The sequence below is a fragment of the Phalacrocorax aristotelis genome, unplaced genomic scaffold, assembly GCF_949628215.1.
Source record: "Phalacrocorax aristotelis unplaced genomic scaffold, bGulAri2.1 scaffold_45, whole genome shotgun sequence".
Taxonomy (NCBI): Eukaryota; Metazoa; Chordata; class Aves; order Suliformes; family Phalacrocoracidae; genus Phalacrocorax; species Phalacrocorax aristotelis.
In genome coordinates, this window is record NW_027441118.1 from 160233 (window position 1) to 300591 (window position 140359).

The following is a 140359-nucleotide window of genomic DNA, read 5'->3' on the forward strand; positions in this document are numbered from 1 at the left end:
AATTATCACACAAAATGAATAAAAAATCCCCAAACCCAACCCACGGGGAATTGGAATAAAGATGTTAACATAAACCATTGGCAGTGTTATACTCGAGTTCTCTCAAGAAGTGGGGACGGTCTGTCTCTCTGAGGAGGATGCCTTCTCCAGACGTAAGCAAAGTACGTGGCACATCATTCACCCTGACAGAGTAAGGAACAAGAAGACAGTTCATTTGGCAAAATGTTTCTCTGTTCTCTGTTGAATTCTTCATTACTGCTTAGGGACCCTCCCACGCTTTAGTATGTTTCATTGTGAACGTCTGTGCCCTTTTGGTTGTGTCAGCCACTGAAACTGCCTTTGAGGGTATCAATTCTTTTCATAATTCTGAAGCCGGCTTCATCGCTAACCTCAATCCACATCCAACAGAAGCTCACGTGTGCCTTGCACTTGAATAGTTTCTGAATAAAGGCTAATTAGAAACCATCAGAAAAATTACAGGTATTTCTCCATGCCTTGCACTTCATGAAAAGGAGACAGAAAGGGGCTTTTTTGCTGTTGTTTTTGGAATTTGGTTTTGGGTGGTTATTTTTTGGGGGGGGTGGGGAGGGTATTGCTTGTTTGTTTTTAACAAGTTTTTAGAAGGCACGCTCTTCAGAAACATGACACAAGTGGAGAAAATCCAAAGGTGCTCTTATTAGATTTTGACACACTGTTGATAGAGGATGGCACCACAAAAGAGGGAGAAGTTGCCTCTTCAGGACTAAGTCAAGCTAATAAACAGAAAGAGCCTAGAAAGGTGACGCAAGTGTCTTCTTTGTAACACCAGACCTAAGTTAAGGCCAGTAAGAAGAGAGGGAAGGTGAATCACGCACCCAAACAAAAGGCTGTGAAAATTATCACTGCCGCAGGCTCAAAGATATGGTCAGAGCATAACCGAATCTGTAAAGCCAGAGATGCGTATCTAATTCTTGCAAGATCATGAAAGACACCGTAAGAGTTTGAACTGTGTATACGGACAAGGAAAGATAAAGTTATTGCCTTGAGACCTTGCAGGTGTAGGAACCTAGTAGCTACAGAGAGGACAAAATGGACAGGCAGATCATAAGACTCATAGAATCATTTAGGTTGGAAAAGACCCTTAAGATCATCGAGCCCAGCTGTGAACCTAATACTGCCAAGTCCACCATTAAACCACGTCCCGAAGTACCACGTCTGCATGTCTTTTAAATACCTCCAGGGAAACCGCGTAAGCTCCTACCAGCTCCTGCTCTCATCTTGTCAGAGACTCATGGGTGAAACATCCCTCCGCTCCTTCACCAAGCGCAGCCAACAGCAAAACAGCACGGCGGACGTGGGATGCACATGGGCAATGCGTTTAGGATCGCAAATTACTACAGCGTCAGCCAACTACTTTGAGATCTACAGAGACTCCAGCAGGATTGTGTTGAGCCTCCGAGACCACCATTTTCTAAGTACACATTTACTGAAATACTGTCTTTCCAAATACAGCAGCCAGTCAAATCGTCTCCCCTACAATGCAAAAATTGATAACACCTCTTTCTCCCCAACTTTCCTAAACTTTCAGAGCTCTAAAATGAACTGGCATGAGACAATACATTCTCATACGACCTGATATGTTCCATTTAACTCACTGGTGTGTTAATGGTAAGAGTCTGAGGAGTGCCTAGGGGGAGACCCTACCGCTGAGTCACGAGGTTCAGACAGGACCCCCTTGCTTTCTGAACTCCTGCTCAGAGAGGAGTCTAGGTGCGGCTAAGTCCAGTCTTAGTCTCAGACTTGGTCAACGGTCTATTTTCTAAGGGTTGTAGAAGTGACCGCTCATCAGAGTATTTGTTGTTAGTAACCAGTTTGCCAGATGCCCCAGCCGGTGGCGTTCAATGAGAACGATCATGGCTAGATTAATGAGCAGTACAATTTATTAAAGCAACAGATGCACAGGTTCTTTGGATTACCGGTGATAGGATTGCTGGTTACAAGACACACACAAATACTAAGAAGATGAGTAACACCGCTAGGCTACAAATGGCTTAAGCAGGTATGAAGCAGTGGAGATTTAAAGTGAAGCTATAGAGAGGTTTCTAAGTTTTCCCGGGGAAACAGATGGCATACCCAGATGTTTTGGTGTTACCCAAAGGCGACCCATTGCGGGGGGGCGGGGGAAGGAGGCTCAGCCCGTCGACTGGTCCCAGAAGTCAGAGTGGTACGCGATGGTATCTTCCCCAACACCCTCTTCCTCTTCACACATTTTATACTATTTTTTACCTTTCAGGTGGAGCTGAGTGACTCTAGTCATGCATACCTTTATCATGATTGGTGTAGAATTTCCTCGCTTTACTTTTAAAAGGATAGACTAGAAGAAATTCAAAGTGCATGCCCAGTGAGGGGTGGTTGCACCTTAGAGGCGAGTAACTTTGGGGATGGAGGTGTGTTTTGGTATTATACCGAATGACCAAAGTTCACCAAAAGGACAGCATTTTGTCAAAAGTATGGTGGACTGTTGGCCCAGGGTGGCAAATATGCAGCGTGCCAGCGCCAGGGTACCTCGAGTTCCCATTTATCACTGAGCCTGCCACGATGGCCCCGCACCGCTCCACCCTCCGGACAACTCCTCTTACAGTCAGTACACCAAGTTCTCCTGGCATTGCCGACATCTATGGTTACAAGGGAACTTCCGTGGAATGGATTCCTCACTAGCAGCTGCACTTCACCCTGGCAGCTTCTTCAATGCTGCACCATTTCTAAAAACATTGGTTTAATTTCTAAGTCACCTCCAGCAATTATTCCACACAGATCTATGGAACGTTCCAGGCATAAGGCTCCCCTTTTTGTCTGTATGGTCCTAAGGGCTGAATGGTCCACGTCCATCCATCCTATTAATTTGAAGGCTCTATTGGCATTTCCAGTTCCCAGCCCCTGCAGAGTGAGTAAGCTTGTCAACAGCTTTGCTCTCCAAGCACAGGCAGGGCTCTCCCTTCAGACTAGCGACAAACCCTTCTTGGTGCAAGGGCGGTATCCTTCCTTTCTTCAGTGAAAACTCATCACGTAGATGCCTGTCCTTGTACCACTGAGAATTCAACACGACAGACACCCGGGAGAGTTGGTTTCAGGTAGCGGGTGGGCTTTGAGTGCATAGCCAACAGTGGGGCTTGTTTGCCTCTGCTGCTGTAGTTTGCCCTGTGGTGATGGCCAAATTATGGGCTGAATATGTATAATCCCTATTCCACCACAGGCTTACAAGCAAGGCTACCGTATTAAAACCTATGCTTCCCAAGCACCATTAACAGGAGAAGCAAAGAGACACCGAGAGCAACAATAACCATCCCTTGGATATAGAGGACAGCCCTGAACTCAGAAGGGTTTCCTGGCTCTGGAAACCCAGAAGGCACTGAAAGATCTAGAGCATGAAGTCGTGGAAGCTCCCACGTTAGCCCTGCCAGGCTACAACAATCAGTTTCTATCAGATTTCCCTGAACAGGAGGAACAGCCAGTTGGCCCCAAAAGGTCAGCAAGGCGCAGCATGTTCCTCAGGAGAACTAGACCTCGTAACTCAGGGCCTGATTTCATGGACTGAGGCTGTTGCAGCAGCAGCTGTGGTGGTGGAGAAAGCAAGAAATAGTGTCCTGGGGCACCTCCTAAGGCTAAGGGTTCATTCCTTACTTCCTTGTCCTCCCCTACAGAGTTCAAGCAGGTGCGGATGTGCCACTGTGGGGAATTACGTTGGGTTATGGCAATAACCGTAAATGGTCATTGCCTTCTTTGGTGGAACTTTCCATAAACGCAACAAGATACGCTCAAACCGCTGCCTCTCCCCCAGGCTGTCTTGCCCTGGATCTCTGCTGACAGGAGGGAGCAGTGGGTGGTGTCAGCCTGGGGGGGTGACAGGAGGGAGAGCGGGCGGTGAGAGGCGTGGGGGTGAGAGGACATGGGGCGGTGATGGACCCAGGGCTGTTGGGAGAGCCAGCGCGGGCCCCGGGGCTGATGGGAGGTGACGCTGGGTGGCGAAGACCCAGGGGGTGGCGGGAGGGACAGCGCAGACCTCAGGGTGTGACAGGACACCGGGCAGTGACAGACCTGGGGGGTGACAGGACAGCAGGCTGCTGGAACCCCCTCCCCTAAGGGCCACTCGGCATTAGGGCAAAGAGGGCGGGGCTGCCACACCCACACGATGCAGGTCTTTCTTCATAATGTGCTGAGCATATGAGGAGACCATGACACCGCGTGCTGCAGTAGACGCCATCCCAGAGCAGGCACCGCCTGGCCCCGACCATGTCCTGTGTCCACTACAAGTTCTTCTCCAGGCTGAACTATGATACGGTCACCTTCAGCGGCCTCCACATCACCCTGCGCGACCTCAAGCGCCAGATCATGGGCCGCGAGAAGCTGAAGGCGACCAGGAGCGACCTGCAGATCTCCAACGCCCAGACCAAAGAAGGTGCGTGGGGGCGGCGGGCGCGGGGCCTCGGGGACCAGTGCGGAGCTGCACCCCGGCGGGGAGCTGCATTGCAGGGGGGAGCAGCACCCCAGTAGGGACTTGCATCCCAGCGGGGACCTGCACCACTGTGGAAAGCGACAACCCGCAGGGGACCTGCACCACCTGCCCCGGCGCCCCCAGGGGCCCTGGCACCACCTGCCAGACGGTGGGCTGGCCCAGCTGGTAGGTGACGGTCTGGAGCCGGGCAGGCTCACCGGACACCGGCAGCCCTGGGGCAGAGGGCAGCACACGGGCACTGACCGGTGGCGGCATGGCTGTGGTGGTGAAGCTCATGTCGGACACCTCCGATGCCGTCGGCAGCTGCAGAGGGAACCTCTCTGTTGGGGGAAGCAAAGAGGGGTGGTGGGGTGAGCTACTGGTGGGCAGAGGCCGTTGCGGGGTTACCCAGAGGGCAGGAGCACCACGAGGAGCAGGAGCTGCTGCTGTACCTGCCATGGTGGCGGGTCAGTGTGGGGTTTGTCTGGGGCAAAGAGTGTTCTGGGGTTCTGTCCCCATGGCAATCATTCCACCAGCACCTGCCTCAGCCAGCCCTGCCAGGGTTTCATTTTTCATGCCTGAATGACTGCCCATCTCAATGACTTCCCATCCTGCTGATGGTTTCCTGTCCTCAATGCTCATTTCTCATCCCGGTGAGGGTTTCCCATCCCCACGGTGATTTCTCAGGCCCGTGATGGTTTCCTATCCCAATGGTTTCCCATGCCCACATTTCCCTTCCCAAGCACGATTTTTGCAGGGAGCTGAATTTCCTGCCCAAGGGGAAGGGATGCAGCCAGTACGGGTGGCCCTGCGATGCCAGCGTGTGAGCTGCCCCATCCTGCCCCAGTAGGGGGGGACGGGGCACTTTTGGGGGGTGTTTTTGTGCTTCCCGTCCCTGGAATCCTTACACGTGCATACAGAGTACTGTTCTTTTGTAACCTTGCCCGTGCAGGAGTCCTGACTAAATGTTGACCTGATCTTGGAAAGAACAAAGTGGAGCTTGAGTGAAGATGGCCGACTTGCTCAGATTTTTCTGAGCACTCTAACCTTTTACAGTTCCGGGACTGTAACTTTTCATAATGGAGATCTAGTAACAGAAGCAATGCTAACCAAAGCAAAAAGAAAACAGGATTTTAAATATCAGTGGAATATCTACCTATAGAGTCATGTTCTGTATACGTTCTTACAAACTGACTACTGCTTTTTTCTGTACTGATGTTGTTTTCAGAATACACAGATGATGACGCCCTGATTCCGAGGAACTCCTCGGTAATTGTCAGAAGGATCCCTGCTGGAGGAGTTAAAGCTACCAGCAGACCCTCTGTTACGTGAGTATCCGTAAAGCGGTGTAGTCTTTGCTCGGGGGTTCAGTGAGGTCACTGGTTTAATGGATATTAGTTTACCAGTGGCGTTCCAATTGCATCTCCCTTGTTAAAGCGGCTGTTAGTTTTTGTTGTCCTGGGGTAGGTTTCAATGGACCTGTCCCAAAGCAGACTGACCTTTTTAGGCCTGCTGGGACATGGGCTTCAGACTCCAACAACGGTAACTTCTAGGATGAATATGTAGGGTTTGTTCTTGGGCTTGATTGTTCTGAGACCCGAGTTGTAGATGCTGTTTCCTCCAGGTGGAGAGATGCCTTATGCTATGGGCTTGCTTGTATTGCTTTCAGAGTAAAGACAGATACGCACCGTAGTGTACACTTAGAATTTGTTCCCATCCCAGAGGAGCCCGATTGTCAGTGTTTGTCTATTTCCTGCAGTTGCGGGAGGAGGCAGGATATGGCAGGTACTCTGAGGCCCCAGATCTGGGGTGTATCGGTTGAGATTACAGCTACTCAAATGTGATCCTGCCTACAGGATTGTTGCGGTCATTTTGGGATTTTGGGATTGTTTTTTTTAGTTGCACTGAACGTGAGAATTTGAGAATGAGAACAGTTTATGTGTATGAATAGATGTCCACATTCACTAGATTATCAGAACAATGTCCTGATGGGGAGGTTTCATAACCTGTTTCACTGCTTGATGTTGGGCACAAGTGCTCTATTTTAAGTTCTGATCACCTTCCTTTCTTTCTCCTTCCAGAAGTCGAACGGAGCCAGTGAGCGGAACACCAAAAGCAGTATGTAAAAGCACAGGGTCACACATTTTTCTGCACACTGCACTGAATTCTAAACAACGTAGCCTTGTATGAAATTTTCCAAACACTAGCTTCATATAATTTCTTCCAGTAAAACATAGCCTATGCTGCAAAGACAATGGATTTGATTCAGCATAGTAAGAACTGCGTAATGCCATCATTTGCACAGTCCTAATGGGACTATTGGTATTTGTGCCCAGTCACGCATTGTATTTCATCCTGAATAGGCGAGGCTATTTCCTGAATGGCTTTGTGTTGTACAGATAAGGTACGATCGTTCTTAGGCGATGTAGGTTCAAGGTTTGCACAACTGGACGTGGTGCCGTGCTCTCCATCTGTCTGTCTACAGCTAGTAACGTGTCTGTTGGCGTAGCTGCTTGTGCGCTTTGTGTTTCTTGCAATAAAAATGCTCCGGAGTGTATTTTTGCCATTTTCACCTTGTATCACTTAGCTTCTGTTTTTACTTGCTTTGCCCAACGGTTTTTGAAAACGTTCATAAAAAACACCGAGAAACCATTGTTGTTAAACTTGGTACTGTTTCTGACTTTGACGTGGGGGTTCAAACAAAAACTGACATACGCCCTACGTTCTGAGGACAGTTCTGGGCAGCTAAACGAGTCCTTTCCGTGCCTTTGAATACCTGGGTATTTGTTCCTGGAACTGTTTAATTGCAGTGATATTGTTTGGGCTCCTCCAAGTACATGAATGTCTTTAATAGATTGCCGTGAATGTAAATATCGTTGCTACACAAAGTGGTATTCTAAAGTTCTGCATTTGCTCTTTCCGCTTTCTCTGATGCAGCAGCTTCATCTAATAGCTTGTCTGCAAATGAAAATACCTGAAACCCAGTGTACAAATTTTGGCGCAAGGTTAGAGCCTGGGGCCTTTGTGGGGCATTTTTCACCAGGTTGGAAAACACTGTCATTCTGCTGCTGAAATATAAATAAGTAACAGAAGGAAATGCTTGACTGGTAACAGCCTGGATTTTGGTTTAGTCTTCTGTTCAGTTTCTTTAGTTCTCTTTAGTTTCTGCTTAGTCTTCCGTTTGAAATGGCAGTTCATACATTGACTGTCGATTCTGGATTTTGGATTATTTGGGGTTTGGGGGTTGTTGGTTGTCGAGTCGTGTCCCCGCCCCTCCCCAGTTCTTCTGCAGTATTGCCTTAGGGTGGCAAACAAGTTTCATGGAGCTGTTGGTGCTAACTGACTGGTTGGAGGGACTGGCAGGAAATACTTCAGTAGAAATCTAAAGGAAACAAAAAAAGACCCAGGGCTGGAGGGCCGTGGAAGATGGCCGTTGGGCAAACGTGCTGAACAGTACATCAGTTACCCTTCCTGACCCATTTGACAAGGTTCCCTCTCTGAGATACTCTGGAGCAACAAGCTGATCTCAAGCGGGTCTGGTTCGTCTAGTTTCTTCTCATTAACCGCATGGGCACTCTTAAGCTGGCGTAGCTTTGGACTTTGCCTTGAGCTAATGCAAATGACACGAGGTCGGAAATGCCTCTTGCAGTCACACTCGGAGCGCATCGTGCAGACTTTCAGACTACGGTAGAGGTTAACTATTGCTATGTTTGGACTGTACAACTTGAATATGTGTTTAATTTTTTGTGAACAGATGGATGACTCCTCTGCATCTGCTTCTCTGTCCCAGCTTATTCAGGTATATGTATATTCTTACCAAATACTTCAAAAAAAAAGTGTTTGCTTCATATTTTTAAATCTTGTACTGTGATCCAGAGCTGTATAACTGTTGTAATGCCAACAATGCTTTACTTTAATTCTTAATAATGTCAAGTATTTATGTTAACTTTAAAATGTGTGTATGCTTTGATCCTCTCCTGTAAAGAGCAGTTGCCACTTTGGGGAGATAGAAGGGGAGAACCTTACCAGCACCAACGTCACGTTGCACTAGTGCTCATCTTCAAGACACAAAGGAGAAGCACTTCAAAGGCCGTTGGCCATTTTTCATACATTTCGTTAGTTCTGCTTTGGGGAGGAGCGCTATTTTTACAGAAGCATGTCACTGGCTGTAAGGGACGGACATTCCAGGGGGTGTGGAGCAGCCAAATTAGAGGCGTGCCTGGAACACGGACAATTGCAGGGCTATTTCTGAATTTCTAGTCCTCAGAGCTGCAGATCCATTCTTTGAACGCTGCACAATTTCATCAGCTGTCGTATAGATACAGTGGGCAACACAATCTGATTTCCTTGAACGCAGACTTTTTGACGCTGTGATTATGTCCCTAGCCGTGTCTAGGAACATACCCATGCGTGTGTGTGGCATGCTGGCGGAGGTCACCTTCTGGAACTCCTGCCACGCTGCGGTTTGCTGTGGAGCTGCTGGCGGTTTTTGCACGGGAATGTGTAACTTTGGCTGGGAAAGCACTAGTCATTGCGCCTTGTGAGAAGGCGTAGTGCTAGCCGATTCAGTGCCTGGGCTTTAAAGTTACAAAGATCAGAGAAGGCAGGGCCTAATGCAGAGGAGCTCGTTCTTTCTTCTGAAAAGAAAGGCTGGAGTTCATTCCCAAGACAGAGAAAGCTCTCCCCACTAGCCGCTTCTTCCCTCTCTCACCACAGACATGAAATTGTGGACACGTGGCAAAAATATCGGAAAAAATAATTCATTTGGAAGGTAGCCACCAGAAGAAACTGGTCTGCATTAGTGCTGTCCCTAAACGTGTCCTTGGTTCTGTAAACTTAGGTGAAGTTTTACTCTAAAATGTGAGAAGCCGTCCAAGAGGAGCACACATTTAAGCTTTTGAGAACATTGAAGTTATTTCAGAACAATACAGGAACAACACCTCAGAGCAGCTCAAAACTGTGACTTACTCTACCCTCTTTAGCACAGACTGGCTCAGCATGGAGTCAATGTGTTGTAAAAAGTCCTCTGGTTTATTACTGCTATGTACGAAATGCCATATTTGAACTTTCGCCTATCCCTAGAAATGTTTTGTGGGTTTTGGATGTGTCCTGTACATCTCTTGGGTTCAAGCAAATCAGTCAAGTGTCTGTGAAGTTTTCTGTCACGGTTAATGGAAATGATTTCATAGATGTTGATCTGCATTATGTTACAGTTGAGGAAAAACTGTGTATAGGAAACAACCATTTAATAAAATGCTGAAAGTAGTTGGTTGCTCTTGCGAAGGAATGCACCTAAAAGCAAAGACACGAGTGGCTGATCTGAAGGCTTGGTGCTGGACGGTCCAAAGAATGTACAGTCCCTCCCTTAGACCCTGCTGGTATCTGGACTAGTGTGTAATTAAAACGTTTGAACAAATAGTACTTTAAAAACCAAGAAATCAGCTGGTTTCCTCCATATGAAGATCTAGTTCTGCGTAAGGCTTATATTACAATTTGCATGGTAAAAGGACACAGCCAGCTGGAGAAACCTGCAGGTTTTGCTTACCGTAGTTAGCTCACTTAACACAAAGAAGTTAGCAGGAGCTCTAAAGTGTTTCTAACGTGTGTGTCGACTAACGGCCTGTTACACAGACTGCCAGTCTGGCTGAAGCCAGCGCTTCCGAAGAAGATAAAATAAAAGCGATGATGATACAGTCTTGCCGTGCATATGAGCCAATCAAGTAAGTGTTGATAACGCCAGATCTGTTCCCCAAAGATTACGGAGGAATGCTAGAGATGGTTGCTTTAACAAGAGAGACACATGCACCCCTTTTTCTTTTTTTTCTCCCAAAAAACCTTTTAGTTACATGAAGAACTGCCTGGGTCTGCCTCCACCATCATATACTTGCTTTCGTTGTGGAAAACCTGGCCACTATATAAAGAACTGCCCAACAAACGGGGTAAGGTTGGGGGGGACTTCTGGTGTTACTTTGTTTTTGTTTTTTACCTTGGCAGTGAGGTAACAGATACATGAACACGCATATTAAGACGTGTTTCTCTTGGGGTGAAATAGAGAGGTTACGTGGCAAAGTTGCAAAGCCCTTCAAAATTCAAGGGACACCTGCAATTATCAAGGCAAAATTTTCTTTCTTCCAGGCCATCACAACAAACATATCCAGAGATCTTTCTCTGTCAACTTTCATGCATATTTTTCTGTATTTCAATATGACTGGAAATTTATTGTGGGTTTTAACCCTTTCTAAAGACAGTTCACAGTTTTTAGTATTTTGTACAAAACCAGGATGTTTCTGTTGGCCCCATCTATTGGATAGCTGCCTGGTGTAATGACACAAGCCTCTGGCTGAGCGTCCCTGCCATTTAACAACAATCACGGAGATGTCGTTTTAAGTGTGGGTCTTGAGGATACGCCTGCATTTCTTTTCCTACCAGGACAAGACTTTTGAGCCTGTTCCCAGAATTAGGAGGAGCACAGGCATTCCAAGGAGTTTCATGGTGGAGGTGAAAGATCCCAACACAAAGGGTGCTATGCTGACCAGCACGGGAAAATATGCCATACCAATTATTAATGCGTAAGTATGGGACTAACGGGACTGACCCAGGAGCGAAGGAGAGGAACCGTGCGTCAATGTCTGGGCGGCAGTGCAGCCGAGTGGGCCAGCACCTCTAGTTACGGGGGAGGAAGCACTGGCATTGCATCTTAACCTTAACACCTGTGATACTTTCTAATCCCAAGGCCCTAAAATAGGACGCTCCTCCTGTTCATGCCCCTGGAAGCTGGTTAAACTTGTGGCGTGCTAAGAATCAGTATTTCTGCAAAAGGTTTCCGAGGTGTTTGCAGTGGAGTCGTTCTCTTTGAAAGCGCATTTTGCTTCTGTCTGATGCTGCAAAGGCTCCTTGCAAAAGTTAACAAATGGCTGTGGGAGTGAGGTTTCCTCCCCCTCTGACTTTTATCACCTCCCCTGTGTGAAAGAGGCTGCAGTTTTCCTGTTGCTGTAAACTAAGAAAATACTACTGTGTGCTGCCAAGAGCGGCTGCTCTGAAATGCACTCGGTGGCACTTCTGGTGTTCTGCCATGGACCTCCTTTTGTAGAAGCTCTAACATAGACTTCTTCCATTTCCAAAACTTAATTACTCGGAGACTGACTTGATCCTCAGCCTGCCATTTACTTTTACCCTCTGGCAACGGAGAGGTGGGATTCATTTCACACGATTTCTAGCTGTCAAAAAATTATTTGCCTAGTCTGAGCTGATTTCTCCATTGACCCAAGGAATGGGAGAGGTCTGCAGCAGGAAAATTGTTCCCCCTCCCTCTTCTCATCCTGTGGCTGTAGAAAAGGAGTTTCAACTAGCAGCCTACGTTTTAGAAGGCTAATGTGGCGTGAGAAGAATTCCATCTGTTCTCTTCCCCTGAGAAAAGCCAAAGCTTGGAAAAGTTCTCCTTGACCCACCTTTAACTTTTTGCTCTCTCCTTCCCCACCCTCCTCCAGGGAAGCTTATGCCAGAGGAAAGAAGGAAAAGCCTCCCTTTTTACCGGAAGAGCCGGCCTCCTCCTCCCCCTCCGATGAGCCTATTCCAGATGAGCTCTTGTGTCCCCTTTGTAAAGATATAATGACCGACGCAGCTGTTATTCCCTGCTGTGGAAACAGTTATTGTGACGAATGTAAGTGTGACCCCATGGCTGTTAATTCAAAACATCACCTCTGATCCTCTGAAAGCAGAAACAGGAGATCAGGAAATTACTTTGTCACCGGCTCTGTGTAGTACTTAAGTCCAGCCTGAATAGGAAAGGACTCTTCTCCTATAAAGGGCAAAAGAAAGGCCGAAAGCTTTTTCCTCCTTTTTATGTATCTCGTTAAATTCTCTTCGCACGTGGAAGGACGAGTATGAGAAGAGGGCGTAACTGCGCAGGTGATGACACTATTAGATAGCGAATGCATTTCGTTTGTCCACAGCCCTTTCCCTCATACAAAATCACAGAGCCAACGCTGGTGACTTCCTGTGGTCTGCAGCAATCGGGTAGTTGGGCATTTAATGCACATTCTCCTCCACGGGAGAGTTGGCTGAAACCTTCAGAACTCAAACCTGCTAACGGGTTTTTGAGGTCTCTTTTATTCACTAGCCCCAAGGTTGGTGACTTCTCACTGTACTAGAGAGTGGAAAAAAGGTGAGTCAAGACATCAAGACACCGCCTACTCCACACCTCCAGATGTTACAGGAGTGAAACATCAGAGCTGTACCGTTATTGGCTGCATACCAGAAGATTATTAGGCTACTGAACTTGAGCTTCATGTTCCCAATTCAAGATCATCTTCACCCATTAATCATATACATGGCTTTATAACTGATGAGAACCCCAAAAAATGTCCTTAGTTTGGCTAAAATCTATTTTGATGACTCTAATTGCACACAGGTATTAGAACAGCGTTACTGGATTCTGAGGATCATACCTGCCCAACGTGTCATCAGACCGATGTTTCTCCTGATGCTTTAGCTGCCAACAAGATCCTACGCCAGGTAACGTGATGGCTTTTCCGTGAACTGCTTGTGAGAGAAGTCTATTCCTGAAAGGCTGAAAGGGAAGAAAACATGAATCGGCAGCTCCTGAAGCAGGGCTCAATTGAACAAGGCTAAATTTATTTACTCCTCCAATGCATGATCCCTTGTTACAGAAGCTTACAACTCCTTAGAGACAGTCTGGCAAATTCAGGTCACAGTTTTAACATGATTGCCTCCCTTTCAAATTCGGTGTTGACACTGAAGTGCTTTAAATACAGACACCCTGAGTTACCAGTCATTAATGCCGGCGCTTAATGCGATGTGTTCCTACCCCTGCCTGCTGATTTATTTTAGGATTGATAGCATTTACAGGAATAGGCGAGTGATGTTCCTCTGTGGAGCCTTTTGTTTGTGTGCCTCCTGAAGTTTCCTATCCCCTTTTTGTCCATGTTTTTCTGCCTCTAGGCTGTGAACAACTTCGAAAATGGAACTGGCTACCCTCGGCAGCAGCAGCCGCAGCAGCCGCCACCGCCACCACCTCCACCACCACTCCTGACTGTCGTGCCTCCCGCCGCGCTGGTGACGGCCGCTAACCTTTCTAAACCTTCCTCTCAGCCAATCAGCGGGTTGTTGGAGGAGAAGGTTAGTTTGATTTCAGCATAGGCACTGATCCTTGTCTTTTAGTAGAGCTTCGTTTCCAACTGTTTCCAACCATTTTTTGCCAAGGGCCGTCAGGTTCCTCTGCTAAGACAAGCAGCACTGCCGAGTCGTCTGGGCCCCCAAGGACAATCAATACCCACAACGGGTAAGTAACGCTAACTTTAGAATGCCTTTAAAAGTCTTACCTTCAGATAAACTGAATGGGATTTTTTTCTTTTTCCCTCCCCACTGCAACAGGTCATCCAGTGAGAGCCACTACAATTCGCTCAGCAGGTGGCGGATCAGGCTGGGAACTGTAAGTGTCCCACAGAAATTCAATGCATTACTACCGGTAACTGTACTACTACTACTGGTTAAAGGAGGCTGTAACACGTAACTCCTGCAACAGCTGATTTGCAATGAATAAGTACGCACAGGTAGTTGTGGAGAACACAAGCGGTAATTAATTTTGAAATGGCTTACTTTGAATTGCCTTTAACAAAGGGATCTGTGCTTGCACTAAGATTATTTAAAATAAAACATCAGCAAAGGACTGACAAGGGGACTGCCAAAAACCAACACTTTCTGGGGAAACCGTAATGACATACGAAAATTAAATATAATTATAGGATCAAGTGGAAAGCCAGGCTAGAAACTTGGATGCAGAAACTCTACATGCTAACAAGTTCTTCAATTTGCAATAGCATCATTACATAAACACATGGAGAGAGGATAAAAAAAAAACCAAACCAAACCAAACAAAGCAAACCAAATTTGAGAGGAAAAAAGTTGGGGAGTGTGACCCTCTTTTCTTTCTTTTTCTGTGTGGTTTTTTTTCAGGTCCAAGTCTCCCTGCAGCGCTTCATCTTACTGTAGAAGTTCGTATACCTACACCAAGTCAAGATCCAGTTCTTCCCCCACTCACTCCTACTCTCGATCATTCAGTCGTTCCCAGTCTCGTTCCTCCCCGCGATCGCCGCCACATCCAAGAAGAGGCAAAGGGAAGAGTCGTAACTATCGCTCCAGGTCAAGGTCACGCGGCTCTCACCATTCAAGGCTAAGGTCACCCCCGCACAGAAGATACCACTCACGGTCAAGGTCTCCGGTATTTAGGGGCCAGTCTCCAACTAAACGGACTCTACCTCAAGGGGAAGGAGAAAGGGAGTGTTTTAACAGGTCCAGAGAGGTTCCACCATATGATAGGAAAGCTTACGAGGGCAGATCCCGTGACTTTAGGGATCCATTTGAAAAGGAAAGATATAGAGAATGGCGAGGGAACTCTAGACACCGGAGTGAGAAGTTTTACAAGGGCTATGCTGTTGGCTGTCAACCTCCACCTCCACAAAACAGAGAGAACTTTTCTCCAGGTAGGTTTGGTCCACCTGGCACCAGACGAGAGAATTTGCCATGTGCTCAGGGACGTAGGCAGGATTATCCTGGTGGGCAGAGGCACAGAAACCATAATACAGCTGGAAATTGCCCTGAAAAACCATGTGGAAGAGAGAGCCGTGGCATCAAAGATCCTGAAACATCAGAAAAGAAAGAGGTGGAAAAACCACTGGGAGACAAGAAAGGCAATAAAGATAAAAAGCACCGGAATGAAGGATTTCCAAATGCTGAGTTGTTGGAAGGTGCGAGAAAACCAAGAGAGGCAGCTGCAGCAGAAGGTGTTACAGCGGAGTCTGTCTTCATGCTCCCAAGCAGAGACGATGCCACCCCTGTGAGAAATGAGCCTATGGAAACAGAGTCTAGTGCTTTCAGACTGGGGTCTGAAAAGGAGGAAGAAGAGAAGGATAAGCCAAAAGCAAAGACTGACAAGGCCAAGCGGAAAGTAGAAGTGGCTCTTCCTCCTAAGACGGACAATACAGTAAAACCAGCTGCAGGTTCCAACGAGAAGGTGGACACGGGTCGTGACAAATCTCCTCGACTGGAACCTCCTGCGAAAAAGGCAAAGGAGGACTAGCCAAAGTCAGGCAGCATTAAAACACCTTCCTCTTGAAAGGATGAGGGTGTTTTGATGCTGTCCTGCAGCGAGTAGTTGCTACTTGGGGAGGATAGAAGGGGAGTGCCTTATCAGCCAAGATAGAGCCGTTTCTGGAATACGGGCAATTGCGTGGCTGTTGTTCTCTTTGTTTACTCGCACCTGTATAAACACAAATCGCATGTTCATCAATAAAGTTAACACTCTTTTAGCCTCGTGTGTTCCCTGGCATGTCTGTGTTACATTTCTAACTAGCGCCTTACCATGAGCTAACAGAGATGTCTCAAAAATGATTAGGAAAAAAGAAAAGTAATACTCCTGGAGTAGGAGGGGAGACTCAGTGTTAGTTAGAACTAATTAAAGTCAATGAAAGACAAAGCACAGCCATTCCCTTCTTGTTTGCTCTGACTGTACCTGCTTTGGGTTGTGGGTAGGCATAGGCAGGGTGGAAGCCTTGCATCTCTCTTGACGAGTCCTCTCTCTCTCCTTCTCCCCGTGAAAGCAGAATGCACATTAACTATGCACACTAACAGGCGTATAAAGAAAAGCTAGGGCCCTGGGGCCATTGCCACTGCCTAATTCTCTTACTATCCCGTTATTTACCGATTTATGTTCTGGAATTCCTAAATTTGGTACTAGAGCAAACCTTACACAACTCATACTCTTTGGGGGGGAAAAGATACACTCACCTTCCTGTTGTGACACTAATGGGTATAGCTTTCCCTCTGCCAGCTGGAAGCGTGCTGACTTCCCACAGTGCTTTACTGGCTCAGGACTCGACAGCTGCAAAGTGTTAGATGAGACCTAGTTTTACATGAACAGAGGAGAAAACAGTTCAGTGGCACACAGGAAAGACAGAAAGGAAGGGAGAAAAAGAAGGGAAAAACGGAGGAGTTAGTTAAATCCGTTACCTTTAGATCTCTCTGGCAGAAGGCCCTACTCCAGAGAGGCAATCCCATCCAAGAAACACTTTGCAGGCATTTAGAAGTCAGCAGGATACAAGCAAATACAGAATTTCTTTCTCAGATTAGGCTCATGGGTTCTCTTCTATGTTTGCACTGTGCACAGCTGATGTTCTGTCGCGCCGCGTGTTTTATGTCTGCTTCGTGTGACTAAGTGAACAAGACACAGCTGTTGCTCACAGACAGGAACTGTGGTGGTCAAGGTTAAACAAAATTCTCCCAGAGAGCCAGGGCAATATTGCCCATTTGGTTAGAGATGGAAGAGGGCCATTCGTCCTCACAGGCGCTGCTTGTTTCACTTGCTTGAGGGAGAAAAATGAAGTAAGACCTTACATCTGGAGATCAAATCTCACCTTCTAAATAGATGTTGGTGTGCCAGCACCAGCACTGAGTGAGGAACTACCACCGCACTTTAGGGAATTGCTTTTGCAGCCAGACTTTTCTGAGCTGCTTCCAAGTGCAGCCTTCAGAGTTCACCAATGCAAGAATTAATCGTTATTTCTCACAGCTGATATTTTTTGCTATGGCATGACATGGTAGCATTTGACACGGAAGCCTTGAAAAGCCCTAAGATTAGGTACAAGACCACCAGTGTTTCCGTGGCATCTGCCTCATCACAAAAGTCATACTTATGACCATGACCTTTCAGAGGCAAAAATTACCAGCTCAGCCTTTCTCTTTCTACTTAATCGCTTTCTTTTCAACTAGGTCACCTGAACAGCTTACTTTTCAATTGTCAAGAAGATTCATTACAAAAAATCCCCAAATCCAGAACATCCATTTTACTGCAAGCTACTTAAAACATGGTGAGTGATACTTGAATATAGAATCACGGAACTGTTAAGGTTGGAAAAATCCTCTAGGATCATCAAGTCCAACTGCCAACCCAACACTACCAAGTCTCCTAAACCACGCCCTGAAGTGCCACGCCTACACGTCTTTTAAATACCTCCAGGGATGGTGACTCCCCCACCTCTCTGGGCAACCTGTGCCAATGCCTGAGCACTCTTGCAGTAAAGTTATTTTCCCTCACACCCAACCTAAACCTCCCCTGACAAAGCTTGAAGCCATTTGCTTTCATCCCATCGCTTCTTCCCTGGAGCAGAGACCAACCCCCCCCCCCACTCCAGCCCCTCTCAGGGGGCTGCAGAGAGCGAGAAGGGCTCCCCTCAGCCCCCTCTTCTCCAGGCTAAACCCACCAGCTCCCTCAGACATTCCCCAGCACACTTGTTCTCCAGACCCTGCCCCAGCTCCGTGGCCCTTCTCTGGACACGCTCCAGCACCTCAAGGTCCTGCTTGTCCCGAGGGGCCCAAAACTGAACATAACATTCAGTGCCCCACCAGTGCCGAGCACAGGGGCCCCATCCCTGCCCGGCTCCTGCTGGCCACACCATCGCTGACACAAGCCCGGCGGCTGGTGGCCTCCTTGGCCACCTGGGCACTGCTGGCTCATGCCCAGCCGGCTCTCAGCCAGCACCCCCAGGGCCTTCTCCGCCGGGCACTTCCCAGCCCCTCTGCCCCAGGCCTGGGGCGCTGCCTGGGGTTGGGGTGACCCAAGGGCAGGACCCGGCCCTTGGCCTTGTTAAACCTCACACAATTGGCCTCAGCCCATCGATCCAGCCTGGCCAGGTCCCTCTGCAGAGCCTTCCTGCCCTTGAGCAGACCTACACCCCCACCCAACTTGCTGTCGCCTGCAAACTTACTGAGGGTGCACTCGAGCCCCTCAGCCGCATCACCGACAAAGCCACTAAACAGGAGGGGCCCCAAAACTGAGCCCTGGGAACCCTGATCGTGACCGGCCGCCAACTGGGTTTAGCTCCGTTCACCACCACTCTCCGGGCTCGGCCGACAGCCAGTTTTTTACCCAGAAAAATGTTGCTCCCTTCCAAGCACAGCCACGGTTATTACGCTGTGAGCCCGCATGTGCGCACCCAGAGCTCTCGCAACTCCACTTCTGCGCCCAAGATGCGGCTAGAAACGACTCCCCTCACTTCTCCCACCCGCACCCGCAGCCGCCCCGTTTCTGATGCAGCCCACGACGCGCGCCACGCACGGGCGGAGCCGTCTCTCCTTCCCCGCCGCAGGCACGGGCGGAATCCCGGCTGCTGCACGCGCTGCCCCGGCTGGGAGAGGGCTCCCGGGGGACAGCGATCGCCTCGGGAGCAGCTCTTCCCCGCTGCCGAGGGCAGGGTCACCCGCGGCGCGGTGCCGCGTTCCCAGCCCCGCTCCGCAGGCGGCTCCGGCGGTCTCCGCCCGCCCCGCTGCCGCTCTCCGAGAGGGGGGGGCTCGCGGCCCCGAGCCCTCACCCCATCCCCCGCCGCTGCCGCCCCCCGTCCCGCCGCCCCAGCGCGGAGCACATGTGCGCGGCCGCGCAGCCCTACCTGCCGGCTGCCCGCCGCTCCTCTCCGCCGCCGCCCCGCCGCCCCCCGCCGCCAGCCCCGGGCCCCAGGCGGAGCCCCAGGCCGCCCGCACGCCTCCGGCACGGCAGGAGCGGCAGCAGCAGCGGGAGCGGCCCCGATGGCCCCGCCGGGCCGGGCCGGGCCGGGCCGGGCCCCTCCGCGGCGCTCCTGCGGCTGCTCGGCGCGGGGCGGCCCCGATGGCCCCGCCGGGCCCGGCCGCCCGCCCCGGCCCGCCCCGCCGCCGCCGCCGCCGCCGCCGCCCGCTCCGCTCCGCGCCCGGCCCCGGGGCTGCGCGGGGGGCTGGGGCAGGGGGGAAGGGCTCCGCCGGGAGGGGGAAGGGGGCGGCTGGTGCCGCTCAGGGGGGGCCGCGGCCCCCGCCAAGTGCCGGGGTGAAGCAGGCGCCCTCTCCCATCCCCAGGAGAGCACAGCTGCCTCAGAACCCCCCGGCCGCGCTCCCACGGCGGCTCCGGGGGGCATCGAGCGTCGCGAAAGACACCCGGGCGGTTCCTTTTCCTGGCCCTGGAAGCGCGTGTTCTGCAAAGAGGCGGCGGGAGCGGGCTGAAGGGCTCCGTGGGGCGGGGGCAGCACAGGAGCTGCAGGCAAAGCTGTGGCTCAGCCTGAGGACTCACAGGGCTCATGGGCAGCACCCCCTGCCCCGGCAGGGCTGCCACAGCGTACCCCGAGGCAAAGCCGCCAGCCTGCAGCCTGCTTCGAGTACCCAGCTGTCCTGGGTAGAGACTGGGGGTCCTCACAGCCCCTGGGGGTGTTGGCATGGCCAAAACCACTCTCTCCCGTCACTGCCTCTCCAAAGCCCTGCCTGGCAGGGAGGCTGCTAACCTCTCTCTCTCTGAAAGTGCAGCCTGGTGATAGTCGTAAAATAAGATAAATGCAGGCTGCTGCCAGCAAAGTTGGCCGCAGGCGTGAATGCTTTGAGCAGACCCTTCTGCCTCTCTATCGGGAGATGGGGACAGGACAGGCTGTGAAATGCCTGTCCGAAGGCCCTTGGGGCCGAGGCCCCTCGCGACTCCCACTGGGGGACATTGCTGGAGGAGAGCATGCCAGGAGACGGGCTGTGGTGGCACCAGCCGCTTCCCTTCCCCCCTGCAGTCTCTCCTGCGTGCTGGTACAAGCCACTCGCCTGCACATCTGAGCTGTCGTATTTAGCAAAGCAGGCAGCCAAGCACAGGAGCGACTCTTAGCTGATGCGGTGCTGGGCTGAGTGAGGGTCTTGCAAAAATGATAGTGGGGACTGGAACCCCCATACCTCCCCCTCAGTGCATCCGCACAGAACTTGCTCCCTTAGCAGGCAGAAAGCGATTCCTGACTCAATACTGAGCCGGAGCAAAGCGATGAAGCAGGAAAAGCTTCACTGGGAGTTTTCATACTCTGGGCAAGTTTGATCAGAGATGTGGTCACGTGAGCCTCTGAGTAGGATCCGTTTAGGAGCACACAATAACTATTGCCAACTGTTTCCTGCAGCACCAGGGCTTGTTAGCTGACTTGTGAGCCAGGCTGAGCGTTGCAGCGCCGCAGTGCTGTAACGAGCTGCTCCTCCTGCCCAAGGGACCGTTACGAGCTCGCCTGAGGCTGAAGTGAAACATGGGTTCAGAGATCAGTGCCAGGGTGCCTGGGCAGCAGCCCAAGCTGCCACCCCTTTGCACCCAAGGGTTAAGTAGCATCGGTGGGTGCAGACGCTGGGGTACATTTTCCAGAGCTCATGTCGCTATCCATTTATACCAACAAGGTGCACAAAGGTCTGTGAATCCAGGCAGGTTTATTGCATTTCAAGCCGGGAATAAAACTCCTCAACTCCGGGAGTATTAAAGAGCTGGCACTGCTTTATTCGGCACCGGGTGCGCGGGGGAGAAGTCCTCCTGGCGTGCACACCTACCATAACTCCTTTTTGACATTTATACATGAAAGTTAACGCACCACGCCTACCTAATACATAACCACTGACCTGGCTGGGCATCCCCTTCTTCCATTGGTCAATATAGTCTCTGCTTAAGTTTAAAGGTACAATGTGATTTTAATTCACTGCGTGTGCTCAGGAGGAGTGGCGGGGTACTCCTTTCATCCCCCAGTTGAGTTGGTGGTCGCAGTCTCCCCCTGCCAGGATTACCTTTCCCCCAGTGACAGTGCTTCAGCAATTGTCCAGTTTTTCAGGGCGGCTGGGTCCTGAGACCATGGAAAGCAGGCCAGAAGACCTTGCCAAATTCTTTGCTGAAGCTTCTGGGAGCTGCTTCTTCCTTTACTATCCTTATGGGCAAATGAGGTAGAGCAGGATAAGACTGTCTTGATCACGATAGTTCAAAAGACCTCGCAGGGCAGCCAGACGGAAGGTGTTGAATGAGGCTGTCGCTGCGGGCGACGGTGAATGAGGCCGTCGCTGCTGTTGTGCCCGTCATGCCACAGCAACTGCCCGTCTCAATGATTTCCCATCTTGCTGCTGATTTCCTGTCCTCAATGCTGATTTCTCATGCAGGTGAGGGTTTCCCATCCCCACGATGGATTCCCATCCCCACGGTGATTTCTCATCCCGATGATGGCTTTCCATGCCAGCAATGATTCCTCAGCCCCGTGATGGTTTCCCAGTGTCATGGTTTTAGCTGGGATAGAGTTAACTTTCTTCACTGCAGCTGGCCCAGTGCTGTGCTTTGGACTTGGTATGAAAACAATGTTGGTAACACACCGATGTTTTGGTTGTTGCTGGGTAGTGCTTGTACTAGTCAAGGGCTTGTCTAGCTTCCCATGCTCTGCCGGGTGCACAAGCGGCCGGGAGGGGAGGGGGCACAGCCAAGAGAGCGGATTCAAAGTGGTGACCAAAGGGACATTCCATATCATGTGACGTCATGCCCAGTATGTTAACTGGGAGGGGCTGGCCAGGGGATGGAAGCAGGAATCGCGGCTCGGGGACGGGCAGCGTCGGTTGGCGGGTGGTGAGCGGTTGTATCGTTTGTGTTTCTGTTTTTTTCCCTTTTTCCCTTATCCTCTCTGTTATATTATTATCATTATTATTATTATTAGCATAATCATTCTTCTTATTCTAATTATTGTATTGTAATTGTTAAACTGTTCTTACCTCAACCCACAAGCTTTGTTATTTGCTCTTGCTCTTCCGATTCTCTCCCGCGTCCCACAGGGTGGGGGCAGTGAGCGAGCGGCTGCGTGTTTAGTTGCCGACTGAGGCTGAACCATGACAGCAGGACAGGCTGCAGGCTCAGGGCTCTTGCAAGGCTAAAAGGCCCAACGAAACCAAGGTCTTCGCCCCTTGGCTATCAACCAAAGTCTTTGTCCCCTTGGCTATGGCAGTTGCCTCTGCCACCAAGGCTCAGGAGGAGAATCTGCACTGTGAGGTTTTCAGGCTCTACTTTCCCAAGGGCTCTGGTCAGGGCTTGGCCTTTCTGCTTCATGAAACTAGCTAAGGGTTTTCTCCCCATCAGGGACGCCTGCATTTTGCATTTTTCAAACCATAACCACAGCCTCCAATTACTTTCTCTAACGAGTCCATGGGGAGGGAGGCTTTGTCGGTAACAGCCCTTAGTGGGGCCCATTAATGAATGCTTCAAGGTACTTTGGGTTTTGCTTCTGACTTTGACTTCCTGAGAGGTTTGTTCAGTGTCCTGACAGTATCTGAGGTTCATGGACTCAGCCCCAATACACCGGGGGGCTCCTTAAAATACTGATGAGCTCGTCCTATAATTTTTTTCAAATCCTCAAGACTTAGGCAGCTAATGGAGAGGTTTTGTAGGGGCAGAAGATTACAAAGAGCATCTAATACAAATTATTTTAAAAGGTATATTTACGACTTTTCAGTTTAGAAATGTATATTCCGTTGATATTGAGCCAGAGTGTTTCTTCAAGGGGCTTGGACAGTTAGGAAAAGCAGGCCCTTAAGGTCCAACACTGTACGGACAACCTTGCTCCTCACCTCCCCAGCGCCAGCATTTCTCTCATCAGCTACCTGTGACTTGCGTCGCTTTTCCGTACATCACGCTTCTCCTCTGAAGTTTGCAGCTGTATGCCACAGCTCCTTTGCACCAACTCCCAACCCGTCTTCCTTAGAGAACTGGCTGTATGCAGGTACAGCATCCAGTAAAACATCGTAAAGTTTCATAAACAAGAAAAAACACTCTGCGACCATACGCTAAGTAGAAGCTGCGTCCAATGAGGTTACGTTTCTACGAGGGATAGTCTTACGAGGAACGTTTTAGGGTGATAGGTACAAAAAGGTAGACATAAATATAATTAAAGAGTCATCTAAGGAGACAACTAGACTGTTGGAAGACAGGTAATATTTGCTCCCTGAACCTCACAGCAGCAGCGTAGGTGAGGCGACTCTGAATGAACAAAGAGCAAGGGAAGAAGAAAACTGGAGAATAATGGAAAGAGCCTTTGTGTGGACAGCCTGCTGAAACTCCTTAACACCCAACTAGATTGAGGGGTAATCCCTGCCTTAGTCAATGTGATCTTTTTAGGTGAGTCTTTATCTAGTTTCTAGCAGTTTCATTTTTTCTGCTCTTGATTTACATAAAAACCCTATAAAGCATAAACACTGTTGTTCAGTAATGCACATACTCTGTCCTGTGCTGGTAAAAGTTGGTTTAGGTCTAATCGGTTCCATATTTACCATTTGTGATAATAATTTGATTTCTTCGTGTAGGGCTGTGATCCTCTCTGCGCTTTCATTAGTGGCTTTTTCTAATTCTCTTGACATATTTGCAATAGCTCTTTCTAGTTTTGCAACCCCGTAACCGTGGTATAAAAGCTGTTACAGAGGCGGAACTTAGTGCCACGTTCTGCCCGAGGGCTGTAAGACTTTTTCCTGCAGGTATCAGTAGTTAGGAGCTACAGAGGCAGAAGAGATACTGGTTCTAACCTGAGCGGATGGTATTAGTGCACTTAGAATGCACTTTTCAGCTCAGGCTGAGGCCGCGTTTGGTGCCTTAATTTTGTCTTGTTTTACGCCACTGCATTGGAAAACGGGTTGTGTGGCTGTTGCAGAAACTGCTCACTAGCAACATTTTGGCTCAAGGGTGTATCTGTGAGTTAGAAGCTGTGCAGGCACTTGGAAGCCACCTTGCACAGGAGTGTTCTCTCTGTCTAAATTATACTTTGGAATGTCTTGTGACTATAATTTCTTTTCTACACCAAAGGCTGAGCATCATTTCATCGTTCGTTTCTAACCGTGCTGTTTTTCCTGGTCCTACGTATTGACCCTGTCAGGGCAGTACTGAAGTTTGATGGCAGAACATTTATGGTGCATATACGTAAGAACTGTTCTTAGAGAAGTCTCTTTTAAATCTGCTAAATGGTGCTTGATTCTCAGAGATGATAATGGCTTCTTATTCCTTAGTATGATATTTCAGTTTGATAATCTGCCGTCTTGATAAGTTTCAATATGATTCAAGAGTTTGGGATATGACTTTTCAGGAAGAAGACTTGTAAGGTGTTCTCATTCCTTAAACACCAAATTTGAGTGAAGCTTGAGTGAAGATGGCCTACTTGTTCAGAATATCCGAGCTGTCTACTCTTTGACAGTTCATTAACTGTTGCTTTTCGTAATGGGTATCTAGTAATAGAAGCAATAGTAATCTATGCTAAAAGTGAACGGGGTTTTACATATCAGTGGAAAAAAAAGGTACGATGAACTCTCTTTTTCAGATGCTGGGAAGGCTGTCCTTCTTGGGCAGGGATGCATGAAAAGCGCTCTCGTGCCTGCCCAGTGCTTGCCTGGCATGCAGGGAGAGCTCAAAAGTGGCAGCTCCTGGTGGGTGGTGCAGCAAGGCTAGAGCCCCTCCAAGCACAGGCTGTTCTGCACAAGCAAGAAGCCCTGGGGAAACGGAGCCAAGGGAAGAGCAGAGCTGGCTTCTGCTCCGAACTTGCCGTGGGCAAGAGAGGCAGGGAGAGCCAGGGCACGAGGGGCACCTGGGAGGTGCAAGAGCAGCAGGCAAGAAGCAGGGGAAAGGCCCAGAGGAGCCCTGACAAGGGGCTGTGCTCAGTGCTCGAGCAGACAAGAAGCAAGGCGCGGGGGCCACCCTGGAGGCCTGTCCTGGGAGTCGAGAAAGCTTCCTCCCCCGGGCGCGGGGCATGAGGGCCACTTTGGTGGAGCAGGAGCAGCAGGCATGTGGCCCAAAGGAGCCCTGGCAAGGGCCCGTGCTCAGTGCTGCAGAGGAAGGCAAAAACCCGCGGTGACACTCTCTAGCCCACACCGTGAGGGGAAAAAAGCCTTCCTCCCCCCTGCAGCTGCGGGGCCCCAGAGGCCATCTCGGTGGCACATGCGCAGCAGGCAGTAACCCATCTCAAAGGGACCAGAGGAGCCCTGACAAGTGGACCTGCTCCAGGCTGCAGAGGAAGGCAAAAAACCCCAGGGAGCAGTGCCAGTCTGCCCTGGGGGAAAATTCCTCCCGGAGCCCGGTGCTGGTGATGCGTGGGCTGTTCCCAGAGCACGTGGGCAAGACCTGCCTCCTCGTCCCACAGGCTGGTCGCGCCTGCCGGGAGATGCCCAGGCCTAGTCTCCCTCCATGGAGTCGTCTCAGGGGCTTGCAAGAAAAGCAGGCCATGGGACGCTGCTGCCTTTTATCCTGTCCCGGGGCGTGGGGACTGCTGCGTTGCCGGGTGGTGGCCCTGCGACATGGGGATGACACGGGGGCCCTCCATGCGCAGCCCCAGCCGCCAGCCCTCTGCCCAGCCTCCTTCGGAGGAAGGCTTTTGGGGTGCTGGCCCTGAGGCAGTACCCGTGTACCCAGGAGGCCCAGGGGTCTGTCCCTGCCCTTCGTGGCCATGCACTGGGCACAGCTGCCGGCTGGGCATCCCTGACGTGTCCTCTACCACTCAGCCCCAAGGAGAAACCTCACGCTGTTACTCATAGAATCAGAGAATGTCCTGAGTGGGAAGGGACCCACAAGGATCATCGAGCCCAACTCCTGTCCCTGCACAGGACACCCCAAATTCACACCGTGTCTCTGAGGGCCTTGTTCAAGTGCTTCTGGAATATCGCCAGGCTTGGTGCTGTGATGCCTCCCTGGGGAGCCTGTTCCAGGGCTCCACCATCCCCTGGGGGAAGACCCGTCTCCTAATATCCAGCCTAACCCTCCCCTGGCACATCTTCCTGCCATTCCCTTGGATCCTATCGTTGGTCACCAGAGAGAAGAGATCAGCGCTTGCCCCTCCTCCTCCCCTTGTGAGGAAGCAGCAGACCGCCATGAGGGCTGCCCTCAGCCTCCTCTTCTCCAGGCTGAACAAACCAAGGGACTTCAGCCACTCCTTGTACGGGTTCCCCTCCAAACCCTTCACCAACTTCGTGGCCCTCTTCTGGACGCTCTCCAGTCGCTTTATATCCTTGATGTCCTGTGGCGCCCAACACTGCCCACAGCACTCGAGGTGAGGCCGCCTTCATACGGTTGGTGACTGCCCAGCTCTCCAGTCTGTCCAGATCCCTCTGCAGGGCCTCTCTGCCCTCAAGAGTGTCAACAGCTCCTCCCAATTTTGTGTCCTCAGCAGATTGAGTTAGTAAGTTAGTATTCCTTCCAGTCCTACATCCGAGTCATTTCCAAAGAGATTAAGAAGTGCCGGGCCCCAAGATGGAGCCCTGTGGAACCCCGCTAGTGACTGGGCGCCAGCCCAATGTAACCCCATTTACTATAACCCTTTGAGCGCGACCCCCCAGCCAATTGCTCACCCACTGCATTACGCGTTTATCCAGCTCTATGCTGGACATTTTGTCCAGGAGGAGACTGTGAGAGACAGTATCGAAAGCTTTACTGAAATCCAAAAAGATGCCATCGACAGGCTTCCCTTGGTCAGCTAGGCGGGTAACCTTGTCATAGAAGGCAATAATATTCTTTGTTGAACGCCAACAGTTGCTCCCATTTGTCGTCAGTCTCCAAGTCTATACTCTCGTGGGACTGCTCCAGGCCTTTGCAGGAGGGCTTTAGCAACGGGCTTGGGGGGCGCGGGGGTGGTTTCCATTTCTCCGGGGCCTGGAGGGTGCTGGGCCGTTCCTGCAACACCTTCTTGGCCGAGTTGGACAGCCATGTGGGCCGGGGCAGAGGCGGGCGTGCTGGGCGTCTGTCCGGGCTGGTGGGGGCTGGTGGGGGCGAGGCTCCTGAAGCTGCGGCGAGGCACCTGTGGAGAGAGGAGGCTGCTGAGGCCCCGCCATGGCTGCGGAGCTGGGGGGGCGCAGGGCAGAGTTGCACACCCCATGGGGTGTGGGCACCCGGCTGCACGTGGGAGCTGTGGGCACAGAGAGCTCTGTGCAGAAAATGAGGCTCCCCACACCCCTCAGCTGGGGCTCTGCTCCCATGAGCCCATGGCTTGGCCCCTCTCGGCCCTGACCGTCCTGACCTGCCTGCTCTGCACGTGTCGGGAAGGAGACCTGACCCCGGCAGACCGCGGGGACCAAAGCTGGGCAGGGCACTGCAGGGCCAGGAGAGCCTCCTGTCCTCCTTTCTCAGCGTGCCTGGCAGAGGCCAGCACTCGGCTTCCCTGGCCAGACAAGGCGGCAGTCTCGGCTCTCTGTTCCGTGAGGTGCTCTCCATCCTCTCTTCAGAATATATAGCCAAAGAGATACGTACCCCTGCCCCTGCCTGTGCTGAGAACACGCACGCTGGCAGTGCTGGGGTGCAGGCAGGACAGGGTTACTCTCTTTCTCCAAAGCAAGGCTGAGAGCTGGGAAGGTTCCTCACTTGCTGGGACACCTTGGCCAAGGTGAACATCTGGAATTTACAGCATCACCTCACAGGCTGATTTCTGCTGCTAGGTTCTAGGGAGATGACACTATGGCGCTTCTCGCTTTCTAGGGCAATGTCATCCCTCGTTGGTTTTCTTCCTGACCTTGCTCTGCCTACGTCTGTTGCTGGGTCTGCGCTTGTCGAGGCAGGGCCACTTTTAACCCACACTTGCAACAGTAAGGACAGGTTTCAGAAAAGAGTGCCCATGAGTTGAGAGGACAGTTAAAACATCTTACAGCAGAAATCTCAGGAGAGTTTGGCCAGTAACTAACTCGGCACTCCAGAATACCCTACCTCGAAATGCTGCGTGGCTAATAGCAGCCATCTCACACGGAAGTTTGGCAACGCCTCCCCCCTGCCACCAACTCACCGTCTTCTCTTCCTCCACAGACGGATGGCACAACAGGAAACCATCCCAAGCAGCATGGAGCCCAAGACCGCCACGCCGCCTTCTGTGTAGTACTTCCAGAAATCTTCTGGATCCATAGCATTTGTGTTCCTCTTGCCACCCACGCCTAGAGGAATGACCCTGTATGTTAGTGTGTCCTGCACACTACTGCTCATCTCACAGGAGGCCTGGCGTTGCCAGGAAATGTTCCTTCTCTCTTTGTTAGCTTCCCTGAAGCACTGAACATCCTGGGGCTGGTCCATAGAGGCATCAAAACCTCAGCTTCCCAAGTCTTCTGGCTAGGAGTGATATATACCCACCAGGTGCTGCCTTGTCCCATTCCGTCAGGATTTCTGTTAGGATTTCTGATGATGGCTGGGAAGATTTGCTTGTCTCAGCTTTATACACTGCTCTTTGAGGACCTTAACGGAAAGTATAAAGTTAAATTTCTCACAAATAAAATCTTGAAAAGGAGTGCTTAGTCTGGGAAGCCGGTCAAGAGTGACTACTCACCCCAGCCATGCCAGGTGAGCTCCAGCACAGGATCCTGGCCAGAAGCTGGAAGAGCCCTCCCTGTACCCACACCTGCAACCAAACACCCACGAGAAGTTTCCATCATACATTGGTACATTCGCTGTCGGAACTGAATAGCAGAACGTTTAAGGGGATCACATAACGACATGGCACACGCGGCCTGTATTGTTGCACCTGCAAGAGATGCCTCCCTCACATCTGGGCTTTGAGCTGGCAGCTCTCAAAGGAAGTAAAAAGCCATGACATACCCATGCGATCTCCCAGCGCGTCAGCCCGGGAACCCAGCCAGGAAGCTGGATCTCCATCGCCTCCAGCCACGTCTGTAAACACAGAACAGAGACGCTCCCATGAAATATTTCAATGTCCTTCTTCAGATCTGACTGGCAGTGAATGCAGTTCAAACGTGGGATTGCTCCATGGCACTCGTCTCTCCCTTCCACTCAAGAGCGTCATGCCCCGGGCTGTGGGCTGGGTGTGTGTGTCCCACAGGGCTTCACCCAAGGAGAGCACTGCAGGGCTGGAGCAGGAATGCTCCCGTCTTCCTCAACAGGCATCTCCCAAGGACGAACGTCCCCGAGGCTGAAAGCCAGAACCCAGCTGGGGAGCGGCAGAGCCACGGCCCTGGGCACGACTGTGACCAGCCTGGAGAAGCGCTCCCTTGGGCTATTGCCTGGCCCCTGAGTTGCCGCTCCAGCCTCAATGCCCACCTACCTAATCCCCGCGCTTTCCATGGAGCTGTCCCGACGTCCCAGGCTTGCAGAGTCACCAGGAGCAGGATAAGGAGGAGGTGGGCGAGGGCCGCAGCCCCCCGCGCCTGCACCATGCCGCTGCTGCTGCTGCTGCTGCTGCCACGGCTGGCACTGCTGGAGCAGTGCCTGCGGCACAGATTTTCACACCATGGCGTGACACGGCGGGTCTGTGACCTCACGGCACGGCCACACCCCCATGGCCACACCCTGGGACACCTCCCTCCCAAGCACCGCCCCCGGCATGCCCCACCCCCACATGTCACCTCGCGGGGCGGGGCTCCCAGAGCCTGCCCCATCCTGCCCCCCTGGCAGGGCCGTGTGCCACGGCAGCCCCTCACCCCATGGCCCTGGCTGGGCATCGCGGCCGGCTCTCTGCAGCGCTGGGGCAGCGGCACAGCCGGGAGCTGCCCTCTCCAGTGCCGGACCCGCGTTTCCTGGTGCAGGTGGGGGCCGAGGGGCAACGCCGAGGCCAGGCGGTGCCAGCATGGGGAACGCTGGTCCTCTGCCGTGGGGCTTCTCGTGGGAGCTGCCCTGGTGTGGGAGCGTTGCTGCGGCATGCTGCCCCAGGGACCCACGTGAGGGCTGTGAGGAGCAGCTGTGACGCCCGCTGAGTCCGAGTGCAGCAAAATTCACCAACCCAGGCTCATCCTGATGTGGCTAAGTGGAAAACACTGCTTTTTGGCTTGGAAAGGTTCCTGGCCTAATCACTCCCAAAACAGACAGACTTGGCTACGCCTCTTTGTGAGTTGTGGATCTGCTTTGTCAAATGGGTCACAAGACAGAAAAAAAAACCTTTTCACAAAAAAGCCAGCCCAGCTTCACTCAGCAGGGCAGCCTTTTGCCTGCGTACACCGGGGCAGTTCCCTCTCGTGCAGGGCAAAACACTTGCGAACGCAGCATCCCTGCCACATAGAGCCGTTGCCAGTAATTACTGAGTCTGCAAACTGTTGCTGTTCCTGCTTCTACAGACGTGTGGAGGGCGCAGAAGTGGAGAAGGGTGGCCCTACCTTTGGAGGCAGTGGTTCCTGTGGGAGTGCACAGGCGCTGGGGTCAGCCGCTGGGCAGACTGGGTGATACGGGGTGCTCAGCGCAGGAGGAGGAACGCTGGGAGGAGGTGCTCGTAAAGCCCAGCAAGGCGGCCTGTGAATACAGGGAAAGCCTTTGCTGCCTGGCTCCCGCACCCTTCAGTGGCAGCTGCAGAGCAGAGGTGTGATAAGCCCGGCTTTGTGCTCTGTCCTTGGTGTCCTCTGACATGCTCTGAGAAGATCCTCATGAGTCAGACTCCACATCGGCCTTAATGGGATCCACGGCCTTTAGCCAGAACAAGTTTAGCTGTTTTCCAAAGGTGTTCGTCCCCTTTGTTGCAGTCTGCAAAGCTTAACCACTTTCCCTTTACATGACCACACTGTTAACCCTGACCTTGGTTGTACTTCTTCCTAATTTATGGAGCAACCCAGTCCTGTGAAAATATCATTTTCCAAGAAAGCAATGAAGTCAGTACTTTGGTATTTTAAAAAACCAAGCAGCACGTTTTGTCCTGATACCTGATAGCAGCTTCAAAAGAAGCTACGGCCGCCTCTAATTGGAGCAACATAGCTAAGTTTGCAATACTTGGAATCCTTGATGAACAAGGTAGTCTGCCTGCTTTCTAAAACTACAAATGGCGTTTTAGAGGGTTCTTATATTTGCTGACTTACGGTGTCAGTTTTGGCAGCCCAGATGGGACGCTGCTTCTGAGTCTCGACGGATCCGTGGGAACGCAGGACCTCCAGCCGGAACCGAGGGATTCTCGGGGAGAACCTCCGAGCCCTGGACTGAAGAGCTCGAAGCAAGACCCCGGGCCAGTTTTAAGGCACTCTTCCAACTTGGTTTGGTTTGGTTTGGTTGCCTGCCCATAAGACGCAGCAAAAGCTACGCAGGTTTGGGTGTAAAGGTACCTACGGCGTTAGAGTCCCCAGTTTGGTAATCCCAAGCAAAAGTTTGGATAACCCCCAGGTTTGGAACGTGGTGCGAGTCCCCAGAGTTTAAGGTGTGGGTCAGGGTCCCACTGAAAGGGGTTCGAGTCCCCGTTTTGGTTAATTGTCTTGACCGGTCTCTGATTTTTGGTTTGGTTATCAGAAGTACAGATTTGGTGTTGCATGTTTGGATCAGAGAGTTGTTTTGCATAATAATATTCTATTAATACACTATATCCTCTATTATTCTAGTAGGCTGCACCTTGAATATTGTGTTCAGTTTGGGGCCCCTCGGGACAAGAGGGACATCGAGGTGCTGGAGCGTGTCCAGAGAAGGCAACAAAGCTGGTGAAGGGTCTAGAGAGCAAGTCTTATGAGGAGAGGCTGAGGGAACTGAGGTTGTTTAGCCTGGAGGAGAGGAGGCTGACGGCAGACCTTATCGCTCTCTGCAACTACCTGAGAGGAGGTTGTAGCGAGGTGGGGGTTGGTCTCTTCTCCCAGGTCACTAGCAACAGAACGAGAGGAAATGGCTTCAAGCTGCATCAGGGGAGGTTTGGGTTGGACATTAGGAAAAATTTCTCTACCGAAGGAGCGCTCAGGCATTGGCACAGGCTGCCCAGAGAGGTGGGGGAGTCACCATCCCTGGAGGTATTTAAAAGACGTGTAGGCGTGGCACTTCAGGGCACGGTTTAGGAGACATGGTAGTGTTGGGTTGGCAGTTGGACTTGATGATCCTAGAGGTCTTTTCCAACCTGAATGATTCTATGATTCTATATAAATAATACTTTAATTGATTTTTAATTAATTCTTTTTAACAGTGAGTCAGAGGGAAGTGTTTCAAGAATAGCTCCGCTGGTGGAGAAAACTCGCAGCCGGCAGGGAGCTGCATGGCAAGCGCTGCTGAGGCAAGCGGTCAGGAATGAGGGTCAGGTTGTGGTGAAAGTGCCTTTTTCAATCGCAGACGAATATAACTGGAAAATAGCCACCGGTAGCTGTAGGGATGATCCTGATCGTGTGGCTAATACTTCTGAAGGTGATGATTAAACCTTAGGACCCAGACTGGAAGGATGCTGAAGCCATCCTGCAAGTATTATTTGGTAATACAGAAAGGGAAATGATTCATAAAGTGGCAAGAATGCAGGTTGAGGGTCAGGTGGCATCAGGGTATTGCAAGGACGCGGAGAACACCACTTTCCCTTAGTAGATCCTGACTGGGACCCTAATGATAATGGAGATAAATTGTTATTAAAGCTATATCAGAGGCTGGTTTTGTTTGGTATAAGAAATGCTACACCAAAAGCTATAAACTGGTTAAAAGTGATCTGAAATCAAGCAAGGTAGAAAAGAGTCTCTGACTGATTGCCTAAATAAATTGCAAGAAGCTGCCCGAAGTACACGACCCTTGATCCCGAGTCAGAAGAAGGGAGAGGCCAGTTAGCGACTTTGTTTACTGGGCTGTCTGCTGATGATATTCAGAGGAAGTTGCACTAGACACAGGGAGCAGATGCTAGAAAAATTAGAAGCCAAGATAAAATTTAAAAATGGGGAGGTGGAAGTAGTAATACCTGAGCCTAAATTTGTCCAAGCATCACTATTTTTATTGCAGGAAATTGAACAGGTGGAAAAGAAAACCCCAGCTGAAGTCAAAAATGCAGTGATATCCCTTGCCTGGGCAGGAGAGGTACCGGGGAAATCAAAGAGAGCTGAACCTGTAAGGCTAGACCTTGAGCCAGGATTGTCACCAGGAAGAATTAAACAATACCCTTTAAAACTAGAAGAGAGAATTGGCCTAGTACCAACAATTCAGAAATTTTGGAAATACAAGTTACTGGTAGAATGTGAGTCAATGAATCAGACAGTACAAGACGTACACCCAGTGGTTGCAAACCTGCACACATTACTAACTACCCTCGCTAGGGAATAAGGCAGGTTTACAGCTTTAGATTTAAAAGATGCCTTTTTCTGCATACCCCTTGGCTCTGAAAGCCAGGAACTTTGTGCTTCTGAGTGGGGAAATCCTGAAACAGGGCAAAGGACACAATAGACTTGGACTGTTCTACCACAAGGTTTGGAGAACAGCCCAACCATTTTTGGAAATCAACTAGCAAAAGAACGGGAAATCTGGAGGAAAGAAATCGGTCAGGGAACTGTACCACAATATGTAGAAGACACCTTAAATTGCATCAGAGACTCAAGAACAATGTTCTCCTCTGCCAATAAGCCTTTTTAATTTCTTGGGAATTAGTGGATACCGTGTATCAAAAGGAAAGGCACCGATTGTCCAAGAAACAGTCATCTGCCTGGGCTTTGAAATTCTAACAGGGAAGAGGCAACTAGGAATGGGATGAGAAGAAGCTATTTGCCGCCTCCCCGAGCCACATACACCAAGAGAATTGCGAGCATTTCTTGGCATGGTGGGACGGTGACGCCTGTGGATTGTGAGTTAGGGACTGGTGGTAAAACCTCCATAGGAATTACTAAAGAACTCCCAAAGAGGGAGCCCTGATTGGAGAAGTGACAGCAGAGCTGTGTTCAGACCATTGAAATGGGCTCTGATGAGGGCACCCGCCCGGGCACCGCCAGACCTGACTTGTCACTTGTGAGCGGCAAGGAGTGGCACGAGCTGAGTGAAGGAGAAAGGTTACTTTCTGGACAGGTTCTAAGTACGCTTTTGGAGTTGTGTATGTGCATAGAGCCGTTTGGAAAGAAAGAGGGCTCTTATCAGCACAAGGAACTGAAATCAAGCATGCAGCGCAAATACAAGGATTACTAGAGAGCATCCAAAACCCGCCGGCAGTTGCAATAATGCATTGCAAAGCCCACCGAACAGGAAAGACCCCACCAGAAACAGGTAATCAACTGGCAGATGAAGCTGCCAAGGAGGCTGCAGAAACAGGCATCGTGGCATTATTACCAGAAAAAGAAATAACTCTACCTGAGACACCACCTAAATATGATAATAAAGATGCCAATAATAAAGACCTGACAGGCACCGGAACAAACGGACGGGTGGGCTATAACACACACACAGGGCAAGTAGTAATCCTGCCCTTATTAATGAAAGAAATTGCTAGGCATGAACATAATAAAGTACATTGGGGAACTGAAATTTGAGTAAAGCATTTTTGGAAAATAGTTATAAGCCGGGCAATGACAGAAATTATGGAAAGATGAGAAATTTGTTGTAAAAATAAGCCAAATACTAATAACAGATTGATTTTCAGAGTGTCATGGTTACGCACTGGAAACTGGAGCAGCAGTTTTCCTGGAGAAACCCCGCTCAGTGATTGTTTTTCCTTGCAGCTCACATACCCGTGCCTCTAGGGTCGAGGTAGGTTTTCCATCCCACTTCTTCATGTCCTCTCCGTGGTCACGCAGGTAAAACCACAGGGTGGCCCGTGGTGTGTATCCTCTCTCTTGAGCAAAGGGACGCTTACTCCTAATGGCTGAGACACTGGTCCCTACTGGTGGGGAGCAGGTCATATCTTCTTTGAGTTGCTGGACCTCTCGGGACAGTCTCTCAACAGCAGAGATGAGCGAGGAAGAGAGATTTGCTTCATAGTCCTGGAGTTTACCCATCACCTCCGCCACCGTTGGTGTCTCATCACCTTTCCAGGACACCACTGCCAATAAGTTCCCATGCGTCGCTGGTGCGCTCCGTACCTTTTATTTGCATGTGCAAAAGGAGATGTGCATCCTTCTGTTTGCGTGCCTCTGCATTACCGTCTCAGTTCACTGAGGTCCAATTAGCTATTCTCAGTAACATCCTCTGCTAATACCCGTTACGCATGTTGTGCACACAAGTTTGCCATCAGGAATGCACGAAGGGGACAGAACAAGCAGAACTCGGCAACGTTTGCATGGAAGCGGTGAAGCCAAGGTCAAGCAGCTTTCTAGACAATGAAGACATGAAGAAGGTCTGACACCCAAAACATGAAGGTGTCGTTTTCTAAAATGACAGAAAAGAAGTGAAACAGTCAAGTTCTAATAGGTTTCCATTCTAGGCACTTCTAACACTGTGGTTTAATGTAGTGGCAATCCTTCAGAAGGGCAATGATTTCAGGCAACTGATTTCAGAAACTGATTTCAGATAAGGAAACTCACCGAGCACGACCTACGACGGCAAACCAAACTCCAAATGAAGCTTCTTGTCCCTAATTCTCAAATTTGTCTTACTAACATTCAAAAGAAAACCCTGCTCAAATGCCTAACAAGCCTCTGAACGGTAGAGTCAAAATTCAGCTACTGAACTGTAACAGCTGCCAGAAAACTGAAGCTGACATCAGATCAGCGAATTTGAATGTAAGAGTCTACATCAGGCTTGCAAAATAAACAGGCTGTGGGCTAGGTCAACTTGCCAAGAAATTCAGTTTAGCTGCCACACTGTGCACAAGTGCTCTTTGCTCTAACACACAACCACAAATCTGGTGAAGAATCCGGCAGACAGGAAGATGAGGGCACGGAGAGACTGCTCTCCCCTTCCCACTTAGGAAAGGTACATCTCTTGACATCAAGGTGCTGTGCTGTGAGCTTCGGTTCGGAGTCATTGCATTTGATAACCATCACCACTTCACAGGCTGCGTTACAGAACCACCAAGCCCCCAGACTCAGCACACTGTCAGATGTGTGTCACAGTAGTACGTACTTTGTCACAAGTAGATGGTGTTCTTGACCATGTGTATTCACTTGCCAACTGAAGACTGATACACTGATGTCAGGAGATATTACTGTAAAGGACAAGATGTTGTTTCTTATTGGTAGAAAATACAAGGTCTCTGGTGTTTTTAAAACACCACTTCCTAGTTTGGCTTCCTTCTGTTACATCACTCATGAAACACAACACACACTAAGAATAATAAAAAAATTTACACCATAGCTAACATCTCTGTGATAGGTTTCAGTCATAGTGCCCCCTTTTCTAGTTCAAATTGTATCCGTCCTAAGCCAAATCAAATACACAATTATCAGCTACTCAGGTTTTCCACACAGTAAGAGTGGATAAGACCTTTAGCTAGATAAATAGTTTAGCCAAAAAATATGCTAGCAACACATACATTGCTACTTTTAGAAAGCATACAAATACTTGTCGAATATACTTGTATCACTCAGCTGGCATTCTTCATTGCCAGATTTGACGCAATTACGAGTTTTACGAATAGCTCCTTTCCAGCATAGTCAGAATGAAAGACCACAATTATCACACAAAATGAATAAAAAATCCCCAAACCCAACCCACGGGGAATTGGAATAAAGATGTTAACATAAACCATTGGCAGTGTTATACTCGAGTTCTCTCAAGAAGTGGGGACGGTCTGTCTCTCTGAGGAGGATGCCTTCTCCAGACGTAAGCAAAGTACGTGGCACATCATTCACCCTGACAGAGTAAGGAACAAGAAGACAGTTCATTTGGCAAAATGTTTCTCTGTTCTCTGTTGAATTCTTCATTACTGCTTAGGGACCCTCCCACGCTTTAGTATGTTTCATTGTGAACGTCTGTGCCCTTTCGGTTGTGTCAGCCACTGAAACTGCCTTTGAGGGTATCAATTCTTTTCATCAGTGTCTTCTTTGTAACACCAGACCTAAGTTAAGGCCAGTAAGAAGAGAAGGAAGGTGAATCACGCACCCACACAAAAGGCTGTGAAAATTATCACTGCCGCAGGCTCAAAGATATGGTCAGAGCATAACCGAATCTGTAAAGCCAGAGATGCATATCTAATTCTTGCAAGATCATGAAAGACACCGTAAGAGTTTGAACTGTGTATACGGACAAGGAAAGATAAAGTTATTGCCTTGAGACCTTGCAGGTGTAGGAACCTAGTAGCTATAGAGAGGACAAAATGGACAGGCAGATCATAGACTCATAGAATCATTTAGGTTGGAAAAGACCCTTAAGATCATCGAGCCCAGCTGTGAACCTAATACTGCCAAGTCCACCATTAAACCACGTCCCAAAGTACCACGTCTGCATGTCTTTTAAATACCTCCAGGGAAACCGCGTAAGCTCCTACCAGCTCCTGCTCTCATCTTGTCAGAGACTCATGGGTGAAACATCCCTCCGCTCCTTCACCAAGCGCAGCCAACAGCAAAACAGCACGGCGGACATGGGATGCACATGGGCAATGCGTTTAGGATTGCAAATTACTACAGCGTCAGCCAACTACTTTGAGATCTACAGAGACTCCAGCAGGATTGTGTTGAGCCTCCGAGACCACCATTTTCTAAGTACACATTTACTGAAATACTGTCTTTCCAAATACAGCAGCCAGTCAAATCGTCTCCCCTACAATGCAAAAATTGATAACACCTCTTTCTCCCCAACTTTCCTAAACTTTCAGAGCTCTAAAATGAACTGGCATGAGACAATACATTCTCATACGACCGGATATGTTCCATTTAACTCACTGGTGTGTTAATGGTAAGAGTCTGAGGAGTGCCTAGGGGGAGACCCTACCGCTGAGTCACGAGGTTCAGACAGGACCCCCTTGCTTTCTGAACTCCTGCTCAGAGAGGAGTCTAGGTGCGGCTAAGTCCAGTCTTAGTCTCAGACTTGGTCAACGGTCTATTTTCTAAGGGTTGTAGAAGTGACCGCTCATCAGAGTATTTGTTGTTAGTAACCAGTTTGCCAGATGCCCCAGCCGGTGGCGTTCAATGAGAACGATCATGGCTAGATTAATGAGCAGTACAATTTATTAAAGCAACAGATGCACAGGTTCTTTGGATTACCGGTGATAGGATTGCTGGTTACAAGACACACACAAATACTAAGAAGATGAGTAACACCGCTAGGCTACAAATGGCTTAAGCAGGTATGAAGCATTGGAGATTTAAAGTGAAGCTATAGAGAGGTTTCTAAGTTTTCCCGGGGAAACAGATGGCATACCCAGATGTTTTGGTGTTACCCAAAGGCGACCCATTGCGGGGGGGCGGGGGAAGGAGGCTCACCCCGTCGACTGGTCCCAGAAGTCAGAGTGGTACGCGATGGTATCTTCCCCAACACCCTCTTCCTCTTCACACATTTTATACTATTTTTTACCTTTCAGGTGGAGCTGAGTGACTCTAGTCATGCATACCTTTATCATGATTGGTGTAGAATTTCCTCGCTTTACTTTTAAAAGGATAGACTAGAAGAAATTCAAAGCGCACCCAGTGAGGGGTGGTTGCACCTTAGAGGCGAGTAACTTTGGGGATGGAGGTGTGTTTTGGTATTATACCGAATGACCAAAGTTCACCAAAAGGACAGCATTTTGTCAAAAGTATGGTGGACTGTTGGCCCAGGGTGGCAAATATGCAGCGTGCCAGCTCCAGGGTACCTCGAGTTCCCATTTATCACTGAGCCTGCCACGATGGCCCCGCACCGCTCCACCCTCTGGACAACTCCTCTTACAGTCAGTACGCCAAGTTCTCCTGGCATTGCCGACATCTATGGTTACAAGGGAACTTCCCTGGAATGGATTCCTCACTAGCAGCTGCACTTCACCCTGGCAGCTTCTTCAATGCTGCACCATTTCTAAAAACATTGGTTTAATTTCTAAGTCACCTCCAGCAATTATTCCACACAGATCTATGGAACGTTCCAGGCATAAGGCTCCCCTTTTTGTCTGTATGGTCCTAAGGGCTGAATGGTCCACGTCCATCCATCCTATTAATTTGAAGGCTCTATTGGCATTTCCAGTTCCCAGCCCCTGCAGAGTGAGTAAGCTTGTCAACAGCTTTGCTCTCCAAGCACAGGCAGGGCTCTCCCTTCAGACTAGCGACAAACCCTTCTTGGTGCAAGGGCGGTATCCTTCCTTTCTTCAGTGAAAACTCATCACGTAGATGCCTGTCCTTGTACCACTGAGAATTCAACACGACAGACACCCGGGAGAGTTGGTTTCAGGTAGCGGGTGGGCTTTGAGTGCATAGCCAACAGTGGGGCTTGTTTGCATCTGCTGCTGTAGTTTGCCCTGTGGCGATGGCCAAATTATGGGCTGAATATGTATAATCCCTATTCCACCACAGGCTTACAAGCAAGGCTACCGTATTAAAACCTACGCTTCCCAAGCACCATTAACAGGAGAAGGAAAGAGACACCGAGAGCAACAATAACTAACCCTTGGGTATAGAGGACAGCCCTGAACTCAGAAGGGTTTCCTGGCTCTGGAAACCCAGAAGGCACTGAAAGATCTAGAGCATGAAGTCGTGGAAGCTCCCGCGTTAGCCCTGCCAGGCTACAACAATCAGTTTCTATCAGATTTCCCTGAACAGGAGGGACAGCCGGTTGGCCCCAAAAGGTCAGCAAGGCGCAGCATGTTCCTCAGGAGAACTAGACCTCGTAACTCAGGGCCTGATTTCATGGACTGAGGCTGTTGCAGCAGCAGCTGTGGTGGTGGAGAAAGCAAGAAATAGTGTCCTGGGGCACCTCCTAAGGCTAAGGGTTCATTCCTTACTTCCTTGTCCTCCCCTCCAGAGTTCAAGCAAGTGTGGATGTGCCACTGTGGGGAATTACGTTGGGTTATGGCAATAACCGTAAATGGTCATTGCCTTCTTTGGCGGAACTTTCCATAAATGCAACAAGATACACTCAAACCGCTGCCTCTCCCCTAGGCTGTCTTGCCCTGGCTCTCTGCTGACAGGAGGGAGCAGTGGGTGGTGTCAGCCTGGGGGGGTGACAGGAGGGAGAGCGGGCGGTGAGAGGCGTGGGGGTGAGAGGACATGGGGCGGTGATGGACCCAGGGCTGTTGGGAGAGCCAGCGCAGGCCCCGGGGCTGATGGGAGGTGACGCTGGGTGGCGAAGGCCCAGGGGGTGGCGGGAGGGACAGCGCAGACCTCGGGGTGTGACAGGACACCGGGCAGTGACAGACCTGGGGGGTGACAGGACACCGGGGCTGCTGGAACCCCCTCCCCTAAGGGCCACTCGGCATTAGGGCAAAGAGGGCGGGGCTGCCACACCCACATGATGCAGGTCTTTCTTCATAATGTGCTGAGCATATGAGGAGACCATGACACCGCGTGCTGCAGTAGACGCCATCCCAGAGCAGGCACCGCCTGGCCCCGACCATGTCCTGTGTCCACTACAAGTTCTTCTCCAGGCTGAACTATGATACGGTCACCTTCAGCGGCCTCCACATCACCCTGCGCGACCTCAAGCGCCAGATCATGGGCCGCGAGAAGCTGAAGGCGACCAGGAGCGACCTGCAGATCTCCAACGCCCAGACCAAAGAAGGTGCGTGGGGGCGGCGGGCGCGGGGCCTCGGGGACCAGTGCGGAGCTGCACCCCGGCGGGGAGCTGCATTGCAGGGGGGAGCAGCACCCCAGTAGGGACTTGCACCCCAGCGGGGACCTGCACCACTGTGGAAAGCGACAACCCGCAGGGGACCTGCACCACCTGCCCCGGCGCCCCCAGGGGCCCTGGCACCACCTGCCAGACGGTGGGCTGGCCCAGCTGGTAGGTGACGGTCTGGAGCCGGGCAGGCTCACCGGACACCGGCAGCCCTGGGGCAGAGGGCAGCACACGGGCACTGACCGGTGGCGGCATGGCCGTGGTGGTGAAGCTCATGTCGGACACCTCCGATGCCGTCGGCAGCTGCAGAGGGAACCTCTCTGTTGGGGGAAGCAAAGAGGGGTGGTGGGGTGAGCTACTGGTGGGCAGAGGCCGTTGGGGGGTTACCCGGAGGGCAGGAGCACCACGAGGAGCAGGAGCTGCTGCTGTACCTGCCATGGCGGTGGGTCAGTGTGGGGTTTGTCTGGGGCAAAGAGTGTTCTGGGGTTCTGTCCCCATGGCAATCATTCCACCAGCACCTGCCTCAGCCAGCCCTGCCAGGGTTTCATTTTTCATGCCACAGCAACTGCCCGTCTCAATGACTTCCCATCCTGCTGATGGTTTCCTGTCCTCAATGCTCATTTCTCATCCCGGTGAGGGTTTCCCATCCCCACGGTGATTTCTCAGGCCCGTGATGGTTTCCTATCCCAATGGTTTCCCATGCCCACATTTCCCTTCCCAAGCATTGTTTTTGCAGGGAGCTGAATTTCCTGCCCAAGGGGAAGAGATGCAGCCAGTACGGGTGGCCCTGCGATGCCAGCGTGTGAGCTGCCCCATCCTGCCCCAGTGGGGGGGATGGGGCACTTTTTGGGGGTGTTTTAGTGCTTCCCGTCTCTGGAATCCTTACACGTGCACACAGAGTACTGTTCTTTTATAACCTTGCCCGTGCAGGAGTCCTGACTAAATGTTGACCTGATCTTGGAAAGAACAAAGTGGAGCTTGAGTGAAGATGGCCGACTTGCTCAGATTTTTCTGAGCACTCTAACCTTTTACAGTTCCGGGACTGTAACTTTTCATAATGGAGATCTAGTAACAGAAGCAATGCTAACCAAAGCAAAAAGAAAACAGGATTTTAAATATCAGTGGAATATCTACCTATAGAGTCATGTTCTGTATACGTTCTTACAAACTGACTACTGCTTTTTTCTGTACTGATGTTGTTTTCAGAATACACAGATGATGACGCCCTGGTTCCGAGGAACTCCTCGGTAATTGTCAGAAGGATCCCTGCTGGAGGAGTTAAAGCTACCAGCAGAACCTCTGTTACGTGAGTATCCGTAAAGCGGTGTAGTCTTTGCTCGGGGGTTCAGTGAGGTCACTGGTTTAATGGATATTAGTTTACCAGTGGCGTTCCAATTGCATCTCCCTTGTTAAAGCGGCTGTTAGTTTTTGTTGTCCTGGGGTAGGTTTCAATGGACCTGTCCCAAAGCAGACTGACCTTTTTAGGCCTGCTGGGACATGGGCTTCAGACTCCAACAACGGTAACTTCTAGGATGAATATGTAGGGTTTGTTCTTGGGCTTGATTGTTCTGAGACCCGAGTTGTAGATGCTGTTTCCTCCAGGTGGAGAGATGCCTTATGCTATGGGCTTGCTTGTATTGCTTTCAGAGTAAAGACAGATACGCACCGTAGTGTACACTTAGAATTTGTTCCCATCCCAGAGGAGCCCGATTGTCAGTGTTTGTCTATTTCCTGCAGTTGCGGGAGGAGGCAGGATATGGCAGGTACTCTGAGGCCCCAGATCTGGGGTGTATCGGTTGAGATTACAGCTACTCAAATGTGATCCTGCCTACAGGATTGTTGCGGTCATTTTGGGATTTTGGGATTGTTTTTTTTAGTTGCACTGAACGTGAGAATTTGAGAATGAGAACAGTTTATGTGTATGAATAGATGTCCACATTCACTAGATTATCAGAACAATGTCCTGATGGGGAGGTTTCATAACCTGTTTCACTGCTTGATGTTGGGCACAAGTGCTCTATTTTAAGTTCTGATCACCTTCCTTTCTTTCTCCTTCCAGAAGTCGAACGGAGCCAGTGAGCGGAACACCAAAAGCAGTATGTAAAAGCACAGGGTCACACATTTTTCTGCACACTGCACTGAATTCTAAACAACGTAGCCTTGTATGAAATTTTCCAAACACTAGCTTCATATAATTTCTTCCAGTAAAACATAGCCTATGCTGCAAAGACAATGGATTTGATTCAGCATAGTAAGAACTGCGTAATGCCATCATTTGCACAGTTCTAATGGGACTATTGGTATTTGTGCCCAGTCACGCATTGTATTTCATCCTGAATAGGCGAGGCTATTTCCTGAATGGCTTTGTGTTGTACAGATAAGGTACGATCGTTCTTAGGCGATGTAGGTTCAAGGTTTGCACAACTGGACGTGGTGCCGTGCTCTCCATCAGTCTGTCTACAGCTAGTAACGTGTCTGTTGGCGTAGCTGCTTGTGCGCTTTGTGTTTCTTGCAATAAAAATGCTCCGGAGTGTATTTTTGCCATTTTCACCTTGTATCACTTAGCTTCTGTTTTTGCTTGCTTTGCCCAACGGTTTTTGAGAACGTTCATAAAAAACACCGAGAAACCATTGTTGTTAAACTTGGTACTGTTTCTGACTTTGACGTGGGGGTTCAAACAAAAACTAAAACTGACATACGCCCTACGTTCTGAGGACAGTTCTGGGCAGCTAAACGAGTCCTTTCCGTGCCTTTGAATACCTGGGTATTTGTTCCTGGAACTGTTTATTTGCAGTGATGTTGTTTGGGCTCCTCCAAGTACATGAATGTCTTTAATAGATTGCCGTGAATGTAAATATCGTTGCTACACAAAGTGGTATTCTAAAGTTCTGCATTTGCTCTTTCCGCTTTCTCTGATGCAGCAGCTTCATCTAATAGCTTGTCTGCAAATGAAAATACCTGAAACCCAGTGTACAAATTTTGGCGCAAGGTTAGAGCCTGGGGCCTTTGTGGGGCATTTTTCACCAGGTTGGAAAACACTGTCATTCTGCTGCTGAAATATAAATAAGTAACAGAAGGAAATGCTTGACTGGTAACAGCCTGGATTTTGATTTAGTCTTCTGTTCAGTTTCTTTAGTTCTCTTTAGTTTCTGCTTAGTCTTCCGTTTGAAATGGCAGTTCATACATTGACTGTCGATTCTGGATTTTGGATTATTTGGGGTTTGGGGGTTGTTGGTTGTCGAGTCGTGTCCCCGCCCCTCCCCAGTTCTTCTGCAGTATTGCCTTAGGGTGGCAAACAAGTTTCATGGAGCTGTTGGTGCTAACTGACTGGTTGGAGGGACTGGCAGGAAATACTTCAGTAGAAATCTAAAGGAAACAAAAAAAGACCCAGGGCTGGAGGGCCGTGGAAGATGGCCGTTGGGCAAACGTGCTGAACAGTACATCAGTTACCCTTCCTGACCCATTTGACAAGGTTCCCTCTCTGAGATACTCTGGAGCAACAAGCTGATCTCAAGCGGGTCTGGTTCGTCTAGTTTCTTCTCATTAACCGCATGGGCACTCTTAAGCTGGCGTAGCTTTGGACTTTGCCTTGAGCTAATGCAAATGACACGAGGTCGGAAATGCCTCTTGCAGTCACACTCGGAGCGCATCGTGCAGACTTTCAGACTACGGTAGAGGTTAACTATTGCTATGTTTGGACTGTACAACTTGAATATGTGTTTAATTTTTTGTGAACAGATGGATGACTCCTCTGCATCTGCTTCTCTGTCCCAGCTTATTCAGGTATATGTGTATTCTTACCAAATACTTCAAAAAAAAAGTGTTTGCTTCATATTTTTAAATCTTGTACTGTGATCCAGAGCTGTATAACTGTTGTAATGTGAACAATGCTTTACTTTAATTCTTAATAATGTCAAGTATTTATGTTAACTTTAAAATGTGTGTATGCTTTGATCCTCTCCTGTAAAGAGCAGTTGCCACTTTGGGGAGATAGAAGGGGAGAACCTTACCAGCACCAACGTCACGTTGCACTAGTGCTCATCTTCAAGACACAAAGGAGAAGCACTTCAAAGGCCGTTTGCCCTTTTTCATACATTTCGTTAGTTCTGCTTTGGGGAGGAGCGCTATTTTTACAGAAGCATGTCACTGGCTGTAAGGGCGGACATTCCAGGGGGTGTGGAGCAGCCAAATTAGAGGCGTGCCTGGAACACGGACAATTGCAGGGCTATTTCTGAATTTCTAGTCCTCAGAGCTGCAGATCCATTCTTTGAACGCTGCACAATTTCATCAGCTGTCGTATAGATACAGTGGGCAACACAATCTGATTTCCTTGAACGCAGACTGTGTACGCTGTGATTATGTCCCTAGCCGTGTCTAGGAACATACCCATGCGTGTGTGTGGCATGCTGGCGGAGGTGACCTTCTGGAACTCCTGCCACGCCGCGGTTTGCTGTGGAGCTGCTGGCGGTTTTTGCCCGGGAATGTGTAACTTTGGCTGGGAAAGCACTAGTCATTGCGCCTTGTGAGAAGGCGTAGTGCTAGCCGATTCACTGCCTGGGCTTTAAAGTTACAAAGATCAGAGAAGGCAGGGCCTAATGCAGAGGAGCTCGTTCTTTCCTCTGAAAAGAAAGGCTGGAGTTCATTCCCAAGACAGAGAAACCTCTCCCCACTAGCCACTTCTTCCCTCTCTCACCACAGACATGAAATTGTGGACACGTGGCAAAAATATTGGAAAAAATAATTCATTTGGAAGGTAGCCACCAGAAGAAATTGGTCTGCATTAGTGCTGTCCCTAAACGTGTCCTTGGTTCTGTAAACTTAGGTGAAGTTTTACTCTAAAATGTGAGAAGCTGTCCAAGAGGAGCACACATTTAAGCTTTTGAGAACATTGAAGTTATTTCAGAACAATACAGGAACAACACCTCAGAGCAGCTCAAAACTGTGACTTACTCTACCCTCTTTAGCGCAGACTGGCTCAGCATGGAGTCAATGTGTTGTAAAAAGTCCTCTGGTTTATTACTGCTATGTACGAAATGCCATATTTGAACTTTCGCCTATCCCTAGAAATGTTTTGTGGGTTTTGGATGTGTCTTGTACATCTCTTGGGTTCAAGCAAATCAGTCAAGTGTCTATGAAGTGTTCTGTCACGGTTAATGGAAATGATTTCATAGATGTCGATCTGCATTATGTTACAGTTGAGGAAAAACTGTGTATAGGAAACAACCATTTAATAAAATGCTGAAAGTAGTTGGTTGCTCTTGCGAAGGAATGCACCTAAAAGCAAAGACACGAGTGGCTGATCTGAAGGCTTGGTGCTGGACGGTCCAAAGAATGTACAGTCCCTCCCTTAGACCCTGCTGGTATCTGGACTAGTGTGTAATTAAAACGTTTGAACAAATAGTACTTTAAAAACCAAGAAATCAGCTGGTTTCCTCCATATGAAGATCTAGTTCTGCGTAAGGCTTATATTACAATTTGCATGGTAAAAGGACACAGCCAGCTGGAGAAACCTGCAGGTTTTGCTTACCGTAGTTAGCTCACTTAACACAAAGAAGTTAGCAGGGGCTCTAAAGTGTTTCTAACGTGTGTGTTGACTAACGGCCTGTTACACAGACTGCCAGTCTGGCTGAAGCCAGCGCTTCCGAAGAAGATAAAATAAAAGCGATGATGATACAGTCTTGCCGTGCATATGAGCCAATCAAGTAAGTGTTGATAACGCCAGATCTGTTCCCCAAACATTACAGAGGAATGCTAGAGACGGTTGCTTTAACAAGAGAGACACATGCACCCCTTTTTCTTTTTCTCCCCAAAAACCTTTTAGTTACATGAAGAACTGCCTGGGTCTGCCTCCGCCATCATATACTTGCTTTCGTTGTGGAAAACCTGGCCACTATATAAAGAACTGCCCAACAAACGGGGTAAGGTTGGGGGGCTTCTGGTGTTACTTTGTTTTTGTTTTTTACCTTGGCAGTGAGGTAACAGATACATGAACACGCATATTAAGACGTGTTTCTCTTGGGGTGAAATAGAGAGGTTACATGGCAAAGTTGCAAAGCCCTTCAAAATTCAAGGGACACCTGCAATTATCAAGGCAAAATTTTCTTTTTTCCAGGCCATCACAACAAACATATCCAGAGATCTTTCTCTGTCAACTTTCATGCATATTTTTCTGTATTTCAGTATGACTGGAAATTTATTGTGGGTTTTAACCCTTTCTAAAGACAGTTCACAGTTTTTAGTATTTTGTACAAAACCAGGATGTTTCTGTTGGCCCCATCTATTGGATAGCTGCCTGGTGTAACGACACAAGCCTCTGGCTGAGCGTCCCTGCCATTTAACAACAATCACGGAGATGTCGTTTTAAGTGTGGGTCTTGAGGATACGCCTGCATTTCTTTTCCTACCAGGACAAGACTTTTGAGCCTGTTCCCAGAATTAGGAGGAGCACAGGCATTCCAAGGAGTTTCATGGTGGAGGTGAAAGATCCCAACACAAAGGGTGCTATGCTGACCAGCATGGGAAAATATGCCATACCAATTATTAATGCGTAAGTATGGGACTAACGGGACTGACCCAGGAGCGAAGGAGAGGAACCGTGCGTCAATGTCTGGGCGGCAGTGCAGCCGAGTGGGCCAGCACCTCTAGTTACGGGGGAGGAAGCACTGGCATTGCATCTTAACCTTAACACCTGTGATACTTTCTAATCCCAAGGCCCTAAAATAGGACGCTCCTCCTGCTCATGCCCCTGGAAGCTGGTTAAACTTGTGGCGTGCTAAGAATCAGTATTTCTGCAAAAGGTTTCCGAGGTGTTTGCAGTGGAGTCGTTCTCTTTGAAAGCGCATTTTGCTTCTGTCTGATGCTGCAAAGGCTCCTTGCAAAAGTTAACAAATGGCTGTGGGAGTGAGGTTTCCTCCCCCTCTGACTTTTATCACCTCCCCTGTGTGAAAGAGGCTGCAGTTTTCCTGTTGCTGTAAACTAAGAAAATACTACTGTGTGCTGCCAAGAGCGGCTGCTCTGAAATGCACTCGGTGGCACTTCTGGTGTTCTGCCACGGACCTCCTTTTGTAGAAGCTCTAACATAGACTTCTTCCATTTCCAAAACTTAATTACTCGGAGACTGACTTGATCCTCAGCCTGCCGTTTACTTTTACCCTCTGGCAACGGAGAGGTGGGATTCATTTCACACGATTTCTAGCTGTCAAAAAATTATTTGCCTAGTCTGAGCTGATTTCTCCATTGACCCAAGGAATGGGAGAGGTCTGCAGCAGGAAAATTGTTCCCCCTCCCTCTTCTCATCCTGTGGCTGTAGAAAAGGAGTTTCAACTAGCGGCCTACGTTTTAGAAGGCTAATGTGGAGTGAGAAGAATTCCATCTGTTCTCTTCCCCTGAGAAAAGCCAAAGCTTGGAAAAGTTCTCCTTGACCCACCTTTAACTTTTTGCTCTCTCCTTCCCCACCCCCCTCCAGGGAAGCTTATGCCAGAGGAAAGAAGGAAAAGCCTCCCTTTTTACCGGAAGAGCTGGCCTCCTCCTCCCCCTCCGATGAGCCTATTCCAGATGAGCTCTTGTGTCCCCTTTGTAAAGATATAATGACCGACGCAGCTGTTATTCCCTGCTGTGGAAACAGTTATTGTGACGAATGTAAGTGTGACCCCATGGCTGTTAATTCAAAACATCACCTCTGATCCTCTGAAAGCAGAAACAGGAGATCAGGAAATTACTTTGTCACCGGCTCTGTGTAGTACTTAAGTCCAGCCTGAATAGGAAAGGACTCTTCTCCTATAAAGGGCAAAAGAAAGGCCGAAAGCTTTTTCCTCCTTTTTATGTATCTCGTTAAATTCTCTTCGCACGTGGAAGGACGAGTATGAGAAGAGGGCGTAACTGCGCAGGTGATGACACTATTAGATAGCGAATGCATTTCGTTTGTCCACAGCCCTTTCCCTCATACAAAATCACAGAGCCAACGCTGGTGACTTCCTGTGGTCTGCAGCAATCGGGTAGTTGGGCATTTAATGCACATTCTCCTCCACGGGAGAGTTGGCTGAAACCTTCAGAACTCAAACCTGCTAACGGGTTTTTGAGGTCTCTTTTATTCACTAGCCCCAAGGTTGGTGACTTCTCACTGTACTAGAGAGTGGAAAAAAGGTGAGTCAAGACATCAAGACACCGCCTACTCCACACCTCCAGATGTTACAGGAGTGAAACATCAGAGCTGTACCGTTATTGGCTGCATACCAGAAGATTATTAGGCTACTGAACTTGAGCTTCATGTTCCCAATTCAAGATCATCTTCACCCATTAATCATATACATGGCTTTATAACTGATGAGAACCCCAAAAAATGTCCTTAGTTTGGCTAAAATCTATTTTGATGACTCTAATTGCACACAGGTATTAGAACAGCGTTACTGGATTCTGAGGATCATACCTGCCCAACGTGTCATCAGACCGATGTTTCTCCTGATGCTTTAGCTGCCAACAAGATCCTACGCCAGGTAACGTGATGGCTTTTCCGTGAACTGCTTGTGAGAGAAGTCTATTCCTGAAAGGCTGAAAGGGAAGAAAACATGAATCGGCAGCTCCTGAAGCAGGGCTCAATTGAACAAGGCTAAATTTATTTACTCCTCCAATGCATGATCCCTTGTTACAGAAGCTTACAACTCCTTAGAGACAGTCTGGCAAATTCAGGTCACAGTTTTAACATGATTGCCTCCCTTTCAAATTCGGTGTTGACACTGAAGTGCTTTAAATACAGACACCCTGAGTTACCAGTCATTAATGCCGGCGCTTAATGCGATGTGTTCCTACCCCTGCCTGCTGATTTATTTTAGGATTGATAGCATTTACAGGAATAGGCGAGTGATGTTCCTCTGTGGAGCCTTTTGTTTGTGTGCCTCCTGAAGTTTCCTATCCCCTTTTTGTCCATGTTTTTCTGCCTCTAGGCTGTGAACAACTTCGAAAATGGAACTGGCTACCCTCGGCAGCAGCAGCCGCAGCAGCCGCCACCGCCACCACCTCCACCACCACTCCTGACTGTCGTGCCTCCCGCCGCGCTGGTGACGGCCGCTAACCTTTCTAAACCTTCCTCTCAGCCAATCAGCGGGTTGTTGGAGGAGAAGGTTAGTTTGATTTCAGCATAGGCACTGATCCTTGTCTTTTAGTAGAGCTTCGTTTCCAACTGTTTCCAACCATTTTTTGCCAAGGGCCGTCAGGTTCCTCTGCTAAGACAAGCAGCACTGCCGAGTCGTCTGGGCCCCCAAGGACAATCAATACCCACAACGGGTAAGTAACGCTAACTTTAGAATGCCTTTAGAAGTCTTACCTTCAGATAAACCGAATGGGATTTTTTTCTTTTTCCCTCCCTACTGCAACAGGTCATCCAGTGAGAGCCACTACAATTCGCTCAGCAGGTGGCGGATCGGGCTGGGAACTGTAAGTGTCCCACAGAAATTCAATGCATTACTACCGGTAACTGTACTACTACTACTGGTTAAAGGAGGCTGTAACACGTAACTCCTGCAACAGCTGATTTGCAATGAATAAGTACGCACAGGTAGTTGTGGAGAACACAAGCGGTAATTAATTTTGAAATGGCTTACTTTGAATTGCCTTTAACAAAGGGATCTGTGCTTGCACTAAGATTATTTAAAATAAAACATCAGCAAAGGACTGACAAGGGGACTGCCAAAAACCAACACTTTCTGGGGAAACCGTAATGACATACGAAAATTAAATATAATTATAGGATCAAGTGGAAAGCCAGGCTAGAAACCTGGAAGCAGAAACTTTACATGCTAACAAGTTCTTCAATTTGCAATAGCATCATTACATAAACACATGGAGAGAGGATAAAAAAAAACCAAACCAAACCAAACAAAGCAAACCAAATTTGAGAGGAAAAAAGTTGGGGAGTGTGACTCTTTTTTCTTTCTTTTTCTGTGTGGTTTTTTTTCAGGTCCAAGTCTCCCTGCAGCGCTTCATCTTACTGTAGAAGTTCGTATACCTACACCAAGTCAAGATCCAGTTCTTCCCCCACTCACTCCTACTCTCGATCATTCAGTCGTTCCCAGTCTCGTTCCTCCCCGCGATCGCCGCCGCATCCAAGAAGAGGCAAAGGGAAGAGTCGTAACTATCGCTCCAGGTCAAGGTCACGCGGCTCTCACCATTCAAGGCTAAGGTCACCCCCGCACAGAAGATACCACTCACGGTCAAGGTCTCCGGTATTTAGGGGCCAGTCTCCAACTAAACGGACTCTACCTCAAGGGGAAGGAGAAAGGGAGTGTTTTAACAGGTCCAGAGAGGTTCCACCATATGATAGGAAAGCTTACGAGGGCAGATCCCGTGACTTTAGGGATCCATTTGAAAAGGAAAGATACAGAGAACGGCGAGGGAACTCTAGACACCGGAGTGAGAAGTTTTACAAGGGCTATGCTGTTGGCTGTCAACCTCCACCTCCACAAAACAGAGAGGACTTTTCTCCAGGTAGGTTTGGTCCACCTGGCACCAGACGAGAGAATTTGCCATGTGCTCAGGGACGTAGGCAGGATTATCCTGGTGGGCAGAGGCACAGAAACCATAATACAGCTGGAAATTGCCCTGAAAAACCATGTGGAAGAGAGAGCCGTGGCATCAAAGATCCTGAAACATCAGAAAAGAAAGAGGTGGAAAAACCACTGGGAGACAAGAAAGGCAATAAAGATAAAAAGCACCGGAATGAAGGATTTCCAAATGCTGAGTTGTTGGAAGGTGCGAGAAAACCAAGAGAGGCAGCTGCAGCAGAAGGTGTTACAGCGGAGTCTGTCTTCATGCTCCCAAGCAGAGACGATGCCACCCCTGTGAGAAATGAGCCTATGGAAACAGAGTCTAGTGCTTTCAGACTGGGGTCTGAAAAGGAGGAAGAAGAGAAGGATAAGCCAAAAGCAAAGACTGACAAGGCCAAGCGGAAAGTAGAAGTGGCTCTTCCTCCTAAGACGGACAATACAGTAAAACCAGCTGAAGGTTCCAACGAGAAGGTGGACACGGGTCGTGACAAATCTCCTCGACTGGAACCTCCTGCGAAAAAGGCAAAGGAGGACTAGCCAAAGTCAGGCAGCATTAAAACACCTTCCTCTTGAAAGGATGAGGGTGTTTTGATGCTGTCCTGCAGCGAGTAGTTGCTACTTGGGGAGGATAGAAGGGGAGTGCCTTATCAGCCAAGTTAGAGCCGTTTCTGGAATACGGGCAATTGCGTGGCTGTTGTTCTCTTTGTTTACTCGCACCTGTATAAACACAAATCGCATGTTCATCAATAAAGTTAACACTCTTTTAGCCTCGTGTGTTCCCTGGCGTGTCTGTGTTACATTTCTAACTAGCGCCTTACCATGAGCTAACAGAGGTGTCTCAAAAATGATTAGGAAAAAAGAAAAATAATACTCCTGGAGTAGGAGGGGAGACTCAGTGTTAGTTAGAACTAATTAAAGTCAATGAAAGACAAAGCACAGCCATTCCCTTCTTGTTTGCTCTGACTGTACCTGCTTTGGGTTGTGGGTAGGCATAGGCAGGGTGGAAGCCTTGCATCTCTCTTGACGAGTCCTCTCTCTCTCCTTCTCCCCGTGAAAGCAGAATGCACATTAACTATGCACACTAACAGGCGTATAAAGAAAAGCTAGGGCCCTGGGGCCATTGCCACTGCCTAATTCTCTTACTATCCCGTTATTTACCGATTTATGTTCTGGAATTCCTAAATTTGGTACTAGAGCAAACCTTACACAACTCATACTCTTTGGGGGGGAAAAGATACACTCACCTTCCCGTTGTGACACTAATGGGTATAGCTTTCCCTCTGCCAGCTGGAAGCGTGCTGACTTCCCACAGTGCTTTACTGGCTCAGGACTCGACAGCTGCAAAGTGTTAGATGAGACCTAGTTTTACATGAACAGAGGAGAAAACAGTTCAGTGGCACACAGGAAAGACAGAAAGGAAGGGAGAAAAAGAAGGGAAAAACGGAGGAGTTAGTTAAATCCGTTACCTTTAGATCTCTCTGGCAGAAGGCCCTACTCCAGAGAGGCAATCCCATCCAAGAAACACTTTGCAGGCATTTAGAAGTCAGCAGGATACAAGCAAATACAGAATTTCTTTCTCAGATTAGGCTCATGGGTTCTCTTCTATGTTTGCACTGTGCACAGCTGATGTTCTGTCGCGCCGCGTGTTTTATGTCTGCTTCGTGTGACTAAGTGAACAAGACACAGCTGTTGCTCACAGACAGGAACTGTGGTGGTCAAGGTTAAACAAAATTCTCCCAGAGAGCCAGGGCAATATTGCCCATTTGGTTAGAGATGGAAGAGGGCCATTCGTCCTCACAGGCGCTGCTTGTTTCACTTGCTTGAGGGAGAAAAATGAAGTAAGACCTTACATCTGGAGATCAAATCTCACCTTCTAAATAGATGTTGGTGTGCCAGCACCAGCACTGAGTGAGGAACTACCACCGCACTTTAGGGAATTGCTTTTGCAGCCAGACTTTTCTGAGCTGCTTCCAAGTGCAGCCTTCAGAGTTCACCAATGCAAGAATTAATCGTTATTTCTCACAGCTGATATTTTTTGCTATGGCATGACATGGTAGCATTTGACACGGAAGCCTTGAAAAGCCCTAAGATTAGGTACAAGACCACCAGTGTTTCCGTGGCATCTGCCTCATCACAAAAGTCATACTTATGACCATGACCTTTCAGAGGCAAAAATTACCAGCTCAGCCTTTCTCTTTCTACTTAATCGCTTTCTTTTCAACTAGGTCACCTGAACAGCTTACTTTTCAATTGTCAAGAAGATTCATTACAAAAAATCCCCAAATCCAGAACATCCATTTTACTGCAAGCTACTTAAAACATGGTGAGTGATACTTGAATATAGAATCACGGAACTGTTAAGGTTGGAAAAATCCTCTAGGATCATCAAGTCCAACTGCCAACCCAACACTACCAAGTCTCCTAAACCATGCCCTGAAGTGCCACGCCTACACGTCTTTTAAATACCTCCAGGGATGGTGACTCCCCCACCTCTCTGGGCAACCTGTGCCAATGCCTGAGCACTCTTGCAGTAAAGATATTTTCCCTCACACCCAACCTAAACCTCCCCTGACAAAGCTTGAAGCCATTTGCTTTCATCCCATCGCTTCTTCCCTGGAGCAGAGACCAACCCCCCCCTCACTCCAGCCCCTCTCAGGGGGCTGCAGAGAGCGAGAAGGGCTCCCCGCAGCCCCCTCTTCTCCAGGCTAAACCCACCAGCTCCCTCAGACATTCCCCAGCACACTTGTTCTCCAGACCCTGCCCCAGCTCCGTGGCCCTTCTCTGGACACGCTCCAGCACCTCAAGGTCCTGCTTGTCCCGAGGGGCCCAAAACTGAACATAACATTCAGTGCCCCACCAGGGCCGAGCGCGGGGGCCCCATCCCTGCCCGGCTCCTGCTGGCCACACCATCGCTGACACAAGCCCGGCGGCTGATGGCCTCCTTGGCCACCCGGGCACTGCTGGCTCATGCCCAGCCGGCTCTCAGCCAGCACCCCCAGGGCCTTCTCCGCCGGGCACTTCCCAGCCCCTCTGCCCCAGGCCTGGAGCGCTGCCTGGGGTTGGGGTGACCCAAGGGCAGGACCCGGCCCTTGGCCTTGTTAAACCTCACACAATTGGCCTCAGCCCATCGATCCAGCCTGGCCAGGTCCCTCTGCAAAGCCTTCCTGCCCTTGAGCAGACCTACACCCCCACCCAACTTGCTGTCGCCTGCAAGCTTACTGAGGGTGCACTCGAGCCCCTCAGCCGCATCACCGACAAAGCCACTAAACAGGAGGGGCCCCAAAACTGAGCCCTGGGAACCCTGATCGTGACCGGCCGCCAACTGGGTTTAGCTCCGTTCACCACCACTCTCCGGGCTCGGCCGACAGCCAGTTTTTTACCCAGAAAAATGTTGCTCCCTTCCAAGCACAGCCACGGTTATTACGCTGTGAGCCCGCATGTGCGCACCCAGAGCTCTCGCAACTCCACTTCTGCGCCCAAGATGCGGCTAGAAACGACTCCCCTCACTTCTCCCACCCGCACCCGCAGCCGCCCCGTTTCTGATGCAGCCCACGACGCGCGCCACGCACGGGCGGAGCCGTCTCTCCTTCCCCGCCGCAGGCACGGGCGGAATCCCGGCTGCTGCACGCGCTGCCCCGGCTGGGAGAGGGCTCCCGGGGGACAGCGATCGCCTCGGGAGCAGCTCTTCCCCGCTGCCGAGGGCAGGGTCACCCGCGGCGCGGTGCCGCGTTCCCAGCCCCGCTCCGCAGGCGGCTCCGGCGGTCTCCGCCCGCCCCGCTGCCGCTCTCCGAGAGGGGGGGGCTCGCGGCCCCGAGCCCTCACCCCATCCCCCGCCGCTGCCGCCCCCCGTCCCGCCGCCCCAGCGCGGAGCACATGTGCGCGGCCGCGCAGCCCTACCTGCCGGCTGCCCGCCGCTCCTCTCCGCCGCCGCCCCGCCGCCCCCCGCCGCCAGCCCCGGGCCCCAGGCGGAGCCCCAGGCCGCCCGCACGCCTCCGGCACGGCAGGAGCGGCAGCAGCAGCGGGAGCGGCCCCGATGGCCCCGCCGGGCCGGGCCGGGCCGGGCCGGGCCCCTCCGCGGCGCTCCTGCGGCTGCTCGGCGCGGGGCGGCCCCGATGGCCCCGCCGGGCCCGGCCGCCCGCCCCGGCCCGCCCCGCCGCCGCCGCCGCCGCCCGCTCCGCTCCGCGCCCGGCCCCGGGGCTGCGCGGGGGGCTGGGGCAGGGGGGAAGGGCTCCGCCGGGAGGGGGAAGGGGGCGGCTGGTGCCGCTCAGGGGGGGCCGCGGCCCCCGCCAAGTGCCGGGGTGAAGCAGGCGCCCTCTCCCATCCGCAGGAGAGCACAGCTGCCTCAGAACCCCCCGGCCGCGCTCCCACGGCGGCTCCGGGGGGCATCGAGCGTCGCGAAAGACACCCGGGCGGTTCCTTTTCCTGGCCCTGGAAGCGCGTGTTCTGCAAAGAGGCGGCGGGAGCGGGCTGAAGGGCTCCGTGGGGCGGGGGCAGCACAGGAGCTGCAGGCAAAGCTGTGGCTCAGCCTGAGGACTCACAGGGCTCATGGGCAGCACCCCCTGCCCCGGCAGGGCTGCCACAGCGTACCCCGAGGCAAAGCCGCCAGCCTGCAGCCTGCTTCGAGTACCCAGCTGTCCTGGGTAGAGACTGGGGGTCCTCACAGCCCCTGGGGGTGTTGGCATGGCCAAAACCACTCTCTCCCATCACTGCCTCTCCAAAGCCCTGCCTGGCAGGGAGGCTGCTAACCTCTCTCTCTCTGAAAGTGCAGCCTGGTGATAGTCGTAAAATAAGATAAATGCAGGCTGCTGCCAGCAAAGTTGGCCGCAGGCGTGAATGCTTTGAGCAGACCCTTCTGCCTCTCTATCGGGAGATGGGGACAGGACAGGCTGTGAAATGCCTGTCCGAAGGCCCTTGGGGCCGAGGCCCCTCGCGACTCCCACTGGGGGACATTGCTGGAGGAGAGCATGCCAGGAGACGGGCTGTGGTGGCACGAGCCGCTTCCCTTCCCCCCTGCAGTCTCTCCTGCGTGCTGGTACAAGCCACTCGCCTGCACATCTGAGCTGTTGTATTTAGCAAAGCAGGCAGCCAAGCACAGGAGCGACTCTTAGCTGATGCGGTGCTGGGCTGAGTGAGGGTCTTGCAAAAATGATAGTGGGGACTGGAACCCCCATACCTCCCCCTCAGTGCATCCGCACAGAACTTGCTCCCTTAGCAGGCAGAAAGCGATTCCTGACTCAATACTGAGCCGGAGCAAAGCGATGAAGCAGGAAAAGCTTCACTGGGAGTTTTCATACTCTGGGCAAGTTTGATCAGAGATGTGGTCACGTGAGCCTCTGAGTAGGATCCGTTTAGGAGCACACAATAACTATTGCCAACTGTTTCCTGCAGCACCAGGGCTTGTTAGCTGACCTGTGAGCCAGGCTGAGCGTTGCAGCGCCGCAGTGCTGTAACGAGCTGCTCCTCCTGCCCAAGGGACCGTTACGAGCTCGCCTGAGGCTGAAGTGAAACATGGGTTCAGAGATCAGTGCCAGGGTGCCTGGGCAGCAGCCCAAGCTGCCACCCCTTTGCACCCAAGGGTTAAATAGCATCGGTGGGTGCAGACGCTGGGGTACATTTTCCAGAGCTCATGTCGCTATCCATTTATACCAACAAGGTGCACAAAGGTCTGTGAATCCAGGCAGGTTTATTGCATTTCAAGCCGGGAATAAAACTCCTCAACTCCGGGAGTATTAAAGATCTGGCATTGCTTTATTCGGCACCGGGTGCGCGGGGGAGAAGTCCTCCTGGCGTGCACACCTACCATAACTCCTTTTTGACATTTATACATGAAAGTTAACGCACCACGCCTACCTAATACATAACCACTGACCTGGCTGGGCATCCCCTTCTTCCATTGGTCAATATAGTCTCTGCTTAAGTTTAAAGGTACAATGTGATTTTAATTCACTGCGCGTGCTCAGGAGGAGTGGCGGGGTACTCCTTTCATCCCCCAGTTGAGTTGGTGGTCGCAGTCTCCCCCTGCCAGGATTACCTTTCCCCCAGTGACAGTGCTTCAGCAATTGTCCAGTTTTTCAGGGCGGCTGGGTCTTGAGACCATGGAAGCAGGCCAGAAGACCTTGCCAAATTCTTTGCTGAAGCTTCTGGGAGCTGCTTCTTCCTTTACTATCCTTATGGGCAAATGAGGTAGAGCAGGATAAGACTGTCTTGATCACGATAGTTCAAAAGACCTCGCAGGGCAGCCAGACGGAAGGTGTTGAATGAGGCCGTCGCTGCTGTTGTGCCCGTCATGCCACAGCAACTGCCCGTCTCAATGATTTCCCATCTTGCTGCTGATTTCCTGTCCTCAATGCTGATTTCTCATGCAGGTGAGGGTTTCCCATCCCCACGATGGATTCCCATCCCCACGGTGATTTCTCATCCCGATGATGGCTTTCCATGCCAGCAATGATTCCTCAGCCCCGTGATGGTTTCCCAGTGTCATGGTTTTAGCTGGGATAGAGTTAACTTTCTTCACTGCAGCTGGCCCAGTGCTGTGCTTTGGACTTGGTATGAAAACAATGTTGGTAACACACCGATGTTTTGGTTGTTGCTGGGTAGTGCTTGTACTAGTCAAGGGCTTGTCTAGCTTCCCATGCTCTGCCGGGTGCACAAGCGGCCGGGAGGGGAGGGGGCACAGCCAAGAGAGCGGATTCAAAGTGGTGACCAAAGGGACATTCCATATCATGTGACGTCATGCCCAGTGTGTTAACTGGGAGGGGCTGGCCAGGGGATGGAAGCAGGAATCGCGGCTCGGGGACGGGCAGCGTTGGTTGGCGGGTGGTGAGCGGTTGTATCGTTTGTGTTTCTGGTTTTTTCCCTTTTTCCCTTATCCTCTCTGTTATATTATTATTATTATTATTATTATTATTATTATTATTATTATCATAATCATTCTTCTTATTCTAATTATTTTATTGTAATTGTTAAACTGTTCTTACCTCAACCCACAAGCTTTGTTATTTGCTCTTGCTCTTCCGATTCTCTCCCGCGTCCCACAGGGTGGGGGCAGTGAGCGAGCGGCTGCGTGTTTAGTTGCCGACTGAGGCTGAACCATGACAGCAGGACAGGCTGCAGGCTCAGGGCTCTTGCAAGGCTAAAAGGCCCAACGAAACCAAGGTCTTCGCCCCTTGGCTATCAACCAAAGTCTTTGTCCCCTTGGCTATGGCAGTTGCCTCTGCCACCAAGGCTCAGGAGGAGAATCTGCACTGTGAGGTTTTCAGGCTCTACTTTCCCAAGGGCTCTGGTCAGGGCTTGGCCTTTCTGCTTCATGAAACTAGCTAAGGGTTTTCTCCCCATCAGGGACGCCTGCATTTTGCATTTTTCAAACCATAACCACAGCCTCCAATTACTTTCTCTAACGAGTCCATGGGGAGGGAGGCTTTGTCGGTAACAGCCCTTAGTGGGGCCCATTAATGCTTCAAGGTACTTTGGGTTTTGCTTCTGACTTTGACTTCCTGAGAGGTTTGTTCAGTGTCCCGACAGTATCTGAGGTTCATGGACTCAGCCCCAATACACCGGGGGGCTCCTTAAAATACTGATGAGCTCGTCCTATAATTTTTTTCAAATCCTCAAGACTTAGGCAGCTAATGGAGAGGTTTTGTAGGGGCAGAAGATTACAAAGAGCATCTAATACAAATTATTTTAAAAGGTATATTTACGACTTTTCAGTTTAGAAATGTATATTCCGTTGATATTGAGCCAGAGTGTTTCTTCAAGGGGCTTGGACAGTTAGGAAAAGCAGGCCCTTAAGGTCCAACACTGTACGGACAACCTTGCTCCTCACCTCCCCAGCGCCAGCATTTCTCTCATCAGCTACCTGTGACTTGCGTCGCTTTTCCGTACATCACGCTTCTCCTCTGAAGTTTGCAGCTGTATGCCACAGCTCCTTTGCACCAACTCCCAACCCGTCTTCCTTAGAGAACTGGCTGTATGCAGGCACAGCATCCAGTAAAACATCGTAAAGTTTCATAAACAAGAAAAAACACTCTGCGACCATATGCTAAGTAGAAGCTGCGTCCAATGAGGTTACGTTTCTACGAGGGATAGTCTTACGAGGAACGTTTTAGAGTGATAGGTACAAAAAGGTAGACATAAATATAATTAAAGAGTCATCTAAGGAGACAACTAGACTGTTGGAAGACAGGTAATATTTGCTCCCTGAACCTCACAGCAGCAGCGTAGGTGAGGCGACTCTGAATGAACAAAGAGCAAGGGAAGGAGAAAACTGGAGAATAATGGAAAGAGCCTTTGTGTGGAGAGCCTGCTGAAACTCCTTAACACCCAACTAGATTGAGGGGTAATCCCTGCCTTAGTCAATGTGATCTTTTTAGGTGAGTCTTTATCTAGTTTCTAGCAGTTTCATTTTTTCTGCTCTTGATTTACATAAAAACCCTATAAAGCATAAACACTGTTGTTCAGTAATGCACATACTCTGTCCTGTGCTGGTAAAAGTTGGTTTAGGTCTAATCGGTTCCATATTTACCATTTGTGATAATAATTTGATTTCTTCGTGTAGGGCTGTGATCCTCTCTGCGCTTTCATTAGTGGCTTTTTCTAATTCTCTTGACATATTTGCAATAGCTCTTTCTAGTTTTGCAACCCCGTAACCGTGGTATAAAAGCTGTTACAGAGGCGGAACTTAGTGCCACGTTCTGCCCGAGGGCTGTAAGACTTTTTCCTGCAGGTATCAGTAGTTAGGAGCTACAGAGGCAGAAGAGATACTGGTTCTAACCTGAGCGGAGGGTATTAGTGCACTTAGAATGCACTTTTCAGCTCAGGCTGAGGCCGCGTTTGGTGCCTTAATTTTGTCTTGTTTTACGCCACTGCATTGGAAAACGGGTTGTGTGGCTGTTGCAGAAACTGCTCACTAGCAACGTTTTGGCTCAAGGGTGTATCTGTGAGTTAGAAGCTGTGCAGGCACTTGGAAGCCACCTTGCACAGGAGTGTTCTCTCTGTCTAAATTATACTTTGGAATGTCTTGTGACTATAATTTCTTTTCTACACCAAAGGCTGAGCATCATTTCATCGTTCGTTTCTAACCGTGCTGTTTTTCCTGGTCCTACGTATTGACCCTGTCAGGGCAGTACTGAAGTTTGATGGCAGAACATTTATGGTGCATATACGTAAGAACTGTTCTTAGAGAAGTCTCTTTTAAGTCTGCTAAATGGTGCTTGATTCTCAGAGATGATAATGGCTTCTTATTCCTTAGTATGATATTTCAGTTTGATAATCTGCCGTCTTGATAAGTTTCAATATGATTCAAGAGTTTGGGATATGACTTTTCAGGAAGAAGACTTGTAAGGTGTTCTCATTCCTTAAACACCAAATTTGAGTGAAGCTTGAGTGAAGATGGCCTACTTGTTCAGAATATCCGAGCTGTCTACTCTTTGACAGTTCATTAACTGTTGCTTTTCGTAATGGGTATCTAGTAATAGAAGCAATAGTAATCTATGCTAAAAGTAAACGGGGTTTTACATATCAGTGGGAAAAAAAGGTACGATGAACTCTCTTTTTCAGATGCTGGGAAGGCTGTCCTTCTTGGGCAGGGATGCGTGAAAAGCGCTCTCGTGCCTGCCCAGTGCTTGCCTGGCATGCAGGGAGAGCTCAAAAGTGGCAGCTCCTGGTGGGTGGTGCAGCAAGGCTGGAGCCCCTCCAAGCACAGGCTGTTCTGCACAAGCAAGAAGCCCTGGGGAAATGGAGCCAAGGGAAGAGCAGAGCTGGCTTCTGCTCCGAACTTGCCGTGGGCAAGAGAGGCAGGGAGAGCCAGGGCACGAGGGGCACCTGGAAGGTGCAAGAGCAGCAGGCAAGAAGCAGGGGAAAGGCCCAGAGGAGCCCTGACAAGGGGCTGTGCTCAGTGCTCGAGCGGACAAGAAGCAAGGCGCGGGGGCCACCCTGGAGGCCTGTCCTGGGAGTCGAGAAAGCTTCCTCCCCCGGGCGCGGGGCATGAGGGCCACTTTGGTGGAGCAGGAGCAGCAGGCATGTGGCCCAAAGGAGCCCTGGCAAGGGCCCGTGCTCAGTGCTGCAGAGGAAGGCAAAAACCCGCGGTGACACTCTCTAGCCCACACCGTGAGGGGAAAAAAGCCTTCCTCCCCCCTGCAGCTGCAGGGCCCCAGAGGCCATCTCGGTGGCACATGCGCAGCAGGCAGTAACCCATCTCAAAGGGACCAGAGGAGCCCTGACAAGTGGACCTGCTCCAGGCTGCAGAGGAAGGCAAAAAAACCCAGGGAGCAGTGCCAGTCTGCCCTGGGGGAAAATTCCTCCCGGAGTCCAGTGCTGGTGATGCGTGGGCTGTTCCCAGAGCACGTGGGCAAGACCTGCCTCCTCGTCCCACAGGCTGGTCGCGCCTGCCGGGAGATGCCCAGGCCTAGTCTCCCTCCATGGAGTCGTCTCAGGGGCTTGCAAGAAAAGCAGGCCATGGGACGCTGCTGCCTTTTATCCTGTCCCGGGGCGTGGGGACTGCTGCGTTGCCGGGTGGTGGCCCTGCGACATGGGGATGACACGGGGGCCCTCCATGCGCAGCCCCAGCCACCAGCCCTCTGCCCAGCCTCCTTCGGAGGAAGGCTTTTGGGGTGCTGGCCCTGAGGCAGTACCCGTGTACCCAGGAGGCCCAGGGGTCTGTCCCTGCCCTTCGTGGCCATGCACTGGGCACAGCTGCCGGCTGGGCATCCCTGACGTGTCCTCTACCACTCAGCCCCAAGGAGAAACCTCACGCTGTTACTCATAGAATCAGAGAATGTCCTGAGTGGGAAGGGACCCACAAGGATCATCGAGCCCAACTCCTGTCCCTGCACAGGACACCCCAAATTCACACCGTGTCTCTGAGGGCCTTGTTCAAGTGCTTCTGCAATATTGCCAGGCTTGGTGCTGTGATGCCTCCCTGGGGAGCCTGTTCCAGGGCTCCACCATCCCCTGGGGGAAGACCCGTCTCCTAATATCCAGCCTAACCCTCCCCTGGCACATCTTCCTGCCATTTCCTTGGATCCTATCGTTGGTCACCAGAGAGAAGAGATCAGCGCTTGCCCCTCCTCCTCCCCTTGTGAGGAAGCAGCAGACCGCCATGAGGGCTGCCCTCAGCCTCCTCTTCTCCAGGCTGAACAAACCAAGGGACTTCAGCCACTCCTTGTACGGGTTCCCCTCCAAACCCTTCACCAACTTCGTGGCCCTCTTCTGGACGCTCTCCAAGTCGCTTTATATCCTTGATGTCCTGTGGCGCCCAACACTGCCCACAGCACTCGAGGTGAGGCCGCCTTCATACGGTTGGTGACTGCCCAGCTCTCCAGTCTGTCCAGATCCCTCTGCAGGGCCTCTCTGCCCTCAAGAGTGTCAACAGCTCCTCCCAATTTTGTGTCCTCAGCAGACTGAGTTAGTAAGTTAGTATTCCTTCCAGTCCTGCATCCGAGTCATTTCCAAAGAGATTAAGAAGTGCCGGGCCCCAAGATGGAGCCCTGTGGAACCCCGCTAGTGACTGGGCGCCAGCCCAATGTAACCCCATTTACTATAACCCTTTGAGCGCGACCCCCCAGCCAATTGCTCGCCCACTGCATTACGCGTTTATCCAGCTCTATGCTGGACATTTTGTCCAGGAGGAGACTGTGAGAGACAGTATTGAAAGCTTTACTGAAATCCAAAAAGATGCCATCGACAGGCTTCCCTTGGTCAGCTAGGTGGGTAACCTTGTCATAGAAGGCAATAATATTCTTTGTTGAACGCCAACAGTCGCTCCCATTTGTCGTCAGTCTCCAAGTCTATACTCTCGTGGGACTGCTCCAGGCCTTTGCAGGAGGGCTTTAGCAACGGGCTTGGGGGGCGCAGGGGTGGTTTCCATTTCTCCGGGGCCTGGAGGGTGCTGGGCCGTTCCTGCAACACCTTCTTGGCCGAGTTGGACAGCCATGTGGGCCGGGGTGGAGGCGGGCGGGCCGGGCGTCTGTCCGGGCTGGTGGCGGCTGGTGGGGGCGAGGCTCCTGAAGCTGCGGCGAGGCACCTGCGGAGAGAGGAGGCTGCTGAGGCCCCGCCATGGCTGCGGAGCTGGGGGGGCGCGGGGCAGAGTTGCACACCCCATGGGGTGTGGGCACCCGGCTGCACGTGGGAGCTGTGGGCACAGAGAGCTCTGTGCAGAAAATGAGGCTCCCCACACCCCTCAGCTGGGGCTCTGCTCCCATGAGCCCATGGCTCGGCCCCTCTCGGCCCTGACCGTCCTGACCTGCCTGCTCTGCACGTGTCGGGAAGGAGACCTGACCCCGGCAGACCGCGGGGACCAAAGCTGGGCAGGGCACTGCAGGGCCAGGAGAGCCTCCTGTCCTCCTTTCTCAGCGTGCCTGGCAGAGGCCAGCACTCGGCTTCCCTAGCCAGACAAGGCGGCAGTCTCGGCTCTCTGTTCCGTGAGGTGCTCTCCATCCTCTCTTCAGAATATATAGCCAAAGAGATACGTACCCCTGCCCCTGCCTGTGCTGAGAACACGCACGCTGGCAGTGCTGGGGTGCAGGCGGGACAGGGTTACTCTCTTTCTCCAAAGCAAGGCTGAGAGCTGGGAAGGTTCCTCACTTGCTGGGACACCTTGGCCAAGGTGAACATCTGGAATTTACAGCATCACCTCACAGGCTGATTTCTGCTGCTAGGTTCTAGGGAGATGACACTATGGCGCTTCTCGCTTTCTAGGGCAATGTCATCCCTCGTTGGTTTTCTTCCTGACCTTGCTCTGCCTACGTCTGTTGCTGGGTCTGCGCTTGTCGAGGCAGGGCCACTTTTAACCCACACTTGCAACAGTAAGGACAGGTTTCAGAAAAGAGTGCCCATGAGTTGAGAGGACAGTTAAAACATCTTACAGCAGAAATCTCAGGAGAGTTTGGCCAGTAACTAACTCGGCACTCCAGAATACCCTACCTCGAAATGCTGCGTGGCTAATAGCAGCCATCTCACACGGAAGTTTGGCAACGCCTCCCCCCTGCCACCAACTCACCGTCTTCTCTTCCTCCACAGACGGATGGCACAACAGGAAACCATCCCAAGCAGCATGGAGCCCAAGACCGCCACGCCGCCTTCTGTGTAGTACTTCCAGAAATCTTCTGGATCCATAGCATTTGTGTTCCTCTTGCCACCCACGCCTGGAGGAATGACCCTGTATGTTAGTGTGTCCTGCACACTACTGCTCATCTCACAGGAGGCCTGGCGTTGCCAGGAAATGTTCCTTCTCTCTTTGTTAGCTTCCCTGAAGCACTGAACATCCTGGGGCTGGTCCATAGAGGCATCAAAACCTCAGCTTCCCAAGTCTTCTGGCTAGGAGTGATATATACCCACCAGGTGCTGCCTTGTCCCATTCCGTCAGGATTTCTGTTAGGATTTCTGATGATGGCTGGGAAGATTTGCTTGTCTCAGCTTTATACACTGCTCTTTGAGGACCTTAACGGAAAGTATAAAGTTAAATTTCTCACAAATAAAATCTTGAAAAGGAGTGCTTAGTCTGGGAAGCCGGTCAAGAGTGACTACTCACCCCAGCCATGCCAGGTGAGCTCCAGCACAGGATCCTGGCCAGAAGCTGGAAGAGCCCTCCCTGTACCCACACCTGCAACCAAACACCCACGAGACGTTGCCATCATACATTGGTACATTCGCTGTCGGAACTGAATAGCAGAACGTTTAAGGGGATCACATAACGACATGGCACACGCGGCCTGTATTGTTGCACCTGCAAGAGATGCCTCCCTCACATCTGGGCTTTGAGCTGGCAGCTCTCAAAGGAAGTAAAAAGCCATGACATACCCATGCGATCTCCCAGCGCGTCAGCCCGGGAACCCAGCCAGGAAGCTGGATCTCCATCGCCTCCAGCCACGTCTGTAAACACAGAACAGAGACGCTCCCATGAAATATTTCAGTGTCCTTCTTCAGATCTGACCAGCAGTGAATGCAGTTCAAACGTGAGATTGCTCCATGGCACTCGTCTCTCCCTTCCACTCAAGAGCGTCATGCCCCGGGCTGTGGGCTGGGTGTGTGTGTCCCACAGGGCTTCACCCAAGGAGAGCACTGCAGGGCTGGAGCAGGAATGCTCCCGTCTTCCTCAACAGGCATCTCCCAAGGACGAACGTCCCCGAGGCTGAAAGCCAGAACCCAGCTGGGGAGCGGCAGAGCCACGGCCCCGGGCACGACTGTGACTAGCCTGGAGAAGTGCTCCCTTGGGCTATTGCCTGGCCCCTGAGTTGCCGCTCCAGCCTCAATGCCCACCTACCTAATCCCCGCGCTTTCCATGGAGCTGTCCCGACGTCCCAGGCTTGCAGAGTCACCAGGAGCAGGATAAGGAGGAGGTGGGTGAGGGCCGCAGCCCCCCGCGCCTGCACCATGCCGCTGCTGCTGCTGCTGCTGCTGCCACGGCTGGCACTGCTGGAGCAGTGCCTGCGGCACAGATTTTCACACCATGGCGTGACACGGCGGGTCTGTGACCTCACAGCACGGCCACACCCCCATGGCCACACCCTGGGACACCTCCCTCCCAAGCACCGCCCCCGGCATGCCCCACCCCCACATGTCACCTCGCGGGGCGGGGCTCCCAGAGCCTGCCCCATCCTGCCCCCCTGGCAGGGCCGTGTGCCACGGCAGCCCCTCACCCCATGGCCCTGGCTGGGCATCGCGGCCGGCTCTCTGCAGCGCTGGGGCAGCGGCACAGCCAGGAGCTGCCCTCTCCAGTGCCGGACCCGCGTTTCCTGGTGCAGGTGGGGGCCGAGGGGCAACGCCGAGGCCAGGCGGTGCCAGCATGGGGAACGCTGGTCCTCTGCCGTGGGGCTTCTCGTGGGAGCTGCCCTGGTGTGGGAGCGTTGCTGCGGCATGCTGCCCCAGGGACCCACGCGAGGGCTGTGAGGAGCAGCTGTGACGCCCGCTGAGTCCGAGTGCAGCAAAATTCACCAACCCAGGCTCATCCTGATGTGGCTAAGTGGAAAACACTGCTTTTTGGCTTGGAAAGGTTCCTGGCCTAATCACTCCCAAAACAGACAGACTTGGCTACGCCTCTTTGTGAGTTGTGGATCTGCTTTGTCAAATGGGTCACAAGACAGAAAAAAAAAACCTTTTCACAAAAAAGCCAGCCCAGCTTCACTCAGCAGGGCAGCCTTTTGCCTGCGTACACCGGGGCAGTTCCCTCTCGTGCAGGGCAAAACACTTGCGAACGCAGCATCCCTGCCACATAGAGCCGTTGCCAGTAATTACTGAGTCTGCAAACTGTTGCTGTTCCTGCTTCTACAGACATGTGGAGGGCGCAGAAGTGGAGAAGGGTGGCCCTACCTTTGGAGGCAGTGGTTCCTGTGGGAGTGCACAGGCGCTGGGGTCAGCCGCTGGGCAGACTGGGTGATACGGGGTGCTCAGCGCAGGAGGAGGAACGCTGGGAGGAGGTGCTCATAAAGCCCAGCAAGGCAGCCTGTGAATACAGGGAAAGCCTTTGCTGCCTGGCTCCCGCACCCTTCAGTGGCAGCTGCAGAGCAGAGGTGTGATAAGCCCGGCTTTGTGCTCTGTCCTTGGTGTCCTCTGACACGCTCTGAGAAGATCCTCATGAGTCAGACTCCACATCGGCCTTAATGATCGGATCCATGGCCTTTAGCCAGAACAAGTTTAGCTGTTTTCCAAAGGTGTTCGTCCCCTTTGTTGCAGTCTGCAAAGCTTAACCACTTTCCCTTTACATGACCACACTGTTAACCTTGACCTTGGTTGTACTTCTTCCTAATTTATGGAGCAACCCAGTCCTGTGAAAATATCATTTTCCAAGAAAGCAATGAAGTCAGTACCTTGGTATTTTAAAAAACCAAGCAGCACGTTTTGTCCTGATACCTGATAGCAGCTTCAAAAGAAGCTACGGCCGCCTCCAATTGGAGCAACATAGCTAAGTTTGCAATACTTGGAATCCTTGATGAACAAGGTAGTCTGCCTGCTTTCTAAAACTACAAATGGCGTTTTAGAGGGTTCTTATATTTGCTGACTTACGGTGTCAGTTTTGGCAGCCCAGATGGGACGCTGCTTCTGAGTCTCGACGGATCCGTGGGATCGCAGGACCTCCAGCCGGAACCGAGGGATTCTCGGGGAGAACCTCCGAGCCCTGGACCGAAGAGCTCGAAGCAAGACCCCGGGCCAGTTTTAAGGCACTCTTCCAACTTGGTTTGGTTTGGTTTGGTTGCCTGCCCATAAGACGCAGCAAAAGCTACGCAGGTTTGGGTGTAAAGGTACCTACGGCGTTAGAGTCCCCAGTTTGGTAATCCCAAGCAAAAGTTTGGATAACCCCCAGGTTTGGAACGTGGTGCGAGTCCCCAGAGTTTAAGGTGTGGGTCAGGGTCCCACTGAAAGGGGTTCGAGTCCCCGTTTTGGTTACTTGTCTTGACCGGTCTCTGAATTTTGGTTTGGTTATCAGAAGTACAGATTTGGTGTTGCATGTTTGGGTCAGAGAGTTGTTTTGCATAATAATATTCTATTAATACACTATATCCTCTATTATTCTAGTAGGCTGCACCTTGAATATTGTGTTCAGTTTTGGGCCCCTCAGGACAAGAGGGACATCGAGGTGCTGGAGCGTGTCCAGAGAAGGCAACAAAGCTGGTGAAGGGTCTAGAGAGCAAGTCTTATGAGGCGAGGCTGAGGGAACTGAGGTTGTTTAGCCTGGAGGAGAGGAGGCTGATGGCAGACCTTATCGCTCTCTGCAACTACCTGAGAGGAGGTTGTAGCGAGGTGGGGGTTGGTCTCTTCTCCCAGGTCACTAGCAACAGAACGAGAGGAAATGGCTTCAAGCTGCATCAGGGGAGGTTTGGGTTGGACATTAGGAAAAACTTCTCTACCGAAGGAGCGCTCAGGCATTGGCACAGGCTGCCCAGAGAGGTGGGGGAGTCACCATCCCTGGAGGTATTTAAAAGACGTGTAGACGTGGCACTTCAGGGCACGGTTTAGGAGACATGGTAGTGTTGGGTTGGCGGTTGGACTTGATGATCCTAGAGGTCTTTTCCAACCTGAATGATTCTATGATTCTATATAAATAATACTTTAATTGATTTTTAATTAATTCTTTTTAACAGTGAGTCAGAGGGAAGTGTTTCAAGAATAGCTCCGCTGGTGGAGAAAGCTCGCAGCCGGCAGGGAGCTGCATGGCAAGCGCTGCTGAGGCAAGCCGTCAGGAATGAGGGTCAGGTTGTGGTGAAAGTGCCTTTTTCAATCGCAGATGAATATAACTGGAAAATAGCCACCGGTAGCTGTAGGGATGATCCTGATCGTGTGGCTAATACTTCTGAAGGTGATGATTAAACCTTAGGACCCAGACTGGAAGGATGCTGAAGCCATCCTGCAAGTATTATTTGGTAATACAGAAAGGGAAATGATCCATAAAGTGGCAAGAATGCAGGCTGAGGGTCAGGTGGCATCAGGGTATTGCAAGGACGGGGAGAACAACACTTTCCCTTAGTAGATCCTGACTGGGACCCTAATGATAATGGAGATAAATTGTTATTAAAGCTATATCAGAGGCTGGTTTTGTTTGGTATAAGAAATGCTACACCAAAAGCTATAAACTGGTTAAAAGTGATCTGAAATCAAGCAAGGTAGAAAAGAGTCTCTGACTGATTGCCTAAATAAATTGCAAGAAGCTGCCCGAAGTACACGACCCTTGATCCCGAGTCAGAAGAAGGGAGAGGCCAGTTAGCGACTTTGTTTACTGGGCTGTCTGCTGATGATATTCAGAGGAAGTTGCACTAGACACAGGGAGCAGATGCTAGAAAAATTAGAAGCCAAGATAAAATTTAAAAATGGGGAGGTGGAAGTAGTAATACCTGAGCCTAAATTTGTCCAAGCATCACTATTTTTATTGCAGGAAATTGAACAGGTGGAAAAGAAAACCCCAGCTGAAGTCAAAAATGCAGTGATATCCCTTGCCTGGGCAGGAGAGGTACCGGGGAAATCAAAGAGAGCTGAACCTGTAAGGCTAGACCTTGAGCCAGGATTGTCACCAGGAAGAATTAAACAATACCCTTTAAAACTAGAAGAGAGAATTGGCCTAGTACCAACAATTCAGAAATTTTGGAAATACAAGTTACTGGTAGGATGTGAGCCAATGAATCAGACAGTACAAGACATACACCCAGTGGTTGCAAACCTGCACACATTACTAACTACCCTCGCTAGGGAATAAGGCAGGTTTACAGCTTTAGATTTAAAAGATGCCTTTTTCTGCATACCCCTTGGCTCTGAAAGCCAGGAACTTTGTGCTTCTGAGTGGGGAAATCCTGAAACAGGGCAAAGGACACAATAGACTTGGACTGTTCTACCACAAGGTTTGGAGAACAGCCCAACCATTTTTGGAAATCAACTAGCAAAAGAACGGGAAATCTGGAGGAAAGAAATCGGTCAGGGAACTGTACCACAATATGTAGAAGACACCTTAAATTGCAGCAGAGACTCGAGAACAATGTTCTCCTCTGCCAATAAGCCTTTTTAATTTCTTGGGAATTAGTGGGTACCGTGTATCAAAAGGAAAGGCACCGATTGTCCAAGAAACAGTCATCTGCCTGGGCTTTGAAATTCTAACAGGGAAGAGGCAACTAGGAATGGGATGAGAAGAAGCTATTTGCCGCCTCCCCGAGCCACATACACCAAGAGAATTGCGAGCATTTCTTGGCATGGTGGGACGGTGACGCCTGTGGATTGTGAGTTAGGGACTGGTGGTAAAACCTCCATAGGAATTACAAAAGAACTCCCAAAGAGGGAGCCCTGATTGGAGAAGTGACAGCAGAGCTGTGTTCAGACCATTGAAATGGGCTCTGATGAGAGCACCCGCCCGGGCACTGCCAGACCTGACTTGTCACTTGTGAGCGGCAAGGAGTGGCACGAGCTGAGTGAAGGAGAAAGGTTACTTTCTGGACAGGTTCTAAGTACGCTTTTGGAGTTGTGTATGTGCATAGAGCCGTTTGGAAAGAAAGAGGGCTCTTATCAGCACAAGGAACTGAAATCAAGCATGCAGCGCAAATACAAGGATTACTAGAGAGCATCCAAAACCCGCCGGCAGTTGCAATAATGCATTGCAAAGCCCACCGAACAGGAAAGACCCCACCAGAAACAGGTAATCAACTGGCAGATGAAGCTGCCAAGGAGGCTGCAGAAACAGGCATCGTGGCATTATTACCAGAAAAAGAAATAACTCTACCTGAGACACCACCTAAATATGATAATAAAGATGCCAATAATAAAGACCTGACAGGCACCGGAACAAACGGACGGGTGGGCTATAACACACACACAGGGCAAGTAGTAATCCTGCCCTTATTAATGAAAGAAATTGCTAGGCATGAACATAATAAAGTACATTGGGGAACTGAAATTTGAGTAAAGCATTTTTGGAAAATAGTTATAAGCCGGGCAATGACAGAAATTATGGAAAGATGAGAAATTTGTTGTAAAAATAAGCCAAATACTAATAACAGATTGATTTTCAGAGTGTCATGGTTACGCACTGGAAACTGGAGCAGCAGTTTTCCTGGAGAAACCCCGCTCAGTGATTGTTTTTCCTTGCAGCTCACATACCCGTGCCTCTAGGGTCGAGGTAGGTTTTCCATCCCACTTCTTCATGTCCTCTCCGTGGTCACGCAGGTAAAACCACAGGGTGGCCCGTGGTGTGTATCCTCTCTCTTGAGCAAAGGGACGCTTACTCCTAATGGCTGAGACACTGGTCCCTCCTGGTGGGGAGCAGGTCATATCTTCTTTGAGTTGCTGGACCTCTCGGGACAGTCTCTCAACAGCAGAGATGAGCGAGGAAGAGAGATTTGCTTCATAGTCCTGGAGTTTACCCATCACCTCCGCCACCGTTGGTGTCTCATCACCTTTCCAGGACACCACTGCCAATAAGTTCCCATGCGTCGCTGGTGCGCTCCGTACCTTTTATTTGCATGTGCAAAAGGAGATGTGCATCCTTCTGTTTGCGTGCCTCTGCATTACCGTCTCAGTTCACTGAGGTCCAATTAGCTATTCTCAGTAACATCCTCTGCTAATACCCGTTACGCATGTTGTGCACACAAGTTTGCCATCAGGAATGCACGAAGGGGACAGAACAAGCAGAACTCGGCAACGTTTGCATGGAAGCAGTGAAGCCAAGGTCAAGCAGCTTTCTAGACAATGAAGACATGAAGAAGGTCTGACACCCAAAACATGAAGGTGTCGTTTTCTAAAATGACAGAAAAGAAGTGAAACAGTCAAGTTCTAATAGGTTTCCATTCTAGGCACTTCTAACACTGTGGTTTAATGTAGTGGCAATCCTTCAGAAGGGCAATGATTTCAGGCAACTGATTTCAGAAACTGATTTCAGATAAGGAAACTCACCGAGCACGACCTACGACGGCAAACCAAACTCCAAATGAAGCTTCTTGTCCCTAATTCTCAGATTTGTCTTACTAACATTCAAAAGAAAACCCTGCTCAAATGCCTAACAAGCCTCTGAACGGTAGAGTCAAAATTCAGCTACTGAACTGTAACAGCTGCCAGAAAACTGAAGCTGACATCAGATCAGCGAATTTGAATGTAAGAGTCTACATCAGGCTTGCAAAATAAACAGGCTGTGGGCTAGGTCAACTTGCCAAGAAATTCAGTTTAGCTGCCACACTGTGCACAAGTGCTCTTTGCTCTAACACACAACCACAAATCTGGTGAAGAATCCGGCAGACAGGAAGATGAGGGCACGGAGAGACTGCTCTCCCCTTCCCACTTAGGAAAGGTACATCTCTTGACATCAAGGTGCTGTGCTGTGAGCTTCGGTTCGGAGTCATTGCATTTGATAACCATCACCACTTCACAGGCTGCGTTACAGAACCACCAAGCCCCCAGACTCAGCACACTGTCAGATGTGTGTCACAGTAGTACGTACTTTGTCGCAAGTAGATGGTGTTCTTGACCATGTGTATTCACTTGCCAACTGAAGACTGATACACTGATGTCAGGAGATATTACTGTAAAGGACAAGACGTTGTTTCTTATTGGTAGAAAATACAAGGTCTCTGGTGTTTTTAAAACACCACTTCCTAGTTTGGCTTCCTTCTGTTACATCACTCATGAAACACAACACACACTAAGAATAATAAAAAAATTTACACCATAGCTAACATCTCTGTGATAGGTTTCAGTCATAGTGCCCCCTTTTCTAGTTCAAATTGTATCCGTCCTAAGCCAAATCAAATACACAATTATCAGCTACTCAGGTTTTCCACACAGTAAGAGTGGATAAGACCTTTAGCTAGATAAATAGTTTAGCCAAAAAATATGCTAGCAACACATACATTGCTACTTTTAGAAAGCATACAAATACTTGTCGAATATACTTGTATCACTCAGCTGGCATTCTTCATTGCCAGATTTGACGCAATTACGAGTTTTACGAATAGCTCCTTTCCAGCATAGTCAGAATGAAAGACCACAATTATCACACAAAATGAATAAAAAATCCCCAAACCCAACCCACGGGGAATTGGAATAAAGATGTTAACATAAACCATTGGCAGTGTTATACTCGAGTTCTCTCAAGAAGTGGGGACGGTCTGTCTCTCTGAGGAGGATGCCTTCTCCAGACGTAAGCAAAGTACGTGGCACATCATTCACCCTGACAGAGTAAGGAACAAGAAGACAGTTCATTTGGCAAAATGTTTCTCTGTTCTCTGTTGAATTCTTCATTACTGCTTAGGGACCCTCCCACGCTTTAGTATGTTTCATTGTGAACGTCTGTGCCCTTTTGGTTGTGTCAGCCACTGAAACTGCCTTTGAGGGTATCAATTCTTTTCATAATTCTGAAGCCGGCTTCATCGCTAACCTCAATCCACATCCAACAGAAGCTCACGTGTGCCTTGCACTTGAATAGTTTCTGAATAAAGGCTAATTAGAAACCATCAGAAAAATTACAGGTATTTCTCCATGCCTTGCACTTCATGAAAAGGAGACAGAAAGGGGCTTTTTTGCTGTTGTTTTTGGAATTTGGTTTTGGGTGGTTATTTTTTGGGGGGGGTGGGGAGGGTATTGCTTGTTTGTTTTTAACAAGTTTTTAGAAGGCACGCTCTTCAGAAACATGACACAAGTGGAGAAAATCCAAAGGTGCTCTTATTAGATTTTGACACACTGTTGATAGAGGATGGCACCACAAAAGAGGGAGAAGTTGCCTCTTCAGGACTAAGTCAAGCTAATAAACAGAAAGAGCCTAGAAAGGTGACGCAAGTGTCTTCTTTGTAACACCAGACCTAAGTTAAGGCCAGTAAGAAGAGAGGGAAGGTGAATCACGCACCCAAACAAAAGGCTGTGAAAATTATCACTGCCGCAGGCTCAAAGATATGGTCAGAGCATAACCGAATCTGTAAAGCCAGAGATGCGTATCTAATTCTTGCAAGATCATGAAAGACACCGTAAGAGTTTGAACTGTGTATACGGACAAGGAAAGATAAAGTTATTGCCTTGAGACCTTGCAGGTGTAGGAACCTAGTAGCTACAGAGAGGACAAAATGGACAGGCAGATCATAAGACTCATAGAATCATTTAGGTTGGAAAAGACCCTTAAGATCATCGAGCCCAGCTGTGAACCTAATACTGCCAAGTCCACCATTAAACCACGTCCCGAAGTACCACGTCTGCATGTCTTTTAAATACCTCCAGGGAAACCGCGTAAGCTCCTACCAGCTCCTGCTCTCATCTTGTCAGAGACTCATGGGTGAAACATCCCTCCGCTCCTTCACCAAGCGCAGCCAACAGCAAAACAGCACGGCGGACGTGGGATGCACATGGGCAATGCGTTTAGGATCGCAAATTACTACAGCGTCAGCCAACTACTTTGAGATCTACAGAGACTCCAGCAGGATTGTGTTGAGCCTCCGAGACCACCATTTTCTAAGTACACATTTACTGAAATACTGTCTTTCCAAATACAGCAGCCAGTCAAATCGTCTCCCCTACAATGCAAAAATTGATAACACCTCTTTCTCCCCAACTTTCCTAAACTTTCAGAGCTCTAAAATGAACTGGCATGAGACAATACATTCTCATACGACCTGATATGTTCCATTTAACTCACTGGTGCGTTAATGGTAAGAGTCTGAGGAGTGCCTAGGGGGAGACCCTACCGCTGAGTCACGAGGTTCAGACAGGACCCCCTTGCTTTCTGAACTCCTGCTCAGAGAGGAGTCTAGGTGCGGCTAAGTCCAGTCTTAGTCTCAGACTTGGTCAACGGTCTATTTTCTAAGGGTTGTAGAAGTGACCGCTCATCAGAGTATTTGTTGTTAGTAACCAGTTTGCCAGATGCCCCAGCCGGTGGCGTTCAATGAGAACGATCATGGCTAGATTAATGAGCAGTACAATTTATTAAAGCAACAGATGCACAGGTTCTTTGGATTACCGGTGATAGGATTGCTGGTTACAAGACACACACAAATACTAAGAAGATGAGTAACACCGCTAGGCTACAAATGGCTTAAGCAGGTATGAAGCAGTGGAGATTTAAAGTGAAGCTATAGAGAGGTTTCTAAGTTTTCCCGGGGAAACAGATGGCATACCCAGATGTTTTGGTGTTACCCAAAGGCGACCCATTGCGGGGGGGCGGGGGAAGGAGGCTCAGCCCGTCGACTGGTCCCAGAAGTCAGAGTGGTACGCGATGGTATCTTCCCCAACACCCTCTTCCTCTTCACACATTTTATACTATTTTTTACCTTTCAGGTGGAGCTGAGTGACTCTAGTCATGCATACCTTTATCATGATTGGTGTAGAATTTCCTCGCTTTACTTTTAAAAGGATAGACTAGAAGAAATTCAAAGTGCATGCCCAGTGAGGGGTGGTTGCACCTTAGAGGCGAGTAACTTTGGGGATGGAGGTGTGTTTTGGTATTATACCGAATGACCAAAGTTCACCAAAAGGACAGCATTTTGTCAAAAGTATGGTGGACTGTTGGCCCAGGGTGGCAAATATGCAGCGTGCCAGCGCCAGGGTACCTCGAGTTCCCATTTATCACTGAGCCTGCCACGATGGCCCCGCACCGCTCCACCCTCCGGACAACTCCTCTTACAGTCAGTACACCAAGTTCTCCTGGCATTGCCGACATCTATGGTTACAAGGGAACTTCCGTGGAATGGATTCCTCACTAGCAGCTGCACTTCACCCTGGCAGCTTCTTCAATGCTGCACCATTTCTAAAAACATTGGTTTAATTTCTAAGTCACCTCCAGCAATTATTCCACACAGATCTATGGAACGTTCCAGGCATAAGGCTCCCCTTTTTGTCTGTATGGTCCTAAGGGCTGAATGGTCCACGTCCATCCATCCTATTAATTTGAAGGCTCTATTGGCATTTCCAGTTCCCAGCCCCTGCAGAGTGAGTAAGCTTGTCAACAGCTTTGCTCTCCAAGCACAGGCAGGGCTCTCCCTTCAGACTAGCGACAAACCCTTCTTGGTGCAAGGGCGGTATCCTTCCTTTCTTCAGTGAAAACTCATCACGTAGATGCCTGTCCTTGTACCACTGAGAATTCAACACGACAGACACCCGGGAGAGTTGGTTTCAGGTAGCGGGTGGGCTTTGAGTGCATAGCCAACAGTGGGGCTTGTTTGCCTCTGCTGCTGTAGTTTGCCCTGTGGTGATGGCCAAATTATGGGCTGAATATGTATAATCCCTATTCCACCACAGGCTTACAAGCAAGGCTACCGTATTAAAACCTATGCTTCCCAAGCACCATTAACAGGAGAAGCAAAGAGACACCGAGAGCAACAATAACCATCCCTTGGATATAGAGGACAGCCCTGAACTCAGAAGGGTTTCCTGGCTCTGGAAACCCAGAAGGCACTGAAAGATCTAGAGCATGAAGTCGTGGAAGCTCCCACGTTAGCCCTGCCAGGCTACAACAATCAGTTTCTATCAGATTTCCCTGAACAGGAGGGACAGCCGGTTGGCCCCAAAAGGTCAGCAAGGCGCAGCATGTTCCTCAGGAGAACTAGACCTCGTAACTCAGGGCCTGATTTCATGGACTGAGGCTGTTGCAGCAGCAGCTGTGGTGGTGGAGAAAGCAAGAAATAGTGTCCTGGGGCACCTCCTAAGGCTAAGGGTTCATTCCTTACTTCCTTGTCCTCCCCTACAGAGTTCAAGCAGGTGCGGATGTGCCACTGTGGGGAATTACGTTGGGTTATGGCAATAACCGTAAATGGTCATTGCCTTCTTTGGTGGAACTTTCCATAAACGCAACAAGATACGCTCAAACCGCTGCCTCTCCCCCAGGCTGTCTTGCCCTGGATCTCTGCTGACAGGAGGGAGCAGTGGGTGGTGTCAGCCTGGGGGGGTGACAGGAGGGAGAGCGGGCGGTGAGAGGCGTGGGGGTGAGAGGACATGGGGCGGTGATGGACCCAGGGCTGTTGGGAGAGCCAGCGCGGGCCCCGGGGCTGATGGGAGGTGACGCTGGGTGGCGAAGACCCAGGGGGTGGCGGGAGGGACAGCGCAGACCTCAGGGTGTGACAGGACACCGGGCAGTGACAGACCTGGGGGGTGACAGGACAGCAGGCTGCTGGAACCCCCTCCCCTAAGGGCCACTCGGCATTAGGGCAAAGAGGGCGGGGCTGCCACACCCACACGATGCAGGTCTTTCTTCATAATGTGCTGAGCATATGAGGAGACCATGACACCGCGTGCTGCAGTAGACGCCATCCCAGAGCAGGCACCGCCTGGCCCCGACCATGTCCTGTGTCCACTACAAGTTCTTCTCCAGGCTGAACTATGATACGGTCACCTTCAGCGGCCTCCACATCACCCTGCGCGACCTCAAGCGCCAGATCATGGGCCGCGAGAAGCTGAAGGCGACCAGGAGCGACCTGCAGATCTCCAACGCCCAGACCAAAGAAGGTGCGTGGGGGCGGCGGGCGCGGGGCCTCGGGGACCAGTGCGGAGCTGCACCCCGGCGGGGAGCTGCATTGCAGGGGGGAGCAGCACCCCAGTAGGGACTTGCACCCCAGCGGGGACCTGCACCACTGTGGAAAGCGACAACCCGCAGGGGACCTGCACCACCTGCCCCGGCGCCCCCAGGGGCCCTGGCACCACCTGCCAGACGGTGGGCTGGCCCAGCTGGTAGGTGACGGTCTGGAGCCGGGCAGGCTCACCGGACACCGGCAGCCCTGGGGCAGAGGGCAGCACACGGGCACTGACCGGTGGCGGCATGGCTGTGGTGGTGAAGCTCATGTCGGACACCTCCGATGCCGTCGGCAGCTGCAGAGGGAACCTCTCTGTTGGGGGAAGCAAAGAGGGGTGGTGGGGTGAGCTACTGGTGGGCAGAGGCCGTTGCGGGGTTACCCAGAGGGCAGGAGCACCACGAGGAGCAGGAGCTGCTGCTGTACCTGCCATGGTGGCGGGTCAGTGTGGGGTTTGTCTGGGGCAAAGAGTGTTCTGGGGTTCTGTCCCCATGGCAATCATTCCACCAGCACCTGCCTCAGCCAGCCCTGCCAGGGTTTCATTTTTCATGCCTGAATGACTGCCCATCTCAATGACTTCCCATCCTGCTGATGGTTTCCTGTCCTCAATGCTCATTTCTCATCCCGGTGAGGGTTTCCCATCCCCACGGTGATTTCTCAGGCCCGTGATGGTTTCCTATCCCAATGGTTTCCCATGCCCACATTTCCCTTCCCAAGCACGATTTTTGCAGGGAGCTGAATTTCCTGCCCAAGGGGAAGGGATGCAGCCAGTACGGGTGGCCCTGCGATGCCAGCGTGTGAGCTGCCCCATCCTGCCCCAGTAGGGGGGGACGGGGCACTTTTGGGGGGTGTTTTTGTGCTTCCCGTCCCTGGAATCCTTACACGTGCATACAGAGTACTGTTCTTTTGTAACCTTGCCCGTGCAGGAGTCCTGACTAAATGTTGACCTGATCTTGGAAAGAACAAAGTGGAGCTTGAGTGAAGATGGCCGACTTGCTCAGATTTTTCTGAGCACTCTAACCTTTTACAGTTCCGGGACTGTAACTTTTCATAATGGAGATCTAGTAACAGAAGCAATGCTAACCAAAGCAAAAAGAAAACAGGATTTTAAATATCAGTGGAATATCTACCTATAGAGTCATGTTCTGTATACGTTCTTACAAACTGACTACTGCTTTTTTCTGTACTGATGTTGTTTTCAGAATACACAGATGATGACGCCCTGATTCCGAGGAACTCCTCGGTAATTGTCAGAAGGATCCCTGCTGGAGGAGTTAAAGCTACCAGCAGACCCTCTGTTACGTGAGTATCCGTAAAGCGGTGTAGTCTTTGCTCGGGGGTTCAGTGAGGTCACTGGTTTAATGGATATTAGTTTACCAGTGGCGTTCCAATTGCATCTCCCTTGTTAAAGCGGCTGTTAGTTTTTGTTGTCCTGGGGTAGGTTTCAATGGACCTGTCCCAAAGCAGACTGACCTTTTTAGGCCTGCTGGGACATGGGCTTCAGACTCCAACAACGGTAACTTCTAGGATGAATATGTAGGGTTTGTTCTTGGGCTTGATTGTTCTGAGACCCGAGTTGTAGATGCTGTTTCCTCCAGGTGGAGAGATGCCTTATGCTATGGGCTTGCTTGTATTGCTTTCAGAGTAAAGACAGATACGCACCGTAGTGTACACTTAGAATTTGTTCCCATCCCAGAGGAGCCCGATTGTCAGTGTTTGTCTATTTCCTGCAGTTGCGGGAGGAGGCAGGATATGGCAGGTACTCTGAGGCCCCAGATCTGGGGTGTATCGGTTGAGATTACAGCTACTCAAATGTGATCCTGCCTACAGGATTGTTGCGGTCATTTTGGGATTTTGGGATTGTTTTTTTTAGTTGCACTGAACGTGAGAATTTGAGAATGAGAACAGTTTATGTGTATGAATAGATGTCCACATTCACTAGATTATCAGAACAATGTCCTGATGGGGAGGTTTCATAACCTGTTTCACTGCTTGATGTTGGGCACAAGTGCTCTATTTTAAGTTCTGATCACCTTCCTTTCTTTCTCCTTCCAGAAGTCGAACGGAGCCAGTGAGCGGAACACCAAAAGCAGTATGTAAAAGCACAGGGTCACACATTTTTCTGCACACTGCACTGAATTCTAAACAACGTAGCCTTGTATGAAATTTTCCAAACACTAGCTTCATATAATTTCTTCCAGTAAAACATAGCCTATGCTGCAAAGACAATGGATTTGATTCAGCATAGTAAGAACTGCGTAATGCCATCATTTGCACAGTTCTAATGGGACTATTGGTATTTGTGCCCAGTCACGCATTGTATTTCATCCTGAATAGGCGAGGCTATTTCCTGAATGGCTTTGTGTTGTACAGATAAGGTACGATCGTTCTTAGGCGATGTAGGTTCAAGGTTTGCACAACTGGACGTGGTGCCGTGCTCTCCATCTGTCTGTCTACAGCTAGTAACGTGTCTGTTGGCGTAGCTGCTTGTGCGCTTTGTGTTTCTTGCAATAAAAATGCTCCGGAGTGTATTTTTGCCATTTTCACCTTGTATCACTTAGCTTCTGTTTTTGCTTGCTTTGCCCAACGGTTTTTGAAAACGTTCATAAAAAACACCGAGAAACCATTGTTGTTAAACTTGGTACTGTTTCTGACTTTGACGTGGGGGTTCAAACAAAAACTAAAACTGACATACGCCCTACGTTCTGAGGACAGTTCTGGGCAGCTAAACGAGTCCTTTCCGTGCCTTTGAATACCTGGGTATTTGTTCCTGGAACTGTTTATTTGCAGTGATGTTGTTTGGGCTCCTCCAAGTACATGAATGTCTTTAATAGATTGCCGTGAATGTAAATATCGTTGCTACACAAAGTGGTATTCTAAAGTTCTGCATTTGCTCTTTCCGCTTTCTCTGATGCAGCAGCTTCATCTAATAGCTTGTCTGCAAATGAAAATACCTGAAACCCAGTGTACAAATTTTGGCGCAAGGTTAGAGCCTGGGGCCTTTGTGGGGCATTTTTCACCAGGTTGGAAAACACTGTCATTCTGCTGCTGAAATATAAATAAGTAACAGAAGGAAATGCTTGACTGGTAACAGCCTGGATTTTGATTTAGTCTTCTGTTCAGTTTCTTTAGTTCTCTTTAGTTTCTGCTTAGTCTTCCGTTTGAAATGGCAGTTCATACATTGACTGTCGATTCTGGATTTTGGATTATTTGGGGTTTGGGGGTTGTTGGTTGTCGAGTCGTGTCCCCGCCCCTCCCCAGTTCTTCTGCAGTATTGCCTTAGGGTGGCAAACAAGTTTCATGGAGCTGTTGGTGCTAACTGACTGGTTGGAGGGACTGGCAGGAAATACTTCAGTAGAAATCTAAAGGAAACAAAAAAAGACCCAGGGCTGGAGGGCCGTGGAAGATGGCCGTTGGGCAAACGTGCTGAACAGTACATCAGTTACCCTTCCTGACCCATTTGACAAGGTTCCCTCTCTGAGATACTCTGGAGCAACAAGCTGATCTCAAGCGGGTCTGGTTAGTCTAGTTTCTTCTCATTAACCGCATGGGCACTCTTAAGCTGGCGTAGCTTTGGACTTTGCCTTGAGCTAATGCAAATGACACGAGGTCGGAAATGCCTCTTGCAGTCACACTCGGAGCGCATCGTGCAGACTTTCAGACTACGGTAGAGGTTAACTATTGCTATGTTTGGACTGTACAACTTGAATATGTGTTTAATTTTTTGTGAACAGATGGATGACTCCTCTGCATCTCCTTCTCTGTCCCAGCTTATTCAGGTATATGTGTATTCTTACCAAATACTTCAAAAAAAAAGTGTTTGCTTCATATTTTTAAATCTTGTACTGTGATCCAGAGCTGTATAACTGTTGTAATGCCAACAATGCTTTACTTTAATTCTTAATAATGTCAAGTATTTATGTTAACTTTAAAATGTGTGTATGCTTTGATCCTCTCCTGTAAAGAGCAGTTGCCACTTTGGGGAGATAGAAGGGGAGAACCTTACCAGCACCAACGTCACGTTGCACTGGTGCTCATCTTCAAGACACAAAGGAGAAGCACTTCAAAGGCCGTTGGCCATTTTTCATACATTTCGTTAGTTCTGCTTTGGGGAGGAGCGCTATTTTTACAGAAGCATGTCACTGGCTGTAAGGGCGGACATTCCAGGGGGTGTGGAGCAGCCAAATTAGAGGCGTGCCTGGAACACGGACAATTGCAGGGCTATTTCTGAATTTCTAGTCCTCAGAGCTGCAGATCCATTCTTTGAACGCTGCACAATTTCATCAGCTGTCGTATACAGTGGGCAACACAATCTGATTTCCTTGAACGCAGACTGTGTACGCTGTGATTATGTCCCTAGCCGTGTCTAGGAACATACCCATGCGTGTGTGTGGCATGCTGGCGGAGGTGACCTTCTGGAACTCCTGCCACGCCGCGGTTTGCTGTGGAGCTGCTGGCGGTTTTTGCCCGGGAATGTGTAACTTTGGCTGGGAAAGCACTAGTCATTGCGCCTTGTGAGAAGGCGTAGTGCTAGCCGATTCACTGCCTGGGCTTTAAAGTTACAAAGATCAGAGAAGGCAGGGCCTAATGCAGAGGAGCTCGTTCTTTCCTCTGAAAAGAAAGTCTGGAGTTCATTCCCAAGACAGAGAAACCTCTCCCCACTAGCCACTTCTTCCCTCTCTCACCACAGACATGAAATTGTGGACACGTGGCAAAAATATCGGAAAAAATAATTCATTTGGAAGGTAGCCACCAGAAGAAATTGGTCTGCATTAGTGCTGTCCCTAAACGTGTCCTTCGTTCTGTAAACTTAGGTGAAGTTTTACTCTAAAATGTGAGAAGCCGTCCAAGAGGAGCACACATTTAAGCTTTTGAGAACATTGAAGTATTTCAGAACAATACAGGAACAACACCTCAGAGCAGCTCAAAACTGTGACTTACTCTACCCTCTTTAGCGCAGACTGGCTCAGCATGGAGTCAATGTGTTGTAAAAAGTCCTCTGGTTTATTACTGCTATGTACGAAATGCCATATTTGAACTTTCGCCTATCCCTAGAAATGTTTTGTGGGTTTTGGATGTGTCTTGTACATCTCTTGGGTTCAAGCAAATCAGTCAAGTGTCTGTGAAGTTTTCTGTCACGGTTAATGGAAATGATTTCATAGATGTCGATCTGCATTATGTTACAGTTGAGGAAAAACTGTGTATAGGAAACAACCATTTAATAAAATGCTGAAAGTAGTTGGTTGCTCTTGCGAAGGAATGCACCTAAAAGCAAAGACACGAGTGGCTGATCTGAAGGCTTGGTGCTGGACGGTCCAAAGAATGTACAGTCCCTCCCTTAGACCCTGCTGGTATCTGGACTAGTGTGTAATTAAAACGTTTGAACAAATAGTACTTTAAAAACCAAGAAATCAGCTGGTTTCCTCCATATGAAGATCTAGTTCTGCGTAAGGCTTATATTACAATTTGCATGGTAAAAGGACATGGCCAGCTGGAGAAACCTGCAGGTTTTGCTTACCGTAGTTAGCTCACTTAACACAAAGAAGTTAGCAGGGGCTCTAAAGTGTTTCTAACGTGTGTGTCGACTAACGGCCTGTTACACAGACTGCCAGTCTGGCTGAAGCCAGCGCTTCCGAAGAAGATAAAATAAAAGCGATGATGATACAGTCTTGCCGTGCATATGAGCCAATCAAGTAAGTGTTGATAACGCCAGATCTGTTCCCCAAAGATTACGGAGGAATGCTAGAGATGGTTGCTTTAACAAGAGAGACACATGCACCCCTTTTCCTTTTTCTCCCCAAAAACCTTTTAGTTACATGAAGAACAGCCTGGGTCTGCCTCCGCCATCATATACTTGCTTTCGTTGTGGAAAACCTGGCCACTATATAAAGAACTGCCCAACAAACGGGGTAAGGTTGGGGGGGACTTCTGGTGTTACTTTGTTTTTGTTTTTTACCTTGGCAGTGAGGTAACAGATACATGAACACGCATATTAAGACGTGTTTCTCTTGGGGTGAAATAGAGAGGTTACGTGGCAAAGTTGCAAAGCCCTTCAAAATTCAAGGGACACCTGCAATTATCAAGGCAAAATTTTCTTTTTTCCAGGCCATCACAACAAACATATCCAGAGATCTTTCTCTGTCAACTTTCATGCATATTTTTCTGTATTTCAGTATGACTGGAAATTTATTGTGGGTTTTAACCCTTTCTAAAGACACTTCACAGTTTTTAGTATTTTGTACAAAACCAGGATGTTTCTGTTGGCCCCATCTATTGGATAGCTGCCTGGTGTAACGACACAAGCCTCTGGCTGAGCGTCCCTGCCATTTAACAACAATCACGGAGATGTCGTTTTAAGTGTGGGTCTTGAGGATACGCCTGCATTTCTTTTCCTACCAGGACAAGACTTTTGAGCCTGTTCCCAGAATTAGGAGGAGCACAGGCATTCCAAGGAGTTTCATGGTGGAGGTGAAAGATCCCAACACAAAGGGTGCTATGCTGACCAGCACGGGAAAATATGCCATACCAATTATTAATGCGTAAGTATGGGACTAACGGGACTGACCCAGGAGCGAAGGAGAGGAACCGTGCGTCAATGTCTGGGCGGCAGTGCAGCCGAGTGGGCCAGTACCTCTAGTTACGGGGGAGGAAGCACTGGCATTGCATCTTAACCTTAACACCTGTGATACTTTCTAATCCCAAGGCCCTAAAATAGGACGCTCCTCCTGCTCATGCCCCTGGAAGCTGGTTAAACTTGTGGCGTGCTAAGAATCAGTATTTCTGCAAAAGGTTTCCGAGGTGTTTGCAGTGGAGTCATTCTCTTTGAAAGCGCATTTTGCTTCTGTCTGATGCTGCAAAGGCTCCTTGCAAAAGTTAACAAATGGCTGTGGGAGTGAGGTTTCCTCCCCCTCTGACTTTTATCACCTCCCCTGTGTGAAAGAGGCTGCAGTTCTCCTGTTGCTGTAAACTAAGAAAATACTACTGTGTGCTGCCAAGAGCGGCTGCTCTGAAATGCACTCGGTGGCACTTCTGGTGTTCTGCCACGGACCTCCTTTTGTAGAAGCTCTAACATAGACTTCTTCCATTTCCAAAACTTAATTACTCGGAGACTGACTTGATCCTCAGCCTGCCATTTACTTTTACCCTCTGGCAACGGAGAGGTGGGATTCATTTCACACGATTTCTAGCTGTCAAAAAATTATTTGCCTAGTCTGAGCTGATTTCTCCATTGACCCAAGGAATGGGAGAGGTCTGCAGCAGGAAAATTGTTCCCCCTCCCTCTTCTCATCCTGTGGCTGTAGAAAAGGAGTTTCAACTAGCGGCCTACGTTTTAGAAGGCTAATGTGGCGTGAGAAGAATTCCATCTGTTCTCTTACCCTGAGAAAAGCCAAAGCTTGGAAAAGTTCTCCTTGACCCACCTTTAACTTTTTGCTCTCTCCTTCCCCACCCCCCTCCAGGGAAGCTTATGGCAGAGGAAAGAAGGAAAAGCCTCCCTTTTTACCGGAAGAGCCGGCCTCCTCCTCCCCCTCCGATGAGCCTATTCCAGATGAGCTCTTGTGTCCCCTTTGTAAAGATATAATGACCGACGCAGCTGTTATTCCCTGCTGTGGAAACAGTTATTGTGACGAATGTAAGTGTGACCCCATGGCTGTTAATTCAAAACATCACCTCTGATCCTCTGAAAGCAGAAACAGGAGATCAGGAAATTACTTTGTCACCGGCTCTGTGTAGTACTTAAGTCCAGCCTGAATAGGAAAGGACTCTTCTCCTATAAAGGGCAAAAGAAAGGCCGAAAGCTTTTTCCTCCTTTTTATGTATCTCGTTAAATCCTCTTCGCACGTGGAAGGACGAGTATGAGAAGAGGGCGTAACTGCGCAGGTGATGACACTATTAGATAGCGAATGCATTTCGTTTGTCCACAGCCCTTTCCCTCATACAAAATTACAGAGCCAACGCTGGTGACTTCCTGTGGTCTGCAGCAATCGGGTAGTTGGGCATTTAATGCACATTCTCCTCCACGGGAGAGTTGGCTGAAACCTTCAGAACTCAAACCTGCTAACGGGTTTTTGAGGTCTCTTTTATTCACTAGCCCCAAGGTTGGTGACTTCTCACTGTACTAGAGAGTGGAAAAAAGGTGAGTCAAGACATCAAGACACCGCCTACTCCACACCTCCAGATGTTACAGGAGTGAAACATCAGAGCTGTACCGTTATTGGCTGCATACCAGAAGATTATTAGGCTACTGAACTTGAGCTTCATGTTCCCAATTCAAGATCATCTTCACCCATTAAACATATACATGGTTTTATAACTGATGAGAACCCCAAAAATGTCCTTAGTTTGGCTAAAATCTATTTTGATGACTCTAATTGCACACAGGTATTAGAACAGCGTTACTGGATTCTGAGGATCATACCTGCCCAACGTGTCATCAGACCGATGTTTCTCCTGATGCTTTAGCTGCCAACAAGATCCTACGCCAGGTAACGTGATGGCTTTTCCGTGAACTGCTTGTGAGAGAAGTCTATTCCTGAAAGGCTGAAAGGGAAGAAAACATGAATCAGCAGCTCCTGAAGCAGGGCTCAATTGAACAAGGCTAAATTTATTTACTCCTCCAATGCATGATCCCTTGTTACAGAAGCTTACAACTCCTTAGAGACAGTCTGGCAAATTCAGGTCACAGTTTTAACATGATTGCCTCCCTTTCAAATTCGGTGTTGACACTGAAGTGCTTTAAATACAGACACCCTGAGTTACCAGTCATTAATGCCGGCACTTAATGCGATGTGTTCCTACCCCTGCCGGCTGATTTATTTTAGGATTGATAGCATTTACAGGAATAGGCGAGTGATGTTCCTCTGTGGAGCCTTTTGTTTGTGTGCCTCCTGAAGTTTCCTATCCCCTTTTTGTCCATGTTTTTCTGCCTCTAGGCTGTGAACAACTTCGAAAATGGAACTGGCTACCCTCGGCAGCAGCAGCCGCAGCACCGCCACCGCCACCACCTCCACCACCACTCCTGACTGTCGTGCCTCCCGCCGCGCTGGTGACGGCCGCTAACCTTTCTAAACCTTCCTCTCAGCCAATCAGCGGGTTGTTGGAGGAGAAGGTTAGTTTGATTTCAGCATAGGCACTGATCCTTGTCTTTTAGTAGAGCTTCGTTTCCAACTGTTTCCAACCGTTTTTTGCCAAGGGCCGTCAGGTTCCTCTACTAAGACAAGCAGCACTGCCGAGTCGTCTGGGCCCCCAAGGACAATCAATACCCACAACGGGTAAGTAACGCTAACTTTAGAATGCCTTTAGAAGTCTTACCTTCAGATAAACCGAATGGGATTTTTTTCTTTTTCCCTCCCCACTGCAACAGGTCATCCAGTGAGAGCCACTACAATTCGCTCAGCAGGTGGCGGATCGGGCTGGGAACTGTAAGTGTCCCACAGAAATTCAATGCATTACTACCGGTAACTGTACTACTACTACTGGTTAAAGGAGGCTGTAACACGTAACTCCTGCAACAGCTGATTTGCAATGAATAAGTACGCACAGGTAGTTGTGGAGAACACAAGCGGTAATTAATTTTGAAATGGCTTACTTTGAATTGCCTTTAACAAAGGGATCTGTGCTTGCACTAAGATTATTTAAAATAAAACATCAGCAAAGGACTGACAAGGGGACTGCCAAAAACCAACACTTTCTGGGGAAACCGTAATGACATACGAAAATGAAATATAATTATAGGGTCAAGTGGAAAGCCAGGCTAGAAACTTGGAAGCAGAAACTTTACATGCTAACAAGTTCTTCAATTTGCAATAGCATCATTACATAAACACATGGAGAGAGGATAAAAAAAACCAAACCAAACCAAACAAAGCAAACCAAATTTGAGAGGAAAAAAGTTGGGGAGTGTGACCCTTTTTTCTTTCTTTTTCTGTGTGGTTTTTTTTCAGGTCCAAGGGTCCCTGCAGCGCTTCATCTTACTGTAGAAGTTCGTATACCTCCACCAAGTCAAGATCCAGTTCTTCCCCCACTCACTCCTACTCTCGATCATTCAGTCGTTCCCAGTCTCGTTCCTCCCCGCGATCGCCGCCACATCCAAGAAGAGGCAAAGGGAAGAGTCGTAACTATCGCTCCAGGTCAAGGTCACGCGGCTCTCACCATTCAAGGCTAAGGTCACCCCCGCACAGAAGATACCACTCACGGTCAAGGTCTCCGGTATTTAGGGGCCAGTCTCCAACTAAACGGACTCTACCTCAAGGGGAAGGAGAAAGGGAGTGTTTTAACAGGTCCAGAGAGGTTCCACCATATGATAGGAAAGCTTACGAGGGCAGATCCCGTGACTTTAGGGATCCATTTGAAAAGGAAAGATACAGAGAACGGCGAGAGAACTCTAGACACCGGAGTGAGAAGTTTTACAAGGGCTATGCTGTTGGCTGTCAACCTCCACCTCCACAAAACAGAGAGGACTTTTCTCCAGGTAGGTTTGGTCCACCTGGCACCAGACGAGAGAATTTGCCATGTGCTCAGGGACGTAGGCAGGATTATCCTGGTGGGCAGAGGCACAGAAACCATAATACAGCTGGAAATTGCCCTGAAAAACCATGTGGAAGAGAGAGCCGTGGCATCAAAGATCCTGAAACATCAGAAAAGAAAGAGGCGGAAAAACCACTGGGAGACAAGAAAGGCAATAAAGATAAAAAGCACCGGAATGAAGGATTTCCAAATGCTGAGTTGTTGGAAGGTGCGAGAAAACCAAGAGAGGCAGCTGCAGCAGAAGGTGTTACAGCGGAGTCTGTCTTCATGCTCCCAAGCAGAGACGATGCCACCCCTGTGAGAAATGAGCCTATGGAAACAGAGTCTAGTGCTTTCAGACTGGGGTCTGAAAAGGAGGAAGAAGAGAAGGATAAGCCAAAAGCAAAGACTGACAAGGCCAAGCGGAAAGTAGAAGTGGCTCTTCCTCCTAAGACGGACAATACAGTAAAACCAGCTGAAGGTTCCAACGAGAAGGTGGACACGGGTCGTGACAAATCTCCTCGACTGGAACCTCCTGCGAAAAAGGCAAAGGAGGACTAGCCAAAGTCAGGCAGCATTAAAACACCTTCCTCTTGAAAGGATGAGGGTGTTTTGATGCTGTCCTGCAGCGAGTAGTTGCTACTTGGGGAGGATAGAAGGGGAGTGCCTTATCAGCCAAGTTAGAGCCGTTTCTGGAATACGGGCAATTGCGTGGCTGTTGTTCTCTTTGTTTACTCGCACCTGTATAAACACAAATCGCATGTTCATCAATAAAGTTAACACTCTTTTAGCCTCGTGTGTTCCCTGGCGTGTCTGTGTTACATTTCTAACTAGCGCCTTACCATGAGCTAACAGAGGTGTCTCAAAAATGATTAGGAAAAAAGAAAAATAATACTCCTGGAGTAGGAGGGGAGACTCAGTGTTAGTTACAACTAATTAAAGTCAATGAAAGACAAAGCACAGCCATTCCCTTCTTGTTTGCTCTGACTGTACCTGCTTTGGGTTGTGGGTAGGCATAGGCAGGGTGGAAGCCTTGCATCTCTCTTGACGAGTCCTCTCTCTCTCCTTCTGCCCATCATGAAAGCAGAATGCACATTAACTATGCACACTAACAGGCGTATAAAGAAAAGCTAGGGCCCTGGGGCCATTGCCACTGCCTAATTCTCTTACTATCCCGTTATTTACCGATTTATGTTCTGGAATTCCTAAATTTGGTACTAGAGCAAACCTTACACAACTCATACTCTTTGGGGGGGAAAAGATACACTCACCTTCCCGTTGTGACACTAATGGGTATAGCTTTCCCTCTGCCAGCTGGAAGCGTGCTGACTTCCCACAGTGCTTTACTGGCTCAGGACTCGACAGCTGCAAAGTGTTAGATGAGACCTAGTTTTACATGAACAGAGGAGAAAACAGTTCAGTGGCACACAGGAAAGACAGAAAGGAAGGGAGAAAAAGAAGGGAAAAACGGAGGAGTTAGTTAAATCCGTTACCTTTAGATCTCTCTGGCAGAAGGCCCTACTCCAGAGAGGCAATCCCATCCAAGAAACACTTTGCAGGCATTTAGAAGTCAGCAGGATACAAGCAAATACAGAATTTCTTTCTCAGATTAGGCTCATGGGTTCTCTTCTATGTTTGCACTGTGCACAGCTGATGTTCTGTCGCGCCGCGTGTTTTATGTCTGCTTCGTGTGACTAAGTGAACAAGACACAGCTGTTGCTCACAGACAGGAACTGTGGTGGTCAAGGTTAAACAAAATTCTCCCAGAGAGCCAGGGCAATATTGCCCATTTGGTTAGAGATGGAAGAGGGCCATTCGTCCTCACAGGCGCTGCTTGTTTCACTTGCTTGAGGGAGAAAAATGAAGTAAGACCTTACACCTGGAGATCAAATCTCACCTTCTAAATAGATGTTGGTGTGCCAGCACCAGCACTGAGTGAGGAACTACCACCGCACTTTAGGGAATTGCTTTTGCAGCCAGACTTTTCTGAGCTGCTTCCAAGTGCAGCCTTCAGAGTTCACCAATGCAAGAATTAATCGTTATTTCTCACAGCTGATATTTTTTGCTATGGCATGACATGGTAGTATTTGACACGGAAGCCTTGAAAAGCCCTAAGATTAGGTACAAGACCACCAGTGTTTCCGTGGCATCTGCCTCATCACAAAAGTCATACTTATGACCATGACCTTTCAGAGGCAAAAATTACCAGCTCAGCCTTTCTCTTTCTACTTAATCGCTTTCTTTTCAACTAGGTCACCTGAACAGCTTACTTTTCAATTGTCAAGAAGATTCATTACAAAAAATCCCCAAATCCAGAACATCCATTTTACTGCAAGCTACTTAAAACATGGTGAGTGATACTTGAATATAGAATCACGGAACTGTTAAGGTTGGAAAAATCCTCTAGGATCATCAAGTCCAACTGCCAACCCAACACTACCAAGTCTCCTAAACCATGCCCTGAAGTGCCACGCCTACACGTCTTTTAAATACCTCCAGGGATGGTGACTCCCCCACCTCTCTGGGCAACCTGTGCCAATGCCTGAGCACTCTTGCAGTAAAGATATTTTCCCTCACACCCAACCTAAACCTCCCCTGACAAAGCTTGAAGCCATTTGCTTTCATCCCATCGCTTCTTCCCTGGAGCAGAGACCAACCCCCCCCTCACTCCAGCCCCTCTCAGGGGGCTGCAGAGAGCGAGAAGGGCTCCCCGCAGCCCCCTCTTCTCCAGGCTAAACCCACCAGCTCCCTCAGACATTCCCCAGCACACTTGTTCTCCAGACCCTGCCCCAGCTCCGTGGCCCTTCTCTGGACACGCTCCAGCACCTCAAGGTCCTGCTTGTCCCGAGGGGCCCAAAACTGAACATAACATTCAGTGCCCCACCAGTGCCGAGCACAGGGGCCCCATCCCTGCCCGGCTCCTGCTGGCCACACCATCGCTGACACAAGCCCGGCGGCTGGTGGCCTCCTTGGCCACCCGGGCACTGCTGGCTCATGCCCAGCCGGCTCTCAGCCAGCACCCCCAGGGCCTTCTCCGCCGGGCACTTCCCAGCCCCTCTGCTCCAGGCCTGGGGCGCTGCCTGGGGTTGGGGTGACCCAAGGGCAGGACCCGGCCCTTGGCCTTGTTAAACCTCACACAATTGGCCTCAGCCCATCGATCCAGCCTGGCCAGGTCCCTCTGCAAAGCCTTCCTGCCCTTGAGCAGACCTACACCCCCACCCAACTTGCTGTCGCCTGCAAGCTTACTGAGGGTGCACTCGAGCCCCTCAGCCGCATCACCGACAAAGCCACTAAACAGGAGGGGCCCCAAAACTGAGCCCTGGGAACCCTGATCGTGACTGGCCGCCAACTGGGTTTAGCTCCGTTCACCACCACTCTCTGGGCTCGGCCGACAGCCAGTTTTTTACCCAGAAAAATGTTGCTCCCTTCCAAGCACAGCCACGGTTATTACGCTGTGAGCCCGCATGTGCGCACCCAGAGCTCTCGCAACTCCACTTCTGCGCCCAAGATGCGGCTAGAAACGACTCCCCTCACTTCTCCCACCCGCACCCGCAGCCGCCCCGTTTCTGATGCAGCCCACGACGCGCGCCACGCACGGGCGGAGCCGTCTCTCCTTCCCCGCCGCAGGCACGGGCGGAATCCCGGCTGCTGCACGCGCTGCCCCGGCTGGGAGAGGGCTCCCGGGGGACAGCGATCGCCTCGGGAGCAGCTCTTCCCCGCTGCCGAGGGCAGGGTCACCCGCGGCGCGGTGCCGCGTTCCCAGCCCCGCTCCGCAGGCGGCTCCGGCGGTCTCCGCCCGCCCCGCTGCCGCTCTCCGAGAGGGGGGGGCTCGCGGCCCCGAGCCCTCACCCCATCCCCCGCCGCTGCCGCCCCCCGTCCCGCCGCCCCAGCGCGGAGCACATGTGCGCGGCCGCGCAGCCCTACCTGCCGGCTGCCCGCCGCTCCTCTCCGCCGCCGCCCCGCCGCCCCCCGCCGCCAGCCCCGGGCCCCAGGCGGAGCCCCAGGCCGCCCGCACGCCTCCGGCACGGCAGGAGCGGCAGCAGCAGCGGGAGCGGCCCCGATGGCCCCGCCGGGCCGGGCCGGGCCGGGCCGGGCCCCTCCGCGGCGCTCCTGCGGCTGCTCGGCGCGGGGCGGCCCCGATGGCCCCGCCGGGCCCGGCCGCCCGCCCCGGCCCGCCCCGCCGCCGCCGCCGCCGCCGCCGCCCGCTCCGCTCCGCGCCCGGCCCCGGGGCTGCGCGGGGGGCTGGGGCAGGGGGGAAGGGCTCCGCCGGGAGGGGGAAGGGGGCGGCTGGTGCCGCTCAGGGGGGGCCGCGGCCCCCGCCAAGTGCCGGGGTGAAGCAGGCGCCCTCTCCCATCCCCAGGAGAGCACAGCTGCCTCAGAACCCCCCGGCCGCGCTCCCACGGCGGCTCCGGGGGGCATCGAGCGTCGCGAAAGACACCCGGGCGGTTCCTTTTCCTGGCCCTGGAAGCGCGTGTTCTGCAAAGAGGCGGCGGGAGCGGGCTGAAGGGCTCCGTGGGGCGGGGGCAGCACAGGAGCTGCAGGCAAAGCTGTGGCTCAGCCTGAGGACTCACAGGGCTCATGGGCAGCACCCCCTGCCCCGGCAGGGCTGCCACAGCGTACCCCGAGGCAAAGCCGCCAGCCTGCAGCCTGCTTCGAGTACCCAGCTGTCCTGGGTAGAGACTGGGGGTCCTCACAGCCCCTGGGGGTGTTGGCATGGCCAAAACCACTCTCTCCCGTCACTGCCTCTCCAAAGCCCTGCCTGGCAGGGAGGCTGCTAACCTCTCTCTCTCTGAAAGTGCAGCCTGGTGATAGTCGTAAAATAAGATAAATGCAGGCTGCTGCCAGCAAAGTTGGCCGCAGGCGTGAATGCTTTGAGCAGACCCTTCTGCCTCTCTATCGGGAGATGGGGACAGGACAGGCTGTGAAATGCCTGTCCGAAGGCCCTTGGGGCCGAGGCCCCTCGCGACTCCCACTGGGGGACATTGCTGGAGGAGAGCATGCCAGGAGACGGGCTGTGGTGGCACGAGCCGCTTCCCTTCCCCCCTGCAGTCTCTCCTGCGTGCTGGTACAAGCCACTCGCCTGCACATCTGAGCTGTCGTATTTAGCAAAGCAGGCAGCCAAGCACAGGAGCGACTCTTAGCTGATGCGGTGCTGGGCTGAGTGAGGGTCTTGCAAAAATGATAGTGGGGACTGGAACCCCCATACCTCCCCCTCAGTGCATCCGCACAGAACTTGCTCCCTTAGCAGGCAGAAAGCGATTCCTGACTCAATACTGAGCCGGAGCAAAGCGATGAAGCAGGAAAAGCTTCACTGGGAGTTTTCATACTCTGGGCAAGTTTGATCAGAGATGTGGTCACGTGAGCCTCTGAGTAGGATCCGTTTAGGAGCACACAATAACTATTGCCAACTGTTTCCTGCAGCACCAGGGCTTGTTAGCTGACTTGTGAGCCAGGCTGAGCGTTGCAGCGCCGCAGTGCTGTAACGAGCTGCTCCTCCTGCCCAAGGGACCGTTACGAGCTCGCCTGAGGCTGAAGTGAAACATGGGTTCAGAGATCAGTGCCAGGGTGCCTGGGCAGCAGCCCAAGCTGCCACCCCTTTGCACCCAAGGGTTAAGTAGCATCGGTGGGTGCAGACGCTGGGGTACATTTTCCAGAGCTCATGTCGCTATCCATTTATACCAACAAGGTGCACAAAGGTCTGTGAATCCAGGCAGGTTTATTGCATTTCAAGCCGGGAATAAAACTCCTCAACTCCGGGAGTATTAAAGAGCTGGCACTGCTTTATTTGGCACCGGGTGCGCGGGGGAGAAGTCCTCCTGGCGTGCACACCTACCATAACTCCTTTTTGACATTTATACATGAAAGTTAATGCACCACGCCTACCTAATACATAACCACTGACCTGGCTGGGCATCCCCTTCTTCCATTGGTCAATATAGTCTCTGCTTAAGTTTAAAGGTACAATGTGATTTTAATTCACTGCGCGTGCTCAGGAGGAGTGGCGGGGTACTCCTTTCATCCCCCAGTTGAGTTGGTGGTCGCAGTCTCCCCCTGCCAGGATTACCTTTCCCCCAGTGACAGTGCTTCAGCAATTGTCCAGTTTTTCAGGGCGGCTGGGTCCTGAGACCATGGAAGCAGGCCAGAAGACCTTGCCAAATTCTTTGCTGAAGCTTCTGGGAGCTGCTTCTTCCTTTACTATCCTTATGGGCAAATGAGGTAGAGCAGGATAAGACTGTCTTGATCACGATAGTTCAAAAGACCTCGCAGGGCAGCCAGACGGAAGGTGTTGAATGAGGCTGTCGCTGCGGGCGACGGTGAATGAGGCCGTCGCTGCTGTTGTGCCCGTCATGCCACAGCAACTGCCCGTCTCAATGATTTCCCATCTTGCTGCTGATTTCCTGTCCTCAATGCTGATTTCTCATGCAGGTGAGGGTTTCCCATCCCCACGATGGATTCCCATCCCCACGGTGATTTCTCATCCCGATGATGGCTTTCCATGCCAGCAATGATTCCTCAGCCCCGTGATGGTTTCCCAGTGTCATGGTTTTAGCTGGGATAGAGTTAACTTTCTTCACTGCAGCTGGCCCAGTGCTGTGCTTTGGACTTGGTATGAAAACAATGTTGGTAACACACCAATGTTTTGGTTGTTGCTGGGTAGTGCTTGTACTAGTCAAGGGCTTGTCTAGCTTCCCATGCTCTGCCGGGTGCACAAGCGGCCGGGAGGGGAGGGGGCACAGCCAAGAGAGCGGATTCAAAGTGGTGACCAAAGGGACATTCCATATCATGTGACGTCATGCCCAGTATGTTAACTGGGAGGGGCTGGCCAGGGGATGGAAGCAGGAATCGCGGCTCGGGGACGGGCAGCGTTGGTTGGCGGGTGGTGAGCGGTTGTATCGTTTGTGTTTCTGTTTTTTTCCCTTTTTCCCTTATCCTCTCTGTTATATTATCATTATTATTATTATTATTATCATAATCATTCTTCTTATTCTAATTATTTTATTGTAATTGTTAAACTGTTCTTACCTCAACCCACAAGCTTTGTTATTTGCTCTTGCTCTTCCGATTCTCTCCCGCGTCCCACAGGGTGGGGGCAGTGAGCGAGCGGCTGCGTGTTTAGTTGCCGACTGAGGCTGAACCATGACAGCAGGACAGGCTGCAGGCTCAGGGCTCTTGCAAGGCTAAAAGGCCCAACGAAACCAAGGTCTTCGCCCCTTGGCTATCAACCAAAGTCTTTGTCCCCTTGGCTATGGCAGTTGCCTCTGCCACCAAGGCTCAGGAGGAGAATCTGCACTGTGAGGTTTTCAGGCTCTACTTTCCCAAGGGCTCTGGTCAGGGCTTGGCCTTTCTGCTTCATGAAACTAGCTAAGGGTTTTCTCCCCATCAGGGACGCCTGCATTTTTCATTTTTCAAACCATAACCACAGCCTCCAATTACTTTCTCTAACGAGTCCATGGGGAGGGAGGCTTTGTCGGTAACAGCCCTTAGTGGGGCCCATTAATGAATGCTTCAAGGTACTTTGGGTTTTGCTTCTGACTTTGACTTCCTGAGAGGTTTGTTCAGTGTCCCGACAGTATCTGAGGTTCATGGACTCAGCCCCAATACACCGGGGGGCTCCTTAAAATACTGATGAGCCATGTCTCATCCTATAATTTTTTTCAAATCCTCAAGACTTAGGCAGCTAATGGAGAGGTTTTGTAGGGGCAGAAGATTACAAAGAGCATCTAATACAAATTATTTTAAAAGGTATATTTACGACTTTTCAGTTTAGAAATGTATATTCCGTTGATATTGATCCAGAGTGTTTCTTCAAGGGGCTTGGACAGTTAGGAAAAGCAGGCCCTTAAGGTCCAACACTGTACGGACAACCTTGCTCCTCACCTCCCCAGCGCCAGCATTTCTCTCATCAGCTACCTGTGACTTGCGTCGCTTTTCCGTACATCACGCTTCTCCTCTGAAGTTTGCAGCTGTATGCCACAGCTGCTTTGCACCAACTCCCAACCCGTCTTCCTTAGAGAACTGGCTGTATGCAGGCACAGCATCCAGTAAAACATCGTAAAGTTTCATAAACAAGAAAAAACACTCTGCGACCATACGCTAAGTAGAAGCTGCGTCCAATGAGGTTACGTTTCTACGAGGGATAGTCTTATGAGGAATGTTTTAGAGTGATAGGTACAAAAAGGTAGACATAAATATAATTAAAGAGTCATCTAAGGAGACAACTAGACTGTTGGAAGACAGGTAATATTTGCTCCCTGAACCTCACAGCAGCAGCGTAGGTGAGGCGACTCTGAATGAACAAAGAGCAAGGGAAGGAGAAAACTGGAGAATAATGGAAAGAGCCTTTGTGTGGACAGCCTGCTGAAACTCCTTAACACCCAACTAGATTGAGGGGTAATCCCTGCCTTAGTCAATGTGATCTTTTTAGGTGAGTCTTTATCTAGTTTCTAGCAGTTTCATTTTTTCTGCTCTTGATTTACATAAAAACCCTATAAAGCATAAACACTGTTGTTCAGTAATGCACATACTCTGTCCTGTGCTGGTAAAAGTTGGTTTAGGTCTAATCGGTTCCATATTTACCATTTGTGATAATAATTTGATTTCTTCGTGTAGGGCTGTGATCCTCTCTGCGCTTTCATTAGTGGCTTTTTCTAATTCTCTTGACATATTTGCAATAGCTCTTTCTAGTTTTGCAACCCCGTAACCGTGGTATAAAAGCTGTTACAGAGGCGGAACTTAGTGCCACGTTCTGCCCGAGGGCTGTAAGACTTTTTCCTGCAGGTATCAGTAGTTAGGAGCTACAGAGGCAGAAGAGATACTGGTTCTAACCTGAGCGGAGGGTATTAGTGCACTTAGAATGCACTTTTCAGCTCAGGCTGAGGCCGCGTTTGGTGCCTTAATTTTGTCTTGTTTTACGCCACTGCATTGGAAAACGGGTTGTGTGGCTGTTGCAGAAACTGCTCACTAGCAACGTTTTGGCTCAAGGGTGTATCTGTGAGTTAGAAGCTGTGCAGGCACTTGGAAGCCACCTTGCACAGGAGTGTTCTCTCTGTCTAAATTATACTTTGGAATGTCTTGTGACTATAATTTCTTTTCTACACCAAAGGCTGAGCATCATTTCATCGTTCGTTTCTAACCGTGCTGTTTTTCCTGGTCCTACGTATTGACCCTGTCAGGGCAGTACTGAAGTTTGATGGCAGAACATTTATGGTGCATATACGTAAGAACTGTTCTTAGAGAAGTCTCTTTTAAGTCTGCTAAATGGTGCTTGATTCTCAGAGATGATAATGGCTTCTTATTCCTTAGTATGATATTTCAGTTTGATAATCTGCCGTCTTGATAAGTTTCAATATGATTCAAGAGTTTGGGATATGACTTTTCAGGAAGAAGACTTGTAAGGTGTTCTCATTCCTTAAACACCAAATTTGAGTGAAGCTTGAGTGAAGATGGCCTACTTGTTCAGAATATCCGAGCTGTCTACTCTTTGACAGTTCATTAACTGTTGCTTTTCGTAATGGGTATCTAGTAATAGAAGCAATAGTAATCTATGCTAAAAGTGAACGGGGTTTACATATCAGTGGAAAAAAAAGGTGCGATGAACTCTCTTTTTCAGATGCTGGGAAGGCTGTCCTTCTTGGGCAGGGATGCGTGAAAAGCGCTCTCGTGCCTGCCCAGTGCTTGCCTGGCATGCAGGGAGAGCTCAAAAGTGGCAGCTCCTGGTGGGTGGTGCAGCAAGGCTGGAGCCCCTCCAAGCACAGGCTGTTCTGCACAAGCAAGAAGCCCTGGGGAAACGGAGCCAAGGGAAGAGCAGAGCTGGCTTCTGCTCCGAACTTGCCGTGGGCAAGAGAGGCAGGGAGAGCCAGGGCACGAGGGGCACCTGGGAGGTGCAAGAGCAGCAGGCAAGAAGCAGGGGAAAGGCCCAGAGGAGCCCTGACAAGGGGCTGTGCTCAGTGCTCGAGCGGACAAGAAGCAAGGCGCGGGGGCCACCCTGGAGGCCTGTCCTGGGAGTCGAGAAAGCTTCCTCCCCCGGGCGCGGGGCATGAGGGCCACTTTGGTGGAGCAGGAGCAGCAGGCATGTGGCCCAAAGGAGCCCTGGCAAGGGCCCGTGCTCAGTGCTGCAGAGGAAGGCAAAAACCCGCGGTGACACTCTCTAGCCCACACCGTGAGGGGAAAAAAGCCTTCCTCCCCCCTGCAGCTGCGGGGCCCGAGAGGCCATCTTGGTGGCACATGCGCAGCAGGCAGTAACCCATCTCAAAGGGACCAGAGGAGCCCTGACAAGTGGACCTGCTCCAGGCTGCAGAGGAAGGCAAAAAACCCCAGGGAGCAGTGCCAGTCTGCCCTGGGGGAAAATTCCTCCCGGAGCCCGGTGCTGGTGATGCGTGGGCTGTTCCCAGAGCACGTGGGCAAGACCTGCCTCCTCGTCCCACAGGCTGGTCGCGCCTGCCGGGAGATGCCCAGGCCTAGTCTCCCTCCATGGAGTCGTCTCAGGGGCTTGCAAGAAAAGCAGGCCATGGGACGCTGCTGCCTTTTATCCTGTCCCGGGGCGTGGGGACTGCTGCGTTGCCGGGTGGTGGCCCTGCGACATGGGGATGACACGGGGGCCCTCCATGCGCAGCCCCAGCCGCCAGCCCTCTGCCCAGCCTCCTTCGGAGGAAGGCTTTTGGGGTGCTGGCCCTGAGGCAGTACCCGTGTACCCAGGAGGCCCAGGGGTCTGTCCCTGCCCTTCGTGGCCATGCACTGGGCACAGCTGCCGGCTGGGCATCCCTGACGTGTCCTCTACCACTCAGCCCCAAGGAGAAACCTCACGCTGTTACTCATAGAATCAGAGAATGTCCTGAGTGGGAAGGGACCCACAAGGATCATCGAGCCCAACTCCTGTCCCTGCACAGGACACCCCAAATTCACACCGTGTCTCTGAGGGCCTTGTTCAAGTGCTTCTGCAATATTGCCAGGCTTGGTGCTGTGATGCCTCCCTGGGGAGCCTGTTCCAGGGCTCCACCATCCCCTGGGGGAAGACCCGTCTCCTAATATCCAGCCTAACCCTCCCCTGGCACATCTTCCTGCCATTCCCTTGGATCCTATCGTTGGTCACCAGAGAGAAGAGATCAGCGCTTGCCCCTCCTCCTCCCCTTGTGAGGAAGCAGCAGACCGCCATGAGGGCTGCCCTCAGCCTCCTCTTCTCCAGGCTGAACAAACCAAGGGACTTCAGCCACTCCTTGTACGGGTTCCCCTCCAAACCCTTCACCAACTTTGTGGCCCTCTTCTGGACGCTCTCCAAGTCGCTTTATATCCTTGATGTCCTGTGGCGCCCAACACTGCCCACAGCACTCGAGGTGAGGCCGCCTTCATACGGTTGGTGACTGCCCAGCTCTCCAGTCTGTCCAGATCCCTCTGCAGGGCCTCTCTGCCCTCAAGAGTGTCAACAGCTCCTCCCAATTTTGTGTCCTCAGCAGACTGAGTTAGTAAGTTAGTATTCCTTCCAGTCCTGCATGCGAGTCATTTCCAAAGAGATTAAGAAGTGCCGGGCCCCAAGATGGAGCCCTGTGGAACCCCGCTAGTGACTGGGCGCCAGCCCAATGTAACCCCATTTACTATAACCCTTTGAGCGCGACCCCCCAGCCAATTGCTCGCCCACTGCATTACGCGTTTATCCAGCTCTATGCTGGACATTTTGTCCAGGAGGAGACTGTGAGAGACAGTATCGAAAGCTTTACTGAAATCCAAAAAGATGCCATCGACAAGCTTCCCTTGGTCAGCTAGGCGGGTAACCTTGTCATAGAAGGCAATAATATTCTTTGTTGAACGCCAACAGTCGCTCCCATTTGTCGTCAGTCTCCAAGTCTATACTCTCGTGGGACTGCTCCAGGCCTTTGCAGGAGGGCTTTAGCAACGGGCTTGGGGGGAGCGGGGGTGGTTTCCATTTCTCCGGGGCCTGGAGGGCGCTGGGCCGTTCCTGCAACACCTTCTTGGCCGAGTTGGACAGCCATGTGGGCCGGGGTGGAGGCGGGCGGGCCGGGCGTCTGTCCGGGCTGGTGGCGGCTGGTGGGGGCGAGGCTCCTGAAGCTGCGGCGAGGCACCTGCGGAGAGAGGAGGCTGCTGAGGCCCCACCATGGCTGCGGAGCTGGCGGGGCGCGGGGCAGAGTTGCACACCCCATGGGGTGTGGGCACCCGGCTGCACGTGGGAGCTGTGGGCACAGAGAGCTCTGTGCAGAAAATGAGGCTCCCCACACCCCTCAGCTGGGGCTCTGCTCCCATGAGCCCATGGCTCGGCCCCTCTCGGCCCTGACCGTCCTGACCTGCCTGCTCTGCACGTGTCGGGAAGGAGACCTGACCCCGGCAGACCGCGGGGACCAAAGCTGGGCAGGGCACTGCAGGGCCAGGAGAGCCTCCTGTCCTCCTTTCTCAGCGTGCCTGGCAGAGGCCAGCACTCGGCTTCCCTGGCCAGACAAGGCGGCAGTCTCGGCTCTCTGTTCCGTGAGGTGCTCTCCATCCTCTCTTCAGAATATATAGCCAAAGAGATACGTACCCCTGCACCTGCCTGTGCTGAGAACACGCACGCTGGCAGTGCTGGGGTGCAGGCGGGACAGGGTTACTCTCTTTCTCCAAAGCAAGGCTGAGAGCTGGGAAGGTTCCTCACTTGCTGGGACACCTTGGCCAAGGTGAACATCTGGAATTTACAGCATCACCTCACAGGCTGATTTCTGCTGCTAGGTTCTAGGGAGATGACACTATGGCGCTTCTCGCTTTCTAGGGCAATGTCATCCCTCGTTGGTTTTCTTCCTGACCTTGCTCTGCCTACGTCTGTTGCTGGGTCTGCGCTTGTCGAGGCAGGGCCACTTTTAACCCACACTTGCAACAGTAAGGACAGGTTTCAGAAAAGAGTGCCCATGAGTTGAGAGGACAGTTAAAACATCTTACAGCAGAAATCTCAGGAGAGTTTGGCCAGTAACTAACTCGGCACTCCAGAATACCCTACCTCGAAATGCTGCGTGGCTAATAGCAGCCATCTCACACGGAAGTTTGGCAACGCCTCCCCCCTGCCACCAACTCACCGTCTTCTCTTCCTCCACAGACGGATGGCACAACAGGAAACCATCCCAAGCAGCATGGAGCCCAAGACCGCCACGCCGCCTTCTGTGTAGTACTTCCAGAAATCTTCTGGATCCATAGCATTTGTGTTCCTCTTGCCACCCACGCCTAGAGGAACGACCCTGTATGTTAGTGTGTCCTGCACACTACTGCTCATCTCACAGGAGGCCTGGCGTTGCCAGGACATGTTCCTTCTCTCTTTGTTAGCTTCCCTGAAGCACTGAACATCCTGGGGCTGGTCCATAGAGGCATCAAAACCTCAGCTTCCCAAGTCTTCTGGCTAGGAGTGATATATACCCACCAGGTGCTGCCTTGTCCCATTCCGTCAGGATTTCTTTTAGGATTTCTGATGACGGCTGGGAAGATTTGCTTGTCTCAGCTTTATACACTGCTCTTTGAGGACCTTAACGGAAAGTATAAAGTTAAATTTCTCACAAATAAAATCTTGAAAAGGAGTGCTTAGTCTGGGAAGCCGGTCAAGAGTGACTACTCACCCCAGCCATGCCAGGTGAGCTCCAGCACAGGATCCTGGCCAGAAGCTGGAAGAGCCCTCCCTGTACCCACACCTGCAACCAAACACCCACAAGACGTTGCCATCATACATTGGTACATTCGCTGTCGGAACTGAATAGCAGAACGTTTAAGGGGATCACATAACGACATGGCACACGCGGCCTGTATTGTTGCACCTGCAAGAGATGCCTCCCTCACATCTGGGCTTTGAGCTGGCAGCTCTCAAAGGAAGTAAAAAGCCATGACATACCCATGCGATCTCCCAGCGCGTCAGCCCGGGAACCCAGCCAGGAAGCTGGATCTCCATCGCCTCCAGCCACGTCTGTAAACACAGAACAGAGACGCTCCCATGAAGTATTTCAATGTCCTTCTTCAGATCTGACTGGCAGTGAATGCAGTTCAAACGTGGGATTGCTCCATGGCACTCATCTCTCCCTTCCACTCAAGAGCGTCATGCCCCGGGCTGTGGGCTGGGTGTGTGTGTCCCACAGGGCTTCACCCAAGGAGAGCACTGCAGGGCTGGAGCAGGAGTGCTCCCGTCTTCCTCAACAGGCATCTCCCAAGGACGAACGTCCCCGAGGCTGAAAGCCAGAACCCAGCTGGGGAGCGGCAGAGCCACGGCCCTGGGCACGACTGTGACCAGCCTGGAGAAGCGCTCCCTTGGGCTATTGCCTGGCCCCTGAGTTGCCGCTCCAGCCTCAATGCCCACCTACCTAATCCCCGCGCTTTCCATGGAGCAGTCCCGACGTGCCAGGCTTGCAGAGTCACCAGGAGCAGGATAAGGAGGAGGTGGGCGAGGGCCGCAGCCCCCCGCGCCTGCACCATGCCGCTGCTGCTGCTGCTGCTGCTGCTGCCACGGCTGGCACTGCTGGAGCAGTGCCTGCGGCACAGATTTTCACACCATGGCGTGACACGGCGGGTCTGTGACCTCACAGCACGGCCACACCCCCATGGCCACACCCTGGGACACCTCCCTCCCAAGCACCGCCCCCGGCATGCCCCACCCCCACATGTCACCTCGCGGGGCGGGGCTCCCAGAGCCTGCCCCATCCTGCCCCCCTGGCAGGGCCGTGTGCCACGGCAGCCCCTCACCCCATGGCCCTGGCTGGGCATCGCGGCCGGCTCTCTGCAGCGCTGGGGCAGCGGCACAGCCGGGAGCTGCCCTCTCCAGTGCCGGACCCGCGTTTCCTGGTGCAGGTGGGGGCCGAGGGGCAACGCCGAGGCCAGGCGGTGCCAGCGTGGGGAACGCTGGTCCTCTGCCGTGGGGCTTCTTGTGGGAGCTGCCCTGGTGTGGGAGCGTTGCTGCGGCATGCTGCCCCAGGGACCCACGCGAGGGCTGTGAGGAGCAGCTGTGACGCCCGCTGAGTCCGAGTGCAGCAAAATTCACCAACCCAGGCTCATCCTGATGTGGCTAAGTGGAAAACACTGCTTTTTGGCTTGGAAAGGTTCCTGGCCTAATCACTCCCAAAACAGACAGACTTGGCTACGCCTCTTTGTGAGTTGTGGATCTGCTTTGTCAAATGGATCACAAGACAGAAAAAAAAACCTTTTCACAAAAAAGCCAGCCCAGCTTCACTCAGCAGGGCAGCCTTTTGCCTGCGTACACCGGGGCAGTTCCCTCTCGTGCAGGGCAAAACACTTGCGAACGCAGCATCCCTGCCACATAGAGCCGTTGCCAGTAATTACTGAGTCTGCAAACTGTTGCTGTTCCTGCTTCTACAGACGTGTGGAGGGCGCAGAAGTGGAGAAGGGTGGCCCTACCTTTGGAGGCAGTGGTTCCTGTGGGAGTGCACAGGCGCTGGGGTCAGCCGCTGGGCAGACTGGGTGATACGGGGTGCTCAGCGCAGGAGGAGGAACGCTGGGAGGAGGTGCTCATAAAGCCCAGCAAGGCAGCCTGTGAATACAGGGAAAGCCTTTGCTGCCTGGCTCCCGCACCCTTCAGTGGCAGCTGCAGAGCAGAGGTGTGATAAGCCCGGCTTTGTGCTCTGTCCTTGGTGTCCTCTGACATGCTCTGAGAAGATCCTCATGAGTCAGACTCCACATCGGCCTTAATGGGATCCACGGCCTTTAGCCAGAACAAGTTTAGCTGTTTTCCAAAGGTGTTCGTCCCCTTTGTTGCAGTCTGCAAAGCTTAACCACTTTCCCTTTACATGACCACACTGTTAACCTTGACCTTGGTTGTACTTCTTCCTAATTTATGGAGCAACCCAGTCCTGTGAAAATATCATTTTCCAAGAAAGCAATGAAGTCAGTACCTTGGTATTTTAAAAAACCAAGCAGCACGTTTTGTCCTGATACCTGATAGCAGCTTCAAAAGAAGCTATGGCCGCCTCTAATTGGAGCAACATAGCTAAGTTTGCAATACTTGGAATCCTTGATGAACAAGGTAGTCTGCCTGCTTTCTAAAACTACAAATGGCGTTTTAGAGGGTTCTTATATTTGCTGACTTACGGTGTCAGTTTTGGCAGCCCAGATGGGACGCTGCTTCTGAGTCTCGACGGATCCGTGGGATCGCAGGACCTCCAGCCGGAACCGAGGGATTCTCGGGGAGAACCTCCGAGCCCTGGACCGAAGAGCTCGAAGCAAGACCCCGGGCCAGTTTTAAGGCACTCTTCCAACTTGGTTTGGTTTGGTTTGGTTGCCTGCCCATAAGACGCAGCAAAAGCTACGCAGGTTTGGGTGTAAAGGTACCTACGGCGTTAGAGTCCCCAGTTTGGTAATCCCAAGCAAAAGTTTGGATAACCCCCAGGTTTGGAACGTGGTGCGAGTCCCCAGAGTTTAAGGTGTGGGTCAGGGTCCCACTGAAAGGGGTTCGAGTCCCCGTTTTGGTTACTTGTCTTGACCGGTCTCTGAATTTTGGTTTGGTTATCAGAAGTACAGATTTGGTGTTGCATGTTTGGATCAGAGAGTTGTTTTGCATAATAATATTCTATTAATACACTATATCCTCTATTATTCTAGTAGGCTGCACCTTGAATATTGTGTTCGGTTTTGGGCCCCTCAGGACAAGAGGGACATCGAGGTGCTGGAGCGTGTCCAGAGAAGGCAACAAAGCTGGTGAAGGGTCTAGAGAGCAAGTCTTATGAGGAGAGGCTGAGGGAACTGAGGTTGTTTAGCCTGGAGGAGAGGAGGCTGACGGCAGACCTTATCGCTCTCTGCAGCCCCCTGAGAGGAGGTTGTAGCGAGGTGGGGGTTGGTCTCTTCTCCCAGGTCACTAGCAACAGAACGAGAGGAAATGGCTTCAAGCTGCATCAGGGGAGGTTTGGGTTGGACATTAGGAAAAATTTCTCTACCGAAGGAGCGCTCAGGCATTGGCACAGGCTGCCCAGAGAGGTGGGGGAGTCACCATCCCTGGAGGTATTTAAAAGACGTGTAGACGTGGCACTTCAGGGCACGGTTTAGGAGACATGGTAGTGTTGGGTTGGCGGTTGGACTTGATGATCCTAGAGGTCTTTTCCAACCTGAATGATTCTATGATTCTATATAAATAATACTTTAATTGATTTTTAATTAATTCTTTTTAACAGTGAGTCAGAGGGAAGTGTTTCAAGAATAGCTCCGCTGGTGGAGAAAGCTCGCAGCCGGCAGGGAGCTGCATGGCAAGCGCTGCTGAGGCAAGCCGTCAGGAATGAGGGTCACGTTGTGGTGAAAGTGCCTTTTTCAATCGCAGATGAATATAACTGGAAAATAGCCACCGGTAGCTGTAGGGATGATCCTGATCGTGTGGCTAATACTTCTGAAGGTGATGATTAAACCTTAGGACCCAGACTGGAAGGATGCTGAAGCCATCCTGCAAGTATTATTTGGTAATACAGAAAGGGAAATGATTCATAAAGTGGCAAGAATGCAGGTTGAGGGTCAGGTGGCATCAGGGTATTGCAAGGACGGGGAGAACAACACTTTCCCTTAGTAGATCCTGACTGGGACCCTAATGATAATGGAGATAAATTGTTATTAAAGCTATATCAGAGGCTGGTTTTGTTTGGTATAAGAAATGCTACACCAAAAGCTATAAACTGGTTAAAAGTGATCTGAAATCAAGCAAGGTAGAAAAGAGTCTCTGACTGATTGCCTAAATAAATTGCAAGAAGCTGCCCGAAGTACACGACCCTTGATCCCGAGTCAGAAGAAGGGAGAGGCCAGTTAGCGACTTTGTTTACTGGGCTGTCTGCTGATGATATTCAGAGGAAGTTGCACTAGACACAGGGAGCAGATGCTAGAAAAATTAGAAGCCAAGATAAAATTTAAAAATGGGGAGGTGGAAGTAGTAATACCTGAGCCTAAATTTGTCCAAGCATCACTATTTTTATTGCAGGAAATTGAACAGGTGGAAAAGAAAACCCCAGCTGAAGTCAAAAATGCAGTGATATCCCTTGCCTGGGCAGGAGAGGTACCGGGGAAATCAAAGAGAGCTGAACCTGTAAGGCTAGACCTTGAGCCAGGATTGTCACCAGGAAGAATTAAACAATACCCTTTAAAACTAGAAGAGAGAATTGGCCTAGTACCAACAATTCAGAAATTTTGGAAATACAAGTTACTGGTAGAATGTGAGTCAATGAATCAGACAGTACAAGACGTACACCCAGTGGTTGCAAACCTGCACACATTACTAACTACCCTCGCTAGGGAATAAGGCAGGTTTACAGCTTTAGATTTAAAAGATGCCTTTTTCTGCATACCCCTTGGCTCTGAAAGCCAGGAACTTTGTGCTTCTGAGTGGGGAAATCCTGAAACAGGGCAAAGGACACAATAGACTTGGACTGTTCTACCACAAGGTTTGGAGAACAGCCCAACCATTTTTGGAAATCAACTAGCAAAAGAACGGGAAATCTGGAGGAAAGAAATCGGTCAGGGAACTGTACCACAATATGTAGAAGACACCTTAAATTGCAGCAGAGACTCGAGAACAATGTTCTCCTCTGCCAATAAGCCTTTTTAATTTCTTGGGAATTAGTGGATACCGTGTATCAAAAGGAAAGGCACCGATTGTCCAAGAAACAGTCATCTGCCTGGGCTTTGAAATTCTAACAGGGAAGAGGCAACTAGGAATGGGATGAGAAGAAGCTATTTGCCACCTCCCCGAGCCACATACACCAAGAGAATTGCGAGCATTTCTTGGCATGGTGGGACGGTGACGCCTGTGGATTGTGAGTTAGGGACTGGTGGTAAAACCTCCATAGGAATTACTAAAGAACTCCCAAAGAGGGAGCCCTGAATGGAGAAGTGACAGCAGAGCTGTGTTCAGACCATTGAAATGGGCTCTGATGAGGGCACCCGCCCGGGCACCGCCAGACCTGACTTGTCACTTGTGAGCGGCAAGGAGTGGCACGAGCTGAGTGAAGGAGAAAGGTTACTTTCTGGACAGGTTCTAAGTACGCTTTTGGAGTTGTGTATGTGCATAGAGCCGTTTGGAAAGAAAGAGGGCTCTTATCAGCACAAGGAACTGAAATCAAGCATGCAGCGCAAATACAAGGATTACTAGAGAGCATCCAAAACCCGCCGGCAGTTGCAATAATGCATTGCAAAGCCCACCGAACAGGAAAGACCCCACCAGAAACAGGTAATCAACTGGCAGATGAAGCTGCCAAGGAGGCTGCAGAAACAGGCATCGTGGCATTATTACCAGAAAAAGAAATAACTCTACCTGAGACACCACCTAAATATGATAATAAAGATGCCAATAATAAAGACCTGACAGGCACCGGAACAAACGGACGGGTGGGCTATAACACACACACAGGGCAAGTAGTAATCCTGCCCTTATTAATGAAAGAAATTGCTAGGCATGAACATAATAAAGTACATTGGGGAACTGAAATTTGAGTAAAGCATTTTTGGAAAATAGTTATAAGCCGGGCAATGACAGAAATTATGGAAAGATGAGAAATTTGTTGTAAAAATAAGCCAAATACTAATAACAGATTGATTTTCAGAGTGTCATGGTTACGCACTGGAAACTGGAGCAGCAGTTTTCCTGGAGAAACCCCGCTCAGTGATTGTTTTTCCTTGCAGCTCACATACCCGTGCCTCTAGGGTCGAGGTAGGTTTTCCATCCCACTTCTTCATGTCCTCTCCGTGGTCACGCAGGTAAAACCACAGGGTGGCCCGTGGTGTGTATCCTCTCTCTTGAGCAAAGGGACGCTTACTCCTAATGGCTGAGACACTGGTCCCTACTGGTGGGGAGCAGGTCATATCTTCTTTGAGTTGCTGGACCTCTCGGGACAGTCTCTCAACAGCAGAGATGAGCGAGGAAGAGAGATTTGCTTCATAGTCCTGGAGTTTACCCATCACCTCCGCCACCGTTGGTGTCTCATCACCTTTCCAGGACACCACTGCCAATGAGTTCCCATGCGTCGCTGGTGCGCTCCGTACCTTTTATTTGCATGTGCAAAAGGAGATGTGCATCCTTCTGTTTGCGTGCCTCTGCATTACCGTCTCAGTTCACTGAGGTCCAATTAGCTATTCTCAGTAACATCCTCTGCTAATACCCGTTGCGCATGTTGTGCACACAAGTTTGCCATCAGGAATGCACGAAGGGGACAGAACAAGCAGAACTCGGCAACGTTTGCATGGAAGCGGTGAAGCCAAGGTCAAGCAGCTTTCTAGACAATGAAGACATGAAGAAGGTCTGACACCCAAAACATGAAGGTGTCGTTTTCTAAAATGACAGAAAAGAAGTGAAACAGTCAAGTTCTAATAGGTTTCCATTCTAGGCACTTCTAACACTGTGGTTTAATGTAGTGGCAATCCTTCAGAAGGGCAATGATTTCAGGCAACTGATTTCAGAAACTGATTTCAGATAAGGAAACTCACCGAGCACGACCTACGACGGCAAACCAAACTCCAAATGAAGCTTCTTGTCCCTAATTCTCAAATTTGTCTTACTAACATTCAAAAGAAAACCCTGCTCAAATGCCTAACAAGCCTCTGAACGGTAGAGTCAAAATTCAGCTACTGAACTGTAACAGCTGCCAGAAAACTGAAGCTGACATCAGGTCAGCGAATTTGAATGTAAGAGTCTACATCAGGCTTGCAAAATAAACAGGCTGTGGGCTAGGTCAACTTGCCAAGAAATTCAGTTTAGCTGCCACACTGTGCACAAGTGCTCTTTGCTCTAACACACAACCACAAATCTGGTGAAGAATCCGGCAGACGGGAAGATGAGGGCACGGAGAGACTGCTCTCCCCTTCCCACTTAGGAAAGGTACATCTCTTGACATCAAGGTGCTGTGCTGTGAGCTTCGGTTCGGAGTCATTGCATTTGATAACCATCACCACTTCACAGGCTGCGTTACAGAACCACCAAGCCCCCAGACTCAGCACACTGTCAGATGTGTGTCACAGTAGTACGTACTTTGTCACAAGTAGATGGTGTTCTTGACCATGTGTATTCACTTGCCAACTGAAGACTGATACACTGATGTCAGGAGATATTACTGTAAAGGACAAGATGTTGTTTCTTATTGGTAGAAAATACAAGGTCTCTGGTGTTTTTAAAACACCACTTCCTAGTTTGGCTTCCTTCTGTTACATCACTCATGAAACACAACACACACTAAGAATAATAAAAAAATTTACACCATAGCTAACATCTCTGTGATAGGTTTCAGTCATAGTGCCCCCTTTTCTAGTTCAAATTGTATCCGTCCTAAGCCAAATCAAATACACAATTATCAGCTACTCAGGTTTTCCACACAGTAAGAGTGGATAAGACCTTTAGCTAGATAAATAGTTTAGCCAAAAAATATGCTAGCAACACATACATTGCTACTTTTAGAAAGCATACAAATACTTGTCGAATATACTTGTATCACTCAGCTGGCATTCTTCATTGCCAGATTTGACGCAATTACGAGTTTTACGAATAGCTCCTTTCCAGCATAGTCAGAATGAAAGACCACAATTATCACACAAAATGAATAAAAAATCCCCAAACCCAACCCACGGGGAATTGGAATAAAGATGTTAACATAAACCATTGGCAGTGTTATACTCGAGTTCTCTCAAGAAGTGGGGACGGTCTGTCTCTCTGAGGAGGATGCCTTCTCCAGACGTAAGCAAAGTACGTGGCACATCATTCACCCTGACAGAGTAAGGAACAAGAAGACAGTTCATTTGGCAAAATGTTTCTCTGTTCTCTGTTGAATTCTTCATTACTGCTTAGGGACCCTCCCACGCTTTAGTATGTTTCATTGTGAACGTCTGTGCCCTTTCGGTTGTGTCAGCCACTGAAACTGCCTTTGAGGGTATCAATTCTTTTCATCAGTGTCTTCTTTGTAACACCAGACCTAAGTTAAGGCCAGTAAGAAGAGAAGGAAGGTGAATCACGCACCCACACAAAAGGCTGTGAAAATTATCACTGCCGCAGGCTCAAAGATATGGTCAGAGCATAACCGAATCTGTAAAGCCAGAGATGCATATCTAATTCTTGCAAGATCATGAAAGACACCGTAAGAGTTTGAACTGTGTATACGGACAAGGAAAGATAAAGTTATTGCCTTGAGACCTTGCAGGTGTAGGAACCTAGTAGCTATAGAGAGGACAAAATGGACAGGCAGATCATAGACTCATAGAATCATTTAGGTTGGAAAAGACCCTTAAGATCATCGAGCCCAGCTGTGAACCTAATACTGCCAAGTCCACCATTAAACCACGTCCCAAAGTACCACGTCTGCATGTCTTTTAAATACCTCCAGGGAAACCGCGTAAGCTCCTACCAGCTCCTGCTCTCATCTTGTCAGAGACTCATGGGTGAAACATCCCTCCGCTCCTTCACCAAGCGCAGCCAACAGCAAAACAGCACGGCGGACATGGGATGCACATGGGCAATGCGTTTAGGATCGCAAATTACTACAGTGTCAGCCAACTACTTTGAGATCTACAGAGACTCCAGCAGGATTGTGTTGAGCCTCCGAGACCACCATTTTCTAAGTACACATTTACTGAAATACTGTCTTTCCAAATACAGCAGCCAGTCAAATCGTCTCCCCTACAATGCAAAAATTGATAACACCTCTTTCTCCCCAACTTTCCTAAACTTTCAGAGCTCTAAAATGAACTGGCATGAGACAATACATTCTCATACGACCTGATATGTTCCATTTAACTCACTGGTGTGTTAATGGTAAGAGTCTGAGGAGTGGCTAGGGGGAGACCCTACCGCTGAGTCACGAGGTTCAGACAGGACCCCCTTGCTTTCTGAACTCCTGCTCAGAGAGGAGTCTAGGTGCGGCTAAGTCCAGTCTTAGTCTCAGACTTGGTCAACGGTCTATTTTCTAAGGGTTGTAGAAGTGACCGCTCATCAGAGTATTTGTTGTTAGTAACCAGTTTGCCAGATGCCCCAGCCGGTGGCGTTCAATGAGAACGATCATGGCTAGATTAATGAGCAGTACAATTTATTAAAGCAACAGATGCACAGGTTCTTTGGATTACCGGTGATAGGATTGCTGGTTACAAGACACACACAAATACTAAGAAGATGAGTAACACCGCTAGGCTACAAATGGCTTAAGCAGGTATGAAGCAGTGGAGATTTAAAGTGAAGCTATAGAGAGGTTTCTAAGTTTTCCCGGGGAAACAGATGGCATACCCAGATGTTTTGGTGTTACCCAAAGGCGACCCATTGCGGGGGGGGGGGAAGGAGGCTCAGCCCGTCGACTGGTCCCAGAAGTCAGAGTGGTACGCGATGGTATCTTCCCCAACACCCTCTTCACACATTTTATACTATTTTTTACCTTTCAGGTGGAGCTGAGTGACTCTAGTCATGCATACCTTTATCATGATTGGTGTAGAATTTCCTCGCTTTACTTTTAAAAGGATAGACTAGAAGAAATTCAAAGCGCACCCAGTGAGGGGTGGTTGCACCTTAGAGGCGAGTAACTTTGGGGATGGAGGTGTGTTTTGGTATTATACCGAATGACCAAAGTTCACCAAAAGGACAGCATTTTGTCAAAAGTATGGTGGACTGTTGGCCCAGGGTGGCAAATATGCAGCGTGCCAGCGCCAGGGTACCTCGAGTTCCCATTTATCACTGAGCCTGCCACGATGGCCCCGCACCGCTCCACCCTCCGGACAACTCCTCTTACAGTCAGTACACCAAGTTCTCCTGGCATTGCCGACATCTATGGTTACAAGGGAACTTCCGTGGAATGGATTCCTCACTAGCAGCTGCACTTCACCCTGGCAGCTTCTTCAATGCTGCACCATTTCTAAAAACATTGGTTTAATTTCTAAGTCACCTCCAGCAATTATTCCACACAGATCTATGGAACGTTCCAGGCATAAGGCTCCCCTTTTTGTCTGTATGGTCCTAAGGGCTGAATGGTCCACGTCCATCCATCCTATTAATTTGAAGGCTCTATTGGCATTTCCAGTTCCCAGCCCCTGCAGAGTGAGTAAGCTTGTCAACAGCTTTGCTCTCCAAGCACAGGCAGGGCTCTCCCTTCAGACTAGCGACAAACCCTTCTTGGTGCAAGGGCGGTATCCTTCCTTTCTTCAGTGAAAACTCATCACGTAGATGCCTGTCCTTGTACCACTGAGAATTCAACACGACAGACACCCGGGAGAGTTGGTTTCAGGTAGCGGGTGGGCTTTGAGTGCATAGCCAACAGTGGGGCTTGTTTGCCTCTGCTGCTGTAGTTTGCCCTGTGGTGATGGCCAAATTATGGGCTGAATATGTATAATCCCTATTCCACCACAGGCTTACAAGCAAGGCTACCGTATTAAAACCTACGCTTCCCAAGCACCATTAACAGGAGAAGCAAAGAGACACCGAGAGCAACAATAACCATCCCTTGGATATAGAGGACAGCCCTGAACTCAGAAGGGTTTCCTGGCTCTGGAAACCCAGAAGGCACTGAAAGATCTAGAGCATGAAGTCGTGGAAGCTCCCACGTTAGCCCTGCCAGGCTACAACAATCAGTTTCTATCAGATTTCCCTGAACAGGAGGGACAGCCGGTTGGCCCCAAAAGGTCAGCAAGGCGCAGCATGTTCCTCAGGAGAACTAGACCTCGTAACTCAGGGCCTGATTTCATGGACTGAGGCTGTTGCAGCAGCAGCTGTGGTGGTGGAGAAAGCAAGAAATAGTGTCCTGGGGCACCTCCTAAGGCTAAGGGTTCATTCCTTACTTCCTTGTCCTCCCCTACAGAGTTCAAGCAGGTGCGGATGTGCCACTGTGGGGAATTACGTTGGGTTATGGCAATAACCGTAAATGGTCATTGCCTTCTTTGGTGGAACTTTCCATAAACGCAACAAGATACGCTCAAACCGCTGCCTCTCCCCCAGGCTGTCTTGCCCTGGATCTCTGCTGACAGGAGGGAGCAGTGGGTGGTGTCAGCCTGGGGGGGTGACAGGAGGGAGAGCGGGCGGTGAGAGGCGTGGGGGTGAGAGGACATGGGGCGGTGATGGACCCAGGGCTGTTGGGAGAGCCAGCGCGGGCCCCGGGGCTGATGGGAGGTGACGCTGGGTGGCGAAGACCCAGGGGGTGGCGGGAGGGACAGCGCAGACCTCAGGGTGTGACAGGACACCGGGCAGTGACAGACCTGGGGGGTGACAGGACAGCAGGCTGCTGGAACCCCCTCCCCTAAGGGCCACTCGGCATTAGGGCAAAGAGGGCGGGGCTGCCACACCCACACGATGCAGGTCTTTCTTCATAATGTGCTGAGCATATGAGGAGACCATGACACCGCGTGCTGCAGTAGACGCCATCCCAGAGCAGGCACTGCCTGGCCCCGACCATGTCCTGTGTCCACTACAAGTTCTTCTCCAGGCTGAACTATGATACGGTCACCTTCAGCGGCCTCCACATCACCCTGCGCGACCTCAAGCGCCAGATCATGGGCCGCGAGAAGCTGAAGGCGACCAGGAGCGACCTGCAGATCTCCAACGCCCAGACCAAAGAAGGTGCGTGGGGGCGGCGGGCGCGGGGCCTCGGGGACCAGTGCGGAGCTGCACCCCGGCGGGGAGCTGCATTGCAGGGGGGAGCAGCACCCCAGTAGGGACTTGCACCCCAGCGGGGACCTGCACCACTGTGGAAAGCGACAACCCGCAGGGGACCTGCACCACCTGCCCCGGCGCCCCCAGGGGCCCTGGCACCACCTGCCAGACGGTGGGCTGGCCCAGCTGGTAGGTGACGGTCTGGAGCCGGGCAGGCTCACCGGACACCGGCAGCCCTGGGGCAGAGGGCAGCACACGGGCACTGACCGGTGGCGGCATGGCTGTGGTGGTGAAGCTCATGTCGGACACCTCCGATGCCGTCGGCAGCTGCAGAGGGAACCTCTCTGTTGGGGGAAGCAAAGAGGGGTGGTGGGGTGAGCTACTGGTGGGCAGAGGCCGTTGCGGGGTTACCCAGAGGGCAGGAGCACCACGAGGAGCAGGAGCTGCTGCTGTACCTGCCATGGTGGCGGGTCAGTGTGGGGTTTGTCTGGGGCAAAGAGTGTTCTGGGGTTCTGTCCCCATGGCAATCATTCCACCAGCACCTGCCTCAGCCAGCCCTGCCAGGGTTTCATTTTTCATGCCTGAATGACTGCCCATCTCAATGACTTCCCATCCTGCTGATGGTTTCCTGTCCTCAATGCTCATTTCTCATCCCGGTGAGGGTTTCCCATCCCCACGGTGATTTCTCAGGCCCGTGATGGTTTCCTATCCCAATGGTTTCCCATGCCCACATTTCCCTTCCCAAGCACGATTTTTGCAGGGAGCTGAATTTCCTGCCCAAGGGGAAGGGATGCAGCCAGTACGGGTGGCCCTGCGATGCCAGCGTGTGAGCTGCCCCATCCTGCCCCAGTAGGGGGGGACGGGGCACTTTTGGGGGGTGTTTTTGTGCTTCCCGTCCCTGGAATCCTTACACGTGCATACAGAGTACTGTTCTTTTGTAACCTTGCCCGTGCAGGAGTCCTGACTAAATGTTGACCTGATCTTGGAAAGAACAAAGTGGAGCTTGAGTGAAGATGGCCGACTTGCTCAGATTTTTCTGAGCACTCTAACCTTTTACAGTTCCGGGACTGTAACTTTTCATAATGGAGATCTAGTAACAGAAGCAATGCTAACCAAAGCAAAAAGAAAACAGGATTTTAAATATCAGTGGAATATCTACCTATAGAGTCATGTTCTGTATACGTTCTTACAAACTGACTACTGCTTTTTTCTGTACTGATGTTGTTTTCAGAATACACAGATGATGACGCCCTGATTCCGAGGAACTCCTCGGTAATTGTCAGAAGGATCCCTGCTGGAGGAGTTAAAGCTACCAGCAGAACCTCTGTTACGTGAGTATCCGTAAAGCGGTGTAGTCTTTGCTCGGGGGTTCAGTGAGGTCACTGGTTTAATGGATATTAGTTTACCAGTGGCGTTCCAATTGCATCTCCCTTGTTAAAGCGGCTGTTAGTTTTTGTTGTCCTGGGGTAGGTTTCAATGGACCTGTCCCAAAGCAGACTGACCTTTTTAGGCCTGCTGGGACATGGGCTTCAGACTCCAACAACGGTAACTTCTAGGATGAATATGTAGGGTTTGTTCTTGGGCTTGATTGTTCTGAGACCCGAGTTGTAGATGCTGTTTCCTCCAGGTGGAGAGATGCCTTATGCTATGGGCTTGCTTGTATTGCTTTCAGAGTAAAGACAGATACGCACCGTAGTGTACACTTAGAATTTGTTCCCATCCCAGAGGAGCCCGATTGTCAGTGTTTGTCTATTTCCTGCAGTTGCGGGAGGAGGCAGGATATGGCAGGTACTCTGAGGCCCCAGATCTGGGGTGTATCGGTTAAGATTACAGCTACTCAAATGTGGTCCTGCCTACAGGATTGTTGCGGTCATTTTGGGATTTTGGGATTGTTTTTTTTAGTTGCACTGAACGTGAGAATTTGAGAATGAGAACAGTTTATGTGTATGAATAGATGTCCACATTCACTAGATTATCAGAACAATGTCCTGATGGGGAGGTTTCATAACCTGTTTCACTGCTTGATGTTGGGCACAAGTGCTCTATTTTAAGTTCTGATCACCTTCCTTTCTTTCTCCTTCCAGAAGTCGAACGGAGCCAGTGAGCGGAACACCAAAAGCAGTATGTAAAAGCACAGGGTCACACATTTTTCTGCACACTGCACTGAATTCTAAACAACGTAGCCTTGTATGAAATTTTCCAAACACTAGCTTCATATAATTTCTTCCAGTAAAACATAGCCTATGCTGCAAAGACAATGGATTTGATTCAGCATAGTAAGAACTGCGTAATGCCATCATTTGCACAGTTCTAATGGGACTATTGGTATTTGTGCCCAGTCACGCATTGTATTTCATCCTGAATAGGCGAGGCTATTTCCTGAATGGCTTTGTGTTGTACAGATAAGGTACGATTGTTCTTAGGCGATGTAGGTTCAAGGTTTGCACAACTGGACGTGGTGCCGTGCTCTCCATCTGTCTGTCTACAGCTAGTAACGTGTCTGTTGGCGTAGCTGCTTGTGCGCTTTGTGTTTCTTGCAATAAAAATGCTCCGGAGTGTATTTTTGCCATTTTCACCTTGTATCACTTAGCTTCTGTTTTTGCTTGCTTTGCCCAACGGTTTTTGAGAACGTTCATAAAAAACACCGAGAAACCATTGTTGTTAAACTTGGTACTGTTTCTGACTTTGACGTGGGGGTTCAAACAAAAACTAAAACTGACATACGCCCTACGTTCTGAGGACAGTTCTGGGCAGCTAAACGAGTCCTTTCCGTGCCTTTGAATACCTGGGTATTTGTTCCTGGAACTGTTTATTTGCAGTGATGTTGTTTGGGCTCCTCCAAGTACATGAATGTCTTTAATAGATTGCCGTGAATGTAAATATCGTTGCTACACAAAGTGGTATTCTAAAGTTCTGCATTTGCTCTTTCCGCTTTCTCTGATGCAGCAGCTTCATCTAATAGCTTGTCTGCAAATGAAAATACCTGAAACCCAGTGTACAAATTTTGGCGCAAGGTTAGAGCCTGGGGCCTTTGTGGGGCATTTTTCACCAGGTTGGAAAACACTGTCATTCTGCTGCTGAAATATAAATAAGTAACAGAAGGAAATGCTTGACTGGTAACAGCCTGGATTTTGATTTAGTCTTCTGTTCAGTTTCTTTAGTTCTCTTTAGTTTCTGCTTAGTCTTCCGTTTGAAATGGCAGTTCATACATTGACTGTCGATTCTGGATTTTGGATTATTTGGGGTTTGGGGGTTGTTGGTTGTCGAGTCGTGTCCCCGCCCCTCCCCAGTTCTTCTGCAGTATTGCCTTAGGGTGGCAAACAAGTTTCATGGAGCTGTTGGTGCTAACTGACTGGTTGGAGGGACTGGCAGGAAATACTTCAGTAGAAATCTAAAGGAAACAAAAAAAGACCCAGGGCTGGAGGGCCGTGGAAGATGGCCGTTGGGCAAACGTGCTGAACAGTACATCAGTTACCCTTCCTGACCCATTTGACAAGGTTCCCTCTCTGAGATACTCTGGAGCAACAAGCTGATCTCAAGCGGGTCTGGTTAGTCTAGTTTCTTCTCATTAACCGCATGGGCACTCTTAAGCTGGCGTAGCTTTGGACTTTGCCTTGAGCTAATGCAAATGACACGAGGTCGGAAATGCCTCTTGCAGTCACACTCGGAGCGCATCGTGCAGACTTTCAGACTACGGTAGAGGTTAACTATTGCTATGTTTGGACTGTACAACTTGAATATGTGTTTAATTTTTTGTGAACAGATGGATGACTCCTCTGCATCTGCTTCTCTGTCCCAGCTTATTCAGGTATATGTGTATTCTTACCAAATACTTCAAAAAAAAAGTGTTTGCTTCATATTTTTAAATCTTGTACTGTGATCCAGAGCTGTATAACTGTTGTAATGCCAACAATGCTTTACTTTAATTCTTAATAATGTCAAGTATTTATGTTAACTTTAAAATGTGTGTATGCTTTGATCCTCTCCTGTAAAGAGCAGTTGCCACTTTGGGGAGATAGAAGGGGAGAACCTTACCAGCACCAACGTCACGTTGCACTAGTGCTCATCTTCAAGACACAAAGGAGAAGCACTTCAAAGGCCGTTGGCCATTTTTCATACATTTCGTTAGTTCTGCTTTGGGGAGGAGCGCTATTTTTACAGAAGCATGTCACTGGCTGTAAGGGACGGACATTCCAGGGGGTGTGGAGCAGCCAAATTAGAGGCGTGCCTGGAACACGGACAATTGCAGGGCTATTTCTGAATTTCTAGTCCTCAGAGCTGCAGATCCATTCTTTGAACGCTGCACAATTTCATCAGCTGTCGTATAGATACAGTGGGCAACACAATCTGATTTCCTTGAACGCAGACTGTGTACGCTGTGATTATGTCCCTAGCCATGTCTAGGAACATACCCATGCGTGTGTGTGGCATGCTGGCGGAGGTGACCTTCTGGAACTCCTGCCACGCCGCGGTTTGCTGTGGAGCTGCTGGCGGTTTTTGCCCGGGAATGTGTAACTTTGGCTGGGAAAGCACTAGTCATTGCGCCTTGTGAGAAGGCGTAGTGCTAGCCGATTCACTGCCTGGGCTTTAAAGTTACAAAGATCAGAGAAGGCAGGGCCTAATGCAGAGGAGCTCGTTCTTTCCTCTGAAAAGAAAGGCTGGAGTTCATTCCCAAGACAGAGAAACCTCTCCCCACTAGCCACTTCTTCCCTCTCTCACCACAGACATGAAATTGTGGACACGTGGCAAAAATATCGGAAAAAATAATTCATTTGGAAGGTAGCCACCAGAAGAAATTGGTCTGCATTAGTGCTGTCCCTAAACGTGTCCTTGGTTCTGTAAACTTAGGTGAAGTTTTACTCTAAAATGTGAGAAGCCGTCCAAGAGGAGCACACATTTAAGCTTTTGAGAACATTGAAGTATTTCAGAACAATACAGGAACAACACCTCAGAGCAGCTCAAAACTGTGACTTACTCTACCCTCTTTAGCGCAGACTGGCTCAGCATGGAGTCAATGTGTTGTAAAAAGTCCTCTGGTTTATTACTGCTATGTACGAAATGCCATATTTGAACTTTCGCCTATCCCTAGAAATGTTTTGTGGGTTTTGGATGTGTCTTGTACATCTCTTGGGTTCAAGCAAATCAGTCAAGTGTCTGTGAAGTTTTCTGTCACGGTTAATGGAAATGATTTCATAGATGTCGATCTGCATTATGTTACAGTTGAGGAAAAACTGTGTATAGGAAACAACCATTTAATAAAATGCTGAAAGTAGTTGGTTGCTCTTGCGAAGGAATGCACCTAAAAGCAAAGACACGAGTGGCTGATCTGAAGGCTTGGTGCTGGACGGTCCAAAGAATGTACAGTCCCTCCCTTAGACCCTGCTGGTATCTGGACTAGTGTGTAATTAAAACGTTTGAACAAATAGTACTTTAAAAACCAAGAAATCAGCTGGTTTCCTCCATATGAAGATCTAGTTCTGCGTAAGGCTTATATTACAATTTGCATGGTAAAAGGACACGGCCAGCTGGAGAAACCTGCAGGTTTTGCTTACCGTAGTTAGCTCACTTAACACAAAGAAGTTAGCAGGGGCTCTAAAGTGTTTCTAACGTGTGTGTCGACTAACGGCCTGTTACACAGACTGCCAGTCTGGCTGAAGCCAGCGCTTCCGAAGAAGATAAAATAAAAGCGATGATGATACAGTCTTGCTGTGCATATGAGCCAATCAAGTAAGTGTTGATAACGCCAGATCTGTTCCCCAAAGATTACGGAGGAATGCTAGAGATGGTTGCTTTAACAAGAGAGACACATGCACCCCTTTTCCTTTTTCTCCCCAAAAACCTTTTAGTTACATGAAGAACAGCCTGGGTCTGCCTCCGCCATCATATACTTGCTTTCGTTGTGGAAAACCTGGCCACTATATAAAGAACTGCCCAACAAACGGGGTAAGGTTGGGGGGGACTTCTGGTGTTACTTTGTTTTTGTTTTTTACCTTGGCAGTGAGGTAACAGATACATGAACACGCATATTAAGACGTGTTTCTCTTGGGGTGAAATAGAGAGGTTACGTGGCAAAGTTGCAAAGCCCTTCAAAATTCAAGGGACACCTGCAATTATCAAGGCAAAATTTTCTTTTTTCCAGGCCATCACAACAAACATATCCAGAGATCTTTCTCTGTCAACTTTCATGCATATTTTTCTGTATTTCAGTATGACTGGAAATTTATTGTGGGTTTTAACCCTTTCTAAAGACACTTCACAGTTTTTAGTATTTTGTACAAAACCAGGATGTTTCTGTTGGCCCCATCTATTGGATAGCTGCCTGGTGTAACGACACAAGCCTCTGGCTGAGCGTCCCTGCCATTTAACAACAATCACGGAGATGTCGTTTTAAGTGTGGGTCTTGAGGATACGCCTGCATTTCTTTTCCTACCAGGACAAGACTTTTGAGCCTGTTCCCAGAATTAGGAGGAGCACAGGCATTCCAAGGAGTTTCATGGTGGAGGTGAAAGATCCCAACACAAAGGGTGCTATGCTGACCAGCACGGGAAAATATGCCATACCAATTATTAATGCGTAAGTATGGGACTAACGGGACTGACCCAGGAGCGAAGGAGAGGAACCGTGCGTCAATGTCTGGGCGGCAGTGCAGCCGAGTGGGCCAGTACCTCTAGTTACGGGGGAGGAAGCACTGGCATTGCATCTTAACCTTAACACCTGTGATACTTTCTAATCCCAAGGCCCTAAAATAGGACGCTCCTCCTGCTCATGCCCCTGGAAGCTGGTTAAACTTGTGGCGTGCTAAGAATCAGTATTTCTGCAAAAGGTTTCCGAGGTGTTTGCAGTGGAGTCATTCTCTTTGAAAGCGCATTTTGCTTCTGTCTGATGCTGCAAAGGCTCCTTGCAAAAGTTAACAAATGGCTGTGGGAGTGAGGTTTCCTCCCCCTCTGACTTTTATCACCTCCCCTGTGTGAAAGAGGCTGCAGTTCTCCTGTTGCTGTAAACTAAGAAAATACTACTGTGTGCTGCCAAGAGCGGCTGCTCTGAAATGCACTCGGTGGCACTTCTGGTGTTCTGCCACGGACCTCCTTTTGTAGAAGCTCTAACATAGACTTCTTCCATTTCCAAAACTTAATTACTCGGAGACTGACTTGATCCTCAGCCTGCCATTTACTTTTACCCTCTGGCAACGGAGAGGTGGGATTCATTTCACACGATTTCTAGCTGTCAAAAAATTATTTGCCTAGTCTGAGCTGATTTCTCCATTGACCCAAGGAATGGGAGAGGTCTGCAGCAGGAAAATTGTTCCCCCTCCCTCTTCTCATCCTGTGGCTGTAGAAAAGGAGTTTCAACTAGCGGCCTACGTTTTAGAAGGCTAATGTGGCGTGAGAAGAATTCCATCTGTTCCCTTACCCTGAGAAAAGCCAAAGCTTGGAAAAGTTCTCCTTGACCCACCTTTAACTTTTTGCTCTCTCCTTCCCCACCCCCCTCCAGGGAAGCTTATGCCAGAGGAAAGAAGGAAAAGCCTCCCTTTTTACCGGAAGAGCCGGCCTCCTCCTCCCCCTCCGATGAGCCTATTCCAGATGAGCTCTTGTGTCCCCTTTGTAAAGATATAATGACCGACGCAGCTGTTATTCCCTGCTGTGGAAACAGTTATTGTGACGAATGTAAGTGTGACCCCATGGCTGTTAATTCAAAACATCACCTCTGATCCTCTGAAAGCAGAAACAGGAGATCAGGAAATTACTTTGTCACCGGCTCTGTGTAGTACTTAAGTCCAGCCTGAATAGGAAAGGACTCTTCTCCTATAAAGGGCAAAAGAAAGGCCGAAAGCTTTTTCCTCCTTTTTATGTATCTCGTTAAATCCTCTTCGCACGTGGAAGGACGAGTATGAGAAGAGGGCGTAACTGCGCAGGTGATGACACTATTAGATAGCGAATGCATTTCGTTTGTCCACAGCCCTTTCCCTCATACAAAATTACAGAGCCAACGCTGGTGACTTCCTGTGGTCTGCAGCAATCGGGTAGTTGGGCATTTAATGCACATTCTCCTCCACGGGAGAGTTGGCTGAAACCTTCAGAACTCAAACCTGCTAACGGGTTTTTGAGGTCTCTTTTATTCACTAGCCCCAAGGTTGGTGACTTCTCACTGTACTAGAGAGTGGAAAAAAGGTGAGTCAAGACATCAAGACACCGCCTACTCCACACCTCCAGATGTTACAGGAGTGAAACATCAGAGCTGTACCGTTATTGGCTGCATACCAGAAGATTATTAGGCTACTGAACTTGAGCTTCATGTTCCCAATTCAAGATCATCTTCACCCATTAATCATATACATGGCTTTATAACTGATGAGAACCCCCAAAAATGTCCTTAGTTTGGCTAAAATCTATTTTGATGACTCTAATTGCACACAGGTATTAGAACAGCGTTACTGGATTCTGAGGATCATACCTGCCCAACGTGTCATCAGACCGATGTTTCTCCTGATGCTTTAGCTGCCAACAAGATCCTACGCCAGGTAACGTGATGGCTTTTCCGTGAACTGCTTGTGAGAGAAGTCTATTCCTGAAAGGCTGAAAGGGAAGAAAACATGAATCGGCAGCTCCTGAAGCAGGGCTCAATTGAACAAGGCTAAATTTATTTACTCCTCCAATGCATGATCCCTTGTTACAGAAGCTTACAACTCCTTAGAGACAGTCTGGCAAATTCAGGTCACAGTTTTAACATGATTGCCTCCCTTTCAAATTCGGTGTTGACACTGAAGTGCTTTAAATACAGACACCCTGAGTTACCAGTCATTAATGCCGGCACTTAATGCGATGTGTTCCTACCCCTGCCTGCTGATTTATTTTAGGATTGATAGCATTTACAGGAATAGGCGAGTGATGTTCCTCTGTGGAGCCTTTTGTTTGTGTGCCTCCTGAAGTTTCCTATCCCCTTTTTGTCCATGTTTTTCTGCCTCTAGGCTGTGAACAACTTCGAAAATGGAACTGGCTACCCTCGGCAGCAGCAGCCGCAGCAGCCGCCACCGCCACCACCTCCACCACCACTCCTGACTGTCGTGCCTCCCGCCGCGCTGGTGACGGCCGCTAACCTTTCTAAACCTTCCTCTCAGCCAATCAGCGGGTTGTTGGAGGAGAAGGTTAGTTTGATTTCAGCATAGGCACTGATCCTTGTCTTTTAGTAGAGCTTCGTTTCCAACTGTTTCCAACCGTTTTTTGCCAAGGGCCGTCAGGTTCCTCTGCTAAGACAAGCAGCACTGCCGAGTCGTCTGGGCCCCCAAGGACAATCAATACCCACAACGGGTAAGTAACGCTAACTTTAGAATGCCTTTAGAAGTCTTACCTTCAGATAAACCGAATGGGATTTTTTTCTTTTTCCCTCCCCACTGCAACAGGTCATCCAGTGAGAGCCACTACAATTCGCTCAGCAGGTGGCGGATCGGGCTGGGAACTGTAAGTGTCCCACAGAAATTCAATGCATTACTACCGGTAACTGTACTACTACTACTGGTTAAAGGAGGCTGTAACACGTAACTCCTGCAACAGCTGATTTGCAATGAATAAGTACGCACAGGTAGTTGTGGAGAACACAAGCGGTAATTAATTTTGAAATGGCTTACTTTGAATTGCCTTTAACAAAGGGATCTGTGCTTGCACTAAGATTATTTAAAATAAAACATCAGCAAAGGACTGACAAGGGGACTGCCAAAAACCAACACTTTCTGGGGAAACCGTAATGACATACGAAAATTAAATATAATTATAGGATCAAGTGGAAAGCCAGGCTAGAAACTTGGAAGCAGAAACTTTACATGCTAACAAGTTCTTCAATTTGCAATAGCATCATTACATAAACACATGGAGAGAGGATAAAAAAAACCAAACCAAACCAAACAAAGCAAACCAAATTTGAGAGGAAAAAAGTTGGGGAGTGTGACCCTTTTTTCTTTCTTTTTCTGTGTGGTTTTTTTTCAGGTCCAAGGGTCCCTGCAGCGCTTCATCTTACTGTGGAAGTTCGTATACCTCCACCAAGTCAAGATCCAGTTCTTCCCCCACTCACTCCTACTCTCGATCATTCAGTCGTTCCCAGTCTCGTTCCTCCCCGCGATCGCCGCCACATCCAAGAAGAGGCAAAGGGAAGAGTCGTAACTATCGCTCCAGGTCAAGGTCACGCGGCTCTCACCATTCAAGGCTAAGGTCACCCCCGCACAGAAGATACCACTCACGGTCAAGGTCTCCGGTATTTAGGGGCCAGTCTCCAACTAAACGGACTCTACCTCAAGGGGAAGGAGAAAGGGAGTGTTTTAACAGGTCCAGAGAGGTTCCACCATATGATAGGAAAGCTTACGAGGGCAGATCCCGTGACTTTAGGGATCCATTTGAAAAGGAAAGATACAGAGAACGGCGAGAGAACTCTAGACACCGGAGTGAGAAGTTTTACAAGGGCTATGCTGTTGGCTGTCAACCTCCACCTCCACAAAACAGAGAGGACTTTTCTCCAGGTAGGTTTGGTCCACCTGGCACCAGACGAGAGAATTTGACATGTGCTCAGGGACGTAGGCAGGATTATCCTGGTGGGCAGAGGCACAGAAACCATAATACAGCTGGAAATTGCCCTGAAAAACCATGTGGAAGAGAGAGCCGTGGCATCAAAGATCCTGAAACATCAGAAAAGAAAGAGGCGGAAAAACCACTGGGAGACAAGAAAGGCAATAAAGATAAAAAGCACCGGAATGAAGGATTTCCAAATGCTGAGTTGTTGGAAGGTGCGAGAAAACCAAGAGAGGCAGCTGCAGCAGAAGGTGTTACAGCGGAGTCTGTCTTCATGCTCCCAAGCAGAGACGATGCCACCCCTGTGAGAAATGAGCCTATGGAAACAGAGTCTAGTGCTTTCAGACTGGGGTCTGAAAAGGAGGAAGAAGAGAAGGATAAGCCAAAAGCAAAGACTGACAAGGCCAAGCGGAAAGTAGAAGTGGCTCTTCCTCCTAAGACGGACAATACAGTAAAACCAGCTGAAGGTTCCAACGAGAAGGTGGACACGGGTCGTGACAAATCTCCTCGACTGGAACCTCCTGCGAAAAAGGCAAAGGAGGACTAGCCAAAGTCAGGCAGCATTAAAACACCTTCCTCTTGAAAGGATGAGGGTGTTTTGATGCTGTCCTGCAGCGAGTAGTTGCTACTTGGGGAGGATAGAAGGGGAGTGCCTTATCAGCCAAGTTAGAGCCGTTTCTGGAATACGGGCAATTGCGTGGCTGTTGTTCTCTTTGTTTACTCACACCTGTATAAACACAAATCGCATGTTCATCAATAAAGTTAACACTCTTTTAGCCTCGTGTGTTCCCTGGCATGTCTGTGTTACATTTCTAACTAGCGCCTTACCATGAGCTAACAGAGGTGTCTCAAAAATGATTAGGAAAAAAGAAAAATAATACTCCTGGAGTAGGAGGGGAGACTCAGTGTTAGTTACAACTAATTAAAGTCAATGAAAGACAAAGCACAGCCATTCCCTTCTTGTTTGCTCTGACTGTACCTGCTTTGGGTTGTGGGTAGGCATAGGCAGGGTGGAAGCCTTGCATCTCTCTTGACGAGTCCTCTCTCTCTCCTTCTGCCCATCATGAAAGCAGAATGCACATTAACTATGCACACTAACAGGCGTATAAAGAAAAGCTAGGGCCCTGGGGCCATTGCCACTGCCTAATTCTCTTACTATCCCGTTATTTACCGATTTATGTTCTGGAATTCCTAAATTTGGTACTAGAGCAAACCTTACACAACTCATACTCTTTGGGGGGGAAAAGATACACTCACCTTCCCGTTGTGACACTAATGGGTATAGCTTTCCCTCTGCCAGCTGGAAGCGTGCTGACTTCCCACAGTGCTTTACTGGCTCAGGACTCGACAGCTGCAAAGTGTTAGATGAGACCTAGTTTTACATGAACAGAGGAGAAAACAGTTCAGTGGCACACAGGAAAGACAGAAAGGAAGGGAGAAAAAGAAGGGAAAAACGGAGGAGTTAGTTAAATCCGTTACCTTTAGATCTCTCTGGCAGAAGGCCCTACTCCAGAGAGGCAATCCCATCCAAGAAACACTTTGCAGGCATTTAGAAGTCAGCAGGATACAAGCAAATACAGAATTTCTTTCTCAGATTAGGCTCATGGGTTCTCTTCTATGTTTGCACTGTGCACAGCTGATGTTCTGTCGCGCCGCGTGTTTTATGTGTGCTTCGTGTGACTAAGTGAACAAGACACAGCTGTTGCTCACAGACAGGAACTGTGGTGGTCAAGGTTAAACAAAATTCTCCCAGAGAGCCAGGGCAATATTGCCCATTTGGTTAGAGATGGAAGAGGGCCATTCGTCCTCACAGGCGCTGCTTGTTTCACTTGCTTGAGGGAGAAAAATGAAGTAAGACCTTACATCTGGAGATCAAATCTCACCTTCTAAATAGATGTTGGTGTGCCAGCACCAGCACTGAGTGAGGAACTACCACCGCACTTTAGGGAATTGCTTTTGCAGCCAGACTTTTCTGAGCTGCTTCCAAGTGCAGCCTTCAGAGTTCACCAATGCAAGAATTAATCGTTATTTCTCACAGCTGATATTTTTTGCTATGGCATGACATGGTAGTATTTGACACGGAAGCCTTGAAAAGCCCTAAGATTAGGTACAAGACCACCAGTGTTTCCGTGGCATCTGCCTCATCACAAAAGTCATACTTATGACCATGACCTTTCAGAGGCAAAAATTACCAGCTCAGCCTTTCTCTTTCTACTTAATCGCTTTCTTTTCAACTAGGTCACCTGAACAGCTTACTTTTCAATTGTCAAGAAGATTCATTACAAAAAATCCCCAAATCCAGAACATCCATTTTACTGCAAGCTACTTAAAACATGGTGAGTGATACTTGAATATAGAATCACGGAACTGTTAAGGTTGGAAAAATCCTCTAGGATCATCAAGTCCAACTGCCAACCCAACACTACCAAGTCTCCTAAACCATGCCCTGAAGTGCCACGCCTACACGTCTTTTAAATACCTCCAGGGATGGTGACTCCCCCACCTCTCTGGGCAACCTGTGCCAATGCCTGAGCACTCTTGCAGTAAAGATATTTTCCCTCACACCCAACCTAAACCTCCCCTGACAAAGCTTGAAGCCATTTGCTTTCATCCCATCGCTTCTTCCCTGGAGCAGAGACCAACCCCCCCCTCACTCCAGCCCCTCTCAGGGGGCTGCAGAGAGCGAGAAGGGCTCCCCGCAGCCCCCTCTTCTCCAGGCTAAACCCACCAGCTCCCTCAGACATTCCCCAGCACACTTGTTCTCCAGACCCTGCCCCAGCTCCGTGGCCCTTCTCTGGACACGCTCCAGCACCTCAAGGTCCTGCTTGTCCCGAGGGGCCCAAAACTGAACATAACATTCAGTGCCCCACCAGGGCCGAGCGCGGGGGCCCCATCCCTGCCCGGGTCCTGCTGGCCACACCATCGCTGACACAAGCCCGGCGGCTGATGGCCTCCTTGGCCACCCGGGCACTGCTGGCTCATGCCCAGCCGGCTCTCAGCCAGCACCCCCAGGGCCTTCTCCGCCGGGCACTTCCCAGCCCCTCTGCCCCAGGCCTGGAGCGCTGCCTGGGGTTGGGGTGACCCAAGGGCAGGACCCGGCCCTTGGCCTTGTTAAACCTCACACAATTGGCCTCAGCCCATCGATCCAGCCTGGCCAGGTCCCTCTGCAAAGCCTTCCTGCCCTTGAGCAGACCTACACCCCCACCCAACTTGCTGTCGCCTGCAAGCTTACTGAGGGTGCACTCGAGCCCCTCAGCCGCATCACCGACAAAGCCACTAAACAGGAGGGGCCCCAAAACTGAGCCCTGGGAACCCTGATCGTGACCGGCCGCCAACTGGGTTTAGCTCCGTTCACCACCACTCTCCGGGCTCGGCCGACAGCCAGTTTTTTACCCAGAAAAATGTTGCTCCCTTCCAAGCACAGCCACGGTTATTACGCTGTGAGCCCGCATGTGCGCACCCAGAGCTCTCGCAACTCCACTTCTGCGCCCAAGATGCGGCTAGAAACGACTCCCCCCACTTCTCCCACCCGCACCCGCAGCCGCCCCGTTTCTGATGCAGCCCACGACGCGCGCCACGCACGGGCGGAGCCGTCTCTCCTTCCCCGCCGCAGGCACGGGCGGAATCCCGGCTGCTGCACGCGCTGCCCCGGCTGGGAGAGGGCTCCCGGGGGACAGCGATCGCCTCGGGAGCAGCTCTTCCCCGCTGCCGAGGGCAGGGTCACCCGCGGCGCGGTGCCGCGTTCCCAGCCCCGCTCCGCAGGCGGCTCCGGCGGTCTCCGCCCGCCCCGCTGCCGCTCTCCGAGAGGGGGGGGCTCGCGGCCCCGAGCCCTCACCCCATCCCCCGCCGCTGCCGCCCCCCGTCCCGCCGCCCCAGCGCGGAGCACATGTGCGCGGCCGCGCAGCCCTACCTGCCGGCTGCCCGCCGCTCCTCTCCGCCGCCGCCCCGCCGCCCCCCGCCGCCAGCCCCGGGCCCCAGGCGGAGCCCCAGGCCGCCCGCACGCCTCCGGCACGGCAGGAGCGGCAGCAGCAGCGGGAGCGGCCCCGATGGCCCCGCCGGGCCGGGCCGGGCCGGGCCGGGCCCCTCCGCGGCGCTCCTGCGGCTGCTCGGCGCGGGGCGGCCCCGATGGCCCCGCCGGGCCCGGCCGCCCGCCCCGGCCCGCCCCGCCGCCGCCGCCGCCGCCGCCGCCCGCTCCGCTCCGCGCCCGGCCCCGGGGCTGCGCGGGGGGCTGGGGCAGGGGGGAAGGGCTCCGCCGGGAGGGGGAAGGGGGCGGCTGGTGCCGCTCAGGGGGGGCCGCGGCCCCCGCCAAGTGCCGGGGTGAAGCAGGCGCCCTCTCCCATCCCCAGGAGAGCACAGCTGCCTCAGAACCCCCCGGCCGCGCTCCCACGGCGGCTCCGGGGGGCATCGAGCGTCGCGAAAGACACCCGGGCGGTTCCTTTTCCTGGCCCTGGAAGCGCGTGTTCTGCAAAGAGGCGGCGGGAGCGGGCTGAAGGGCTCCGTGGGGCGGGGGCAGCACAGGAGCTGCAGGCAAAGCTGTGGCTCAGCCTGAGGACTCACAGGGCTCATGGGCAGCACCCCCTGCCCCGGCAGGGCTGCCACAGCGTACCCCGAGGCAAAGCCGCCAGCCTGCAGCCTGCTTCGAGTACCCAGCTGTCCTGGGTAGAGACTGGGGGTCCTCACAGCCCCTGGGGGTGTTGGCATGGCCAAAACCACTCTCTCCCGTCACTGCCTCTCCAAAGCCCTGCCTGGCAGGGAGGCTGCTAACCTCTCTCTCTCTGAAAGTGCAGCCTGGTGATAGTCGTAAAATAAGATAAATGCAGGCTGCTGCCAGCAAAGTTGGCCGCAGGCGTGAATGCTTTGAGCAGACCCTTCTGCCTCTCTATCGGGAGATGGGGACAGGACAGGCTGTGAAATGCCTGTCCGAAGGCCCTTGGGGCCGAGGCCCCTCGCGACTCCCACTGGGGGACATTGCTGGAGGAGAGCATGCCAGGAGACGGGCTGTGGTGGCACGAGCCGCTTCCCTTCCCCCCTGCAGTCTCTCCTGCGTGCTGGTACAAGCCACTCGCCTGCACATCTGAGCTGTCGTATTTAGCAAAGCAGGCAGCCAAGCACAGGAGCGACTCTTAGCTGATGCGGTGCTGGGCTGAGTGAGGGTCTTGCAAAAATGATAGTGGGGACTGGAACCCCCATACCTCCCCCTCAGTGCATCCGCACAGAACTTGCTCCCTTAGCAGGCAGAAAGCGATTCCTGACTCAATACTGAGCCGGAGCAAAGCGATGAAGCAGGAAAAGCTTCACTGGGAGTTTTCATACTCTGGGCAAGTTTGATCAGAGATGTGGTCATGTGAGCCTCTGAGTAGGATCCGTTTAGGAGCACACAATAACTATTGCCAACTGTTTCCTGCAGCACCAGGGCTTGTTAGCTGACTTGTGAGCCAGGCTGAGCGTTGCAGCGCCGCAGTGCTGTAACGAGCTGCTCCTCCTGCCCAAGGGACCGTTACGAGCTCGCCTGAGGCTGAAGTGAAACATGGGTTCAGAGATCAGTGCCAGGGTGCCTGGGCAGCAGCCCAAGCTGCCACCCCTTTGCACCCAAGGGTTAAGTAGCATCGGTGGGTGCAGACGCTGGGGTACATTTTCCAGAGCTCATGTCGCTATCCATTTATACCAACAAGGTGCACAAAGGTCTGTGAATCCAGGCAGGTTTATTGCATTTCAAGCCGGGAATAAAACTCCTCAACTCCGGGAGTATTAAAGAGCTGGCACTGCTTTATTCGGCACCGGGTGCGCGGGGGAGAAGTCCTCCTGGCGTGCACACCTACCATAACTCCTTTTTGACATTTATACATGAAAGTTAACGCACCACGCCTACCTAATACATAACCACTGACCTGGCTGGGCATCCCCTTCTTCCATTGGTCAATATAGTCTCTGCTTAAGTTTAAAGGTACAATGTGATTTTAATTCACTGCGCGTGCTCAGGAGGAGTGGCGGGGTACTCCTTTCATCCCCCAGTTGAGTTGGTGGTCGCAGTCTCCCCCTGCCAGGATTACCTTTCCCCCAGTGACAGTGCTTCAGCAATTGTCCAGTTTTTCAGGGCGGCTGGGTCCTGAGACCATGGAAGCAGGCCAGAAGACCTTGCCAAATTCTTTGCTGAAGCTTCTGGGAGCTGCTTCTTCCTTTACTATCCTTATGGGCAAATGAGGTAGAGCAGGATAAGACTGTCTTGATCACGATAGTTCAAAAGACCTCGCAGGGCAGCCAGACGGAAGGTGTTGAATGAGGCCGTCGCTGCTGTTGTGCCCGTCATGCCACAGCAACTGCCCGTCTCAATGATTTCCCATCTTGCTGCTGATTTCCTGTCCTCAATGCTGATTTCTCATGCAGGTGAGGGTTTCCCATCCCCACGATGGATTCCCATCCCCACGGTGATTTCTCATCCCGATGATGGCTTTCCATGCCAGCAATGATTCCTCAGCCCCGTGATGGTTTCCCAGTGTCATGGTTTTAGCTGGGATAGAGTTAACTTTCTTCACTGCAGCTGGCCCAGTGCTGTGCTTTGGACTTGGTATGAAAACAATGTTGGTAACACACCGATGTTTTGGTTGTTGCTGGGTAGTGCTTGTACTAGTCAAGGGCTTGTCTAGCTTCCCATGCTCTGCCGGGTGCACAAGCGGCCGGGAGGGGAGGGGGCACAGCCAAGAGAGCGGATTCAAAGTGGTGACCAAAGGGACATTCCATATCATGTGACGTCATGCCCAGTATGTTAACTGGGAGGGGCTGGCCAGGGGATGGAAGCAGGAATCGCGGCTCGGGGACGGGCAGCGTTGGTTGGCGGGTGGTGAGCGGTTGTATCGTTTGTGTTTCTGTTTTTTTCCCTTTTTCCCTTATCCTCTCTGTTATATTATCATTATTATTATTATTATTATCATAATCATTCTTCTTATTCTAATTATTTTATTGTAATTGTTAAACTGTTCTTACCTCAACCCACAAGCTTTGTTATTTGCTCTTGCTCTTCCGATTCTCTCCCGCGTCCCACAGGGTGGGGGCAGTGAGCGAGCGGCTGCGTGTTTAGTTGCCGACTGAGGCTGAACCATGACAGCAGGACAGGCTGCAGGCTCAGGGCTCTTGCAAGGCTAAAAGGCCCAACGAAACCAAGGTCTTCGCCCCTTGGCTATCAACCAAAGTCTTTGTCCCCTTGGCTATGGCAGTTGCCTCTGCCACCAAGGCTCAGGAGGAGAATCTGCACTGTGAGGTTTTCAGGCTCTACTTTCCCAAGGGCTCTGGTCAGGGCTTGGCCTTTCTGCTTCATGAAACTAGCTAAGGGTTTTCTCCCCATCAGGGACGCCTGCATTTTGCATTTTTCAAACCATAACCACAGCCTCCAATTACTTTCTCTAACGAGTCCATGGGGAGGGAGGCTTTGTCGGTAACAGCCCTTAGTGGGGCCCATTAATGAATGCTTCAAGGTACTTTGGGTTTTGCTTCTGACTTTGACTTCCTGAGAGGTTTGTTCAGTGTCCCGACAGTATCTGAGGTTCATGGACTCAGCCCCAATACACCGGGGGGCTCCTTAAAATACTGATGAGCCATGTCTCATCCTATAATTTTTTTCAAATCCTCAAGACTTAGGCAGCTAATGGAGAGGTTTTGTAGGGGCAGAAGATTACAAAGAGCATCTAATACAAATTATTTTAAAAGGTATATTTACGACTTTTCAGTTTAGAAATGTATATTCCGTTGATATTGATCCAGAGTGTTTCTTCAAGGGGCTTGGACAGTTAGGAAAAGCAGGCCCTTAAGGTCCAACACTGTACGGACAACCTTGCTCCTCACCTCCCCAGCGCCAGCATTTCTCTCATCAGCTACCTGTGACTTGCGTCGCTTTTCCGTACATCACGCTTCTCCTCTGAAGTTTGCAGCTGTATGCCACAGCTGCTTTGCACCAACTCCCAACCCGTCTTCCTTAGAGAACTGGCTGTATGCAGGCACAGCATCCAGTAAAACATCGTAAAGTTTCATAAACAAGAAAAAACACTCTGCGACCATACGCTAAGTAGAAGCTGCGTCCAATGAGGTTACGTTTCTACGAGGGATAGTCTTATGAGGAATGTTTTAGAGTGATAGGTACAAAAAGGTAGACATAAATATAATTAAAGAGTCATCTAAGGAGACAACTAGACTGTTGGAAGACAGGTAATATTTGCTCCCTGAACCTCACAGCAGCAGCGTAGGTGAGGCGACTCTGAATGAACAAAGAGCAAGGGAAGGAGAAAACTGGAGAATAATGGAAAGAGCCTTTGTGTGGACAGCCTGCTGAAACTCCTTAACACCCAACTAGATTGAGGGGTAATCCCTGCCTTAGTCAATGTGATCTTTTTAGGTGAGTCTTTATCTAGTTTCTAGCAGTTTCATTTTTTCTGCTCTTGATTTACATAAAAACCCTATAAAGCATAAACACTGTTGTTCAGTAATGCACATACTCTGTCCTGTGCTGGTAAAAGTTGGTTTAGGTCTAATCGGTTCCATATTTACCATTTGTGATAATAATTTGATTTCTTCGTGTAGGGCTGTGATCCTCTCTGCGCTTTCATTAGTGGCTTTTTCTAATTCTCTTGACATATTTGCAATAGCTCTTTCTAGTTTTGCAACCCCGTAACCGTGGTATAAAAGCTGTTACAGAGGTGGAACTTAGTGCCACGTTCTGCCCGAGGGCTGTAAGACTTTTTCCTGCAGGTATCAGTAGTTAGGAGCTACAGAGGCAGAAGAGATACTGGTTCTAACCTGAGCGGAGGGTATTAGTGCACTTAGAATGCACTTTTCAGCTCAGGCTGAGGCCGCGTTTGGTGCCTTAATTTTGTCTTGTTTTACGCCACTGCATTGGAAAACGGGTTGTGTGGCTGTTGCAGAAACTGCTCACTAGCAACGTTTTGGCTCAAGGGTGTATCTGTGAGTTAGAAGCTGTGCAGGCACTTGGAAGCCACCTTGCACAGGAGTGTTCTCTCTGTCTAAATTATACTTTGGAATGTCTTGTGACTATAATTTCTTTTCTACACCAAAGGCTGAGCATCATTTCATCGTTCGTTTCTAACCGTGCTGTTTTTCCTGGTCCTACGTATTGACCCTGTCAGGGCAGTACTGAAGTTTGATGGCAGAACATTTATGGTGCATATACGTAAGAACTGTTCTTAGAGAAGTCTCTTTTAAGTCTGCTAAATGGTGCTTGATTCTCAGAGATGATAATGGCTTCTTATTCCTTAGTATGATATTTCAGTTTGATAATCTGCCGTCTTGATAAGTTTCAATATGATTCAAGAGTTTGGGATATGACTTTTCAGGAAGAAGACTTGTAAGGTGTTCTCATTCCTTAAACACCAAATTTGAGTGAAGCTTGAGTGAAGATGGCCTACTTGTTCAGAATATCCGAGCTGTCTAATCTTTGACAGTTCATTAACTGTTGCTTTTCGTAATGGGTATCTAGTAATAGAAGCAATAGTAATCTATGCTAAAAGTAAACAGGGTTTTACATATCAGTGGGAAAAAAAGGTGCGATGAACTCTCTTTTTCAGATGCTGGGAAGGCTGTCCTTCTTGGGCAGGGATGCGTGAAAAGCGCTCTCGTGCCTGCCCAGTGCTTGCCTGGCATGCAGGGAGAGCTCAAAAGTGGCAGCTCCTGGTGGGTGGTGCAGCAAGGCTGGAGCCCCTCCAAGCACAGGCTGTTCTGCACAAGCAAGAAGCCCTGGGGAAACGGAGCCAAGGGAAGAGCAGAGCTGGCTTCTGCTCCGAACTTGCCGTGGGCAAGAGAGGCAGGGAGAGCCAGGGCACAAGGGGCACCTGGGAGGTGCAAGAGCAGCAGGCAAGAAGCAGGGGAAAGGCCCAGAGGAGCCCTGACAAGGGGCTGTGCTCAGTGCTCGAGCGGACAAGAAGCAAGGTGCGGGGGCCACCCTGGAGGCCTGTCCTGGGAGTCGAGAAAGCTTCCTCCCCCGGGCGCGGGGCATGAGGGCCACTTTGGTGGAGCAGGAGCAGCAGGCATGTGGCCCAAAGGAGCCCTGGCAAGGGCCCGTGCTCAGTGCTGCAGAGGAAGGCAAAAACCCGCGGTGACACTCTCTAGCCCACACCGTGAGGGGAAAAAAGCCTTCCTCCCCCCTGCAGCTGCAGGGCCCCAGAGGCCATCTCGGTGGCACATGCGCAGCAGGCAGTAACCCATCTCAAAGGGACCAGAGGAGCCCTGACAAGTGGACCTGCTCCAGGCTGCAGAGGAAGGCAAAAAACCCCAGGGAGCAGTGCCAGTCTGCCCTGGGGGAAAATTCCTCCCGGAGCCCGGTGCTGGTGATGCGTGGGCTGTTCCCAGAGCACGTGGGCAAGACCTGCCTCCTCGTCCCACAGGCTGGTCGCGCCTGCCGGGAGATGCCCAGGCCTAGTCTCCCTCCATGGAGTCGTCTCAGGGGCTTGCAAGAAAAGCAGGCCATGGGACGCTGCTGCCTTTTATCCTGTCCCGGGGCGTGGGGACTGCTGCGTTGCCGGGTGGTGGCCCTGCGACATGGGGATGACACGGGGGCCCTCCATGCGCAGCCCCAGCCGCCAGCCCTCTGCCCAGCCTCCTTCGGAGGAAGGCTTTTGGGGTGCTGGCCCTGAGGCAGTACCCGTGTACCCAGGAGGCCCAGGGGTCTGTCCCTGCCCTTCGTGGCCATGCACTGGGCACAGCTGCCGGCTGGGCATCCCTGACGTGTCCTCTACCACTCAGCCCCAAGGAGAAACCTCACGCTGTTACTCATAGAATCAGAGAATGTCCTGAGTGGGAAGGGACCCACAAGGATCATCGAGCCCAACTCCTGTCCCTGCACAGGACACCCCAAATTCACACCGTGTCTCTGAGGGCCTTGTTCAAGTGCTTCTGCAATATTGCCAGGCTTGGTGCTGTGATGCCTCCCTGGGGAGCCTGTTCCAGGGCTCCACCATCCCCTGGGGGAAGACCCGTCTCCTAATATCCAGCCTAACCCTCCCCTGGCACATCTTCCTGCCATTCCCTTGGATCCTATCGTTGGTCACCAGAGAGAAGAGATCAGCGCTTGCCCCTCCTCCTCCCCTTGTGAGGAAGCAGCAGACCGCCAGGAGGGCTGCCCTCAGCCTCCTCTTCTCCAGGCTGAACAAACCAAGGGACTTCAGCCACTCCTTGTACGGGTTCCCCTCCAAACCCTTCACCAACTTCGTGGCCCTCTTCTGGACGCTCTCCAAGTCGCTTTACATCCTTGATGTCCTGTGGCGCCCAACACTGCCCACAGCACTCGAGGTGAGGCCGCCTTCATACGGTTGGTGACTGCCCAGCTCTCCAGTCTGTCCAGATCCCTCTGCAGGGCCTCTCTGCCCTCAAGAGTGTCAACAGCTCCTCCCAATTTTGTGTCCTCAGCAGACTGAGTTAGTAAGTTAGTATTCCTTCCAGTCCTGCATGCGAGTCATTTCCAAAGAGATTAAGAAGTGCCGGGCCCCAAGATGGAGCCCTGTGGAACCCCGCTAGTGACTGGGCGCCAGCCCAATGTAACCCCATTTACTATAACCCTTTGAGTGCGACCCCCCAGCCAATTGCTCGCCCACTGCATTACGCGTTTATCCAGCTCTATGCTGGACATTTTGTCCAGGAGGAGACTGTGAGAGACAGTATTGAAAGCTTTACTGAAATCCAAAAAGATGCCATCGACAGGCTTCCCTTGGTCAGCTAGGCGGGTAACCTTGTCATAGAAGGCAATAATATTCTTTGTTGAACGCCAACAGTCGCTCCCATTTGTCGTCAGTCTCCAAGTCTATACTCTCGTGGGACTGCTCCAGGCCTTTGCAGGAGGGCTTTAGCAACAGGCTTGGGGGGCGCGGGGGTGGTTTCCATTTCTCTGGGGCCTGGAGGGTGCTGGGCCGTTCCTGCAACACCTTCTTGGCCGAGTTGGACAGCCATGTGGGCCGGGGTGGAGGCGGGCGGGCCGGGCGTCTGTCCGGGCTGGTGGCGGCTGGTGGGGGCGAGGCTCCCGAAGCTGCGGCGAGGCACCTGCGGAGAGAGGAGGCTGCTGAGGCCCCGCCATGGCTGCGGAGCTGGGGGGGCGTGGGGCAGAGTTGCACACCCCATGGGGTGTGGGCACCCGGCTGCACGTGGGAGCTGTGGGCACAGAGAGCTCTGTGCAGAAAATGAGGCTCCCCACACCCCTCAGCTGGGGCTCTGCTCCCATGAGCCCATGGCTCGGCCCCTCTCGGCCCTGACCGTCCTGACCTGCCTGCTCTGCACGTGTCGGGAAGGAGACCTGACCCCGGCAGACCGCGGGGACCAAAGCTGGGCAGGGCACTGCAGGGCCAGGAGAGCCTCCTGTCCTCCTTTCTCAGCGTGCCTGGCAGAGGCCAGCACTCGGCTTCCCTAGCCAGACAAGGCGGCAGTCTCGGCTCTCTGTTCCGTGAGGTGCTCTCCATCCTCTCTTCAGAATATATAGCCAAAGAGATACGTACCCCTGCCCCTGCCTGTGCTGAGAACACGCACGCTGGCAGTGCTGGGGTGCAGGCGGGACAGGGTTACTCTCTTTCTCCAAAGCAAGGCTGAGAGCTGGGAAGGTTCCTCACTTGCTGGGACACCTTGGCCAAGGTGAACATCTGGAATTTACAGCATCACCTCACAGGCTGATTTCTGCTGCTAGGTTCTAGGGAGATGACACTATGGCGCTTCTCGCTTTCTAGGGCAATGTCATCCCTCGTTGGTTTTCTTCCTGACCTTGCTCTGCCTACGTCTGTTGCTGGGTCTGCGCTTGTCGAGGCAGGGCCACTTTTAACCCACACTTGCAACAGTAAGGACAGGTTTCAGAAAAGAGTGCCCATGAGTTGAGAGGACAGTTAAAACATCTTACAGCAGAAATCTCAGGAGAGTTTGGCCAGTAACTAACTCGGCACTCCAGAATACCCTACCTCGAAATGCTGCGTGGCTAATAGCAGCCATCTCACACGGAAGTTTGGCAACGCCTCCCCCCTGCCACCAACTCACCGTCTTCTCTTCCTCCACAGACGGATGGCACAACAGGAAACCATCCCAAGCAGCATGGAGCCCAAGACCGCCACGCCGCCTTCTGTGTAGTACTTCCAGAAATCTTCTGGATCCATAGCATTTGTGTTCCTCTTGCCACCCACGCCTAGAGGAACGACCCTGTATGTTAGTGTGTCCTGCACACTACTGCTCATCTCACAGGAGGCCTGGCGTTGCCAGGACATGTTCCTTCTCTCTTTGTTAGCTTCCCTGAAGCACTGAACATCCTGGGGCTGGTCCATAGAGGCATCAAAACCTCAGCTTCCCAAGTCTTCTGGCTAGGAGTGATATATACCCACCAGGTGCTGCCTTGTCCCATTCCGTCAGGATTTCTTTTAGGATTTCTGATGACGGCTGGGAAGATTTGCTTGTCTCAGCTTTATACACTGCTCTTTGAGGACCTTAACGGAAAGTATAAAGTTAAATTTCTCACAAATAAAATCTTGAAAAGGAGTGCTTAGTCTGGGAAGCCGGTCAAGAGTGACTACTCACCCCAGCCATGCCAGGTGAGCTCCAGCACAGGATCCTGGCCAGAAGCTGGAAGAGCCCTCCCTGTACCCACACCTGCAACCAAACACCCACGAGAAGTTTCCATCATACATTGGTACATTCGCTGTCGGAACTGAATAGCAGAACGTTTAAGGGGATCACATAACGACATGGCACACGCGGCCTGTATTGTTGCACCTGCAAGAGATGCCTCCCTCACATCTGGGCTTTGAGCTGGCAGCTCTCAAAGGAAGTAAAAAGCCATGACATACCCATGCGATCTCCCAGCGCGTCAGCCCGGGAACCCAGCCAGGAAGCTGGATCTCCATCGCCTCCAGCCACGTCTGTAAACACAGAACAGAGACGCTCCCATGAAATATTTCAATGTCCTTCTTCAGATCTGACCGGCAGTGAATGCAGTTCAAACGTGGGATTGCTCCATGGCACTCGTCTCTCCCTTCCACTCAAGAGCATCATGCCCTGGGCTGTGGGCTGGGTGTGTGTGTCCCACAGGGCTTCACCCAAGGAGAGCACTGCAGGGCTGGAGCAGGAATGCTCCCGTCTTCCTCAACAGGCATCTCCCAAGGACGAACCTCCCCGAGGCTGAAAGCCAGAACCCAGCTGGGGAGCGGCAGAGCCACGGCCCTGGGCACGACTGTGACCAGCCTGGAGAAGCGCTCCCTTGGGCTATTGCCTGGCCCCTGAGTTGCCGCTCCAGCCTCAATGCCCACCTACCTAATCCCCGCGCTTTCCATGGAGCTGTCCCGACGTCCCAGGCTTGCAGAGTCACCAGGAGCAGGATAAGGAGGAGGTGGGCGAGGGCCGCAGCCCCCCGCGCCTGCACCATGCCGCTGCTGCTGCTGCTGCTGCTGCCACGGCTGGCACTGCTGGAGCAGTGCCTGCGGCACAGATTTTCACACCATGGCGTGACACGGCGGGTCTGTGACCTCACAGCACGGCCACACCCCCATGGCCACACCCTGGGACACCTCCCTCCCAAGCACCGCCCCCGGCATGCCCCACCCCCACATGTCACCTCGCGGGGCGGGGCTCCCAGAGCCTGCCCCATCCTGCCCCCCTGGCAGGGCCGTGTGCCACGGCAGCCCCTCACCCCATGGCCCTGGCTGGGCATCGCGGCTGGCTCTCTGCAGCGCTGGGGCAGCGGCACAGCCGGGAGCTGCCCTCTCCAGTGCCGGACCCGCGTTTCCTGGTGCAGGTGGGGGCCGAGGGGCAACGCCGAGGCCAGGCGGTGCCAGCATGGGGAACACTGGTCCTGTGCCGTGGGGCTTCTCGTGGGAGCTGCCCTGGTGTGGGAGCGTTGCTGCGGCATGCTGCCCCAGGGACCCACGTGAGGGCTGTGAGGAGCAGCTGTGACGCCCGCTGAGTCCGAGTGCAGCAAAATTCACCAACCCAGGCTCATCCTGATGTGGCTAAGTGGAAAACACTGCTTTTTGGCTTGGAAAGGTTCCTGGCCTAATCACTCCCAAAACAGACAGACTTGGCTACGCCTCTTTGTGAGTTGTGGATCTGCTTTGTCAAATGGGTCACAAGACAGAAAAAAAAAACCTTTTCACAAAAAAGCCAGCCCAGCTTCACTCAGCAGGGCAGCCTTTTGCCTGCGTACACCGGGGCAGTTCCCTCTCGTGCAGGGCAAAACACTTGCGAACGCAGCATCCCTGCCACATAGAGCCGTTGCCAGTAATTACTGAGTCTGCAAACTGTTGCTGTTCCTGCTTCTACAGACATGTGGAGGGCGCAGAAGTGGAGAAGGGTGGCCCTACCTTTGGAGGCAGTGGTTCCTGTGGGAGTGCACAGGCGCTGGGGTCAGCCGCTGGGCAGACTGGGTGATACGGGGTGCTCAGTGCAGGAGGAGGAACGCTGGGAGGAGGTGCTCATAAAGCCCAGCAAGGCAGCCTGTGAATACAGGGAAAGCCTTTGCTGCCTGGCTCCCGCACCCTTCAGTGGCAGCTGCAGAGCAGAGGTGTGATAAGCCCGGCTTTGTGCTCTGTCCTTGGTGTCCTCTGACATGCTCTGAGAAGATCCTCATGAGTCAGACTCCACATCGGCCTTAATGATCGGATCCATGGCCTTTAGCCAGAACAAGTTTAGCTGTCTTCCAAAGGTATTCGTCCCCTTTGTTGCAGTCTGCAAAGCTTAACCACTTTCCCTTTACATGACCACACTGTTAACCTTGACCTTGGTTGTACTTCTTCCTAATTTATGGAGCAACCCAGTCCTGTGAAAATATCATTTTCCAAGAAAGCAATGAAGTCAGTACCTTGGTATTTTAAAAAACCAAGCAGCACGTTTTGTCCTGATACCTGATAGCAGCTTCAAAAGAAGCTACGGCCGCCTCTAATTGGAGCAACATAGCTAAGTTTGCAATACTTGGAATCCTTGATGAACAAGGTAGTCTGCCTGCTTTCTAAAACTACAAATGGCGTTTTAGAGGGTTCTTATATTTGCTGACTTACGGTGTCAGTTTTGGCAGCCCAGATGGGACGCTGCTTCTGAGTCTCGACGGATCCGTGGGATCGCAGGACCTCCAGCCGGAACCGAGGGATTCTCGGGGAGAACCTCCGAGCCCTGGACCGAAGAGCTCGAAGCAAGACCCCGGGCCAGTTTTAAGGCACTCTTCCAACTTGGTTTGGTTTGGTTTGGTTGCCTGCCCATAAGACGCAGCAAAAGCTACGCAGGTTTGGGTGTAAAGGTACCTACGGCGTTAGAGTCCCCAGTTTGGTAATCCCAAGCAAAAGTTTGGATAACCCCCAGGTTTGGAACGTGGTGCGAGTCCCCAGAGTTTAAGGTGTGGGTCAGGGTCCCACTGAAAGGGGTTCGAGTCCCCGTTTTGGTTACTTGTCTTGACCGGTCTCTGAATTTTGGTTTGGTTATCAGAAGAACAGATTTGGTGTTGCATGTTTGGATCAGAGAGTTGTTTTGCATAATAATATTCTATTAATACACTATATCCTCTATTATTCTAGTAGGCTGCACCTTGAATATTGTGTTCAGTTTTGGGCCCCTCAGGACAAGAGGGACATCGAGGTGCTGGAGCGTGTCCAGAGAAGGCAACAAAGCTGGTGAAGGGTCTAGAGAGCAAGTCTTATGAGGCGAGGCTGAGGGAACTGAGGTTGTTTAGCCTGGAGGAGAGGAGGCTGACGGCAGACCTTATCGCTCTCTGCAACTAC

The 140359-nt window shown here is 50.6% G+C and overlaps 6 protein-coding genes across 6 annotated transcripts; all 6 read left to right on the forward strand.

Moving 5' to 3' along the window:
* Nucleotides 1–4246: 4246 nt before the first annotated feature.
* LOC142050893 (E3 ubiquitin-protein ligase RBBP6-like) lies at nucleotides 4247–15569 on the forward strand. Its single transcript, XM_075080108.1, has 12 exons — nucleotides 4247–4435; nucleotides 5700–5799; nucleotides 6553–6589; nucleotides 8226–8270; nucleotides 10103–10191; nucleotides 10314–10410; nucleotides 10901–11040; nucleotides 11959–12131; nucleotides 12882–12985; nucleotides 13433–13609; nucleotides 13865–13872; nucleotides 14447–15569. The coding sequence occupies exons 1-12, from the start codon at nucleotides 4270–4272 to the stop codon at nucleotides 15567–15569; spliced, it is 2259 nt and encodes a 752-aa protein (XP_074936209.1). The 5' UTR covers nucleotides 4247–4269.
* A 24724-nt stretch (nucleotides 15570–40293) lies between these two features.
* On the forward strand, nucleotides 40294–49728 carry LOC142050902 (E3 ubiquitin-protein ligase RBBP6-like). The gene is made up of 10 exons (XM_075080117.1): nucleotides 40294–40508; nucleotides 41772–41871; nucleotides 42625–42661; nucleotides 44304–44348; nucleotides 46179–46267; nucleotides 46387–46483; nucleotides 46972–47111; nucleotides 48030–48202; nucleotides 48953–49056; nucleotides 49504–49728. Exons 1-10 carry the CDS (start codon nucleotides 40343–40345, stop codon nucleotides 49699–49701), a joined length of 1149 nt encoding a protein of 382 aa, XP_074936218.1. The 5' UTR covers nucleotides 40294–40342; the 3' UTR covers nucleotides 49702–49728.
* A 287-nt stretch (nucleotides 49729–50015) lies between these two features.
* On the forward strand, nucleotides 50016–51851 carry LOC142050894 (E3 ubiquitin-protein ligase RBBP6-like). The gene is made up of 2 exons (XM_075080109.1): nucleotides 50016–50029; nucleotides 50517–51851. The coding sequence occupies exons 1-2, from the start codon at nucleotides 50016–50018 to the stop codon at nucleotides 51637–51639; spliced, it is 1137 nt and encodes a 378-aa protein (XP_074936210.1). The 3' UTR covers nucleotides 51640–51851.
* Nucleotides 51852–76794: 24943 nt separating this feature from the next.
* Nucleotides 76795–80202, forward strand: LOC142050888 (E3 ubiquitin-protein ligase RBBP6-like). Its single transcript, XM_075080102.1, has 3 exons — nucleotides 76795–76983; nucleotides 78248–78347; nucleotides 79101–80202. The coding sequence occupies exons 1-3, from the start codon at nucleotides 76818–76820 to the stop codon at nucleotides 79207–79209; spliced, it is 375 nt and encodes a 124-aa protein (XP_074936203.1). The 5' UTR covers nucleotides 76795–76817; the 3' UTR covers nucleotides 79210–80202.
* Nucleotides 80203–85994: 5792 nt separating this feature from the next.
* On the forward strand, nucleotides 85995–88321 carry LOC142050895 (E3 ubiquitin-protein ligase RBBP6-like). Its single transcript, XM_075080111.1, has 3 exons — nucleotides 85995–86088; nucleotides 86236–86314; nucleotides 86987–88321. The coding sequence occupies exons 1-3, from the start codon at nucleotides 85995–85997 to the stop codon at nucleotides 88107–88109; spliced, it is 1296 nt and encodes a 431-aa protein (XP_074936212.1). The 3' UTR covers nucleotides 88110–88321.
* A 24562-nt stretch (nucleotides 88322–112883) lies between these two features.
* On the forward strand, nucleotides 112884–124218 carry LOC142050896 (E3 ubiquitin-protein ligase RBBP6-like). The gene is given in 12 exon segments (XM_075080112.1): nucleotides 112884–113049; nucleotides 114314–114413; nucleotides 115167–115203; nucleotides 116846–116890; nucleotides 118721–118809; nucleotides 118929–119025; nucleotides 119516–119655; nucleotides 120574–120746; nucleotides 121497–121600; nucleotides 122048–122224; nucleotides 122332–122387; nucleotides 123060–124218. Coding segments are annotated over 12 exon segments (2343 nt in total).
* Nucleotides 124219–140359: the final 16141 nt, after the last annotated feature.

What these genes read in the sequence shown, in the direction of transcription:
- LOC142050895 (XM_075080111.1), top strand. Translation starts at nt 85,995, where the DNA reads ATGGAACTGGCTACCCTCGGCAGCAGCAGCCGCAGCACCGCCACCGCC. An exon ending in TCGTGCCTCCCGCCGCGCTG is followed by an intron (nt 86,089 to 86,235) that starts GTGACGGCCGCT and finishes TTTTTTGCCAAG; the next exon opens with GGCCGTCAGGTTCCTCTACT. An exon ending in ACAATCAATACCCACAACGG is followed by an intron (nt 86,315 to 86,986) that starts GTAAGTAACGCT and finishes GTTTTTTTTCAG; the next exon opens with GTCCAAGGGTCCCTGCAGCG.
- LOC142050893 (XM_075080108.1), top strand. Translation starts at nt 4,270, where the DNA reads ATGTCCTGTGTCCACTACAAGTTCTTCTCCAGGCTGAACTATGATACG. An exon ending in ACCAGCAGACCCTCTGTTAC is followed by an intron (nt 5,800 to 6,552) that starts GTGAGTATCCGT and finishes TTCTCCTTCCAG; the next exon opens with AAGTCGAACGGAGCCAGTGA. An exon ending in CTCTGTCCCAGCTTATTCAG is followed by an intron (nt 8,271 to 10,102) that starts GTATATGTATAT and finishes CCTGTTACACAG; the next exon opens with ACTGCCAGTCTGGCTGAAGC.
- LOC142050888 (XM_075080102.1), top strand. Translation starts at nt 76,818, where the DNA reads ATGTCCTGTGTCCACTACAAGTTCTTCTCCAGGCTGAACTATGATACG. An exon ending in CAACGCCCAGACCAAAGAAG is followed by an intron (nt 76,984 to 78,247) that starts GTGCGTGGGGGC and finishes TGTTGTTTTCAG; the next exon opens with AATACACAGATGATGACGCC. An exon ending in ACCAGCAGACCCTCTGTTAC is followed by an intron (nt 78,348 to 79,100) that starts GTGAGTATCCGT and finishes TTCTCCTTCCAG; the next exon opens with AAGTCGAACGGAGCCAGTGA.
- LOC142050902 (XM_075080117.1), top strand. Translation starts at nt 40,343, where the DNA reads ATGTCCTGTGTCCACTACAAGTTCTTCTCCAGGCTGAACTATGATACG. An exon ending in CAACGCCCAGACCAAAGAAG is followed by an intron (nt 40,509 to 41,771) that starts GTGCGTGGGGGC and finishes TGTTGTTTTCAG; the next exon opens with AATACACAGATGATGACGCC. An exon ending in AAACAGTTATTGTGACGAAT is followed by an intron (nt 48,203 to 48,952) that starts GTAAGTGTGACC and finishes AATTGCACACAG; the next exon opens with GTATTAGAACAGCGTTACTG.